This window comes from Solanum verrucosum, unplaced genomic scaffold (assembly GCF_900185275.1).
Source record: "Solanum verrucosum unplaced genomic scaffold, falcon-dt-bn FXZP01000138.1, whole genome shotgun sequence".
NCBI classification, from domain to species: domain Eukaryota; kingdom Viridiplantae; phylum Streptophyta; class Magnoliopsida; order Solanales; family Solanaceae; genus Solanum; species Solanum verrucosum.
The window spans coordinates 1,014,399-1,158,577 of NW_026020134.1; the positions used below are offsets into that span (position 1 = coordinate 1,014,399).

At 32.8% G+C, this 144,179-nt stretch overlaps 10 protein-coding genes and 1 pseudogene across 12 annotated transcripts; 4 read left to right on the top strand and 7 right to left on the bottom strand.

The window, feature by feature from the left end:
- Positions 1-23,988: 23,988 nt before the first annotated feature.
- Positions 23,989-25,187, bottom strand: LOC125827378 (pectinesterase-like). The gene is made up of 3 exons (XM_049506694.1): positions 25,163-25,187; positions 24,759-25,082; positions 23,989-24,680 (listed from the first exon to the last, which is right to left on the bottom strand). The coding sequence occupies exons 1-3, from the start codon at positions 25,185-25,187 to the stop codon at positions 23,989-23,991; spliced, it is 1,041 nt and encodes a 346-aa protein (XP_049362651.1).
- Positions 25,188-33,488: 8,301 nt separating this feature from the next.
- Positions 33,489-41,998, top strand: LOC125827377 (probable protein S-acyltransferase 16). The gene is made up of 9 exons (XM_049506693.1): positions 33,489-33,768; positions 34,073-34,207; positions 38,348-38,405; positions 40,521-40,613; positions 40,700-40,801; positions 41,001-41,078; positions 41,156-41,254; positions 41,324-41,419; positions 41,550-41,998. The coding sequence occupies exons 1-9, from the start codon at positions 33,518-33,520 to the stop codon at positions 41,655-41,657; spliced, it is 1,020 nt and encodes a 339-aa protein (XP_049362650.1). The 5' UTR covers positions 33,489-33,517; the 3' UTR covers positions 41,658-41,998.
- Positions 41,999-45,362: 3,364 nt separating this feature from the next.
- On the top strand, positions 45,363-48,038 carry LOC125827392 (protein FAR-RED-ELONGATED HYPOCOTYL 1-LIKE-like). The gene is given in 4 exon segments (XM_049506708.1): positions 45,363-45,503; positions 46,710-46,756; positions 46,759-47,373; positions 47,835-48,038. Coding segments are annotated over 4 exon segments (780 nt in total). The 5' UTR covers positions 45,363-45,459; the 3' UTR covers positions 47,909-48,038.
- Positions 48,039-60,529: 12,491 nt separating this feature from the next.
- LOC125827347 (ATP-dependent zinc metalloprotease FTSH 10, mitochondrial-like) lies at positions 60,530-87,949 on the top strand. 3 transcript variants are annotated; one of them, XM_049506648.1, is made up of 8 exons: positions 60,530-60,727; positions 60,824-61,070; positions 61,157-61,231; positions 69,725-69,855; positions 84,515-84,961; positions 85,082-85,849; positions 85,992-86,219; positions 87,013-87,949. In XM_049506648.1, exons 1-8 carry the CDS (start codon positions 60,683-60,685, stop codon positions 87,553-87,555), a joined length of 2,484 nt encoding a protein of 827 aa, XP_049362605.1. In that variant the 5' UTR covers positions 60,530-60,682; the 3' UTR covers positions 87,556-87,949. The 3 variants fall into 3 exon arrangements, with proteins under 3 accessions (XP_049362605.1, XP_049362606.1, XP_049362607.1); XM_049506649.1 differs by lacking the exons at positions 84,515-84,961; positions 85,082-85,849; positions 85,992-86,219; positions 87,013-87,949 and adding exons at positions 71,752-72,237; positions 72,370-73,137; positions 75,794-76,021; positions 79,134-79,760; XM_049506650.1 differs by lacking the exons at positions 60,530-60,727; positions 60,824-61,070; positions 61,157-61,231; positions 69,725-69,855 and adding an exon at positions 83,703-83,886.
- A 3,661-nt stretch (positions 87,950-91,610) lies between these two features.
- On the bottom strand, positions 91,611-93,158 carry LOC125827470 (uncharacterized). The gene has a single exon (XM_049506783.1). The coding sequence runs from the start codon at positions 93,156-93,158 to the stop codon at positions 91,611-91,613; it is 1,548 nt and encodes a 515-aa protein (XP_049362740.1).
- A 4,626-nt stretch (positions 93,159-97,784) lies between these two features.
- LOC125827349 (scarecrow-like protein 9) lies at positions 97,785-100,651 on the bottom strand. The gene is made up of 2 exons (XM_049506654.1): positions 98,276-100,651; positions 97,785-98,182 (listed from the first exon to the last, which is right to left on the bottom strand). Exon 1 carries the CDS (start codon positions 100,622-100,624, stop codon positions 98,348-98,350), a length of 2,277 nt encoding a protein of 758 aa, XP_049362611.1. The 5' UTR covers positions 100,625-100,651; the 3' UTR covers positions 97,785-98,182; positions 98,276-98,347.
- Positions 100,652-117,211: 16,560 nt separating this feature from the next.
- On the top strand, positions 117,212-119,701 carry LOC125827393 (expansin-A3-like). Its single transcript, XM_049506709.1, has 3 exons — positions 117,212-117,450; positions 117,860-118,181; positions 119,029-119,701. The coding sequence occupies exons 1-3, from the start codon at positions 117,303-117,305 to the stop codon at positions 119,336-119,338; spliced, it is 780 nt and encodes a 259-aa protein (XP_049362666.1). The 5' UTR covers positions 117,212-117,302; the 3' UTR covers positions 119,339-119,701.
- Positions 119,702-122,867: 3,166 nt separating this feature from the next.
- LOC125827423 (mitochondrial import inner membrane translocase subunit Tim9) lies at positions 122,868-127,443 on the bottom strand. Its single transcript, XM_049506737.1, has 2 exons — positions 127,218-127,443; positions 122,868-123,314 (listed from the first exon to the last, which is right to left on the bottom strand). Exons 1-2 carry the CDS (start codon positions 127,310-127,312, stop codon positions 123,128-123,130), a joined length of 282 nt encoding a protein of 93 aa, XP_049362694.1. The 5' UTR covers positions 127,313-127,443; the 3' UTR covers positions 122,868-123,127.
- Positions 127,444-128,494: 1,051 nt separating this feature from the next.
- Positions 128,495-129,285, bottom strand: LOC125827395 (steroid 5-alpha-reductase DET2-like). Its single transcript, XM_049506711.1, has one exon. It carries the CDS (start codon positions 129,283-129,285, stop codon positions 128,512-128,514), a length of 774 nt encoding a protein of 257 aa, XP_049362668.1. The 3' UTR covers positions 128,495-128,511.
- Positions 129,286-131,437: 2,152 nt separating this feature from the next.
- On the bottom strand, positions 131,438-132,290 carry LOC125827394 (steroid 5-alpha-reductase DET2). The gene has a single exon (XM_049506710.1). The coding sequence runs from the start codon at positions 132,237-132,239 to the stop codon at positions 131,466-131,468; it is 774 nt and encodes a 257-aa protein (XP_049362667.1). The 5' UTR covers positions 132,240-132,290; the 3' UTR covers positions 131,438-131,465.
- A 5,670-nt stretch (positions 132,291-137,960) lies between these two features.
- LOC125827396 (steroid 5-alpha-reductase DET2-like) lies at positions 137,961-138,734 on the bottom strand (annotated as a pseudogene).
- Between the last annotated feature and the right edge of the window lie 5,445 nt (positions 138,735-144,179).

A 144,179-nucleotide genomic window follows, 5' to 3' on the forward strand; every position in this document is an offset into this window, starting at 1 on the left:
TCACCAAGCCTCATTACCCTAAACACATATTACAAGAAAATACATGAATTTCATACACTTAACAAAGGCTTAGAAATTCACTTGCCTCAAATAATCGAACAATCACTCTGGACTTGAACCTTCCCCTTTCGTTGAACTTCTAAATCAATTCGATCTATTCGAATAAATATTCACAATAAGTTTTCAAAACTAACAACACTCATATTACTATAGGTCTAGCCTAGTGAAACGACCCCCAAAATGCCCGAAAATGTGCTTCGAAAACACCTATAATTGTAATTTCCATATATCTCAAAATTCGTGCATGATTTCCGAAATTCGACTTCATATTCTTATTCAGGGGATCAAATTGAGTGGAAAATGGGTCTAACCCGAATTTTAGAGCAACCGTATCAAAATTCAAAAATCGCAAAATATGCGATTTGGAGGGTCAACTTTAAATAGGCATATCTCTTAGCACATAAGGAACTGGAAGAACCACTATACATTAAATTAAAGCCCTTTGAGGTAGCTTTCCAACGCACTTGGTTTCACCTCATTTCGAGTTATGATGAGGGAGTTATGACTATTTTCGTAAAACCTGTCTGTGCATATTTGCAATTTCCAGTAAGCTGTTTTTTTTTAAAGCCTCATTTTTTAGGCTAAGTGTTGGGGCGTTTTTTTTTATAAAAAGGGGGATATGTCCCATACTTAGTCATATTATTTTTCTAACTTCAAAACACTCAAAAACACTCTCTAAGCCCTCTCCAAAATTTCCACCAAGATCTTCAACCAAATTCAAACATCTCAAGCTCTAATTCCGAATTCAAGACTCAATCTCAAGCTTCAATTCTCCATTCCAATCTTCATCAAGGATTCTCCAAAGTTGAGGTATGTGGGTTTGATTGTGGAAACCTTCCTTTCCACAAGTCCAACCATTTATCCTCTATTTTTTACTTCAAGTTTATGGGTCCTTATGGTTATTTATGAACTCTTGAAGTATGTAATTACTACTACATACCCTATTATGGTCAATTTTGCATATTATCATGAAATGGAATTATTATGTGATGTTTATGGTTTTCATGCTTCCATGATCAAATTATGAAGGTTGATTTATATATATGTATGTTGTTGGTGGGCTGATTTATATGTATTTTGGAATTGGTTGGACTTAGTACTCTTGAAATACATGATTTTATTTACATGAACAATAGCCCACCATATGTTTGATAAAATGTCCACTTATAGAATTCTTAGGAAATTGAAGGTCCAATGTACGTCCTATGAGTCGGATGATCATATAATCATTGAAATGATGATGAAATGAATACATGTATATGATTTTCTCTATATAAGTGTTGTGAGTCGACCAAGCCTAGCTTGGGGGGTTGTAGGCCCGGGTAACCGTATCGAGGGGTTGGTACCTTGGTTGCCTAGTACGGGGGGTAGTAGGCCCGTATAACCATATCGAGGGGTTTGTACCTTGGTCCCTAGCTCGGGGGGTGGTAGGCCCGAGTAACCACATTGAGGGGTTTGTACCTCTTTCGCCTCTCCAAGGGGGTGGTAGGCCTTGGAAATACTCTATTGATGGTCACTCGCCACACATGTACTACGTCCCACTAAATATAATTTTTATGTAAGCATCATCATACATATCATTTCATTAATATGCTATCTATCGGGTATGATTATGCATTTTTCATATGATGTTCATCTATTGTAGCATTGCATTACATCCCATATACTTAGTACATTCAAACGTACTAATGCATACTCTATGCCTACATGATGTCACCATGTAGGGACCGGAGCACCGCTTGACCATCCTCCTCCGCGTGGCTAATACGATTTTCTATCGAGGTTATTGGTGAGTCCTCCATTCCGGGGACGTTGCTTATGATCTTTTGCTATGTATAAGACTTTTCCTTTTTAGTTATGTTTTGACTATGAAGGTGAACCCGGTAGTTTGTCTTGGCCCCCGCTAAGTACCCATATTTAGAGGTGGTGTTGGACAAGTTGTGTATTGTGCTTGAGCTTGACTCATCTATTATATTTATGTATCATTCCTTCTTTTTTTCTCTTGCTCCCTTAGTCCCATTTCCCCGTTGATTATGATTATCGCTTATGGTCATTTTAATTGCTTCCGCGACCAAGGATGTGTAATGATACGCTGTGAGGCTTGTTTGGAGTTCCTTCGGGTTCCCCATTCTCCGGTCACGTCTAGGCCCTTGGCTTGGGTTGTGACAAACTTGGTATCAGAGCACTAGGTTAATAGATCCTCGGAGTCCAACACACCGCGTTGATTAGAGTCCAATTCATGGTTGTGTTATGCACCACAACTATGAGTAGGAGGCTATGAGACGCTTTTGGAAATGTTTCCCTTCTCCATGTTCTAAGTCGTGCTGTAGAGTTGAATTAAGTTCTTCCCTAACGGTTGTTCTTTGCTATGCTAGATCATGCCTAATACAAGACGAAGACGAGCCCGCACACCCGAGGAACAATCGACCAATGGGGATCTTCGGGATGTCCTTACTTTATTTGCACAAGCTATGGCTAATCAAGCAAACCACGGGGCCCAAGCCCCTCAGGCTCCTACCCCGGCATCTCGGGTGAGAGACTTCATGCGGATGAATCCCCCGGAATTCTATGGGTCTAAGTTAGATGAAGACTCTCAAGAGTTCATTGATGAAGTCCACAAGATATTAGCTATCATGGGCATGAGGTCAGAAGATAAGGCGGAGTTGGCGGCCTACCAACTAAAAGGGGTGGCCCAAATATGGTACAACCAATGGAAGGAAGAGAAGGGAGCAAACTATGTGGTGCCTTAGGAAGAATTCAAAACGTCTTTCCTTAATCGATTCTTTCCTCTTGAGCTTAGGGAAGCCAAATTGATGGAGTTCATGAATTTAAAACAAGGGTCTATGAGTGTGAGGGAGTACGCCCTCAAGTTTAACCAACTTTCAAGATATGCTCCACACTTGGTTGCCGACTCACGATCTAGAATGAACAAATTCGTGATGGATGTGTCCGACCTAGTGAGTGAAGAATGCCGGTCCGCAATGTTGATTAGTGACATGGACTTGTCCCGCTTGATGGTCTATGCCGAACAAATGGAGGAGGAGAAGTTGAGGGAGAGGAGGGGTCATGAGGCTAAAAGAGGGCCCATTTTGAGGGCAAGTTCCAAAGTCGAAGGGGAGGCCGGTTTCATCAAGGCCAAGGGTCTTCTCATGCGCCCCATAAGGGGTTTGCCAATGATGTTCCAAAGGCCTAAGGTGTTGGTGGTATGGGTCCTATTGATGTATGTCTGAAGTGTGGTAAGGGCCATGGTGGCCCGTGCTTGAGAAATATCGGTGCTTGCTACAGTTGTGGGGAAATGGGGCACAAGGCAATGGATTGTCCTCGAAATCGCAACAAGGGTAAGGAGGCCGTCCCAAGGTGCAATGCGGTTCCTTTGGGGAGAGGGGGCCGACAAGATGGTGCCCCAAGGCAAATCGATTTTATGCTTTGCATGGGAGGCAAGGGGTCGATGAAGTCCCCGACGTCGTTATCGGTATGTTGAAAATCTTTGACTTTGATGTATATGCATTAATTGATCCGGGTGCCTCTCTTTCTTTTGTCACCCCCTTTGTTGCCAACAAGTTTCATGTTGAGCCCGACTTGTTGCGTGAGTCATATAAGGTGTCTACTTCTATTGGTGCATATATTGTTGCTAGGAAGGTCTATAGAAATTGTCCTATTTGCATCTTGCATAAAATATTGCCTTGTGATCTTGTTGAGTTAACATGGTCGATTTTGATGTTGTTCTTGGGATGGATTGGTTGCATGCATACTATGCTTCCATTGATTGTAGAACCCGTAGGGTCAAGTTCCAATTCCCTAGTGAACCCATTCTTGAATGGGAAAGCCAAAATGTGGTAGTCAAGGGTAGGTTCATCTCTTGCATTAAAGCCCGTAAGTTGATCTCTAAGGGGTGTCTCTAACACCTTGTGAGGGTTAGGATGTGGAGTCCAAAACCCTTCTTATAGAGTCGGTTCCGGTTGTAAATGAATTCCTTGATGTCTTTCCTAATGACCTTCCGGTGTTCCTACCGAAAGGGAAATAGATTTTGGCATAGACCTCCTCCCCGATACTCAACCCATTTCTATTCCCCCCTTACCGTATGGCCCCGGCGGAGTTAAAGGAGTTGAAGGAGCAATTGAGGGACTTGTTGGAGAAGGGTTTTATTAGGCCTAGCCAATCACCATGGGGTGCACCGGTGTTGTTTGTGAAGAAGAAAGATGGGTCCCTTAGGATGTGTATTGATTACCGGCAACTCAATAGGGTCACCGTCAAGAATAAATATTCTCTTCCTAGATTGATGACTTGTTCGACCAATTGCAAGGGGCTAGCCACTTCTCTAAGATTGATCTTCGGTCCGGGTATCATCAAGTGAAGGTGAGGGAGTGTGACATTCCCAAGACAGCCTTCCGGACTAGTATGGGCATTATAAATTTTGGTCATGTCCTTTGGGTTGACCAATGCACCGGCTATTTCATGGACCTAATGAATAGATTTTTAAACCCTACCTTGATTCCTTTTTGTGGTCTTCATTGATGATATTTTAATCTATTCGCATAGCGAGGAAGAACATATGGGTCACTTGAGGGTTGTGTTGCAAAGATTGAGAGAGGAGAAGTTGTATGCCAAGTATGAAAAGTGTGAATTTTGGTTAAGGGAGGTTGCCTTCCTAGGTCATGTGGTGTCGGGGGATGGTATTAAGGTGGACCCTAAGAAGACCGATGTGATTAGAAATTGGCCTAGGCCATTGACCCCGTCGGATATTAGGAGCTTTTTGGGCTTAGCGGGTTACTACCGGAGATTTGTGAATGGGTTTTCTTCTATTACTTCTCCCATGACTAAGTTGACACAAAAGAAGGCTAAGTTTGAGTGGACCGACGAGTGCGAAAGGAGTTTTCAAACCTTGAAAGATAAACTTGTGTCCGCTCCTATATTGTCACTACCGGATGGGCTTGAGGGATTTGTTGTGTATTGTGATGCTTCTAGAGTTGGCTTGGGTTGTGTCCTAATGCAAAATGGTAAGGTGATAGCCTATGCTTCTAGACAACTCAAAGTGCATGAAAAGAACTATCCTACGCATGATCTTGAATTAGCCGCGGTGGTGTTTGCTTTAAAGATTAGGCGTCATTACTTGTATGGGGTACATGTTGATGTGTTCACCGATCATAAGAGCCTCCAATATGTCTTCACTCAAAAAGATCTCAACTTGAGACAAAGAAGGTGGCTAGAATTTCTTAAAGATTATGATATGAGTGTGCATTATCATCCCGGTAAAGCTAATGTGGTGGCGGATGCTTTGAGTAGGGTGTCTATGGGTAGCCTAGCTCATGTTGATATTGGTGATAGGGAAATGGCTAGGAGGTGCATCGGTTGGCTAGGTTGGGGGTTAGGTTGGAAGAGGTTGGTAATGGTGGTGTGGTCGTTGTTGATGGTGCTAGGTCTTCCTTGGTTGATGAGGTGATAGCAAAACAAGATCTTGACTCTTCCTTGTTAGAATTGAAGGCCTTGGTGAAAGTGGGCAAGGTGGAAGTTTTCTCCCAAGGGGGAGATGGTGCCCTTAGGTACCAAAGTAGGTTGTGGTGCCTTGTGTTGATGGTTTGAGGGAGAAAATTCTTGAGGAGGCTCATAATTCTTCCTACTCCATTTACCCCGTTCCACCAAAATGTATAGAGAATTGAGGATATGTATTGGTGGGGAGGCATGAAGAATGACATTGCCAAATTCGTCTCCGATTGTCATAGTTGTCAACAAGTCAAGGCCGAACATCAAAGGTCGGGTGGTCTAACCCAAGACATAAGATTCCTACTTGGAAGTGGGAAGAAATTAATATGGATTTTGTAGTTGGTTTACCCAAGACTAGAAAAGGTTTTGATTCTATTTGGGTGGTGGTTGATAGGATGACAAAATCGGCTATTTTCTACCGGTAAAGACAAGATATGGGGCGGAAGATTATGCAAGGTTATTATTCATGACTTGGTAAGGTTGCATGGGATTCCTTTATCCATCATATCGGACCGTGGTACTCAATTTACTTCACACTTTTGGAAGTCCTTTCAAAGGGGTCTAGGTACGAGAGTTAAGCTTACTACGGCCTTTCACCCGCAAACGGATGGACAAGCCGAAAGGACTATCCAAACACTTGAGGATATGCTTAGGGCTTGTGTATTGGAGCTTAAAGGTAGTTGGGATGATCATCTTCCATTGATTCAGTTTGCCTATAACAATAGCTATCATTCTAGCATCGGTATGGCTCCTTTTGAGGCTCTCTATGGGAGGCGCTGTAGATCACCGGTTGGGTGGTTTGAGGTTGGTGAGGTGGCCTTGTTAGGACCAGTTCTAGTTATGGAGGCTCTTGAGAAGGTTAGGATGATTAGAGAAAGGTTGAAGATGGCCCAAAGTCGCCAAAAGTCCTATGCCGATGTGAGGAGAAGGGCTCTTGAATTCCGAGTTGGTGATTGGGTCTATTTGAAGGTGTCACCCATGAAGGGTGTGGTTCGTTTTGGTAAGAAGGGCAAGTTGAGCCCAAGATACGTGGGTCCTTATAAGGTGATGAGGAGAATTGGCAAGGTAGCTTATGAGTTGGAATTGCCTAGCGAAATGGATTTGGTTCATCCGGTATTTCATGTGTCTATGTTGAGGAAGTGTGTGGGTGATCCCAATGCCATTGTGTCTCTTGATGTTGTGGGTGTTGTTGAAGATAATTTGACCTATGAAGAGTTCCGGTCCAGATTTTAGATAGACAAGTAAGAGGTTGAGAAACAAAGATGTGACTTCCGTTAAAGTCCTTTGGAGAAATCAACAAGTTGAAAGTGCTACTTGGGAGGCCGAAGCGGACATGCAAATGCGATATCCTTATCTTTTCCACTCCACTCAAGCCTAAGGTATTGATCTAAGCCCTTTATAAAATCTCAGGTCTTAAGTTCAGCCCCCATGTCATTGCATGCATTCATGTTTAAGTTGACAAGTTCATAGTGGTTTTACAACTATGTTGAAGTTTTTTTTTTGAAATAAGGTGTAAGTGCATTGTTGCATCCTTATGTGAGCTGAAATTGCCATGTTTGTGTCCCTCATGTACGTTTCTTTAACATTCGGGGACGAATGTTCCCAAAGGGGAGATATTGAAACGACCCCAAAAATGCCCGAAAATGTGCTTCGGAAACACCTATAATTGTAATTTCCACATATCTCAAAATTCGTGCATGATTTCCGAAATTCGACTTCATATTCTTATTCAGGGGGTCAAATTGAGTGGGGAATGGGTCTAACCCGAATTTTAGAGTAACCGTATCAAAATTTGAAAATCGCAAAAAATGCGATTTGGAGGGTCAACTTTAAAGAGGAATATCTCTTAGCACACAAGGAACTGGAAGGGTCACTACATATTAAATTAAAGCCCTTTGAGTTAGCTTTCCAACGCACTTGGTTTCACCTCATTCCGAGTTAGGATGAGGGAGTTATGACCATTTTCGTAAAACCTGTCTGTACATATTTGCAATTTCCAGTAAGCTGTTTTTTTTTAAAGCCTCATTTTTTAGGCTAAGTGTTGGGGCGTTTTTTTTATAAAAAGGGGGATATGTCCCATACTTAGTCATATTATTTTTCTAACTTCAAAACACTCAAAACACTCTTAAGCCCTCTCCAAAATTTCCCCCAAGATCTTCAACCAAATTCAAACATCTCAAGCTCTAATTCCGGATTCAAGACTCAATCTCAAGCTTCAATTCTCCATTCCAATCTTCATCAAGGATTCTCCAAAGTTGAGGTATGTGGGTTTGATTGTGGAAACCTTCCTTTCCACAAGTCCAACCATTTATCCTCTATTTTTACTTCAAGTTTATGGGTCCTTATGGTTATTTATGAACTCTTGAAGTATGTAATTACTACTACACACCCTATTATGGTCAATTTTGCATATTATCATGAAATGGAATTATTATGTGATGTTTATGGTTTTCATGCTTCCATGATCAAATTATGAAGGTTGATTTATATATATGTATGTTGTTGGTGGGCTGATTTATATTGATTTTGGAATTGGTTGGACTTAGTACTCTTGAAATATATGATTTTATTTACATGAACAATAGCCCACCATGTGTTTGATAAAATGCCCACTTATAGAATTCTTAGGAAATGGAAGGTCCAATGTACGTCCTATGAGTCGGATGGTCATATAATCATTGAAATGATGATGAAATGGATACATGTATATGATTTTCTCTATATAAGTGTTGTGAGTCGACCAAGCCTAGCTTGGGGGGTTGTAGGCCCGGGTAACCGTATCGAGGGGTTGGTACCTTGGTTGCTTAGTACGGGGGGTAGTAGGCCCGTATAACCATATCGAGGGGTTTGTACCTTGGTCCCTAGCTCGGGGGGTGGTAGGCCCGAGTAACCACATTGAGGGGTTTGTACCTCTTTCGCCTCTCCAAGGGGGTGGTAGGCCTTGGAAATACTATATTGATGGTCACTCGCCACAAATGTACTACGTCCCACTAAATATGATTTTTATGTAAGCATCATTATACATATCATTTCATTAATATGCTATCTATCGGGTATGATTATGCATTTTTCATATGATGTCCATCTATTGTAGCATTGCATTGCATCTCATATACTTAGTACATTCAAACGTACTAATGCATACTTATGCCTACATGATGTCACTATGTAGGGACCGGAGCACCGCTTGACCATCCTCCTCCGCGTGGCTAATACGATTTTCTATCGAGGTTATTGGTGAGTCCTCCATTCCGGGGACGTTACTTATGATCTTTTGCTATGTATAAGACTTTTCCTTTTTAGTTATGTTTTGACTATGAGGGTAAGCCCGGTAGTTTGTCTTGGCCCCCGCTAAGTACCCATGTTTAGAGGTGGTGTTGGACAAGTTGTGTATTGTGCTTGAGCTTGACTCATCTATTATATTTATGTATCATTCCTTTTTTTTTTCTCTTGCTCCCTTAGTCCCGTTTCCCCCTTGATTATGTTTATCGCTTATGGTCATTTTAATTGCTTCCGCGACCAAGGATGTGTAATGATATGCTATGAGGCTTGTTTGGGGTTCCTTCGGGTTCCCCATTCGCCGGTCACGTCTATGCCCTAGGCTTGGGTCGTGACACCTAGACCCAAAAACTCACTCAAAATTATAATCAAGTTCTTAAATCTTGATGCCAATTAACATTTCAATTATCATATTTTCCAAGTTTCAAGTCTAGGGTTAGATCCAATTTTTTCAATATCATTATTCGAATGGTATTCATGTTATATAATATACTTAATACTTATTTATATGCACCCAATATTATATATAATAATTGAAGTTGTGACACGATGTTCATAAAAGATTTCCAACATGAAACTAAAACACGGAAACTGTATCAATTCAGGTAGAAATCCTACACCCACCCTTCTATGAATTTGCTTAATAATTGGCTCATCATTGCGCCATAATTGATCCACTATCTATTGTATCCTAGACTTACAGAACAACACTAACAATGTTACAATATTTCTCTATAAAGAGTGAAAACTCAAAACTTACCAATATATTTTAGCATGTAGTTGTTTCATATACATCAGTCACTGTACACTAACAAAAAAACTAAACAAAACAACAGTTATAGACTAGTCTAAGTACATTGTCCATTTTTCTTTCATAACATTATTATATTAATATATATATGTAGCATCCTAACTTCAATATAAATGGAAAGAGTTGGAACTGTATTAGTTCTGACCTGGAGAAGTACGCCTCCCATTTTCCATTCGTCTGACACCGCTGCGAGTAAGTCCTCGCCTATTCCCTTTTATCTCTTTTCTTTTCTAAATAAATTACTTTTGTACCAAAAAGTGACAAACCTTAATAGCTTATTTTAATAGGTATAAGTCAAATTGTATAGGTTCTTAAATGAATTTTCAGACTTGACCCATTTTTATCAATTACTAAATAAATATCCGCTAGTTAAATAACCATAGTTATTGAATAGTTTAAAATTCTCAAACCAACTTCACCGACTAATCATAAATGACTCAAAGCAACTATCGGGAGGGATAAAATGGTAATTTAAAAAAAAAAAAAAAATTATGAAAGTTTTTCTAAAATGATCTTTCGGGTCATTACATTATCAACCACTAAAAATCATGTTCGTCCCCGAACATAAGGAAGAAGAAAGAAGAATAATCGACGTAACCAAAAGCTTGAGTTATGACCTACTAGTCGGGTGTTCATCTCTCCAAGTGAGCTCCTCCTTAAGATCATTCCATCAAGATCAAGTACTTGAACTTTCGAATCAAACTTTGACAAACCTACAAATCAAGAGTTCTTACCAAACCACAAACTAACACATGAATCCATTATGAACCAAAACCCTCTAAACCAGGACACAACCATCAAGACAAATTTTTTTTTTTCTCACATAACCACGATAAAGTTTGAAATCAATACCGGCTACAACCAGAAGTGAACCTAAAGCAACCACCACACACTCATAATGCACAAACCGTCACATATTCCATCAAAAGTTCCTTCTCACAATATAATCATTACATGAGCTTAAATTATAAAATTTTGATCTTTAGACATGGAATATTCATCAAGGGAGAATCAACTTATCTAACCCAGAGAAGAAAATGATTAAGTAAACACCCAACAAGTGATACACTTCAAAATGCAGAATCTCTAACAACACTTTTAGACAATTGTAACTTTTCATAGTAATTCTTATCGAAGTTCTCATAAGCAAGGTTGTGTGTGTAGAATCACTAGTATACTTTAGCTATCCCAAACAACACAAAATCTATCATAACTGAAATGAACAAGTCTAATCAAGGATTCCACCCTACCAAGAAGACAATCACAGGATCGGTACACCCGATCCACCACTAGGAATTCACCCATAGATATGAAAACATGTGGGGGTATAGGTAACAAATCACACTCCAAACCATATCCAAAACGAAGTAAATGGTCATATAAGAATATACAGAATCAAAGTCGAATAACACTAGATGTTTCTTCCATAGTGCCCATATCAAACATTTTCATTCATATGACTCTATCTGTTAAATTTTCTAGCTACCCATAATCACCAATCTAGTCCTGATTATAATTGCTTACATACTTGTTTTATCGCACCACATATGCTCTTCACGATACTTCGCTGAGGTCAACACTCTTAATACTAATAGAATATCATAGCCACACCAATCATTTACCTTACTCTCAAACCGTCACTAGTATTAAAGTCATTTTAGCAAACACATAATCGCCTCCAAAATTTTCAAACTATGGCTCCCTCTCTTTCAATTTAAGCATTTCATGACAAATACAGGTCACACTGTTTAACATCCACAAGTTACCTATCATATTTTGAACAATTTAGCTCGACATAACCTCATAGAATCCTTCACACATCATTAATTATAACCCAACCAAAACTCAATCTTTATAAAAGTCGATGATAAAACCCTAGTAAGTCTATACCAAACCAATTCACATCCATAGTCATATTAGAACTTATATATGAAAATCCATACATTCTTCAACTTCGAACAAAGACTTTATATGAGAGGTCTTATTCCTTCACATCTCTTAAATTCTTCCCATGACGAAATTTCAAATACCTTGAACTCTTCAATACACTAGACTTTTTTTTTTCCTTTTGTTGCTTTGCTTACCCATTGTACCCTTTGACCAACAACCCATGATATTATACCTGATACTTTAAACCAAAACTTTAAGAGAAGTACTTTCTTAGGCCCCTTAATAATCAAAAGTAACAAATTCTATGACTCAAAACCTGCACATGTTCTTTCAAATGCTTAATACTCGATGTGATCGGTCACTTCTTACCTTACCAATTCATACCTTGAAAAAAAAATACTATCATTCCAGTTGTGCCAGTTATCAAACTCAAAACCACAAAAACACTTATTACCACACTCAAATCGAAGGCCTATATACTTCTTTCTCAAATCTTATCCAATTGTTTTAATTAATTTGATGATCTTGTGACACTATATTTTACTATAACTAGAGCAAAACGGGTGAAATCAAGTATCTCTGAACCCAATTCTCAACCCTCTAAATATACATCTTTAGCCCTTGCAATCAGAGTAAATAATCTTGCTCGCTCCTCCTTCCGAAGGCTACACTACATCCCATTATTTTTGTCATTATGACTCTAGCTCTTTCCAATCCTATTCGAGCGGTGTTTCAACACCTCCTACAACTTTCTATGCAATCACGTTTCTCACCAAATAGTAGAAAATCACAATCTTAGATACTCGCAGTCGTTATTACTATAAAAAAATCCATTTAACCAACAATCATTATTATATAGTTGCATTTAAATCACAATCCATCACGAACTCTTACTACCATTATGCTTAGTCAGTCTTCAACATCACCACAAAGTTAACCTTATCATCGATATGACACCTCAAACCCAGTTATATCAATCAAATCCAAAGGTACCTCCACGCAAGTATACTCATTGGGATTTCCTTTACCCATAAGCTTGGCATTCTAATATCGATCTACTTCCATGGAGCTTACAATGAAATCACCACTCATTTAAAATTCCTGAGATACATTCCACAGCCTGAATGCATTAATATTGTACCCAAAGATCCACCACTAAAATCTTTCTTATAAATAATGCTTAACCCATTCGTTTGTAGTAACAAGCTAGTTGGTTTCTCAAATGTGAATACAACATCGAATCTCATTATATGAGCATGCGAAACATCTGATAACTCTTTAAGTAGTTAGTAATCGCACTTGACATCAACGTATCCATTTCCATATACCACTAGTACCACATTGTGAAGTCTGTTAAATCCACCACTAGAACACATCATACATATCCAGAAGATTGTACCCAAATAGCCTACACATTCCTTCCCCATTTAGTAACTAACTTACACTACCAAATTTGTTCGGTCTCTCATCTAAAGCGATATGCATCTTTTCATAGATCATGTCACACCCCTTTTCGCGCAGGCGGCGGATGGGTTTTTCCAATTTAAGTGACGGTATTGATTTAGGGATTATTTTACTGTTACAGAGTCGCCACTTGGAATTGAGTTATGGTGTTCCAAGTCACCTTTTGTTTAATCCCTAATCAAAAGGAAATGACTCTTTATATGGTCTGCGAACTAGATATTCGGGTAAGGAATTCTGTTGACCGAGGGGAAGGTATTAGGCATCCCTCGAGTCTCGTGGTTCTAGCACGATCGCTTTTCTTGACTTATACTTATTTGTTACTATTTTTGGATATATTATGTCTACATGCCATGGTTTGCTTATTATTATTATTATTATTTTTATTGTTGAATTTTTTATTAGTCTTAAATCGGATGCATAATTGCATTCCCGATCTTGACATTTAGAGACATAACTGTCTTTCCCTCTCGAGCACACCACCTAATATTCTCAGTTTACAAATTTTAGTTTAAATTTAATAAATTTGACGATTAAAATAATTTGTCCAAGGTGCATAACTGCATCCTTAGATTATTTATTTTTTTAGGTGTTTCAAAAAAGATGTGTAACCACATTCTTATTGGAAACTTATTATTATTATTATTATGATTATTATTATTATTATTATTATTATTATTATTATTATGCTCATCTTTAAATATTTTCATAAAGATGTGGAATCACATTTTTTATTGGAATCCACTTTACTATGTGTCTTAACTAGTTTGTAGTTCGACACGTCTTAAAGCTTGACTAAAAAAAATTTAACAAAGCTATACAATCTTAAAAATAAAAAAAATAAAAAAATAAAAGAATAAATTTAAAGTTCTACAACAAATATATCATTTATCATGTTTAATCCAATTCTTTTTTATTGTTTATATTTATTGAACAAGTGATGATAAAAATAATAAACAAATGCACACCTATCAAGTTAAAGATGACATATACATATTAAGGAATATGAATAAAATTGACAAACAACTTGCACTATGATATGAAGACAGCATTTAGATGTACTATTCGTTATAACACTAAAGCAAATTTATTCTTACTATATTAATAACCTAGAAGCCTCTTGATTTAAATTAATGAAAGTTAATTATTAAAACAATTTGGTCAAGGTGCGCAACCGCATCCTTGAATTTGTCCAAGGTGCGTAACCGCATCCTTGAGTTTCTTAAGTAACTCAAAAAGATGTGGAACCACATCCTTAATTGAGAGAAATTTAATTACGTTTGTACTCATCCAATGTATAATAGATCCTAATATATACCTATTATTATGTTAAAACAGTCTAAAAGTAAATGGCGACGTTAAAATGTTAAAGTAACCTAAAAACCTTTTCTATATTTCACTTATCACTTTCCCCCCCACAAAATATTACATTTAATTAATTAAATCTCATCTTATTAACATAGTAATATTTCCGGTCGTTTAACAAAATGGAGCATTGTTATTCGAGATATGCTTTTTACTATTCTAATTATAAATAATAATTTTTTAATGAATGATAGAAAAATAATTAACAAATTAAGGTCACGCTTTAATTAATTATTAATAATACGTGTTGATATATCTTAATAACAAAAGAAAATATCTTAAAATAACACTTTTTATTTCTGTAAGTTAGTAAACTCAAATCTAATACCCTAATTAATGAACCCATAAAGTTGCTTTTAGAGAAAAATAAAAGTAAAAAAAAACATCATTAGTATTTATGCTAAATTTAAACTAGCATTAGATCTATGACCTATAGAATACCAAGATTCTAAAACACTTTAAATGATAAGATTAAATTGCATAAAAAATGTATTTTTTGGCTAACAAACAATGATTTACTTAGTCCGTTTTTTAAATTATGCTATCAACGAATAACTCAAAACTATGTGAATTGATCAAATTAATTAATGACAATCCACGAGTCAGATTTCGGCTTGATAAAATAGAGCGAATAAAGAAAAATATTGAATCCTTAGTGAGCAAGAAGCAATTATACGTTATATCATATTTTAATCCAAATGCAACACTACAAATATTTACATGTATTTCAATATTATAATGGCAAAGCTAAACACACATGAAATTTGAATAAATTCAGGACACCGGAATTAAGTACTATATAATCATGAAAATCAAATTATAAAATAAATGTTAAATAGTACCTCTTGCGAAAATCAACTCACGAAAGAAAAGCAATTCTAACAGGGAACCACGAACTCGAAACCACGAAAGCAAACCTTGAACTCAACCTTTGTTTGTGAGTAAATTAAAATGTATTATAAGAGGACAAATATGTATGTTGTGTGCGCGTGCAGGTTATTTTTTCCTTTTCTTTGGTTTTGTGCGTTTCTCTCTGTGTGTGTATGACTTTTTGTTGCTGATCTCCCCTCCTCCGTAGGTTGCTGGTTATATAGCAGTGGGGGAGGGGTTAGTTCTTTTCTGAAAGGAAGGAAAAAAAAACGTGAGGAAGTGGAGAGACGTGTGGGAGTGGGAGGCGTTGGTTGAGGTTTTAAAGGAATACGTGATGTGAGGGAGTTCGGTGGGTGTTTTAGTTAATTTGGTATCTGTTGTATGTATGCTGCTACGTGAATGGAGGAATTCTGGTGGTATATGATATGTTTTTGGGTGGTTTTAGGTTTTAGGTGGTTTAGGTTAATGGTTTTTTGGGTAGTCTAGGTTTTTTTTTTTTTTTTTTATACAATATAATATACTATGATATAATATAATATAATATAATATAACTATTTTTTGAACAACTAAAAATATGAGAAACATTTTAAGTAACTAATAAAATATAATAAAAAAATGTATATATATCATTAAAAAAACACTAAATTTATTTAAATACATATATTTTTTGTAAATTTCATTTCGTTTTGACGAAATTAAATGTGACTTTATTTTTTGTTGCTTTCAAATCTTTTAAAGTAAAGTTAATAAAATAAGGTAAAAGTCAAAATATTCAAATTTAGATTTTTATAAAAATATTTAAGCTTAAAAATCGTGTAAAACTTAAGTTCGGTCAAAATTACGTGTCTACAGATCATGTCAACAACAAGAGTAACACATACTCTAACTCTAAATAAGTAAGAATCGGTATCATTATAGTAGTCGTATTATGACCCTTTTTGATATACACTCAATCTATGAAAGATTCTAACCTTGATTGGCGCAACATCATTCGCTAAGCAACCTATATATGTTATAACAACTATACCAATTATATTTTCCAAGGTTACACTATTCATTGTCTAGTCATCCTTTTAATCATTCAACTTCCAATTGCCAAACCACTCCAGATATTGCCTATACCATACAAGTACAAATCCCACTACTAGATGACTAGCCAAAATAAATAAATAAATAAATATATATATAAGACGCTCATGAAGTCCCTTAAACCATTGTTAAACTTAATAATTTATTTATCCTCAAAGTGAATCATCAAACCATAACCTCACGCAATTCCTTCAAATCATTGAACATTCTAAATCTGACCACACATCATCTCCACAAGTATATCACTTCAACCTTAGTACCATACCTAATATCCAAGCCATACACGACATCAATTACTGACATGAGGAACTACGCACGAGCCATCACATAAGTGAGAGAGAATAGAAAGAAGCGATAAGAATCTGAAGGGATCAAGGATGCACGATAGAGATGCAAGAAGTGAAGTTTTTTCTTAAAAGTCACTATAGCCTCTCGAAGATAAGTACAGACGTCTCTGTACCGATCCTCGAGACTCTACTTAGACTCAGCTTGTCCACACGTGAGACCTATGAACCTGGGGCTCTGATACCATTTTGTCACGACCCAAAAATGAACGTGATGACACTCGTCTTATCCCACCAAGACAAGTCAGCCTAAAGCTCAACCTTTTTACAATAAAATGCGGAAATTTCATAATCAACTGAAAATATCCCCAAAATCTGGTTGTCACGTGTACAAGCCTCTAAAGCATTACAATTGATTCAAAAGAAAAACACAAGTCTCAAATGATCTTGTTTCTAGAATAGAACAAAATCATAAATAGGAGTAAGAAGGTCCGTTGAAATGACAAGCAACTACCTCACAAACCTCCACAAGAAACCTCAGACAAGGAGAAGAGAAAAATATCACAAAGGTTCGGGCTAATAACCTACAAAAAAAAATATAGTAGCAAGGGGTGAGTACCAAACCACACGGTACTCAGCAAGTAAACCTCTAAACACGAGCTAAGGGGATAGAATACAAGTACTCCTTACACCCCAACCGAACCTTCACAACTACAATCTGTATAAAACCAGCCCAACCTAACAGTTCACAATTTACAAAGCACATAGCTCAAGACAACACTCTAACAATTTCATATCCTCAACAACAACAATAATTTCATATCCTTAACAACAACACTCTAACAATTGCATATCTTCAACAACAAGCTCAATATTCCTCAGTCACAAGTTCCATAGAAAGGCACTCACAAGATCAGTAACACACAAGATCAAGTTCACCAATAATAAAGAAGTGCAATGCAATGAAATGCAATGTCAAGTATAGTGATGCATGTCTGACCTAATGATACACACCCGTTGTCTCTCAGTTCGGGACCCATGGGGGACATATCTGTCCATGCATCCATCGCGGCGCGCGATACGACCATCGATAATAGTAACCATCGCGGCGCGCGATACGTCCCTCGAAATATAGTATCCATCGCGGCGCTCGATACGTCCCTCAAAATGGTACATCCTCTTTATTTTCTTATTATTTCTCAATGCACATAACACTTGTCACAACCATGTCTCAGAACAATGCAAATGACATGTTCACACAAATAATGATGAGATGACCGTTTTCATAACATTGCACAATTCACAACAAGACAATCAGGATACAACATCAACAATGATTCAACAAGCCTTTCAAACAATTCTCAACACATCACACAAACAATTGATCACATTGCCTTTTATTATCCCTTTTTCATCATTAGAATTAATCAATGTGGACAAGTCAACCCATCACCAAGCCTCATTACCCTAAACACATATTACAAGGAAATACATGAATTCCATACACTTAACGAGGGTTTAGAAATTCACTTACCTCAAATAGTCGAACAATCACTCCGGGACTTGAACCTTCCCCGTTCGTTGAACTTCTAAATCAATTCGATCTATTCAAATAAATATTCACAATAAGTTTTCAAAACTAACAACACTCATATTACTATAGGTCTAGCCTAGACCCAAAAACTCACTCAAAATTATAATCAAGTTCTTAAATCTTGATGCCAATTAACATTTCAATTATCATATTTTCCAAGTTTCAAGTCTAGGGTTAGATCCAATTTTTTCAATATCATTATTCGAATGGTATTCATGTTATATAATATACTTAATACTTATTTATATGCACCCAATATTATATATAATAATTGAAGTTGTGACACGATGTTCATAAGAGATTTCCAACATGAAACTAAAACACGGAAACTGTATCAATTCAGGTAGAAATCCTACACCCACCCTTCTATGAATTTGCTTAATAATTGGCTCATCATTGCGCCATAATTGATCCACTATCTATTGTATCCTAGACTTACAGAACAACACTAACAATGTTACAATATTTCTCTATAAAGAGTGAAAACTCAAAACTTACCAATATATTTTAGCATGTAGTTGTTTCATATACATCAGTCACTGTACACTAACAAAAAAACTAAACAAAACAACAGTTATAGACTAGTCTAAGTACATTGTCCATTTTTCTTTCATAACATTATTATATTAATATATATATGTAGCATCCTAACTTCAATATAAATGGAAAGAGTTGGAACTGTATTAGTTCTGACCTGGAGAAGTACGCCTCCCATTTTCCATTCGTCTGACGCCGCTGTGAGTAAGTCCTCGCCTATTCCCTTTTATCTCTTTTCTTTTCTAAATAAATCACTTTTGTACCAAAAAGTGACAAACCCTAATAGCTTATTTTAATAGGTATGAGTCAAATTGTATAGGTTCTTAAATGAATTTTCAGACTTGACCCATTTTTATCAATTACTAAATAAATACCCGCTAGTTAAATAACCATAGTTATTGAATAGTTTAAAATTCTCAAACCAACTTCACCGACTAATCATAAATGACTCAAAGCAACTATCGGGAGGAATAAAACGGTAATTTTTTATTTTATTTTTTTATGAAAGTTTTTCTAAAATGATCTTTCGGGTCATTACACTTAATTGATATAAAAATAATGGCTAATGAAAAAAATTTGATTGAAAAGCATAATTAGAGTGAATTAATATTAAATTATTTGCGTGCCTAAATTAAATGATAATACTAGTTTATTTCTAAAGGACATGATATAATTGCCAATCTTGACCTAATAATATCTAAATATTTTTTTGTAGAAAAGAAATAAATATGAATATTGTATTCTAGCTATTAAAACAGCTCGCATATGACTTTCGGTGAAGATGAATTCCTTGAAAGTATTAATAGTGATCTTCATGCTTTTCTTTCTCTGATTGTTTATCAAAGGTAAAAAGTATTTACAATGAAATTGTAAGTCTAATAGAACAAGCAAAGAACATGTTCTCATACAATGTCTTTAAATTTGTAAAGAAACTTATGATGGTGCTGTAGATGACACTACAACAATAATTAAAAATTTCGATGCAAACGACTTTTTGGGGCAAAGATTTATGTTGTGAGTGGTCCCGACACTTGTGAAGAATCATACCGGACCACTTAGGACATCCCCAATAAAATCAAAAAGTGAAGATTTGATGAATTTTGTTGATTTAACATTTAGTTTGTTAAATCAATTCAGCACTTAATTTGCAACTGATATTCTCATTTGAATTTATAAAATGATGTCATGACTACTTTTACTTTATGAGTTTTTTGTTGATCTAACATTGAATTTGGTAAATAATTTCAGAAATCTGTAATTTGCATTCTCTTTTAGCAACAAAAAGTCAATCCAAATAGGCTATCAACTCGAAAATAATTGAATATGGGTTGAAGTCCAATTGTCTTATTTTACTGTTTGTGTACATATTTTCTTATTATTATTACTAATATACGTATTCGCACAATGTGCGAATAATATTAACGAAAGTAATTACTGTGCTTGAATATATATTATATATTTATTATATAATTTTTTTTAAATTTAAATTAGAATATACATCAATGAGCGAGATTTTTTAGTTTGTGAGTTTTTGTTGCACATTTGTGATGATGATTAGCAAAGCAAGTATCTTAGCACTTCTTGATACATCTTAAATACTCGAATAGAACATTTATAATTTTTATGTTCATACAACAACAAAAATAAATTTAATTGATGACCATAATGCTATGTTGCTAAAAATTATGAACAAATATCAAATATAACACAAATTTATCATAAAATTTTAAGTTCCAAAGAGCATCAAATCTTACTTGAATCACCTAAATAGAATTAAAAAGGTAATGAATACAAAATTATTGGTAATAATTGATTGATCGCCTAAAACATTATGTTTTAGTCATTTTATATTTTAGGATCGACGAACGGAATAAGAAGACGTAGCTCAACTTTAACAATTATTGCTGATGTACTTTGAAAATGAAGAAATATTTAAAAAGTGATATTGTTAATTGTCTTGCTTCCCAACGAATCTAACAACAAATAGTATGCGATGACGTAGCTTCAAAATTGGAATAATGTATAATTATATTGGTAATAATCGCACACATATAATACATTTATCATCATCATCCTGATAACTTCACATCCCAATTTTTTAATATATTTATTTACCTATTATATAGCAAATATAAGTCGATTTCTTCTTCCTATATATTATTTTTATCAGTAGAAAAAAATCTCAGGTTAGATTTACATTATAGTACTCCGAAAAATGAATCCATTTACCTAATCATGACAATATTTTTTCTTTCAATTTTGAATAAAACTTCAAAATTCACTATTTTGGCATAGAAGGAAGAGACAATGACATTTTCAGTCCCACAATTAATTTCCATAGACACTCATATACATGAAATCAATAAGAAAAATGTTCTCACCTTGGACATTTTTTCTTTCATAAGTAAATTATAAATAATTTTTGATGAAATATATGTAAAATCTTAAAAATTGTTTATGAATATAATATATTATGTATGTATAGTAATAAAATATATGTATATAACTTGTTGGTTCGGTTCTGTTCGGTTCGATTATTTCTTCGATTTTTTTCAAACAAAATCATAACCAAACCAATGACTATCGGTTCTTAACAATCTAAAATCAAACCAAACCAAAACCCAAATTAAATCGGTTTGATTTGGTTTTTCGGTTTGGATCGGTTTTTATCCAAACCATGAACACCCTAGGCATGTGTCTATGACATTATATTTAAGAATATTTCATCGATTAAAATGTTTATTGACCAATTTTAAGTTGAAAATATGTTATTGACCAGCTTTAAGTTGAAAAAAACTGTTTGACAGCTCAAAATTTCCTTATTAGGAAAAGCTTAATAAGGCAATATAATAAATATAATCAATGTCATAATTGATATCAAAATAATGGCTAATGAAGAAGTACTAATTATACGTAGAATAAAATAAATAATATGATTAATATTATTATTGAGATATATTAATTATTTTACTAACATTTTAATCATCTGATTTTGATAAATTGCTAATAACTAAGTATTTTCTTGTTTTCTAGCAGATGCCTCCACCGAAATTTCCTTGTTACCTTCTTTGTATGACCCTTTTTTTATTTTTTGAAAAATTGTTTTATTATTTGTTGATTCACTTTTATTTTTTGAAAAATTGTTTTAATATATTAAAAAGGAAACATGAATATAAAAAAATAAAAAGAAAAAGAAAACAAAATAACAACGTATTATTGGTTATAAATTTTCAAATTTTACTTCTAAACATATCACTGACATATTCAAATTCAAATTCAGTAATAAGTGATAAAACATAAATATGAGTGTCCGAAATATTTGCAATTCTTTTTTTTTTTTCCTTTCACAAAACATAATTGATAACTAGCACTTTCTTTTCCATATTATATTGTTCTTAGTTACTTGTCAGATTAAAAAAAAAATTGATTGAAAATCATATTTAAAGTGAATAATTAACATTAGACTATTTGCATGCCTAAATTAAAAGAGGATACTTACTATACTAGTTTATTTCAAAAGGAAATGATATAATTACCACAATCTTGACCCAATTATATCTACATGATCTTTTATGGAAAAGAAATAAATATGAAAATTCTATTCTAGCTATAAGAAGCACTCGACATATGAATACAAAATATATGTACATGTGAAGATGAATTCCTTGAAAGCATTAACAGTGATTTTCATGTTTTTTTTTTTCTCTGGTAACTTTTTCGTCGGGAGATTTGATAGTAAATGTTTGTCGAACGTCTAGTAACTTCAAAGTTTGCGTCAACGCTCTTAGAGCGGATCCTAAGAGCCCTTCTGCTGATAAAAAAAGTTTGGTACGTATTCTACTTCAACAATGTTTAGCAAAGACAAAAAGTATTTACAATGAAGTCGCAAATCTACTAGAGCAAGCAAAAGAACATGTTCTCATACAATGCCTTCAAATTTGTAAGGAAAATTATGATCTTGCGATAGACGATGCTACAACAGCAATTAAAGATTTTGATGCAAATGACTTTTTTGGGGCAAAAATTTCTGCTTCTGCTGTCATAACTGGTCCAGATACTTGTGAAGAATCATTTACTGAACCACCTATTAGAACATCCCATATAAAATCAAAAAGTGAAGATTTGATGAATTTTGTTGATTTAACCTTGAGTTTGGTAAATCAATTCAGCAATTAATTTGGAATTGACATTCTAATTTAAATTTGTAAGATGATATCATGACTACATAATGGTATGCTAAAGTTTACTTTATGAGTTGTTTGTTGATTTAACATTGAGTTTGGTAAATCAATTTAAAAATCTGTAATTTGCATTCTCGTTTAGCAACAAAAAATAAGTAAAGAAAAATTAGTACTAGTCTCATTTGCTGGAGCATTGGAGTTTTTGGGTTCATTCGCGTTCCAATTTTAGATACATGCAAATCACACTGAATACATATATTTGTATGTATTTGGAGTGATTTATATGTATCTGGGATACCAGATACATGAAAGAGTGGCGAGTGAGATGGGAGAGAGGCGAGGGAGGTGAACGAGATATTCTATGTATCCAGATACATGCGAATTCACTTAGATACAATGTATTTAGAACATATTACATCTAATTTGACTCCATATATCCAAAACACATTTATCTGGAGACAGGAAGTATCAGGAGGCACCGAAATCTTGTAAAATACGTAATATTACAAATTAGAGTATATATAAGTAATTAACTCCAAAACTATTAAGATTTTTGTAAATTTCACTAATTTATTTTGTTCCCCAATTTCAGATTAATTCAAGTTTCAAAGAACCCAAAATATCTAATAATCCATTCAGCCCTTACTTTAAAACCCAAAAATCAGCCAAATAATTGGCCCAAATCCACGGCCCATTCATTTATTTTGGTCCTTTTTTATATTTACCTCAGTTTTCGTTTCTGCTATATTTGCTCGAAAGTTTCTGCTTGCATTTAAGCCTTACTTATTGGGGTTTCTAAGTGACTCTCATTCAGACATAAATGCATAAAAATGAACACTCGTTAGTCATCCTAAGAGTCATTCTAACCAGATTATTTTGTGTCCGGCACATTTCGACACAATAAGTTTCTGTAACTATGTTCTTTTTTATGACTTAATGTTCAGTCGATATTTAGTTGGACAATGGCAGCAATAAATTACTTGGAAACGAAATTTAAAATTAGATTATCGGATAACAAGTAGGTTCATAGTAGTACTATTTTTGTAATCAGATAACTAGTAGGAATGCAATACAAATTAATGTTGTTTAAGATAAATCTAAGTAACGTGGCATGTTTGCGGGAATCCACTGGTCACCTTTTATAAACTGCCTAACCGTAAAGTTTGATGCAATATCTGGATCTGTAGTGACGGATGCCCATGTCACACGTTCCTTCGTGACAGCACCCGGTCCTCTGTTCTTGTACTCCAAATAATATGGCTGGCGAACAACGGATTTATTTGCAGATTCAATCCATTCAACCCATCCTTTAGGATCTATCAAGTTACCGATGTAACTTTCCATTATCACAGTTCTAGAAAATATACCCCATGGCCGACCAAAATATGCCGTGACGTTATCCAATTTCTCCAAATCGTCGGTAGCCCTAATAGTGCAATTTTGAAGCACTATTCCACTTGCAGCGTGCTCAAACTCTCTCTTCTGGGCCGTGATTGTGTTGTATTGCCTCGCCATTGGAGTACGTGCTTCAATCACGCAGTTTTGAAACAGGGTCGTTGCGCCACCACATATAAAATCTATCGTTCCATAGATTTCACATTCTCGGAAGAACTGACGTTGCTCTTTCACATACAGAGTGTCTTGATACCCGTCGAAGCGACATCTGTAAAAAGACACTGAATCAGCTTCAACTCTTAAAGCTACTGCCTGATGCTTTACGGCTCCAGCATTATTCCTAAAAGTTAAGTCTTGGGCTGCGAAGCCATTGCCAAGAACCCCTGCAAATTGAATAAGAAGAAACAATTATAATTCATTAAAATTAATAAATGTATATAGAGAGAGAGAGGGGGACTTACCAACAGTTGCGGTGTCATAGGTTTTGTTGCTGTCGACAAAACTTCTATTACCCGTTATAATCGTAGTATCCATCCCTTCTCCAATCAGGAATATATTAGTCTTCTTTTTATCAACTCTAATATATTCCTCATACGTGCCTTTCTTAATTTTTATGATGAATGGCTTGACACTGTGATCAGGGGCCGCCAATATTGCTCCACCAATTATGTTGAAATTTTTGGTACCATCTTTAGATACAACCACATTATAAGGTGTTTCCGTTATCGGTTGGCTTTGAACACATACAACTATAGTTGTAGCGACAAACAACGTCATTATATTCCCTGCATTAAAAAAATTTTAAAATTCGATGAGTTTATGGACAAAAATTCAGCTACAGTCTAGATATATGGAAGAAGGATACCGCAAAAATTATCCGTGATGGCCATTGCAAAGATGATGATTAGAAAAGAAGAGAAATTCTTTGAGTCACTGAACGTGAAGAACAGGCGGCAATTCTTCTTGGTAGTGGAAGAGTTCTACTCTTTCTTAATATTGTAGTATTGTCAAAGCTTAACAAAATCTCCCTCCTTTATATTGTAGCAAAGGTATACTTTTTCTTGCATGTTTTTACTGTAAAATGTCATTTTTAAAGGTTCTTTTTTTGGACAACTAAATGTCATTTTCGTTGAATTGAATTTTTCTATCATTTGTACAATTACTTTCCTAGGTAATATGTAATTGTAGTAACATTTTAATTCTTAGCTTAGTTATGGTATTGCTTTCCTCTTATTATCTTTTCTTATTTTCTACCATTTGTACAATTACTTACCTATGTAATATGTAATTGTAGTAACATTCTAATTCTTAGCTTAGTTATAGTATTGCTTTCTTCTTATTATCTTTTCTTATTTGGAGGAAATTAACTTGTGACTTTTATGACATTTTCATTTTGTGAAGAAACAATTTTGTACTTTCTTCATTTCTTTTAAAATGATGTTTAACTTTTTAATATTCTCCAAAATAGATGGTTTTTTTAAGATATCAAGAAGATATTATTTTTTGTTTTTTCTTCAAAGTTATTGTTTTACCTAAAATGCACAATTTTTTTTTAAAGAACTAGATGTAGTAGGGGAAATGGGAAGGAATTACATGTTATAAATGACAACATGAAAGCGTAAATTAAAGCATTAGTCTTTTTTTTGTTTTCGCCTTCGATGTATCCTCTTGTAATCGTTTCGTATTTAATTTTTTATATTTTGAATTTCTTAATAAAAAATTTTGTCTCCGTCACTGACGAGGACTGCTCGATGTGCCAAAAAGTCATATTAACCTTTAGGTAGCTGATCATGGATAAAAAAAGTCTAAAAAATTGTTTTGTACAATTTCGTAATCTTTCTCCTTTCTCAGTCGAGTTGCTTAGATGTTAAGCACTGTATGTCTTAAAGTTGTAGGTTCGAGTCATCAAAGAAGCAAAAAGATAGTAATGTGTTAATACTTATGTCCATTATACTTGCAATAACGTGGCTTTCATTTCATCTTATATTATAATTAAACTCGTTGCTTTTATAACCCCTCATGTCAATATGATTTGTTAATTTCTCCATATATAACTTTTCATTTTTTTACAGTATCACTCTTTATATTAATAGTAAAAAAAAAACTCTTTACTTGCACGTTAATTTCAAATTTTGCACCCATCCGAGAATTGAGTTGTTGGATAACGCAAAAAATAGATTAGTTGAAGAGCAAATATCCAAGCAAAATACAGGTTGGAGTGAGTCACTATACGTTACTCTATCCAAAAAGTAGTGTTTTAGCAAAAGAATAAGAATACATATATATTAGTAAATGTATATCATGAACACTTCAATTTATTTTACCTATAAATGGGTGAATTATTATCATCATACTTTAAAAAGGGTATGTTATATTATTGATAGTCACAATCATGTGACACAACTTTGATACAAAAGTTGGTGAAAAAGTTCATGATTTCCAAGTGAAAATGACAAACGATATATATATATATATATATATAAAAGTTTTCTCTAAGAAAGAATATGTAGACACGGTTAAGACCTGAGTGAACGGTAATTTGATGACGTTCAAGACATGAATAACCATTATTCATTTGGGAAAAAAACTTTTAAATAGTGCTTTCGTTAAAAGATAAGTGTATAATTTAAATTTAAACAGACATATATATAGATATACTACATTGATTTTGCATAAAATTTAAACTTAAGGTAATAATATATACTTTACATTTATCTACAATTCTATGTATAAAACATTGGTGCTATAGTTATTGCGCAATTCTATTACTAGTTCATTCCTACGAAGCTTGTTTCCCATTTATCAACGTTTTCTCTTATTTATCTAATAATAATAGGTAAACTTATAATAGTAAGTGGATAACATTTTACTATATTATATAGTTTCAACTTTCAATTTTTAACTTTTATAGTCACATTTCATAGGGAAATTTTAATTAATTAGTATAACATTGCTAAGGATTTGAAAGCTCAAATTGAACTTTGGTCATTGATAGCAGGCAAGATTTAATTAATTTGTTACTTGTTGCTTTCAATTACCTCAATTGACCATATTGCTAGTGAAGTGTCTAAATAACACCCAATCCCAAATACTAAACAAAACACTAATAACATTGATATATATAAAATTACCTAATATGCATTTGTTTCTAGCCAAGAAGAAAACTATTATTGGTCACGTGAAAGTAAAATGTCAAAATTGGTTAAAGAAAACTATTGGTCACATGAAAATTAAAATACCAAAATTTTGGGGGGAAAAAGAAGATAAAATGGTCTCTTTTCTTGTGTACTACTAAGTTTAAATAATTTTTTAGGTATCATTTGAGCAATTTTGATCATTTAAAGAGTTGTTATTCGGATAATATGAAGTTAAGAAGAATGTCTAATAGACTTTTGACTCAAGTTGAGAATAACAAAATCATTTAAAAAATGAAAAAACTAAATGAAGTTGAAGGCAATATAGAATAAAATGGAGAAAATTGTAGAAGCAATAATCAATAATATGATAATTAGAGCAAATTAGACAACAACGATAATAAAATCGAAGATAACAAAAAAAAAATAGTAAATATATATCCTCCCTATCATATCCTCGCCCCCCCCCCCCCTCCTTTTAATTGTCTTTTTTGTAGCTTAACTACTAATTTAGTATGATTAGGACCACCACCAACGCCACCAGTTGCATCAACTCCGTCTTACAAATATAGAGGTTGTGTTTAAATATTTTCTTTAATCCTAGTAAAATACAAGTCATAGAATTATCTAAAGTGTTATTTACTAAAACAATATAAAATAGGAGATAAGGGTGATGGTCCTTAATTGTCGAAACATTATCATTGAGATGATGATCTTTAGGTGTACTATTCATATATAGTATACTAATTAAATCATAAAATTGACAATTTTATTTATTAATTTCTGACATTGTACATAATATTCTTGAGAAATAGTTAGTGTAGTGATTTAATTATAGTTATTCCAACTTTAAATAGATCGATGATCACATAATTATGCCATTATACATCACTGATCGAAAGATGATTTTTCAGTATTAGTGATTTTTGTGTTACTAAGGAGACAATTTTGCAATTTTTCTGTTAGAAAACTTAATTATGTTACTTGTGAAAAAACTTCATAGATTGTACTAGTTGAAATAATTTGATTTATGATTGTGTTGAAATTTAAGACAAAAAAATATATCTAATTAATAATACTGGAAGTTAATTAAAAAGAATGTCATTTTTACTTCTCCTTTCTTAGAAAGCCAAATGTCATTTTCATTTCCTTGGTTTTTGTAGCATTTGGACCATTACTTAGAGAGCTCGTGAGTTTTATGATTTTACACATTAGATTTATATCAAGTCTCGAATAATTTAAAAATAAATTTTGAGAGAATTTGAAAATCCTATACAATCTCGCTATCCTAGCTTTAAAATCAACACCGAAGGAGTTGAATGAAATGAGCTGAAGAAATTGAATGAAGTAGCTTTCAAAAAAACATAGTAGTTTCACTCGAATTTAGATACATAGAAAAGGAGTTGAACGCAATAAAAATAGTCATTTCTTTACGAATTATTTGTCTTTTTATTTCTTTTGCCTCCAAAATAAGCTAAAACGTCATAAATTAGAATTTGTAACTTATGACTCATTTATAAGTCAAAATTGATAAGTCAATCCAAACTCCAAACAGATTCTCAGCTTGAAAATAATTGACTATGAGCTGAAGTCCAAGTGTCTTATTTAACTGTTTGTGTCCATGTTTTCTTTTTATTATTGTGGTCATTAACAATTAATTCAATTAACTTAGATGAATTCTTCAGAGATTTTGAATAATTTTCTTCAATATTGTGTTATCCATCGTCTCACCCTTGTTGGCAAATTCTTAGCAAGTCGGCCTCAAATTGAAAAAAATAGATCTAAATTTGCGGAAAAGATTAAGAAAATCATATTAATTTGTGGTACATACTTCTATTGAAGTTGATTACGTAATCCTATTAGAAATAAATGTTTTTTTCATTCGAATCGATCGGATATTTATGCTATAGAACATTTTTTTGAATTCATTTTTCACCAAATAGTTCACTGGGAAAATGCATATTGAAAAGCAGATATAGTGGAAATTAAAGTTTCCTAATTTTTTCGCATGAAAAATTGTTGAACACCCAATTTAGACTCCACGGTTTAATTAATTTTAAGCCTTTTCAATTTGAAACAATTTAAAATAATTATATTTGAATTAAACATCCATCTTTTTTTTAAAATCAACTAATTTTACAAATTGGCTGACGTAATTGGTACTTTTATTTAAAAGTAACTTGTCCATATCAAAGTAATTATTTCATATTGTTAAAATTATGAAGCTTCGAAATTAATTATAAGCTTAATTTATTAGGAAAACTACATAATTGGACATACTTCACTATCATTTATACTATTATTACCTATATTTTCAAAATATTATGTATCTTACCATTAATTAAGAGTTTCCTACAATATTTTGCTCTTACATACATGTATTTTTGCTACCATATACACAAAAATAGGCGGAGAGGCGAGCGAGATCACACTAGATACATTTTCGTATGTATCTTGGGAGAGTGGTGAGCAAGATGGGAGAGAGGCGAGGAAGGCGAGTGAGATTTGCTATGTATTTCAGATACACTCGAATCCACTTGGATACAATGTATCTAGACAAATTACATCTAAATTTGACCATATGTATCTGAGATACGTGTATTTGGACGTATCTAGAGCCACAAAAATTTGATAAGATACATAATATTGCAAATTAAAGTGTATATAAGTAATTAGCTTCTAAGCTAATGGAATTTATGTAAGTTCCATTAATTTATTTTTCTCCCCAATTTCAAATTAATTAAAGTTTCGAAGAACCGGGTCTCTTGAATTCTTTTCTTTATAATAATCCATTCAGCCCTTACTTTAAAACCCAACCAAATAATTTGCCCAAATCCACGCCCCATACCCGGCCCATTCTTTTATTTTGGCCTAAATACTAGTTTTTTCTAGAATTTGGGAATTTGGATTATTTACTAAAAATATTTGTCAAATAATGGTAAATTGTATGGACAAACACTATTTATTGATTTTTTTCTCAAATTTTACTTGGAAAATCTATGGCCAAAGGGCTCCTAAGTGTTTTGGTTGTTTAAGCCCGTGACCCTATTGTTTTGAGTAATAAATTTCTGCTATAATGCATAAAATGAACTGTACATGTGACTATCATTTTTGTTATGTTTCTCTTGGTCATCCTAAGAGTCATTCTAACCACATTATTTGGTGTCCGCCACATTTTGACATAATAAGTTTCTGTAAATATGTACCTTTTTATGATTTAATGCTCAGTCGATTAGTTGACAATGGCAACAATAAATTACTTGAAGACGGAATTTATAATTAGATAATCAATTCATTTGACAAAAAAACAAGATACGTACATAGTAGTACTGTTTTTATAACCTGATAACTAGTAGCCAGCAAGAATACAATACAACTTAATGTTGATAAGTTGTCAAAAAGACTTAAGCGACGAATTTTGTTTGTATATCCAATAATCTACTCCTTACTAAGTCCTACGAGGTGGATCACCAAGAATCATTGAACGTTTATCTGGATGTTAATGTTTGTGTCACTCGCACCATCCAAAGTATGGCTTACTAACATAGTTTGGTAACATCTCATTTTTCGGTTCACCAAGTCATAACGTCACACTAATTTGATATTCCGAATTTACATCTTTTAACCAAATCGAAGAGAACTATAGTCTAATTAAAAAATGACTTGCAATGTGAATTCAATATTACTAAAACAAATGAAACTGAAAATATAACATAAGTTATACATTCAAAACAAAAAGTTTATCATAATACTCTTATCGCAAATTTCAACATAGCATACATAATTATGATTTTTTTAGAAAATAGAAGACGTAAGTCTATAACCTTACTCAACAATAAATTCTATTTTAATATAAAAATTAGAATACTAATAAAATTATGCTAATGAGAAAATAAGCATGTCATAAAGAAATAGATAATACGAAAAAATTGCATAGAATCACATGAAGTAAGGTTGAGAACGAGAAGAAAATGAAATATAATAATATAAAATATAAAATAAACTTTTAGAAATTTTTAGAATAATAAAAATAAAAATAATAGAAGTAAAAAAACTAAAACAAAAAAATAAAAAAGAGAAATTATAAAAAAAAAAGTAATCAGCTGGTGTAATTACTAGCAATTCACAGCCTATGCCTGTGAATTGGAGAGTGTAATTACTCCTGCCAATTACTCCAATTACTTGTTGACCAAGTAATTACATATCCAACCAAACAGGACAGACAGTGTAATTACACCTAATTACACCAAATCCAATTACCTGGGTGTCCATCCAAATAGGCCCTATATGATTTCTTTAAGAGTTAAAAAAATAATTAAAATTAAATATTAAAATGTTAAATTGTGATCAGGAACGGTCCGACCTTATATCAAAGGGTGTCACCAACACTACGTCATCAAATTTTTTTTAATATTATATATATAAATAAATAATCTGAAAAAACAATACATGATTACTACTACAATAAATCATAAATTCATTAAAAGATAACCAATCTTGGTCCGTTGGTTTGGCGCATGGCATGTGCGATTAAACAATCCAAGCGAACTATAATTGCATTGTAAGAATTCAATTGAACGTTCATATTTTTCTTTTCATCTTTTTAGTTCTAGTCAAAATTTCTTAAATTTATTCATTATTTTCTTATGAACTTAATTTTATGAAAACTTATTGTGGAGAATTGTTTTTTTTTAAAATTTATGTTTTATTACTATGTTTTAAGTAATTTTTATTAGTATAATGTTGTAATAATTTTTTAAATGTCGATATTGCTCACAAAAAATCCTACGAACACCACTAACGATTGAGCCTATAGGTCATTTCATTGGAATTGAAACTATATTGATGGATCTTTAATAGCTGATCACGTATCAAAAAATTGAGAATACTTTTACCACAATTCTACAATCTTCTCCGTATATAAGCAAAAATGTAACATGATGCTTCAACTTTTCATGGATTGTTTTATTTTTAATGTATGAAACAAAAGGCCCCCTAAACACACTATCCAACAAGAGATAGGTAAGGTATACACAAATTATGAAAGTTTGATAAGTTGTCAAAAAGGTATACACCGTTAAAAGATATTATTACACTTTACATTAGTTCTTTTTTTTTTATCAACTACTTATGACCAATTTTGTTTGAATATCCAATAATCTTCTCCTTACTAAGTCTTATGAGGTGGATCACCAAGAATCATTGGACGTTTATCTAGGTACAAATCTTTGTGTCACTCACATCATCCAAAGTGTGGCCACTAAAGGCCAAGATAAGCAAAGGCTATACGTAGACTCACTCATTCACATTATTACTATGTCATGTTCACACTCAACTCTTTTAATTGGGCTCTAGTAGTAGTTTATGAGCTAAGTCAACCAAAAAATATAACATGATTTAATAACATCTCGTTTTCGATTTACCAAGTCAAAACTTTATACCAATTTGGTACTCCGAGTTTACATTTTTTTAACCAAAATCGAAGAGACTTTTAGTCTAAATTGTAGTCCAGAAAAAAATAGTATAAATTGTAGTACAAATATCTTGAGAAAAAATATTGTCCAAAGAAGACGGATAAGTTAAGAAAAAAATCGCATGATAGTAATAGTACAAGAGTAATCACGAATAAACTCACACCCAAACAAAAAAATAACAGAGAAAAACTGGTTGGACAGCGAAAATCTAGAACTTGGGACCCCACTTATCCTTTTCTTTTTTTCTGTGTGACGTTTGATATCCACATTAAAGTCTTACCAATTCGAATTCACACATTTTAAGACTCGATCATCACCTTTGAGGACAGTACTCTTAACAAGATATTTTTCATTTTCAGTACTCGAATTCAAGATATTTAATTATATATAAAAAAAATCTTAACCATTTCACGATAATCATATTAGTGACCCCACTTATCCTTGAGTCTGATGTGGATTCCTTATCCAATTTTTCTCACACATGTGGCAGCAACAACAATTCAATCTCTGATTTCTCTGTGGATAACACTTGATTTATACTACTAATTACTACACCATATCTCATCATCTCACATCCAAGAAAAACAAATCACAACATATAACAATTTCACCATGGCCTCCTCCTCTATAGCTTGTGTGCAATTCTCAGCCAAGAAATCCCCTGTAATTCCATCAAATTTTCTTGGTACAAATGTTTCATCTTGTTCTACCACAACTCAGAAAAACAAAAAACAGAGATCCTTGAAAGTTGTGGCCGCCATTGGAGATGTTTCATCCGACGGAACCGTTTACTTAATTGCTGGCGCTGCTGCTGTCGCATTGCTTGGAACTGCTTTCCCTATACTCTTTTCCCGCAAAGACCTGTACTATTTTCCCCCCTTTTGCTTCAATTTTTCCTTTTAGTACTGTTTATTAATCATCTGCAATTCTAACTAATTCATAAGGGTCGAGACACCTGATTAAGGATGGAATGATCCATAGAAAAAGGGACGGCTCAATAAATGAAATTGCCTAAAAATATATTGAATTGTTCAAAAGTTATCCAACTTTGTTTATTTCGAGAAATCTATGGATCAATTACGATTTATTGATTCAGAAATTATGTATAAAATTTCAGAATCCGTCACGTGTCTTCCAATTGATGCTTTGAATGTGTTTGTATTGTAGGTGTCCAGAATGTGATGGAGCAGGATTTGTGAGGAAAGGAGGGGCAGCTTTGAAAGCAAATGCAGCTAGAAAAGATCAAGTTCAGATTGTTTGTGCAAATTGCAATGGTCTTGGCAAGCTCAACCAAGTAGACAAGTAAACATCAACACATCACATAATAATAATTATATGTACTAGTATTTCCTTTGTACCTCTAGACCTTTTTTTATTTTTTTAATTTGGGCAAGTACCTATGGAACTTGTAACTCCTTCATACATTTGAACTTACTCAAACTTCATCAAATTCTCTTGCTTAAAAACTCCAATTAATTTCTATCAAACAATGCTGGTATCGAAGATGTGACCTCATATTGCAAAGTGGAGTTTACAACCATCATCCCGGAAAGCAAACTTTACCAATAAGCGTTATTTAATCAATATTTATACGTTAGCACATTAATTTTATAATTCTATATTTTGTAGATGTTGAATGACATGCCTTTTAAGTAATGTGCATTAGCTTTACATGGTTATATACAAAGTACCCCCACCCCACCACACCACACACACCACACTATATATAATACCCTTTCACAAATAATCATGTATAAATAACTAAAGAAAAAAAATTAGAAAAAAAAAAGACAACATGTAAGGAAAGCAGAAGAAAACTATAAGAAATATAAATTAAACAAATCCAGTACAACTCATCATTCCCTATTTCTTTGGCATGGAAAAGTGATTCTCTATACTAGAATATACTATTTTATATGTTATAATTTATAATTAATTAATATTGATGTATACATGTAATAATTTTTTTAAATACTATCTACTTACGTTTTCTTCCCCTAAATAATTGCACCATATAAAAAAAGGAAAACAATTTATTCAATATCGTATGATCAGGATAATGGTATTTATTAAACATCATAGGAGGGTAGTGATATATCTAACCAAATGAAAAAAATAAATTGAATAACAATTTTTTAAAAATTTTGATGTATATAAATAAGAAAAGATATTTATTAAATATCAAATGAAAAGTATTAGAAAATAATATTTTCTTTATTTGGTATAATGGGTAATGTTACATTAATTAGGAAAAATAATTATTAAATATGATATGAAGGTAATGGCATATTTAACAACTAGGATCCATCCATAATTTATGATATACAGACCATTCTTTTTCGATTATTGATAGGATTATCAAATGTTTTTGATGGATAAAAAAATATGATAATTCAATCTTAATCCATGTTATTCATTATTAATTGAATTATTCGAAGTTATATTTCTTTTTTGTGTCATAAATAGACTCGATGATACTAGATTGGATTATTATACCATTGGTATATATCCTTTTTTGTGTCATAGATATATATATTAATGGTATAATAATCAATCTAGTATCATCAAGACTAATTTTAAAAAGATATTTAATTTTGAGTCCAAACTATTTAGTCAAAAGCTTATTCAAAACTAGTTACGTATTACTTTGGTGCACTATGTACTTTATCAATACTTATTATGTAATATTTTTATAAGGTATACTATTTTTGAGTTTACAACAAGAATTTGATACTAATAATGTTATTAGGGTCATTTCAAGTTAATAAGTTAGCCATATATATGTAATACATCATCGTAGATTCTTGTTGTATAAAATTTTTTATCTAATAATATGAATATTTGAGTAGTTTAATCCAAAATTTAAAATATTTTTATCATTTAAAAAAATACAATCTTTCTTTCCTACAAATTTCAATATAAAATAAAATAAATTGATAAATCAATGTTACAATTTTTTTAGATAAATTAAGGTCGATGGTTACAAAGGTGAGTAAAGTAATTACTCTTTCATTGAAGGCTCTTTTTTCTCCTGACAACATTTACGGTTCATAAATAAGAATTGCTCGTTAGTATGTACGTTTTCTTTTAATAGCAATATTCACATTGGTAATCAAAGCAAAAATAAAATAAAAAAGTAACAGTTTTTACTAGAAATATTGTATTATTTAGCTCATTTTTACATAATCAAGTTGATTGAAGCAAATATTGAATTGATTGGATCATAATATGATCATCGACTAATCATGTTTTTACGATAACAACAAATGAGTTTAAATCCAAGCCTGTCAGAATCAAACATGGCAATGTGACATGAGCTTAAATTCAAGTGTGTTGGAAATTGATATTCTAGCCACGAAAACTTGTCTAGTATAATTTATGTTTCATAAAATTAAGAAGAAGAAAAAATCTTCAAATTTGTTTTGACATATTTTTAATTAAATATACAAATTTACTGATAATTATGTCAATTCAAAATAAGAAAAAGAATCATAATTCAGAATATTTGTAATCAAGACCCTTCTAATTTTAAGAGTATTAATTACCGGACATTCATTAAATAATTAAGAGCGGATTGCCGGATTCGGTTTAAAATATAAGTGAATTTTATTTAATTCTAAATTAAAAAGGGGGAACTTACATAAATCCCACAAGTTTATGAGTTAATTATTTAGATACATTTTAGTTCGCAATATTACGTATCTTACTAGATTTTGGTGCCTCCAATTATACATCTAGATACATGTATGAGGTCAAATTTAGGTGTAATTTGTTCTAGATACACTGTATCCAAGTGGATTTGCATGTATCTCGGATAAATAGCTAAATTCGCTCACCTCCCTTGCCATTCTTCCATGTATCTGGTATCCCAATATATATATATATAGTGATTTAACATTAATTTAGCAAAATTATCAGCCTTAATGATACCAATACAATATATGATTCTGATTTAGTATCAGTTAAGCGAAATTAGTTGGGAGTATATAGTGTAATTATATAGTAGGGTATAAATGTAAAAGGATATATATTTATAGTTATTTTACTTTTATGATGTATTTGCTTAGTTTCCCTTTTTCATAAAAAAAATATATATCGCATATAAATCATATATTTGGTATAATTTATTTTTATATAATATATTGTATAATAAAGATATAAACAATATTTTATACATAATCAAGTTGAAGATTGAGAATCATTTGCCGTAAACTAATTTCTTAGCAGAGAAAATAATGACGATGAAAGGAAAATGATATATATTACTCCCTCCGTTCTAATTGATGTGACATATTTTAAATTTCAAGATTTAAATTAGTTTATTTTTTTATTGTAAATTTTTCATATCTTTTAAATATTTTGGATTGTCGATTATTTTAACTTAAAGTACTTTTTACGTAGTTTACAAACATATAAATTTCATTTCAAATAATTGAAGATTTCATGCGTAAATTTTCGGTCAAACTTAAATTATTTGACTCTCGAAAAATGAAATGTGTCACATAAATTGGGACAAAGTGAGTAGTAATTAGGATCATTAGGATTTGAGAGAAGTATTTAAAACACCTTTAAAATCTGTGTAAATTACTAGTTTCCTCCTCGAACTATTGACAATATTAAAACATTTTTTTACTTGACTAACTAAGCTTGGATACGAACCTGAGTTGTCACATGACATGACAAGTGGTCCAAACTCTTGTAGGAGTATAAGACTCTTAATAAAAATTCAAGAAAAGTGTCGAAAATATCTTAAACTTGATGATAATTTAGGAGTTATTTTCACTCATGTTGCAAGATCGAAAATGTGCTTAAGTTCAGTTTATCAAATAAAGAAGTGTTTTTAAGGTTATAAATAGTTTAGGGATGAAATTAATAATTCACATCGAGTTAAATGTGTTTCCAATACTTCGTATCTTAGAATTTTCTTCATTCCTTCATTAATCTTCATATTGCGCTTTTCGTGAGTGATTTAACTAACTTTCAAAGTTAAATTAAATTATATTAATTTCATATATTTTTTTTTGGCACAATTATATTTGGCTCGGAAGTTAAAATATAGTTATCTAAGTTGTAAGTCGGGTCCCATACAACCAAACACCGCTCCAATTTTGCCTTAGATCCAACCCGTAAATTCCATTTTCCATTCCCCCGTCCAACCTCGCCGGCGACGCCGTCTGTATCCTCTTCTCTCAGCCACCACTCCGGCAAGTGAAAAGCTGAGATGAAAGCAACACGTGGCTGCAGAATCTCCTTCCACGTCACCGTCGTCGCTGCGGCAATTGCTTACATTTACTTCTCCACTGTATTTGTATTCATTGATCAGTGGTTGGGACTTTGGTCGTCTCCCGGTATGCTTAACGCCGTCCTGTTTTCCGTCGTTGCTCTCTTCTGCATTTTGAGTTACGCACTTGCAATCTACACTGATCCGGGTCGGGTTCCTAGCTCCTTCGTGCCCGATGTCGAAGACCCGGAGAATACGGTTCAAGAGATCAAGCGAAAGGTTTTGTTCGTTTCTTACCTTTATAATTTACTTTAATGTCGTATATTCTACTTGTATTATGCTGGTAGAGACTAGCCCTTCCCCGGACTCCTCGCATATAGCGGGAGCTTAGTGCAATGAGCTGCTTTTTCTTTTTTAAGGAGGTAGAGGCTAGAGTGTGTGAACTAGTTAATAACACATTGAACTAGAATCAAGTTGTGGCTTGTGCTTTTGCAGAAATGGAGATTCTGGTTTTATATTAATGGAGCTCACCAGTTATGAAATATGGCATTAACATCTGTAGCAGATACAGGAAGAAATTCTTTCTAAGTTATTATAATGGTATGATCATATGGAGTTTATAATAACAAATATGTCACCAAGCATGACAAGTGAGCAAGTCAAGCAAAACCCTGTAGATAATGAATTTACTGTTAAAAATGTTTTGTTGGATGCTTTTGTCATACTGGATGAAGTCAATTATTGGAAAATCTTCCTTTCAAATACTTGCTCTTGTAATGCTTGATTATGGGCAAAGGTCTTAGGTGGACTGGCAGAACGTTGATACTTCAATATTTGTTAACTGTATACAGTGTTTTCGTCCCTCTGTGAGCTGAATGAAAACGCGGAGGATTATTCTTTTGTACTTCTGGAATTCGGGGTTGGAACCCCTTTAACTGTGCTCTATCCCAAAACTTTCTTCTTTAAAGTCTTTGCCTCTTTAGATAAGCATTTCATAGTCAATATCGTGAAAATCCAATCCATCTCAAAAGAAAAAGGCTGTTCTAAACCTCCTTTGTTACTTGATGCTGCAAAAAAGGAAGTTGTTTTTAGTTTCATGCAGAACTGACCTATTACCCAACACTGTCCCCCTGCCCTTGTATGGAGATTGTTTTGAATAGGTAACTCTAATGTGGCATGCACTGCCAGTGGAAGCACAATGTAATGTTAAGGTGCTTTAAAAACTTAGCTGTCACAACTATAATGAGTAGAGAGACTTAGCAGAGAAATAACCCCCTTTTCTCCCCTACTCATAAATAGAGCCTATAATCTGGCCACAAAAATCATACCCTTTTAACAATGGTGTCAATTCCTATGTAATACAATTTATCTTACATTCTAGGTATGCCCTTGTTCAGAAGGTTCCCTGCTCAATCTTCATCCCTTGGTCCATTCAGCTTAATTTCTAACTCTGCAGCAAGCACATCTAAATTGCTTAGAAAGATTTCCTTCAATGTACACTTCTTTTTTTTTTGATAAAACCTTCAATGTACACTTCTTTTGCTAGAGTGACCGGAATTTGATTCTTCTACCAAGTACCATCATCAATTTTCAAATTTGATGTGTTTTCAAATCCCCCAGTTGGTTTCTACAAACTCAACCCCTTAGAATTTGCCACAAGTCTTGACTTGCATTGACCGCCTTCTACTCCATTACTCATTGCTACAACAGATCTGCGCAGTCTATACTCCTTATCAAACTTATTGATGAACCTTCATAACTATTTGCCCTGCTTGCTGATGTTGTCGCTCCACCTTTATAAACATGAAACCGGAATGTCTTACTATTTCCTCCCCATTGAAAGTCATATATTCTTTGATCTGGTCTTTGTCTTTGTCATGTAGTAGTTTCTCTCTTAGTGCAAACTTAAGGTTGAGAGACTGGTCCCAACACTCTAAAGATCATTGAACCAGGAATGTCATTTACTTGGTAATGTTTTTACTGTTAACTGATTCAACTGGCAGTCAAGTTGAGTGAACCTTTTTTTAAAAAAAATAATCCAAAAAATGATAACAAACTTGAAAGAACCCGTAGAAGTATAATCTAGAAGTGTGTCAAAATTAGTATAATAGGTATGAACATTTTATATCTATTTGAATTGAAGAAGGCTGTTTCTCATTCTCTAACCAAATTATCAAATACTTTGAGAAAACGACCAAAATGGTCCTTAATGCATAGGGGTTGAATTATTTTTATCCTTCATATATACCATCTTATTGAAATAGTACTTGATGTATGTAAAAAGATATCAATTTGGTCCTTAGCCCTAAAACTAACATTAAAAGTGAAAAATTCTGTTAAATTTAATTGTGGAGTGCTTGGATGTGATTTCGTGTCTGTTGAATTACTCTGCAGGGTGGGGATATGAGATACTGCCAGAAGTGTTCCCTTTATAAGCCTCCACGTGCCCATCATTGTCGTGTATGTAATAGATGTGTACTGCGAATGGTATGTCGTATGCCTCTATGTTTACTTTTATGTTATTTCTTGATATCCTGGATAATATACTAAATCGTTTGCCTCTTGAATACAAGGATCATCATTGTGTGTGGATGAATAATTGTGTGGGCCATGCAAACTACAAGATCTTCTTCATCTTCGTTTTATACGCTGTTATTGCTTGCATATATTCCCTGGTAAGAAGTTGACATTTTGATGCCTTTTAGAGGCTGTATATGATCTTGGTATGCTATGCCTGTATCCTTTCTTCCTTTATTACTTATATTTCTAAATTGGTGCTTATGATGAAATTTGATTGATCAACATAACCTACAAGATTTAAGTATCTTTGCCTTGCTCGCGACCCTTCAACACTTCCTACTTTTGTTTCTTCAGGTTCTGCTTGTTGGTAGCTTAACTATTGATTCTCCAAAGGACAACCAGCAAATTGAAGGTTCTTACAGAACAGTATATGTAATTTCTCATGAGCTAGTTTTGTTCTTAGTACTATTTCATTCATCCATTTGCTCAGATGTTGTTCCTTTTAGCAGATTCTTTCAGGGCTTCTACTGGTGCCACTAAGTTTGGCACTAGGGGTTTTTCTGGGTTGGCATGTGCACCTGATTTTGCAAAACAAGACAACCATTGAGGTCTGTCTACCTGAATATATGCTACTTTATTCTATTCTTTTCAAATTATAACTGATTAGTGCCTAATAGTACCAAGAAGGTGTCAGAGCTATGTGGCTGGCTGAAAAGGGAGGTCATGTACATTCACATCCATATGATCTTGGTGCATATGAGAATTTGATATCAGTAAGCGATCATTCTTCTTTCTCTATATGCTATCGTTAACTTCCTTTTCCTTGTCCATAATTCTTTTTTCTTCCTTGATTTCCCAACTTCTTTAGTTTAATCATTTTAACTGGTTTGCCTGGGAATGCAGGTTCTAGGCCCAAATGTATGTTGCTGGGCGTGCCCCACAACAAGACATATAGGTTCTGGCCTTCGCTATCGGACACCATTTGAGGGCTCCTCGACATCAAGATCATGAACATGTTACTGAAACATCCAAGATGTCAATGTTTTAGTTGCCAAAGAAGCAGAGGAAGCCTGGTTCTGCCTTTGGAGTAGCAAGATTAACAGTGTCGTCTGCTCGTCATCAGCCAAGATTAACAACATGGAGGTGATTTTTTTGTTTTCTGTCATTTCAGAGATCTCCAGTCCTCCATATGCTGAGACACTATCAAAAAGGTAACGAGAGTTATCGAGGAGGCTGTCAATAGGAGAGTTGATAGTTCCCATTGTTCATAGTTGGGATTATAAAGCTAGCATACACCATGTAAAATAGAAAAGAACTTGCATGTAGCTCAAACAGCTGCAATTATGTGCCAACTTCTTCCTTCCTTCTTCCAGCATAATTGATAATGTCGACAAATGACAGGCCATTGGTGATTCCTTTTTCTTGAAACAAATCATAGCAACTAAGGTAAAAGTTATTTCAAAGTTTTTAAATCTTGTCAAGGGTTAGATCGGTTTGGCGTAGGGGGTGTTTAAGATTTTTTTTTTCTTAACCATCTGGTCTTTGATTCACTGGCTCGATTAATTTAAATTCATGTAAGGTCAGCCAACTAAGGAGAAAAATAGTTTCCTAATGGAACTTTTTTCATATTTTTATTATTCAAATTCGAGACTTGTAATTAAGAGTAGAGTGATAATCATATACTACGTGGTTAAATATTCCTTCTCTCTTATCTTAAAAAAAATTAAATTATTCCTTCTATATGTTTGTTGCTTAACTATGGTTGGTGAGCGCAAAACATTGCTGGGCTGTATCACATGTATATGATTACGAGGCTGAAAGCCTGAAACCAAGAAACTTAACTGGCTACTCACAGAAAACGAAAATTGAACAAGCTCAGGGGATACTTAAGGTTCATTTGGACTTTAGTCCCTATTTTTGTGCTGTCTTTAATTTTTGTCATCATAACAAACATTTTTTTTTTTTTTTTTATCATAATACCCAACCAGTTATATTCGAATATAACTTCAATTTCTTCCGAAGAATTTATGCTTCACTGGGCATAAGATTGATTTCTAAAGAATAAAAATGAAAGATATGGAAGACATTAGTCTTTTTAAAGTGCAAAATTTTGGATACTTAGGACTCGTTTGGTAGGAGGTATTAAATAGAATAGTCCATGGATTAAAATTTAATCCATCTAATACATTGTTTGGTTGCATTATTTTATTTAATCCATGGATTGCTTATACCTTATATATGGTCTTATTTTATCCCTAGTAAATGGAGGGATAACTAATCCAAGGTTTGTTAAACCTTGGATAAGACCCCTAAATGACAAAATTATCCCTTTATTTATTTTCCTAAATTTCTTTTATAATTTAATTTTCTTTTTATTTATATTGAAATAATTATAAATGTTCTTTTTAATTCTCCAAATCCGTTTAGTGTAATTTAATGATTTCATTAATATTTTTTTTCTCCTTTTTTTTATTCAATGTAGTTCGTCGATTAATCACTTGGAATATTTTTTTTAATAAGCTTTAACTATTGAACAATATAAGTAGTCTTAAATCTATGTTAAGTTTAAGATATACTTTACCAACAAAAAAAAGTGGTACGTCATACCTCAATTTATATATATATATGTATGTATATGTATGTATATGTATGTATATGTATGCATCTGTTTAACGTAACTAGTTAAATGAAATAGAAAATCCTAAAAAAAACAATATTGTCCCACAACAATTTTGATTAATTATTATCTGGGTTTTGGTATAAAATTGTATAAGTATATTTTTAGATCTTCATTTTTGATAAGTTTAAACTTTTTTGTCAACATCCGGTTGCCATATACAGTAATTATACAGGTTAAAATTTGTAAAAATAAATAAATAAAGATTTAGCATTTTTTTTTTACTATGAATTTTATTCAACTGTTGCGTAGTATTAAATTCTTGTTATTAATTATGCACAAAAAAGAAAAAAAATTGTTTCAATTTATATAACACACTTTTTCTTTGTTGTTATTTTCTAAAAAAAAATTATTGTAGTGTTATGGTCTGATTATCTACCTTGACTCAATTACATGAAATAAACAATCTCATAATAACACAAGGATATAATAGGAAAGATTTTTTTTGTAGAGTTTTAAATCAAACACAAGATTAAGTGAGAATTAATGAACCAAACGCTTGACAAAAAATAATCCCTGCACTACTAATCCCTGCATTACTAATCCCTACATTACTAATCCCTGCGTTATCAATATTTGTACCAAACGACCCCTTAATGGTGAAGATGCTACTAAATACCGCCAAAAATTGCGTTGGAATTATTACTATACATTTACCATTAATTAGAGATTTTGAGCTCAAAGATTTAACAAAGAGTTCTTTAGGTTAAAAGTGTAATTTATCGATACAAATTCTAATTAATTGAAAGATTATCAATATCATTCATTTTTAATTAAAGGCTCTCTAAAATAAAATTTTAAATTAATCGAACCTAGACACATATACAAAACATCAACTATCAAGTGGAAAAACAAAAACAAAAAAAAAGATACAAAGGATAAAGGGGACATCTACTGTAATCCCTCGTGGACTCCATGCTACTTTTCCTAGTCGGCTAGTAACCAAATTTGCCCACACTCCTAATTACGCCGTGCGTACACGCGCGCGCTTCCCCCCCTTTCAATTCCATTAATTGGAGAGGAAAAAATTTAATTGCTTAATTTATTATGACTAAAAATATGCAAGACATATTTCTTCATTTTTGTTTATTTATGAAACTCATATATATATATATATTAATTTATTTTTCTATATTAAATTTTTTCTAATAATAAATTTAGTTAAAATTTAGTTAAGTAATTTTGATAAATAAAAATCTCAAGTTGAAATTTTATTAATATAATTAAATTTTAATGGCTTAATTAAATTAATTTTCATAATTAAATGATTTTTTATGATATTAACTCAGTGATAAAGTACAACTCAAAGGGAGATTTGTACAACCATCCTTACTTTATTTTATTTTAATTAAGTCAAATATCACAAATAAAGTGAAACTAATGAAAGTAGAATAGAACCTCTTATCCTTCTCAAAAAAAAAAAAAAAAAGAATAGAACCTCTTATAATAAGAATAAATTTAAAATTGTTGTTTTAATTAAGCCAAAGAAAGTAGTGATGAGATGCACGTGTCTCAAACTCGAGTAGTGGAATTTCATAATTTTGGTACGAGAGAGATTACTGTACTGGCGCGCCTGGGATAATAACCAATAATAACCATAATATTTTTTAAAAAATTACATTTGGTCGGAAACAAGTTATTTCGGAATAACTTATCTTGAAATAAATTATTCCAGCATATATATGGAGTAATTTGTTCCATTATTATAGTATAAATAATGAGATAAACAATCTAAAAATTACCTAATATTTATCAAATACAGGATAAAATAATTTTACATTTTATCTTGAAATTGTTATACCTTATACATCATATCAAACTATTATTGTTGTTGTTATTGGGATCAACCAATTAACCAAAATCTATAATTTACTATAAAAAAAATAAATTAAAAGACCATGCTCAATTAATTTAGATATATTTAAATAATAATAAATTAGTTCATGCACTTAATTTTATGCAGGTATAATGAAATAATAATTATTTTCCAACTTTATAATAGCATAGTCATGGGCTCATGGCCTCATGGCAGTGTCTGTCACCCTCACCCCATCTATACTTTCTCCATTTCTCCCAATGGTTCATAATCATCCGTACACCTAAATTTCTTCCATTTCATTTTACCTGCAAAAAAATATGGAGGATGACCAAAATATGCATATCTGTGCTCATATCAACAGGTTTTTTTTTTTTTTTTTTCAATTTGGATCTCTTGTTTCTTCAATTTCCTTTTTGTGGTATCTATTTGTTAGTTTAATGCTACTTGGGTTTTAGTAAAGTTGTTTTATTTCAACTTGGTCAACTAGTTGATATTTCTTGATGGATCTCCTTTTTTTGCCCTTAGTGGGTAAGAGTCAACCGTCGGTTGGGAAATGGACTAGTGATTTGCTTATACGTACCGGGACAATCCTCTCCTAGTTTTGGGGTTGAGTTAAAAGGACGTAGGCTCAGGTGTCATATCTTTGCGTTAATTACTATAAAATAGGTATTAAGATTTGAGTCACTTGGTAAGCTGGGAAAGGATGGATCATCAATTTTATGTGTTGAATATTTGATATTTATATGTGTGTTTGTATGTTTTAATTTGTTGGTTTGATCTGCATTTAGCTGAGAAGACTATAGTATGCCTTACTTTTCTGATTTTCGCCTTAGTTATCGCAACCCATTGGGCTATATTAATCTAGATTTGTGTTGCGTATGAATGATTTGAGAGCAAGGCTTTCTAAGGGGAATGGTTCCATTCCTAGAGCTTGAATCCGAGACCTCTGTTAAGTGTGACCTGTCTTACTAAGATAGCTCATTTCCAATGAAGAAATAAAGGGACATGTTTATCAAGTGTGACCACTCTTAATTTTAGAAACGGAGTCCACCAACAGTAGCCTCAACACAGTTTTGGATCTTTAGTTTTTGAACACATTGAGTACGAACGGAGTGTACCCAGTAATACAGAGAAGAACAAGAAAGTGCATCGCAATGGGAAATTGGGAATGTGTATAGTAGCTCTTCCAAAACTTAGCTTCAGCCTGTGTAGGTTTCACTTAGTTTGTCAGTAAAATTCCCCTTTTCTTCATCAAATGCTTGAAGATAACTGTTATGATTTGAGAGGTAGTTTCTATTGTAGATTTTTTACCTATTCCTAAAACAAGTGGTTAGCATATGCTGCATTATTGTAAAAGATGAAGTAATGCGATCTAAGTTTCTGTACGCTTACATGTAGCTGTCAAATTTTAATTTCTTTCCATGAAATCTGCTTTTCAAAAGTCATGTCAGTAAAAGTCTGCATGTTTTTCTTTATTAGTGCTTACAATTTTTCTCTGGCCCTTTGAAATGGATCGTCGTTCAACTATGATTTCATTTTTCTAATACTGGTTTGCTTATTGTACCAGTGTTGATATGAGCAAGCTACTACCTACCAGCCTTGTTTACTTTAACAAGAAAGAAAGTTTCAAGCTGAACAATTGGGAATGCCGTTACCTAAGCATATGTGCTCATATCAGAGCTCTGCTGAATGTAATTCTTCACATACTGGCACTGCAGCTAAAGAATCTTCGGCATGTATGATTATAGTAGAAAATGCTGCAAGGGGCCAAGATGATGATTCAGAACTAGAATCTGAGAATGGCAGCAATAGTTTTTGTGAAGATGCTGACTCTGTCACGTCTCATGAGGCTAAACTTGATCCTGGATGTCTGAAAGCATGTTCATCTGATCACGCTTCAACTTCATCTGTTAAATTGGGGGGCAACTGGTCCAAAAATGCCCTTTATTCTTTGGAGAGCAGATCATTGACAAAATTAATGCCTGATAGGCCGGAGCAATCCCCTACCGGCAGAGGATGGGGTACTCTACATCACGGTTCTGGATGCCACCCGTCAATGGATTATGAGGAGCATTTTTTGGGATTGGGGAATCACAAGGATTGCACATGCGCAGAATGCAGCACTGAGGGCATTGAGCTCACAACAGAAAAAGAACTTGAAAACTTGCTAAACGCCAATGTGAATCCGAGCAATTATGTTCTTTCATCTGGAAGATGGACTGTTAACCAAGGTAACTTAGCTTCCACTTTCTCTTTTCCTCTTCTTTCTCATGAGAGTTGTGAGGCAGATAGAGATTTTTAAATGAATGTCTAAATTGTGGAGTACATGGATTAAGGTAGAAGGTTAATAGGTTGCAATGTGTTGTCTTGTTATCTGTCCATTCTAGTAGTTATAGTATCGCTCCTGTGGTTTCTTGTCCTTCAATTTCTGTTACTATTTGTTATTTCTTGTACTTCGACTATCATATTATTTTGTTGTAGTTAATTGTCTTGTTACTATCTGCTGGTTTTGTTACTATCTCCTATTTTCCCTTGAGTCGGTGTATGGGAACAACCTCTATACCTGAGGTAGGGATAAGGTCTCCGTACACTCTACCTTCCTCAGACCTCACTTTGTGGTATTATGTTTATACAGAGAACATGGTCATTTGGCTTCCTTGGAATGATACATATATTTCTCTTATTGATGCAGATTCACAGCCAAGCTCCACGAAACTAACCATTGATAAAGAGTTTGAGCAGTACTTTTCCATGCTTATGCTGTAACAAGAAACCATTAATCAGTTCGAAAGGCTGGCTTATGTAGTTAATAATTGGTTTCAATGGCTTGTTTATATAGTTATTATTTGCTATGTTGTATGCACAGCCCTTGTAACAACAGAAACAAATATGAGAACCTTGAATGGTATTATTGTACAGAGGCTTTTGCTTGCATAATTCATCTTTAGTAGCAGTATCTTTTTAGAATCAATTTTCTTAGCTTCCTCAGAAATGTGACTAAATTTTCCTGCAGTATAGTGCTTCCACAGCTCGAAAAATCGTACTTTTCTTCTTTAGCATATAAACTCGAGGTTCATTTGAATTTCGTGAGACTTGTTACTGTATGTGGAACCTGTTTGTTGATGAAACAGAACGCGACGATATGAAGTGGACAACTAAAGGAGTAGTAAGTAGCTAATTTTTTTGAATGAAATTAGTCTGATGTTACAAAAGATGTACTTTTTCAGTTTGTTCGTCTGATTTTGATTTGAGAATATTTTTAATTCAATATACAAATTTATTGATTATAATGTCAATTCAAAAAAGAAAAAGAATTATAATTAAGAACATCTTAATCAAAGCCCTTCTAAATAGTAGCGAATTTTATCTAATTCTAAATTAAAAATATGACAAAATCACAATATATTAAAGATCAAAATTTGATCCAGATTCAAAATTTGTTTGAGAGGTATTCTTAAGTCAAAAATTATATCAGTCAAGTTTTTATGGCTTATTTTAACTTGAAAATAAGTACTTATAAGCACTTTTTATTTTACCTAAATACTACTGAATTGCTTAAAAACTATTTTTAAAAAGATAATTCAAACAAGATCTAAATAAATTTTAAAATATTTATAAGCACTTGATTTTAAGTTGAAATATAAAATAAGCGAAAAATTAAAAATTAATCCAAATATGTTCTTAAAAAATTGCCAAATAAAACAAAAAGGTAAGTATTTCTTAAAAATAGATGGGAAAATAACACACAAATTGAAAAAGTAGATGACCTGCTTTTGAGGGAACTACTTGATGACAGTTATAAATGTGCACCTTTCCCCATAGATAAGGGGAAAAATGCTTTAAGTCCACATCTGATTTTTGTGCTAACTATTCCCTCCGTTCGATTTGTATATTTTAATAAATTAAGATAATTTAATTATTTTACTTTCTATATTATTTTTACTATTAAATAATTCTATAAAGTAGTAATAATTAAATTTAAAATTTCAAAATATCATATTAAGATTAATTAGGTAAAATATATTTTTAATTGATTGTTTTTAGGAGGTGGATTATATCAACACAAGTCAAATTTGAAATTTGAAAGTCTTTGAACTGATCCAAAAAAGGATAATTAGAAACGTAACATAGAGATCATTTGATCGGGAACAAGTATCCCAAAATTAATTATCTCGAAATAAGTTATCCACATCCCACCAAATGCACCAAACGACTTTTTTTTTTTGCATTTGGCCAACCTCAGACCAACGAGTCTTTTAAAGAAACAAGTATGCAATTTTTATCTAGACCTTTTTTTTGTAAATTTTATTTATTTAATCATGACTTAATAGATATTAATTAAGACATTTTTTTATAATCTTAAAATATTATGATCATTAAAATAAAAGGGTAATAAAAGATTAAAAGTTGGTAAAAGATGATTCTCTTTTTAATTGCAGGAAAAAAAGAAGAAAAGAAAAGTACTCCATTTAATTTCTTAAAAACCAAATAACTGAATCAAACTATAAATATGTATTTAATTTAAAGAATTTAAAAACCTATTTACCCCCTCCAAAAATAAAATTAAAAAATGAAAGCACAATGTTCTCTCGATCTAAATCAATAGGTTTATTTGAAACTAATTGATTTATCATAAACAGATTGAGGAGAGCTCTAACAAGCGTTGATGTTACGCAAGGGGACCATTTCAAAAGCAAATTAAAGCAAACACAAATTATCAGCGGAATCAGTAGCGGCGGAGCCACTTTTATTCTCAGGGTTCATCTGAACCCCTTTGGGCGAAAAAATATATGATTTTTACATGGTTAAAATAATATTTTAGGTGTATATAGTAGATGTCGAACCCCTTTGGCTACTTCGTGTATCTATTTCTTCAGATTTTAAACCCTTTATTGAAAATTCTGGCTTCACCACCGAGAATCACAAGGGGACCATTTCAAAAGGAAGAAAAAGAATTTTGGTTTTCATGCACAAAGCACAAAAAGAGAAGTTAATAAATATAGCAAATACATCTACATGATAAACAGATATTCACCCTAAATTCCTAATTAATAATCTAAAACATCTACATAAAGAGAACAAGAAGGTAAAACTAAACTACTTAGGAGAATATATATAATCACGCAATCCTTCAAGATAGAGGCTAGGCTTCCGTCATCGTTAGAATCCCAAAGTGGGCCACTACCTAGTTGAAGCAGTCACGTTATCAAAAATAGAATCAAGATCAGATGGTCGAAAATAACCATTTTTTGGCATCTCCCTCTTTCGACATTCCTTTTTTTTCTTTGGCGCTGGCGGACACTCTAACGGCGCTTGTATTCGACATTCTTGATTCCTTGGCGTCGTACATTCTTCCTCCATATTGTTAATTTCTTGATGATCATCAATAGTAGTGCTAATTTTTTCCATATATATATAGAAACAATCAATTTATGCATGCACACTTAATTATATTAGGAGTACTACTATTCAACTATAGTATTTATGCTTTTTCAAGATTGTTTGTTAGTGTATATATATATGTTTAGGGAAAACAAAGAACGTGGGGTGTGGGTATATTGTGGAAGAATGATGTGATGAAATGGCAAGTGAAAAAAAGCAGCAAACGTGGGAGAGTTGGCACCGACTTTGTGTTAGACGTGGTCCACGTTAGACCGTCTCTTCAATACAGTTTCAAAATAGGCGGGGCCCCTCCTTACTACTTGTATCGGTCAAGACATATAGCGGGAAGATAATTTCACTTTTAACGGTTTGACCTATTAGATATGAGTTTTAAATTTATTAATCTGCTAGGCAATTAATAAGATATTGATTGATTTGATAACATATTAGTAATTATCGAGCAGTTATTTGAGTGTATCGGCTAACCTTTACCTTTTTTTTTCATCCACCTTAAAAAAAAAGGCTTCTTTTCACTATTTTAAATATAGTTAAATTATAAAATTCTTCTATATTGAATTTTTTTTATAAATTAATAGTAATATAATAGTAATACGTGAACAAAAAAGTAAATAGGCTTTTTTAGTTTTTGGCTTTTCGGCTTTAAGACTAAAAATATAAAATTATATATTATGGCAAAATATTAAATGAGGTTAATATATCTAAGATAAAAGTGTAAAAATAACTCTTAACGGATTAACGTTTTATCCGATAAGAAAATTAAATAATCCGCCTCACACCAATAAGCCGTTAACTATAAAAAATAATATTTGATGTTTATTTTAAATTATCGATTATTAAATTATCAGAATCGAATACCAAACGTACATCATCCAAAAGAGTTGGTCTAAGATCATTCTTTCTCTTTGGCTCTAAATTCAAAGGACTGAAAAATATGGTTGTGGAATTTAAGAACATAACTGCAAAATTTAGTGTCAGGGGCGGGGAATTGTTTTCATAGGATGCTGCTTGCTTTTAATTTGGAGACAATAATTGACATTTTTCTTGGATTCGTATTTGTCTCTCTTTGTCTTTGACTTTATATTGTTAAATAATATATAATAGATGGTAGGATGAAGATGAGCTTAGGGATGGCTATGGGGCTGGGCGAAACGGGTCGAAGCGGATGCAGAGTGAGTTTTAGGCTATATGTAAGAAATGTAGGAGACGTTTGTGGAAATTTTCTGATGCTTTATTGATCATCATCTTCAATCTTTACATACAAGTATTTTGTGCAAGGAAATAAGAAAAAGGAAAATACAGAAAAAATCACAGTTGTACACTTGTCTAAATTCTGTAGAAATATTCTAATAACCTAACTAATTTTATTCCCTCCTATGTTGATATAGTGTGCTGCTCACATGCTCTTCTTCATTCCTTTCTTTCTGCAGCTAATAGATGAGTGGAAATTATGTTTGCCAACATCCCCCCTAAAGTTGGAGGGGAGAGAAGAAACCCCCAACTTGGATAAAATGCCATGATGGGAAGCGCTAGAAAGAGGCTTTGTGAAAATATCCGCGAGCTGGAGCTTTGAAGGAACAAACTGAAGAGAGATCAAACCAGAGGCATATTGTTGTCGAACAAAGTGACAGTCAAGTTCCACATGCTTTATCCTCTCATGGAAAACAGAGTTGTGGGTGATATGAATCGCAGCTTGACTATCGGAGTTAATAGGAACAAGTAATGATGGTGGGACTGAAAGATCCTCCAGTAAACGGATGAGCCAAGTTATCTCGGCAGTGACTTTTCTCATGGACTTGTATTCTGCCTCTGCTGAAGAAAGGGAAATAGAAGCTTGCTTCTTTGATTTCCATGAGATGGGGAAATCACCAAGGGTAATGAAGAATCCACTAATCGACCGGCGAGAATTCTTACAAGATGCCCAGTCGGCATCGCAAAAAGCATTTATAGATAGGGAAGGAGCAGACGATAAGAGAATCCCTTGCCCTGGATCCAAAGTCAGATATTTCAATACACGAAGAGCAGCAGAGTAATGGGAGCGGCATGGCCGCTGCATAAATTGACTGAGTTTCAACACTGGAAAAGCAAGGTCTGGACGAGTATGTGTCAGATAATTCAATTTCCATACTAAATGCCTATAAGTGGTAGGATCAGAAAGAAGTATGTCAGCATCCGCATGTAGTTTGATAGAGGGATCCAAAGGAGAAGTAATAGAGGAAACATTGGAAGTATCAAATTCTTTGAGAAGGTCAAGAGCAAATTTGCGTTGACTGATGATAAAACTTTGATTCTCTCTAATAATTTCCAGACCAAGAAAATAATTGATATCCCCTAAATCCTTTACCCTGAATTCAGCATTGAGAAAAGACTTGATTTCAGCAATTTCATGAAGATCATCACCAGTTAAAAGAATATCACCCACATAAACCGCAATAATAGAGATAAGTCCTACGGATCTTTTGAAAAACAGAGAGTAGTCATTCAAAGACGAAATGTACCCCTTGTAGCTTAGAGCACCAGCAAGTCGAGAATACCACTGTCGAGAAGCTTGCTTCAAGCCATACAAAGACTTTTTAAGAAGACAAACATGGGTAGGTGATGGAGGAATAAGCCCGGGTGGGAATTTCATGAAAACTTCCTCCTCTAATGAACCATGTAAGAAGGCATTATTGACATCCAATTGTGAAACTTTCCAATTTTTCTTTACTGCCACTGCTAAGAGACACCTGATGGTTGTCATTTTGACAACAAGAGAAAAAGTCTCATTGTAGTCAATTCCCTCACTTTGAATATCCCCCCTCACCACTAATCGAGCTTTAAATCTTTCAATTGAACCATCGAAAAGAAATTTGATCTTGTATATCCATTTGCAAGGTAAAGCCTTCTTTCCTAGAGGTAGTGAAACAACTTCCCAAGTGTCGTTGAGTTTTAGAGCTGCAATTTCTGCTATGCATAGCAGATACCCAGCCAGGGTGGGCAGCAACTTGAGAGTAACTAGTGGGTTCAGTAAAATTGGTGAGGGATCTGAAAATTTGTTGATTAGGAACAGACAGGGTATTAAAAGAAAAAAACTGGAGTAGGAGGAGGGGAAGCAAAGCACGAGTCAGTAAGATTAGTGAGATAAACACTACTGCATACAAAATCCTTAAGATAACCTGGTTTGTGAGAAAGCCTGTCTGATCTTCTAGGATAAGGGATAGGGGGAATGACAGAGTTTGGTGAAGGAGGATGAACAATGTTAGGAGAAGAAGGTGGTGGAGGAACAGAAGAAAAGATGTGATTATTGAAAGTGAGGAGAAAGGGGTTGATCTGGAACATCAAAACAAGAGGGAGAAGGAGTAAAGAGTTGAGAGGAGATGTAGCAAAAGGGAACTGACCTTCATGAAAACTTCCTCCTCTAATGAACCATGTAAGAAGGTATTATTGACATCCAATTGTGAAACTTTTGGAAATTATGTTTGCCAACACTATACCGAGTGGGATGGGTCTAAGGACATGCGCGAAGGCGCCGGCGCGGGGTGAGTTGATATATTTTTTTTAAAACACTAATGCATGGCGGGTTATGGGTCAACCAAAACCAAAGCTAAAAAAAACTAAAATCTCACGATAAAAGTTATTCAAAAAACCATATTGAAAAGGTTTCTGCGAAACAGAATTGAAAGCTTAATATATTATTACTGTTATATTTGAAAGTATTTTTTATCTTAAGTTTTTGTTAGTTTTTTGCTTATGTAAAGTTAAATATAGGATATGTTCTATACTTATTAATTAAAGGTTAGCAAAGTTGAGATACTGTATACAAGATTTGTAAATAAATTAATAGTATTTATTTGTGCTATTCAAATAAAAATATGAAAAATAATTCAATTATAACTAAAACCTGTCCTTCATCATATTTTAAAAGTGACGAAATTAAATTTATGCTAGGGCAGGGTGGGGCGGAGCAGGACGAATTGGAACACATAAAAGTACGTTGAAAACTAGGTGGGTTAAGGCTTAGCCCGTGCGCCCCGCTCTATTGTCATCTCTAGATGAGCTAACATATCAACTTGCGATTCAATTCTACTACATATATAGATATATTCCTATGATTTTCTAGTTTTAGATTGATTTTTTTTGTAAAATTAGATAATATAAAACACAATTTTTAATCACTTTTTGAAAGATAGTACATAGTAAGAAGGAAATTGTGTAAAAATAACGGGAAGAATTGCTCAGATATTTGTGAGTGAGGCTTATTTGGGTCTCGGTTGATGGTAGAGATGAAATTTCAGCTTCTAAAATTCGATTAATTTAACCTCCCGCCCTGAATATTATTTTGTGTTATTCTGTATATGAGTCCCTTCAAACCGCGCTTATTGCTATTGATTCGATGATTCTTATAAAATATGGTCAATGAATCAGTCGGTTAGCACAATAGGATAAATAAAAGTATTTTTATGAATTGGGATATATATTTCATAACTATTTCACCTTCTATATAAGATAGTTAATCCCACCATTTGAAAACTAATTAATCTATAATCAAACACAAAATAGATAATTTAGAAACTTTTATCTTTTATCCTATTTTAATCAAACAACCAATGTCTATTGTTTTCCTACCGAAACCTAGAATGAATACTACATGAAGATTCATTCAACTCTGAAGCATAGTCAACTTTGAAGATTATAAAAATTTGCAAGTCAACAGTATCCCTTCGATTTTGAACATTGAAGTCAAGTGTATAGTAATTATTGAGTTTGCAAATTACAACAAAAGTTTCTATTTTCACAAAAAAATTGTACTCTGTCTAATACAATATCAGACATCGGGTAGAAAATAAAAAAAGAAGAAGAGAAAAGACATAAATTCATCCTTGAAGTTGTATCGAAAAGTCAGTTACACGCTTAAACTATTGAGCCGACCTATTACACGCTTATACTATTCAAAAGTGAATTTAATACCACTCTCAAAGCTGACATGGAAATAAGATTAAATAAAAAAAAACGCGTTTGAGTAAAAAAAAAACAGTAAATTTCTTCCCACCCCACCCTTCTCTTCGTGTTACCCTACCTTTCTTCTTGCTACATTTTTTTCTTATCACAAACACTCTTTAAGCTAGGACTAATATGAAAAATAATTTTTTTCATAATAAATTTTCAAGAGAAAAATAGAAAACAACATTGCGGGATAGAAATTCATCGCAAAGATCGCGAAGTTATTCAATTAATTAGGTTCACTGTTCGGAAAAAAAATCCGGCGAGACATCTAAAATTGGTCAATCCTTACTATTCTCACATCAAATTCATCAAGTCAAGAACGAATTATTCAATTTATTTTTGTGCTTTTTTGTTGATTGTGAGCATTTGAAATATGAAGATTTTCAGATCTTGCTTTTTTTGTGTAAAAAGTTTCTGGATTTTTGCACAAAATTCAATTTTTTAATGTATGTTCATAGATCTTTCTTCTCTCTCAGAAAAATTCTCTCTAGATTTTTTTTTTCAAAATCAGTAATAGTAAATTGAGCACTAGTTTTTCAATTGTCTGACTAAAATCTTTGCAAATAAATATTGCAAGTTTTCACAATTCTGCTCTCTGAGCTTGAATGAAATTTGTATATTGTGATAATTTTTTGTGGTGGGTTTGGTGATGGGTGAAAAATTAGTGTTGGTATGACTTTTAATTTCGATAATGACAATGACACTCGTGATTTTGATGTGGATGGTGAATTTATGGTTATGATTGTGATGAATTTCAATGATAGTGATATGGTTCCGATAGTGAATTTAGTTAAATTTATGATGTTTGTAATCGATTTTTTATGATGACAATGGCCAATGGTTGTGGGAAGATTCCAGTGGTGAATTTGATTATGGGTGGTGAAATCTATGGTGGTGTTGAAGTGAATTTGATGATAATAGCAACTATGGTAGTGATTTAATGGTGGATTTTTGATGGTGTATTATGAAAGAAGAAATTGGGTGACATAGATTTTTTTTTTAAAAATCTGACGTAATTATTGATGTGGCAGGGACACGGTGAAGAAATGGCGCGAGTGTGAAACACTTTCTCATCATGTGACCGATCATATGTGTGTCAAGATTGAAATAAATTCACTTTTAAGTAATTTAGGTGTGTAATAGATCGTTACAATAGTATAAGTGTGTAACTAACATTTCGTGACAAGTTTAGTGGAGAATTTATGCTTTTCCAAAAAAGATTAAACTAGAATGATGCATATAGGAATTAGGATTGACAAAGATGGGCCTAGTTGGAAAATCATTCTCTTAACTAAATTTGGATTCGACAAACCTTAGGCCCATGTGATTCTTTATTTATTTTTTAAAAATTTTCACCCGGTATTTAGTAGGATTCACAGTCAGACTAAATTGGAATTCGCCTCAGAAAGTTTCACATTAAGGGTAAAGCGCTTCCTAACAAAGGTGACTTCCGTATCCAAGGGGACTCGAACCCGAGTAATTCCTTGTTCAAGTAGATTTTTGGGATGAATGATCAAAATGTATTCATTTGAGTTGAGTGTATACTGTATATGTATTTGGATATTCTTTTATTCTATTTTGGCATATCACAATATATGATTTTTTCCTTCTAGTGGATGATAGTATGCTTGTTTTGTGATTAAACTTAAACTAGATGATTTGAGAACTCGAGTAAATATTAATTAGGCAATATGAGTGTAGTATATATGAAGTTTACGTAAGTGTTGCTAAGTGTATTTTCTATAATAGATTTTAGAACGAAGGTAAGAACCTTTCATCTTTTTTAGAAGTAAGATTTATTTAATTAATATTATGCATTATTACATACAGAAATGACTATAATGCAAGATTGTTTTGACAAATAAGAGTGTTACTACAAATTAAGTTATGTAAAGTCTCTTTAGTAAGAACCTTAAGTTCAAATGGAGATCTAAATAAACAACAACCAAAGAAAATAAAATTACTTCATATCATAAAATAAAATAAAATAAGTGATCTAGGTAGTAGCTAGCACACACTAGGTAACAACTCTTCTAAAGCCTTTTTTGTAGCTAAAATAACATACGTTTTTAAAGCCCCTTCACATACTTCATATCATAAAATTATGGTCACTTGTTTGTTACGTTAATTAATAATAAATATATATATAAAAAATGAGGAGATCGTAATCATTGTATATCTCTACATAAATTATGATAGTTAGTACTGATATTCTCGTGGACTATGAAAAAATTACTATTGAAACGCGATGAAACTATTGATGGGGGGAAATGAAAAATACATAACACGTATATATTTTTAAAACTCATTATAAAATTTGTATGAAATACTATCACCCCACCCAAAGATCTTCGAGTATACACATAATTGTTTGCTACCTTTATTTTGTTCAATGTATGGCATAATATAGCAAGCAAAACATATATGGATTAACCAAAAGTTCTCAATATAATAAATACATGAAGAAATTAAACAATTTTTCAAACTTTTAATTTTAAAGGTAAATCCATGCCACACCTTTGAATTTTTAAGGAACTACGTGAATTGACCGCTCTCTGTACGGTAATAATTGACGTTATTAAACTTATGAATAATCTATTTTAACATTCTAATATTAAAACTAATGGAAAGATAAATTCCTGTGAATAGTTTTTAGTTCCTAAATTAAAAGACATCAGGTTTTATATTTTAATTCATGTTGAATGTATTTTATATACACTTATTTTACAAAGTCCAAGCTAAATACCCTCTTAAAACACATTTTGTATCATAACATGTTCAGGTGAAACTATACCTCCTCTTTTTCATCTTTTAAAAAATGTTTTCTTACTTAAAATGCATATAAATTGTCTTTCATTCACATTTTATTCTAAAAGTAGTCATGCCATTGCAATAAAACTTTAGCTGCATATAACATTGAGACAATTAGATGATCACATAATCGATTTATGTATTTTCTCTGTCAATTTACTTGACTTGCTAATACAACCATCTAGAAGATCATGAAATGTTAATTCGTGATAGTAGATTAATTATTACTTATTAGTTATTACCTTTATCAAATTACTACTTATGTTTATTACTCTTAAAAAATTACACCTACTACATACAATAATTTTCTTTTTATTATTTATTAATGTAATATATACGTTTAAAGCACATACATTTTACTAGTAAAAATGAAAAAAAAGGAAGAAAACTTCAATTTTTCATTTTCTTTTCCCTTTATTAGCATGTGCCCTTTTTTATTTATTTATTATTATATATATATATATACTAGTAAAGAAAGCCCGGGCGCTGCCCGGGCCCAACATTAATAAAGTTATATTGTTACTCTCTCCGTCCCATATTAGATGAGAATCTTACTAAAAATATTTTTTTCATATTATTTGAGCACTTATTAAATTAGGATAGAATTAATTAATTCTTTTCCATTTTACCCCTACAATTAATATGACCATTCCTATATTGTATGTGTATTTTTTGTAACTCATTTCAATGTGCATTGATATAAACAAAGGGCAAAATGGTGAAGTCTTCCAATGTATTAATGATTTCTTAATCACCGTGTAAAGTTGGAAGTGCCCATCTAATATGGGACGGAGGGAGTATAGTTTATGTATTGTTATAAAATTAGTAAAGATTGTTATAATATATTTTGCTCATAAGTGAGCTAATATAGAAACTTATTTGTCATTTGTCTTTTTAATTTCAATTTTAAATAGCAAATAAATGTAGCGATAAGATTGAGGGTATAAATGAAGCATATCTTTCTAAATTTAAATAAAAATAAACAGAGTAGAAGTAACATTAGGGTTATCGATAGGACGATTCATTCGGTTATTTTTAAAAAAATTATATCATTCAATTTTTCGGCTATTTTATAATGTATAACCAAAATTAAAATTTTAAAATCATCCGAATCCTAATTTATGTGACACAAGCAGTACAAAAATTAGTCTTTTTTTGTTGTCTTGTAGATATTTTAAGTTATTATTTATTGTAAATTATAGTACTTTTTATTAAAGTTTTTAATAACATATGTTACTTTTTATGTTTGAGAGTTAAATCAACTTTTTTTTATATGTCTTTTAATTTTATATGTGTTTTGTCCTTTTCCATTTTCAAAAACTAATACTCTCTCCATTTCATTTTATATGTCATTTCTTTTTATAAATATATTGGTTATTCCCTCTTCTTATTGGACCACATGTTGACTTCTTATATAGTAGTTATTCCCTCTTCTTATATAGTAATAATATAGTAATATATATATATATATATATATAAAATTTGAAGGAAGATTCTTCATTTGCTTGGAGAAGAAGGTAAGGGTTGACCCCAATCTTGGTAGCATACAAATGAAAAGTAAAGTCTTGTTTATAACATATAAAATAAAAGTAGGCATTTGGTCATAGGTGTGAGGCTCAAATTTGAAGTTTTAATTTAAAATTAATATTTCATTTTATAATAGGGGAGTAAAGTTTAATTTCAATATTAAATTATGATTTTGAATTTCAAATTCTAAAAAATAAAATAAAATAGAATTTCAAGTTTCAAGTTGTGATTTTATTTTATTTTTACATATAAAACATAAATCATAAATTTATATTTATCCAAAATAAAATAAAATGACCTATAATTTTAAATTAGAAAAAATCATATTCAATGTGAATAACTTATGTGTACTAATATGAAATGACTATATAAAAGAATAGATAGTTTGTATGGCAAAACTATTTAAGAATGGAAGAAGTTTGAATAATTTTTACAAATTATACAACTTAAAATCTCAATTATATTTTTAAACAAAATTTGAAACTCAAATAAACATGATTTCAAATCAATTATAGCTAAAATAAATAAATAAATAAATTTCAAATTAATAAATATGTTTAAACGGGCCCTAAGCAACACAAAGCCCATAAATGACCGGTCCATAATCGACCAAGTAATAGAGTCCGAGTCGGTTTTCTCTAATTTGTTGTTCCACTTCCTCTTTTTAGCTATTGTGATCTTCTTTGATTTTCTTTTTATCCTTTTCAAACTTAGCTATCTGAAATTAATTCAATTGATTGCTTGAAAAAAAAAACTTTTCAATATCAATTTTAGGGATTTGATAATTCTGCAGAAATTCATGTTTGGATCCTCAATAAGATGATTCTTTCACGTATTAATCGCTGTCGCTCGACGATCAATAAAGTAAGCGGAGTATTATTAATACAAATGTTTATTTTTTTGATTTTTTTGGTTTTTTTTTGGGTTGATATGATAGGTTTTCTTTTTCATTGAGCACAGGCATTGATTTCTGGTGGTCATGGTGTGAGGTATGCGATTTTGGATGAAGTAGCATCAAGTAATGCGTGCATTACACGCGTTAATGGCGGATTAGGTTTTGTGAGAAGTTATTTAACATCCATTGGAGCTGGAAAGCATGGTGTCAATAAGGCGGCTTTGCAAAGGGCGTATTTGTCTGAAATTGATAAACTTTGTACAAACCCGAGACTCAGGAGGTTTTTTTGCAGCCAAGGGTCAAAGAAAAGTAGTGAGAATAATTATTTACGCGGTGTTTGTTTTTGGTTGATTTGAATTATGGTGATGGATTCTGATTGCTGTGTTTTGATTTTGTAGATTATGAGAACTATTACCCAAAGAACAAGAAAGAAGTCCCGAAAGGGAACAATCAAAAGGCGGAATCGGGTAAAGGTATGCAGTGTGTTAATCGGTTACATTTGGTGTTCTGTAACATAGGATGATGTAAAATTATTTATGATAAAAGTTATTGGCTTTACTAGAATCTGTAGATATAGGGGACAGTTTGAGCTGAGTTTACTTTTTATAAAGTATGTTCATATGATCAAGCATAACTTTCTGATTACTAGAAGCATGGTGTTAGAACTTTCTGAAAAACTTTTAATGAATTAGTTAGAGATCTAGATCATTTCTACTATTTGAAATGTTAGGAGATGAGGATACTTATCCATGAACTATGATGGAAATGCACATCGGGGATAGAGTTGGATTATAGCGATCAAATCATTTATACTACTCCGCATAGAGATGGGAATAACAAGGGGAATATGGCTTACTTGCTTAAGTTGAATGGGTAGAAGTAGACATAGATATTCTGCAGTATGCCTTGTGTGGTTCATTGTCTTTACAGACTGTACACTGCCTACGCAGTTCATGGATTGAAACCTTCTTAGTGTTAAGTTAAGCTTTGTGTATGGAAGTTTATGGTAAAGTTTCTTGGAGGTTAAGATTACACACTTCGCTATGAGTCTAAGATTGTACTGGGAATTGGATGTCTTCAATAGCAATTCTCACTTTAAAACTGTCTACTGGGCTTAATTTGACAGTGCAAAATGTCTGATATATTTATGTCAGTGTTAGTAAATGCCATTGATTGAAGTGATGTGAATCAAAAAGTTATCACTTCATGGGTGAAGTCATGCGCTTTGAGAAGCGAGGACTTCAAATAATAGCATCCTGTTGGTTATTTTAATCTCAACTTTAAGGAATTGGATTGATATCAACACTATTGTATATTGTATGCCAAAGTTATTTTTTCAACGTCATTTTGAATGTTATAGTTCTCTCTTCAAAACTAATTCATATGTATTTGGTATTTTTAGTTTTCTGCTAATTTTGTGCTTCATTTCAAAGAGGCATGCACTGAACTTCACTAACTTTAAACCACATGGATCTTTTTGCTCTTGATTGTTATGGTACTCTCTTTTGTGCTTAGCGCTTTTAAAAACACTGATTTATGTAATCTAAGAGGGTTTCACAGATAATCCTCTATTTACGGAGAGATAGGATTGTATTTGTTATTGCTGTTGAGAAGAGAAATTTAATGATACTTTTGTATATACCACTTCTTGACGTGGCATAAATTACTAAACTGTGAAAGGAACAGTGAGCAGTAAGTGGATACCTCTAGTCATATAGTTAGACATGTCGCGAGTAGATATTTTATAGCCTAGTTGGTTGTATGTTAAATAAACAATCTTTTAAAAGCTTGCAGTTAAATATCATCTAGAAATTAATCAGGGTTAGCTCCAAAATTTACTTCCGGAAAATAAATGATCTAATCTACATCATTGATAATCTGATTAAGTATGATATCGTGTGAGTTTCCTTTTTTTTTTTTTTTCATTCTTTCCTCCTTATCTGCGAATAGTTTTTCTCAGTATCCTAACACAAATGTTTTCCAGAACTTAAGTTTGGACCACTCATAATTTCTCTTCCCTTTATTTGTGATCTATTGCAATCATAAAAGTTTAGTCAATGACTTGATAAATCAAATGTCTTTTAAAAGGTTGGCAGCGGCTTTTAGAAAGGTCCAAATATACTCCTAGCACTAATGGCAGAAGCCATTCATTTGCTGCTAAATTTGTATACTTTATCTACTTGGCATAAGACATAACTCTTTTAAAATATCAAGGAGTATAAGCTATAAAAACAATATTAGCATATCATGTCTCTCTAAAATAAAATTGCTCTAGTAAGATTAAAGTACCAAGATCTAGGATACAATGATAGACTAAATGGATTTAATCAACTGAAACTTTTGTCACAATTGCGTGCATATATGTTATAAATCTTTCAACCCTTCAAGCATAATGCGGCACACCATCATCTCAACCTGTTATGGTCCCCGGTTATGGATCTAGTTATGGGACGCTGCAAGATAAAATCTGAAGTTTTGGGAGGGGGAAGTATGTGAAGTAGGGGCTTACAGCATCACTTGTAAGTTCACAGGGAAGACACAAGACTTAGGATGGCATTTTTCTGGTGTTTATGCTCCAAATAATAGAGAAGAAAAAGAAGAAGTATGGGGAGAGTTGGGGGCAGTGAGGGGTCTATTTAATGGACCTTGGGTGGTGGCTGGGGATTTTAATGTAGTGAGGTTCCCATCTGAGAAGAAAAACTGCAACAAATTCAATAGGGAGATGGAAGAATTTTCTGAATTTATGGAGGACATGGAATTACAAGATTTACCACTTGTAGGTGGCAGATTCACATGGAGGAGAGGGGATGGATATGATATTGCAGCAAGATTAGATAGATTTCTGATATCTGAAGAGTGGGAAGTAGCCTTTAGAAAGATTAAACAATCAATCTTACCTAGAGTAACTTCTGACCATAACCCACTATTGTTGGAGTGTGGCAACTGGGAGAGATCAAATTCCTTTTTTAAATTTGAGAATTGGTGGCTGCAGACTAAAGACTTTAATGAAAGAGTTAAAGAATGGTGGAATTCTGTAATTTATGTGGGAAGGCCGGATTATATCTTGGCCTGCAAGTTGAGATTACTGAAAGATAAGTTGAAAGAGTGGAGCAAAACAGTACATGGCAACCTAGGTATGCAAAAACAGAGCATCCTTAACCAGCTAGCTGAGCTGGACTTGATACAAGACCAGAGAATTCTATCTGATGATGAGTCCTATTTAAGAGCAGTGTTGACAGTGGAGTTTGAAGAAAATGCCAAGAGAGAAGAAGTGGCCTGGAGGCAAAGATCTAGGGCCCTATGGCTCAAAGAAGGGGACAGGAACTCAAAGTTCTTCCATAGAACTGCTAACTGCCATAAGAGATATAACAATATTGACAAACTGATCATCAATGGCTCCAGTGTGATTGAACCAGCTGAGATCAGAGATGAAGTTATTACTTTCTACCAAAAACTATACACTGAGACAGAAGTGTGGAGACCCAAGCTCAATCCTAGAGTTCAATCTAGGATCAGTGAAGTAGACAATGCAGCTCTGCAAGGCCAATTTGAAGAACAGGAGATTAAAAATTGTGTGTTTTCATGTGCAGGGGATAAGGCACCAGGCCTTGATGGTTTCACAATGGCTTTCTTCAAACAATGTTGGGAAGAGGTAAAACAGGAAGTGGTGGCTGCCATTCAGAATTTTCATGATCAGAGCTACTTCGAAAAAAGTTTCAATGCCACTTTCATAGCCTTGATTCCCAAAAAGGTGGGTGCAACTGAATTGAAAGATTTCAGGCCAATCAGCTTGATTGGAAGTATCTACAAAATCATTTCAAAGGTTTTAACAGAGAGACTCAAGAAAGTTATGCCAAAGCTAGTAGATGAGCAACAAATGGCATTCATAAAGGGCAGGCAAATCATGGATGCAATCTTGGTGGCTAATGAATGTGTGGACATGAGATACAGATCCAAAGTTCCCGGAATTCTATGCAAGCTAGATATAGAAAAAGCTTATGATCACTTAAATTGGGAACATATGTGGACAACATTAAGGATGATGGGTTTTGGCAACACCTGAATAAAATGGATGAGATTCTGTATGACTACAGTGAAGTTCTCAGTTTTGATCAACGGCTCCCCAACTGGTTTCTTTCCTTCCGAGAGAGGATTGAGACAAGGAGACCCCCTATCTCCTTTTCTCTTCATCTTGGCCATGGAAGGTTTAAGTGATATGCTGAAGAGTGCTCAGGTGAACAATAGAATAAGGGGTTTCATTGTGAATGAAGAAAACTCTCTGGGAAGTTCTATATCCCATTTACAATATGCTGATGATACTTTGGTATTTTGTGATGCAGAGAAGGAACAACTAAAGCATCTAAGGGTTATCTTCATATTGTTTGAAGCAGTTTCTGGACTTCATATAAATTGGGGAAAGAGTTTTATCTACCCTGTGAATGAAGTCCCAGAGATTAGTACTTTGGCAGATATTTTAGGTGGTAAGATAGGGGAACTTCCCACCACCTATCTCGGAATGCCTCTGGGAGCTAAGAGTAAGTCCATGAACATATGGAACTCTGTGGTGGAAAAGTGTGAAAAGAAGCTAGTTAACTGGAGAAGTCAATATTTATCTTTGGGTGGCAGAGTCACCCTTATCAATAGTGTTCTTGATGCCATGCCAACTTACATGATGTCCCTTTTTCCAATTCATGGAAAGATCATCAAAAAGTTGGATGCTATCAGAAGAAACTTTCTTTGGCAAGGTAATGGTGAAGGGGGAAGAAGCATCACTTGATCAAGTGGGAGATTGCTATAACCAACAAAAAAGAAGGAGGTCTAGGAATAAAGAACTTGAAAGCACAAAACAAGAGTCTTCTGTTAAAATGGCTATGGAGACTGGCAGCAGATGAGCAGGGCCTGTGGAAGGACATCATCATTGCAAGATATGGTAGGGAAGGACCATGGACTACTCAGGAAGTTAAAATTCCTTATGAAATGGGACTATGGAGAACTATCAGAAATCAATGGCCAAAAATGTGGGGTAATACTGTGATCAAAGTGGGCAATGGCAGAAAGACCTTGTTCTGGAATGATGTATGGGTGGGGCAAACACCTTTAAGGCAACAGTTTCCGGACATTTATAATCTTAATCAACAGAAGCTAGCTACAATTTCACAGATCAAAAATGCACAAGGCTGGAATCTGTCCTTCAGAAGATTCCTCAATGACTGGGAAGTGGAGAGAATGATCCAATTCTACAATACTTTGGAACAAGCTAAGAGCCTTAATTTTGAGGAAGATAGATTGTTGTGGAAGATGGATAAAGATGGCAAGTTCAAGGTGAAATCAGCATACAAGCTACTGGATATCTCAACTGAAACTAAGGAAGGTTGGCCATGGAAGATGATCTGGAAGGGGAAGATACCTCATAAGGTGGCTTGTTTCACCTGGCTAGTTGCACATCAAGCAGTTCTGACTCAGGACAACCTTATGAAAAGGGGAAGGCAGTTATGCTCCAGATGTTTTTTTTGTGAAGCTGAAACAGAGACAGTAAACCATCTTTTTTTACACTGTAAAGTGACTGAAAAATTATGGCAATGGTTCATTAATCTCAGGGGTATTAGATGGGCCATGCCAAGACATACTGTAGAAGCTCTAGCATGTTGGAATAGGGATGGAAATCAATCAGGACACAAGGAGAGATGGAAGATTGTCCCTGCATGCATCTGGTGGACAATTTGGAAGGAGAGAAATCAGAGATGTTTTGAGAACAAAAGCATTTCCTTCCAAAGTATGAAGATGAACTGTCTAGCAACATTCTACTTTTGGTGTATTCAATCTGTACCTAAGGATATAGGGGACATCACTCTGTTTTTAGATAGTCTATAATGGATATAGGTGATAGATTTGTTTTGGATGTTCCTTCATATTTTTGATGTAACTACTTAGGAGCACACTATTGGTGTACTTCCTTCTGTTTATAATACCAGTTAACTTTCTCAAAAAAAAAAAATCTGAAGTTTTCTTTTTTCTACCTATGGTGCTGGTTCGTTAAGAGAGAACCTGCGATCTCTTGAATTTGAAGTACTAAAAAACTTGGCTAATTTTCTGCTTATTTTCCATTGAATTCAAATAACTTAAATACAACATTGGTGATTAACCACCCACCTAATAACAAGGAAATAACTTCCTACTACTACTAAAATGAGAAAGTGGAGGAATAACCTCCTTACTGCTAATAACTACTACACAGAAAACAGCTAAAGGGGAAACACGGTTACAGCGGACCTATTACAGAGAAAACAGAAAAACATAATTAATAGCTACTGATTTAATTTCCATGCATAAAACTGTTGGTATACTCAAAGGGTACTAACATTACTCCCCTCCTTCAAACCGCGCTTGTCCTCAAGCGCTAAGTGTGGAAAGTAATTCTTCTTCATCGTTAATGAAATCAATCCAGAATAACTTCTTGCACTGATGACATCGAGTGAATGGTTCATCACAGTTGAAACAAAGTCCCTTAAGTCGTCTTTCCTCCATTTCAGATCTGGTCAGTTTCTTCACAAATTTGACATGTTGAGGTGAGAAATCTGTTGTCTTTGATTTGCAAGCATCTAACAATTGCGAACAAATGGGTTGTTCCTTGCGTTCATAAAGTCGGGATAAACTCATCGCCATAGCCAAATCTGGAGGATTATGCAACTCAACCTCAATTGCTATATAATCAAAGACCATTGATATAAAGTTCAATTTTTTGTGACTGCATAAGTGTACCAGCCCGCAAAATTAACTGCTCAAATGTTTCTTAGTAATCTGCCACAGACCCGATCTGGTGTAGCTTAGCCAATTCTCCCAATTTCTGACTTCTGATTGGTGGCCCAAAACGAAGGTTACAATGATGTTTGAAGTCATCCCAAGACAGTTGAGGCAGATCTGTCTCTAATTGAAGAAATCAAAGTTGTGCATTGCCCTCCAAGTGAAAAGAAGCAAGTCCAACCTTTTCTTCTTCTAGAGTTTGTTGGTGTCGAAAGAAGTGTTCACACCTGTTCAACCATCCCAAAAGGTCCTCTTGGCCATTAAATCGTGGGAAATCTAGATTTGTATGTCGAGGAATGATGAAACTTCTACCTGTTTCTGATCCTGACCCCCTGCCACTCTATTTTTACCCTTCCAACCGCGATTCTGACGGATATGTTCAGTTGAATCAGAATCAACCTTAGAATTTACTAAATCCTATGTGAGTGCATCCAAGCGAGCATTTGTTGCTTCATGTATGGCTGAATTGGCTGCACGTTCTTCTTGGAACAAATTCACTAATTGTGCTAGTTGATGTTGAATTTGGTCTCCCATAACCCCCGTTTCTGATACCAAGTTGTTATGGTCCTCGGTTATGGATCTAGTTATGGGACGCTGCAAGATAAAATCTGAAGTTCTCTTTTTTCTACCTATGGTGTTGGTTCGTTAAGAGAGAACCTGCGATCTATTGAGTTTGAAGTACTCAAAAACTTGGCTAATTTTCTGCTTATCTTTCCATTGAATTCAAATAACTTAAAATACAACATTGGTGATTAACCACCCACCTAAAAACAAGGAAATAACTTCCTATACTACTGAAATGAGAAAGTGGAGGAATAACCTCCTTACTACTAGTAACTACTACACAGAAAACAACTGCTACAGGGAAAACACTGTTACAGAGGACCTCTTACCGGGAAAACAGAAAAAACATAATTAATAGCTAGTGATTTAATTTCCATGCATAAAACTGTTGGTAGACTAAAAGGGTAGTAACACAACCTCTTAGGAACTACGAGATCACCACAGGGATACCTTCAACTTGCAGGGTACACAGCTCGACCATTGAACCCTATACAATAAATGGAATGCATTAACTGTTGCTTTTAGGATTGTTTTGACTTAACTCCTACAATTTGAAGCTAATGAAGAATAAATTAACAAGGGAAGCAATGAATAAGAATACTATAGTTGGAAAATTAGTTTAGAGAAAAGAGCTAAGCATAGTCCAAGTTATAACAAGTTGGTAAGAACACTGGAATCGGGAAAAAATAGATTATACATGATATGCTATTATTATTTTATTAGCTTATACTTCATACTTTTCAGCGGTTGCGTCTTATGCAAAGTGGATAAAGTATACAAATGACATACAATATACAGATTTTGCTGCAATGAAATTTCTTATTACTTCATCAATTTCTTTTTTTTTGCAGCAAATGAAATAATTTGAAGCATGCTCTGAACAACTGAAATGGTTCAAATATATCCATAAGCAATTAAGAAAGTCCAATTATACCATGATTGGTTTCCACCTTTACTTCAAAGGGCTTATTTGTACCTTTTTAATTGTTCAGGAGTATATTTGAACCACAAGATAACGGTGGATACTTATGGTCCAATAGGTTAACGAAGGGTAATAATAAAACATATCCAATAGGTTAGGTACACTTGTTTGACCATTTTTCGTTAAATTAATAAAATAAATATTTGTTTAGGTTAAATATTAGTTTGCACACTCAAATTTTAAATCAAGGGACAGTATGTTCTCTTAATTTTGCATAGTTGAACTGAAGATCTCTAATTAAACACTTCTAGTGGACACAAAGATATTCAGTTGACTTTGAGCCTGTTTGGATTGTCTTATTTTAAGTGTTTTTAAGAGCTTATAATTAGGCTAAAATGATAAAAAAAAAAATAAGCCAAAAGCCAGTCCAAACAGGCTCTTTATGTGAAGGCAATCTTTGTGTAAGGAAGTTTCTGGTACTGAGGTTCTAGTTGGTCAAGAGTATACACTTAATATAAGTTTAAAAACTGTAATATCATTGCATTTTATATAATAGAGTATGAAACAAGTGATAAGTAACTATTGATAGCAGACCTCCACATTCTTTTCTTGTTTCATGTTGTGTTCCCTTTTGGCCTGGCTATGGTGAAAAACTATTTTTTGGTTTCTTTTTGGGCAGAGGAAAGTACAGGTGAGCAAGGAAACCCTCAGGAGAACTTCATGAAGCAATATCAAAATATTCTCACACCCTTGCTATTTATTGGGTTTATTCTGTCATCGACACTTTTTTCTCCTCGTGAGCAGAAGGAGGTTAGTCTTAATCGACATTTACATCTACATTTTGAGTTTTCATTGTTTCAGTCCCTTCCTGGGAGGATGAGTTTAGTGCCTTATGAAGTGTGAGTTCAATGTGAACTTGATTGCTATCGTGTTGATATCTATGTTAGGACCAACTCTTTGTAATCATGGCTTGCCTTTTCACAAGAAGGGGAAATGAGAAAACAATTAACTCTAGTAGTAACAGAGGATTCTAGGATAGCGGGTGATCAAGGTAGGAATTAGTTTTAGAGAGTTGGTATTGGAATTTACAGACAGAAATTGTGAGTTGGTTTAGAAGAACGGATTTTGGGATCGGTGTTCGAAATGCAATTTTCTGATGTTTCCAAAACCAAAATAATTTGCTTTGATTTTGTTTCTTTCTAAACGCGTGTTAGTTTTTATTTTTGGAATGTTGTCCGGTAATTTTTTAAAAACCTAATGCCATTTAAAAAAGATTGGTTGATATAGCTACCCAAAAATTCTCATTAAAAGAAAGATTTAATGATTTAGCTGTCCAAAAGTTAATACTACTTATTTTTGAGGGAGACCAAAGTGATGAATTTTACTATTCAGCATTAGTGTTTGTGGAAGGTATCACTTGCATTTTTTTGGGTTTGGATGGCATTTGATTGGATTTTTTTTATCTCAAATAACATTTTAAATAATAATATTGTTTGGGTTGTTAAAAAAATTGATTTTGTATAAAGCCAGAAAGTTTTCTAAGAACCAAACAGATTTCAGGTGTTTTTCATTGTTTTCTGAACAACTATTTGCCCCAGAAACATTTCAAACGCAGTTGTTTTCTAAAAGTTGTTTTTTCAAAAGCTCTTCTCCTGATAAATGTTTTTTGAGAAACCAACATGAAGAAACAAAATCCGAACTCCACATAAGGTTTCACAAAAACCATGAATGAGAAAAAGGTTCCCTCAGCTTGTTAGAGATCAATGGAGATGCTGCTTTATTGCAGATCCACCATGAACCCAATAAGAAATTTGAATTAGCATAACTTGATATTTATTAAAAAAATTCTACTATGGAGTTACAGTCTTCTCATATAAAATTGTTCTTCTGGTCTGCAACCGTTACTTCTTCTCTCCCGCCCCCCTCCAAGACGACCTGCATGAGTAAATAGAATAACTTGTAGTATATTGGTATAGGATTACTTGAGCCTGTCATTTACATGGTCCGATTGATCACTGAAAGATTTATGTTCTTATACCGTGGTCTGGTTCATGGACAATTTCATGTTTTTTTCATTCCAATGTTTTTTATTCAGAGACATTACTACCTTTTTGTCCTGTACATGCAAATCCAGATGGAGTGCTATTTGCTTTAGTAGAGCATAAACCTAAGAAGAGAAACAAATCCATCCAGAATAAGAATTAGTGCACGAATTTAATTGAATTCGATTAGTGAAATACATAAGCAAATTAACCTCAGCTACATTCCATTATAACTTTTTACTTAGTCTGAAATAACTCATCAACAAGTTTAGTGATGACTCCAGTGGATAGAAGATTATATACTTGTTAAAGCAACATACAAAAGTGAGAAACGAAACCTGAGTACCAACTCTATTTCATCCCACCTGAAGTCCTTGCATATTGGTTATATATTGCCTCACTCAAAATGATTATCTTGACATTTTTAACAACAATAAAAATAAGTAAAAATTGAAGTGGTTGATGAAGAACGTCTTTTAGTGTGGCTTTGAAATTATTGAAGCAGTGCGACTTCTGTGTATATTAAATATTTTCAGTGATGTCTGGTGACTAAGCAGGTTTTTATTTTCTAGGGGTGGCAATTCTATCGTATCTTCATTAGTTGGTTGTCTTCTGTATCTTTCTTAGCTTATCATGGTTATTAACGCTTTATGTATAATTTCAGATTAGCTTCCAAGAATTCAAAAACAATCTACTTGAACCTGGTCTTGTTGATCGAATTGTTGTTACTAACAAATCTGTGGCCAAAGTTTATGTGAGGAGTTCTGCACCTGGTATTAGTCAAACAGATAATGACACTATTCAAGGTCCTACGAGTGGTACGGATGGTAAAAGAAACGTGGGCTACTACAAATACTATTTTAACATTGGGAGTGTTGAGTCATTTGAAGAGAAGCTTGAGGAAGCACAAGAAACCTTGGGAATAGACCCTCACAATTATGTTCCTGTGTTATATGTTAATGAAATGAATTGGTTCCAAGAACTGATGAGGTTTGGTCCAACAATATTGATTCTAGCTGTCCTTTATTTTATGGGACGAAGAGTGCAGGGTGGCATAGGAGTGGGAGGCTCTGGCGGGAAAGGTGGTCGTGGAATATTTAATATTGGCAAAGCGAATTTCACCAAGACGGATAAAAATGCGAAGAATAAGGTGCGAATTGCTTTATATTATTCCTGCAGTTTCAAAAGTACCAGTATGTTGAAATAGAAAATTTAAAATGATACATGCCATGATATTTCTTGATTAGTTTCTTAGAAAGTTTTTGGCACTTTCTTGATACAGGTTTTCTTCAAGGATGTGGCTGGATGTGACGAGGCTAAGCAAGAAATTATGGAATTTGTCCACTTTCTTAAGAACCCCAAGAAATACGAGCAGTTGGGAGCCAAAATTCCTAAGGGTGCTCTGCTAGTGGGTCCTCCTGGGACCGGAAAGACACTTCTAGCTAAAGCTACAGCAGGAGAATCTGGTGTACCTTTTCTCTCGATTTCTGGGTCAGAATTTATGGAGATGTTTGTTGGTGTTGGACCAGCAAGAGTTAGGAGCTTATTTCAGGAGGCAAGACAATCTGCACCTAGTATAGTTTTCATTGATGAGATTGATGCTATTGGTCGAGCAAGAGGGCGGGGAGGCTTTGCTGGAGGAAATGATGAACGTGAAAGTACTTTAAATCAACTGCTTGTAGAAATGGATGGATTTGCAACCACATCTGGTGTAGTTGTACTTGCTGGCACAAATAGACCTGATATATTAGACAAAGCCTTGTTAAGGCCTGGTCGATTTGATCGCCAGATTACCATTGATAAACCAGACATCAAAGGCCGTGAACAAATTTTCAGAATCTATCTCAACAAGTTGAAACTTGACCACGAGGCAGCATTCTATTCACAGAGACTTGCTGCTCTAACACCAGGATTTGCTGGAGCAGACATTGCAAATGTTTGTAATGAAGCTGCTCTAATAGCTGCTAGGAATGAGAGTACAATAATTACCATGCAACATTTTGAGTCGGCGATAGACAGGGTGATTGGTGGTTTAGAGAAGAAGAATAAGGTATTGGATCTTCTCACTTTCCCCCCTCCACTATCTACTTTTCTATCCCATGTTTCCATAACAACATAATTGCAGCGTTACACCAGCAGCATTTTCTATGATGTTCTGTTCATCTTTTTCTGCATCTTGGTTGTGGAAGCCATTTGTTATTATGATAATGATAGGATTCATTGAACATATCCTTGAAAGTGCATTGGTCCAATATCCATAGGTACTGGAGCATTATAAATCTACTGCTTAGTAGAGGTTTGCTTAGATGAGTGTATTTGTAGGAGAGGTTTGCTTAGATGAGTGTATTCGTAGGAGAGGTTTGCTTTTTTTTTCTTGGGGAGCAATTGGGATGTTGATACAATGTTCCACCATCTGAACTTAGATAAATTGTCTCAATTTTTAATAAGTAAATTTCTCTTTTATTTTATGATTAGTGTGAATAAAATATTTTTACTTCTTCATATTAGGATTTGTACTGTAATTCAATCACACTATTGATTTCTTTCTGTAATGAGAAGAGCATTGCGAGGTTGGTGAACAGTCTCCTGGAGGCTTGGGGTAAACCACTGTGGCACAACATAGGATACTTTAAAATTTGGAAAAATACCTAGGGATCCCCCTAAACATGTCACCGTTTTTTTCAGTGCTTACTGGAACTAATTTTAGTCCTAACTCACCTCTGAACCTGGCATTTTGATATTCTCGACCTCCCTGAAGTGCCTCTGCCACCTGGCAGAGAAAGTGGTCCTCTTCAATTTTTTGGTCTCTTTCTTTTCTAGATAACATTTCTTAGTTTTGTTGTGTGTGTATAATTTGTGCTTGTCTTTGGAAACTGAACAATTGCAGCCTAAACTCAGAATATCGGCTGGAAATAGCCTAATAAACCCAAGAAAAGTTGGTTAGAAACGGGCTAAATTCTAACCCAGAAAAATTGACTAGAAACAGACCAATTGAAGGTTTAAACTGGACTGGTAATTTGCCATCAAAGTGCTTTTACAACTACATCCACAATCTCCTTCAACAAAACAGTCACCAAAGTGCATAAAAACTTAACATCCGCCAGAAATAAACATCAAAAATAGACACCAGATATCCAAGTTGTTTTTAAGGGAGATTTCCCACAACTGACTGGAAATTAACCATTAATACAACCCTCAAAACCCAGAATATGAACCCTCTCACTGATGCACAACTCGCCCGAGAATAATTATTGGAAATCTCAAGAAGAAATGTTGAAGGAGGCACCTAAGGGTGTGGTCCAATGGTCAGTGAAGGGGTGTGGGTTGAGAACAGTTGATTTCTCCCATCTATTCAAGCCTTGGTGGATAGACTTACCCGGTCTGTGGAATTTGTCGAGGCGCTCGTAAGCTGGCCTGGACACCACCGTTATAAAAAAAAATGTTGAAGAGGAAACCCTAAAATCTTCTAATTGTTAGACAAACTTATCTGAAGAAAAGAAACGAGAGTGAAGAGTCTCTTTTGTTTAAAATGGACCTTTTCATTTTTCCAGCCTTTCATTTTTATTCAAAATTGTTTTCTCTGGTTTTTTTGTTGTTCTTCTATTTTGGTGACAAAATATTTTTTTGCCCAAGTTTACTGCCACATCAGATTAATTTCCAACATGGATAGTGTGTCTTAACACTCAACTGAGGTCCAATCATTTGAAGTGGTCTAGACTATCGAAATGCCGCATTCAGGGGGGGTGGGGTAATTAGGACTTAAATTAGTTCGTGTGCACCAAATAAATATTACAAGTTCTATATTATTTATTTTTATTTTTTTTTGGGGGGGGGGGGGGGGGATTCTAGAGTAGTACTTCTTCTGAATATTCTGTCATCCAATGCGTTTGAACTGTTTTGGAGCCAATTGAGTTTGAAATCTTGTCTATATTAATTGAGCTTTTTGTCATTTGATGCTAGACCCAAGGACTCTATGAGCTACTTTGTGTGGTATGGTCCCTGGTTATTGTAACCTTCTGTTTGTCTCCTACCCCTGCCCACCCCTCTGAAAAAGTTGGCCTTTACTTGGGTTACTAATAAGGGGGTTGGGATTTGACAAATAAAGACTCGGGCTTCGTTTAGCTGCGTATGCAGTAAGGAAAAATGAGTATGACATTGAATAGCCATAGTGAGTTCATCACCAGTGGCATAAGCAGACAGTGGGTTTCACGCATGATATTCTTTGCTTCGACACCTTTTTACCTACTTGTTGATGACATTAGATGATTCTTGTTCTTTCCTTTTGCTTCAGTGTCTTTTCTTTTTACTTAATATAAAAAGGGAACTTTGGTGAATGTCAACCTGAGTGATGTATGCTTTGGATCAACATTTCTTGAGATGCTTTTGAAAATTGCTGGCATGCAATCTTTAAATTTTAGTAAGGACTTGCAAATGGAACGAATATTTTGCTGTTGTTACTGCTCTTTTTTCCTGAATTTTCTGCATGTTTTGTACTGTTTTCCTTATTAGTTGACGTGTTTCCTTCACGTCAACTAATTCGTAATAATTTTGATTTGCTGCATTTGAGCCTAGGGTCTTTAGGAAACAGTCTCTCTACTAGTACGAGGTAGGGGTAAGGTCTGCGTACACTACCCTGTCCAGACCCCACTTGTGAGATCACACTGGATCTATTGTATATGTAATAATATAATTTGTGGTTTCGGCAGGTCATAAGTAAGCTGGAAAGGCGGACAGTTGCCTATCACGAAGCTGGGCATGCTGTTACTGGTTGGTTTTTGGAACATGCAGAGCCATTGCTTAAAGTGACAATTGTTCCCCGTGGTACAGCAGCCCTTGGATTTGCTCAGTATGTTCCTAGTGAGAACCTTTTAATGACTAAAGAACAACTGTTCGATATGACTTGCATGACTCTTGGTGGCCGAGCTGCTGAGCAGGTAAAATTATCAACTCTCTTTGCTTTCATATGTTTACCCTATTGGCATGAAGACTTAATTCATTGAAAACAATAGTAAACCACATTTGATGCATGTACGAAACCATTCATGCAAAGCACTCTTAAGCCCCCAGATCTAAAGCAAATTTGATATCTTGAAGCCACTTCTTGTAGGGACTGGGAGGGGGAGGTTTAACGGGACGAGGTAGGTGGGCTTTTAAACATGGCAGGATGGGGCATTTCCACCAAAATTTTGAGCTATAGTGCACGCAAGGCAAGGGTAGGCTCGTTACAGACTCTAGCTTTATTTTTGAACAATCAAAAACTTGAAACTCCAGACCCCACTTTGTTGGACTATATTGGGTATGTTGTTAAAAACTTGAAACCCTTGAAGAGAGAAAATAAAGAAAACAACAAAACAGTATCTCCTCTATCCCATTTTACGTGGCACACTATCCTTCCGGCCAATGCCAAAAATAATTGACACCTTTTTTACATTTAGAAATGATTAAACTTTAAACTTCTAATTATACCCTTAATTAGGGGTGTTCGTGGTTCGGTTTGGATCGATTATTGATTAAAATCAAAATCAAATCAATCTAGTCAGTTTTTTAAATTTCTAAAATCAAACCAAACCAAACGAAAAAAATAACCGTCGGTTTGGTTATTGTCGGTTTGGTTCAATTTTTCTAGTTTATTCGATTTGAAAGTAATAGTAATTTTTTTGAGGACTTACGTCGATAGACACAAACACCTAGCACATGAACAATCCACAGAAAAGCTATTGTCGGTTCAATAAGCAATACTAGAGTTATCATTACACGAACAAAGTGTTTCAATTAAGAGAAAGTGTGATTATTTTATGTGAAGTAGGGTAGGTAAAGACTAAAATGGATTTTGATGGACTTGGACTTGGGATTGTTATAGTTGGGCTAAAGTGTTGGGCTTGAGAAAATTGTAAAATTAAAGACTTAAGTAAAATAAAATTTAACAAAATATTTATATTTTATTTATGAATAATATTTAAATAATTATAAAATTTATATATCTAATTTATCGGTTCAGTTTGGTTATTTTTGCGGTTTTTTTAAGTAAAACCAAACCAAATAATATCGGTTTTCAAAATTTAAAACCAAACCTAATCAAACCCAACCAAATATCGGTTTTTTTAATCGGTTTGATTTTTTAACCATAACCATGAACAGCCCTACCCTTAATAATAAGAGGATTTATAGCCAAACATAGTCTAATGACTTGCTTTAGTCTTTTAGACCACAAGTTTCAATAGTCCGTCTTTCTTTAACTTCATGCATAGCCAAACACCATCACATATAATGGGACAGAGGGAGGCCGGGCAGCGACGGGTACGGGAGGATGAGACCTAAGAGATTTGTATGCTTTGGAAGAAAAAGCTTGTACAGTTTAGGAAGGGATTTTGATTGATCAAAAGGCGAATCTACTTAACCAACTAATATGCCACCGTTTTATTTTTACCATGGTTACTGCTTGCTTCCGTTATTTTCTAGTTATATCATATATTTTTTTTTACCTTATTCGTGAAAATGGTGTTTTTACATGAACATTGTTATTTTCTTTGTTGGTTTTAAAATGAGAGATGATAACTTAATGCTTGAATTCTTGAACTCCTTTTTTTGTTCTCTCTTTATTCTATTAGTTAGTTCCTGGTGGGGACATGATTTACTCCCTCCGTCCACAATTAATTGTCATGGTTTCCTTTTTTAGAGTCAAACAATAAGAACTTTGACCAACATTTTACGATGTATATTTTCATCATATTGATATGCAAAAAATTGCAACTTATAGTACTTTTCCTATAGTTTTTGAATATCTAATTTTTTTAAAAAAAATATCGAATTAACGTAATCTAATTTAACTTTAAAAATTAGTCAAATTGACTTTCGAAAAGCGTAACATGACAAATAAAAGTGGACAGAGGGAGTAGTAATCAAGGATCATTATTTGTAACTTATAAGTTCTGCTTTTCTCAGTCATACTATTATAATACTTATATTAAATTAAATTTGTGTTGGAATTTTCCTGAATTCTCTGGTAACATTGATTTTTGTTTTCTGAACTTTGTTAAAATTGCAAAAAGTTATAAACTATCAAATAGAGCAACACTGTAATCTGGAAAGAAAAGTTTACAAACAAAAAAAAAAGATTAAATGGGACCAGGACAGTGCACGCTGTAAACTAGGAAAATGCTAATCTAGTCATTGTTAAAACTGAAAGAAGAACTATCAAATGGAGCAGCAATAAAAAAAAAGATTTAATGGGACCAGGTAGGGCACGCTGTAAACTAGGAAATTGCAAAACCGGTTAGAACTTTTGGTTAATGCTTCATTGTCCTTGAGTGCCATCCCTACTTCTTTGGCACATGTGTAGGATTTCTTTTATGCTCTGCAGAGATATGTCCCCTTCAAATTTGCTGGTATTCTGTAATCTAAATCTTGTGCTTTGTAAGGGGCAGAAGGTTTTGAGTTATAGAGTTGAAGATCATTTGAACTTATTTAGCTTGTTTCTAAACTTCGAATGGCTCATGGCACTTTTTCTTTTTGAGACGTCTGGATAACACCACTTTCTAATAATCTGCTTTGCTTCCACACCTTCTAGAAAAATGGTTGGCTTCTTGATGGTGAATCCATCATGACTTGCATTACTAGGGTGTTATGATTCTGCTTGACTATTTCTAGGCATCTAAGTCACACGATTGAACCATCATAATGTGAATGGTTGGTTTTCTAGTCGTCTACCAACTTCTACAGAGCAACATGTCTTGATGGTCCGAGTGTGTGTATCCTAAGTAATCCATAGTGGGGTTGGTCCCTACCCAATATACTACCTTTCAACCCCATTAAAAAAGCAGCTCAATGAAGTTCTAGATCTTGTTGATGACTGGATTCGTATGGAACAAATACCTTTTGCTTAGGAAGTCTGCCCGTGATACTCTGTTTTATGGCCAAGATTTAGTCACTACCTTATTGAAAAGGCAGCGTATCTATAATAAATGTTCAAAAGCAGCTTGGCCTTTGCTGTTCTTTTGACTAGTGGATTAGATTTTTACTATCTTCATATGATTATTTTTTGAGTAGGTATTGATTGGGAAGATCTCGACTGGAGCTCAAAATGATTTAGAGAAAGTCACCAAGATGACTTATGCCCAGGTAGCAGTATATGGTTTCAGTGACAAGGTTGGTCTCCTTTCGTTTCCACAAAGAGAAGATTCATTTGAGGCAAAGCCTTACGGTAGCAAGACAGCAGCAATTATCGACACTGAAGTTAGAGAATGGGTAGCCAAGGCATATGACCATACAGTACAACTCGTAGAAGAACACAAAGAACATGTGGCTCAGATTGCAGAAATGCTGCTTGAAAAGGAAGTCCTCCACCAAGAAGATCTGATCCAGGTATTGGGTGAACGCCCATTCGTGAGTGTTGAGCCCACAAACTATGACAGGTTCAAGCAAGGATTCGAAGAAGAGAACAAAGATGGCGCTGAGGCAAAAACCGCACAAGATGATGGATCATCATCGCCTGTTGAACCGGAGATTGTCCCAGTATAGTTGTGGTTTTTAACTGAGAATGCAGGGTAGCGAGTTTCTGGTATTAACGTTCAATTTTAGATTGTTGTAAAAATCATTAGTCATGATATTAATAACACAAACATGGTTTTTACTAATTTTTGTACCCCAAAGAACCATTTATTACAAAAAGGAAAAGAGATTGTTGTGAACTTATTTAGGTTCCTAATGACATTCGAATTTTAACTGAAGTTGCAAGAAGTTTCTCTTTTTCTGTCATAGTCTTGAAGTAAAACAAAATTATGCGGTTACTATCAACAATGTAATTAATATTTGAGCCACGGATCTTTTTGGAAACAACCTCAGTACTTTAATGAGATAGTAACAAGATTTGCGTACATTCTATCATCTCATGATCGTACTTGTTGTTTTCTCAAATTTGATGGTCTTTAGTTTTTACCATGGTTATTCGTTTAATGAAATTTGTGAATCAGTGTATTCTTATCTATTCAATTCTAATTCACTCGACATGATTTTTGATAACTTTTGTCTCATTTGATATATAAATTATGTAGGAATTAAGTTATGGAATATAAGTTATGTAGTATTTTTCAGAATTTATTGTAGTATCCAGAAATTGAAGTTAGCTTTTTGGGGCTTAATTTTTTTTTTGGTAACTAATGGAATATATAAGCAAGTCTCTTTTTTTTGAAAATATATTATGCCCTCCTAACATATAACATAAAACGTGGGATATTATAAAACGATCATATAAACTTATGAAGTCAAAAATTCTTAGTTACTTCAGTAAAGATTAATTTTTTATGTTTTTTTATGACATAACTTGTGAGATATTATGATACAGAAATATAAACTTATTTTCAAAAGTTGTTTGTTCTTTCAATGTCTGGAATGTTCTTAATTACCTTTTGTTAAGAGTTGAAAGACAAAAATTAAAGACTATAAATTTAAAGGATAAAAATTAAACACCACCTTAAAATAAAGATATTTGTGTGAAGGACCCTTATACAAGTAAATCATTTACTAGACAATTACAAATAATACTATTTAGTATTTAATAACACAATTGATAATCTAAAACAAATGACAAATATCCTATTATAGTATTTAAAATTATCCATGTCACAATTCAAAATTGGTAATAAAGTCACGAACTGTACATAACATTTGAGGAAAATACTGATGGCATTTGCTACACAATTGAGCTGGAAGACAGTATCTCAATAAGGCATATTTCTTGCAACTTATCCATCAATACCAAGAATAATAATAGAACATTTGTTTTGGAATTTTATAATGTCTCCACTTTCAAAAAATTAATTAATTTTGTCCTTATTTTGTAAATTGACAAATAATTTGAGACATTTATTTTTAATAACGTAAATAAATAATGTAAGACCGAGGAAGTATAGTTTAAAATGACATGAAGCTTAAAAAAAAAAAAAACTTTTAAGACTTATAATCATAAATATGTTGTACATCCTTTGAAACCTGTGTCTTAAAGATATCATAATATTTGTATGACTATTAATTTGTCTGACTTAACTTCTAAAATCAACTTATTTTAAGACTTGAGTCATAAATACATCATAATGTTTGTGTGATTATGACTATATTGTGATCTCAAAGATATGAGTGTGATTACTAGACTGATAGATAGTATTTCTAAAATCAACTTATTTTAAGACTTGAGTCATAAATACATCATAATGTTTGCGTGATTATGACTATATTGTGATCTCAAAGATATCATAATATGAGTGTGATTACTAGGTTGATGGATAGTATTTCTAAAATCAACTTATTTTGAGAAATATTTTTTTGTTTCAAAAGTACTTTCGACAAAAAGTAATTCATGTTTGACGAATCAATTTTAAAAATTATTTTGAATATTTAATTTAACTTTTTAAAAATATATGTATTTAGTGTTGCAGAAGCTTCGTTAAATAAGCATCAAGCTTCTCATTAACACAATTCTTAATCACGAGGTCTCGGATTTGAGCCCCCTTGGATACAAAGTTACCTTTGTTAGGAAGCACTTTACCCTCCCAATGTAAATTTTCCGGCGCGAATCCAAATTTAATCGGACTTCTCATTAACAGTAGTAAATGAGAAATGTAAAATATAATTATTTTTAAGTATAACAATATATTACTTTTTAAAAGTATTATTAATAATAAAGAATATTATCACATAAATCATACTTGCTAAAATGCCCTCACAACAACGAAAGACAAAACACTGACCCACCTCTTTGAAAAAAGGTATAAGAACAACCCACAAAATAATTTTTAATGTTATATTACATATAATAATCTTAACATAATATTTTATGTTGACCAATATATTTGTTTAAATTTCCCTTTAATCCCTCTAAACAACATATAGGTCTTTCTTCCCCCACCAAGCCATCCCATATTGTTATTTCTGCAAACAATTACAGGTAAGTTCATCAAACTCTCTGATAATAATGGTGAATATTAGACTAGGTTTTAAAAATACTATAATACACTAAATTTTTTAGCATTTGATGAAATTTATGACCTTAATCTTTAAGCTTAACCATCATCTTGTCTACGTGTTGTAAATTCAAATTCAGAGGCGGCTCTAGAATTTTGAGTTTATGGGTTCTGAATTTTTTATCAACTTATTAGGTTATATGTACTATGTGTATTGATTTTTAAATACAAATATAGAGTTTGAACCAAAATTAGCGGGGTTTGCTGTAATTTGCTGAAACAGAGATGGAATATGTGGATAATAATGAACCTTTAAGGCACGATCATCAATAATCTCATTGGACAACAGTATCTTTTAGATTTGGCATTTTCTAGAGCCAAATGTATTTCAGGGTTTGGGAAAAAATGTTTTTTTTTTTTATAAAAAGAACTGGTTAATTGTCTTGCTCTATTTGTTAGTAACTTGGAAAGCCACATTGGTATTTTAGCTAAATTTATATTTTTGAGTGACCAATCATAAGTTTAATAGTTTCAAAGTGATAAAGATTAGTTTACGAACTTCTGTTGAAAAATCATTCAGTTGGATAAGGGGTTCAAAATCTGAAGAAGTAAGCACACGAACTAATCGATGAGGGTTTGACATCTACAATATATACATAAAAAAATAATCTTAACCATGTATAAATCGTAGTAATTTCCGCCGAAGGTTGTTCGGATGAACCCCTAACAATATGCTGGCTCCGCCCCCGGTTAGATGACCACTTCAGGAATTAGCCCCTAATTCCGGTTTGATTGTCACTGATCAGTTATATTTGATATTAGAGAACATATGATGGAGTAAAATGATTTGAAGTGATCTAACAAAACTTTTCTTGGATATGTTAATTGTAGGAATTATAGCAGTTTTATTCTGAAGTTTGTTCAATAGAATATATAATTTTTTTGAATTCGATATCATTATATATATTCATATTTACATAAACTTTGTATTATTAGAGATAACGTCTAGAATCAAGATGTTCTTTACTTATCAAAAGGAAATGTGTAGATGTACTTTATATAGGAAATTGATTATAAAACTTTGTGCAAAACCAGTAAGAAATTTTCTAGAGATAGTAATAGAGATCTAAATCATTTATACTATTTTGGAATATTACGAAGATGAGGATACCTATCCATGAATGATTATGAAATCTACAAAGTGGGAGAGAGTTGGGTTGTAGAGATCTAAATGATTTATGCTATTCCAAGACAAAGATACTTTATCTGTAAATGGTGATGGAAATCGAAAGGTTGGGCGGAATTTGAGTGTGCTTTTCTTGTGTGGTGTAGAAAGCAGACAAAGGAAATTACAAGAACAGGGATATGTTGAGTATTCTAATTTTCTGCTATTGTGTTTCTTCTAAGAGTTTCTGAACTGAAAAAGTAGTAAGCAGTAGATTTTAATAGTATGTCTTAACAATGGTGTAAAAGTGCTTGTATACTAATCAGAACAACATATTAAAATTCCTAGTGTGAAAACCTTAATGTGTGGAATAAGTGATAAGTAACATTACTTGACATGATCAGCCCTTCGTCGCTTGCTGCTCTAATTCCTGTTTCTCCAGATTATTCTTTTAATGTTTTGTTCCCTTTTAGCTTGTTATGGTGAATTTTTGTTTCTTTGGTTTAATCTTTGGCAGAGTGAAGTGCAAGTGAACAAGGAAACCTTTAAGAGAACCTTCATGTGGCAACCTTCATCAATAAAGAACTTCATGAAGCAACATCACTATATACTATTGATTCTGTTTATTGGTTCTGTTCTGTCGTCAATATTACTCCTGAACCATCTTGATTCGGAGGAGGTTAGTCCTTAACCAACAGTTTGTTGTACAGTTTTTAATTCTCATTGTTACAGCTCCTCTTTCTTTTATTGTAGGATGAGTTTAGTGCCTTGAGGAGCGTGAGTTCAATATAAGTTGATCGTAATATTTCTGATATCAATGTGTTTAATTTGGAAACTTTCATGGATGAAATTCTTAGTTTGGTTTTGAAGAATCGGTTTTGAGTTGGTCTTTGAGATGAAGTCAACTTCATTTAGTTGTTTTCAAAACTAGAACTTCTTAAATCAAATGCCATATAAAGAAGCTTTGGTGCTCATTCTATTTCATTCAAGTACGTGACAATTTCATCTCAGTTTTAGCTTGCCAAGTTGAAACATATTCTTCTTAATCTAATTGGTTATATTAATATCTATAACAGTAATAATATATTAAGGTGGATTATATTGATGAAGAACTACTACTCAAGGTTTTACAGTGTAGCTATGAAATTAAAGAAGCAACACAATTCTGTATATGTTAAATCTTTTTAGTCGTGACTGGTGACTTAGCAGGATTCTATTTTCTTGGAGGGGGAAGTGTTTGTCTTATTCTCATCAGATAGTTGTATTTTCTCTTTGACGTGGATACCTCTTTTTATGTGAATTCGCAGATTAGCTTCCAAGAGTTCAAAAACAAGCTACTTGAACCTGGTCATGTTGATCGAATTGTTGTTGCTAACAAAGAAGTAGCCACAGTTTATATAAAGAATTCTTCACCTGATAATAATCAAACTTGTGATGACACAGTTCAAGGTCCTATAAGTTGTACAAATGGTAGTAGAAACCTGAGCCACCACAAATATTATTTCAACATTGGGAGTGTTGTGTTATTTGAGCAGAAGCTTAAGGAAGCACAAGAAGCCTCTGGAATAGACCCTCGCAATTATGTCCCTGTGGTATATGTTAATGAGTTGGATTGGTTGCCAGAAATGGTGAATTTTGGTGTAATGGTATTGCTTCTAGCTATCCTTTATTATATGGATTTGGGAGGTGTTAGGGGAATATTTGGTATTGGTAAACTGCATTTCATGAAGATGGACAAAAATGCAAAGAACAAGGTGAGAATTTAGTTCCATTATTGGTGCAGCTTTAAAATAACCAACATTCTTTTCACTGAGAATCAGTTTTATTTCATGATTAGTTGGAAATTAAAGTCAGTTGGCACTTTTATTGGACAGGTCTTCTTCAAGGATGTGGCTGGATGTGACGAGGCTAAGCAGGAAATCATGGAGTTTGTCCACTTCCTTAAGAATCCCAAGAAATACGAGGAGTTAGGAGCCAAAATTCCTAAGGGTGCTCTTCTAGTGGGTCCTCCCGGGACTGGAAAGACACTCTTAGCTAAAGCTACAGCAGGAGAGTCTGGTGTACCTTTTCTCTCTCTCTCTGGTTCAGATTTCTTGGAGATGTTTGTTGGTATTGGACCAGCTAGAGTTAGGAGCTTATTTCGGGAGGCAAGACGATGTGCACCTAGTATTATTTTCATAGATGAGATTGATGCAATTGGTGGTGCAAGAGGGAGGGGACAGTCTTCTGGAGCAACTGATGAACGTGAAAGAACTTTAAATCAACTGCTTGTAGAAATGGATGGATTTGCAACCACATCTGGTGTAGTTGTGCTTGCTGGCACAAATAGACTTGATATATTAGACAAAGCGTTGTTAAGGCCTGGTCGATTTGATCGCCAGATTACCATTGACAAACCAGACATAAGAGGTCGTGAACAGATTTTCAGAATCTATTTGAACAATTTGAAAATTGATCAAGAAGCAGCATTCTATTCACAGAGGCTTGCTGCTCTAACACCAGGATTTGTTGGAGCAGATATTGCAAATGTTTGTAATGAATCTGCTTTGGTTGCTGCTAGGAGCGAGAGTACCAAAATCAAAATGCAACATTTTGAGGCAGCAATAGACAGGGTGATCGGTGGTCTAGAGAAGAAGAACAAGGTATCCAATCTCCTCACTTTTTTCTTGAGATGCTGTTATAAATTGCAGTCCAGTAGGGTCTGTTAAGAACTTGCAAATGGCAAAAAACTTCATGTTTGAATGATACAATTTACGAATTCAAACTACCTTGTGCTTTCTACAGGTCATAAGCAAGATGGAAAGGAGGACAATTGCCTATCACGAATCTGGCCATGCTGTTGCTGGTTGGTTCTTGGAATATGCAGATCCATTACTTAAAGTGACAATTATTCCTCGTGGTACAGCAGCACTAGGATTTGCTCAATATGTTAGCAGTGAAAATCATTTAATGACCAAGGAGCAGCTATTTGATATGACATGTATGACTCTTGGTGGCCGAGCTGCTGAGCAGGTAAATTTATCAACTGTCTCCTAGCTTTCACATGTTTTCCCTACAGCATTATTAGTTAATCTTTTGGAAAATCTCATCATCTGTATGCATATGCAAACCATTTCTACCAAAGACTGTTAGAGCTTCCCCCATTGGTTGAAAAAATAGGTCGTTGTCTCCTTGTATGGTCTTGGATGATCCTTGCATCATACTTCAAGATTGACTCCTGTGACATTCTCTTTAGGAAATCATCATTTTCTTATTATCTGCTCTGTCCACTCTAAATAGTTTGCCTCTAGAAGGTGAATCCCTTGTAACATGAATTACTTGTGTTGTGGTTCTTCAAGAATATTTTATAGGCATCAAAGTTGTTTGCAGCATGTCATTTTAGGTACCTTTTTGCTGTCATAATAGTAATGAGTAATTTTCTATGTGTATTTAAGAAGACTGTGTCATGCCTCCAACTTTTACAGAATAACATGCCTAAATGCATACATAGTAAATAGTTCCGAATGAGTTTGGTCATATTCCATTCTCTGCTTTTCGACCTCAACGAAAAGTTGCTCGATGAAGTAGTAGGCCTTCATACGACGACTCTGGATTTTTATAGAATGAATAACCTAAAAAGCAACTTCACTTATTATACTTTATTGTTGCACAAAATTTAGTAACTACGTACCTTAATGAAAATGCAGTCTCTTTAAATCCTTACCTGTTCTTTTTCCAAACTTTCTACCTCCATCCTTCTATTTTTCACTAATTCATATTTTCTCAATGTTCATATGGATATTAACTAGTACTTAATTCTGAGTAGATTTTGATTGGAAAAATTTCAACCGGAGCTCAAGATGATTTGGAGAAAGTGACCAAGATGACATATGCCCAGGTAGCAGTCTACGGCTTCAGTGACAAAGTTGGTCTTCTTTCTTTTCCGCAAAGAGAAGATGCACTTGAGACATCAAAGCCCTACAGTAGCAAGACTGCAGCACTTATTGACAATGAAGTTAGAAAATGGGTAGCCAAGGCATATGATCGTACTTTACAACTTATAGAGGAACACAGAGAACATGTAGCTCAGATTGCAGAATTGCTACTAGAAAAGGAGGTCCTTCATCAAGAAGATATGGCCCAGATATTGGGTGAACGCCCGTTTGAGAGTAGTGAGCCCAAAAACTATTACAGGTTCAAGCAAGGATTCGAAGAAGAAAACGGAGAAACTAAAGATAGCATTGACGGAAAAACCACACAAGATGATAGATCATCACCTGTTGAACCGAAGATTGTCCCAGTCAGTGTTGTCAAAGGCAATAAAGCGCAGGAAATAGCAGAGAAAGGCACAAGGTATGTTGGGCTTTAAGCGTAAAGCGGAAATGTGCAATTAAAGGATGGGTTCTAGTAAAGAAAGGTGCAACGAAGAAAAATATTATATGAACAAAATGATAGTATAAACGTAATATATGAAGTACAAAGCATGCCTATCAAGTTCAAAAATCAGTTTGGAACTTTAATTTTAGATGCAAAGCTGCAGCTTTTAGTTTCTAATTCAAGCTTAAATGACTAGTTTTCCTATATCAAGTTTCTAAATTCCTTTTCTGATTAGTGAAAATCTTATTTATAAGGTGTTAACAGTGGTGGAGCTAGGAATTGCAACAAGGGGATTGTCTCAGTATAATTATGGGTCATGTTTTGTAAATGACAATGAAGAACAGCGACGGTATAAATTACCAGTAATATTAGTATTATTTTCGATATTTTTATTATTTTACTATTTTTGTACGTCTGATCACTCTTAGTTTTCTATTACTACTTGTCTCGTATGCCTCTATTTCTTACTATCCTGCTAATGCTTATGTCTTCAAAAATGTTGTGCTTTTGCTTTGAGCCGAGAATCTATCGGAAACAAGCTCTCTACATGACTCTATCCTCTCCAGATTCTACTTGTGGGACTATATTGGGTAATGGGTATGTATTGTTGTTAAAGGAAGCAAGCAAAAAAGTTAATGTGAAAGCATATGTTCAGATTCGTAATTGCTATACGTTCTCATTTTTAATTGAGATTGACTTGGTCTACCGTTTATTCAAATGAAACTTAAAATCTCAATCAGTTGCTTTCTACCAGCGTGCACATCTTCTCTTTGGCACCCGTCCTTGGCTTGAGGAGTGGTTTCTCTCTTCCATGTGAACTGAGGAAGGATAAGAATACGAATAATCGTCATGAATGATTGGTATTTTCACTTATGGTTACAATGCCTCTAAACAAACACTTAAAATAATAAAATAAATGACGTACCTAATATCATCAACTTAATAGTTATATGATGTAAGTATCACGTACACTTCTCAAACATAAATAAGTTTTAGTATTGAAATGTAACCTCCCAAATTTCACTTTTATTTATTGCGTTTTGTTTATCCAAAATTAAATTTATATGAACTTTGATCAATACTTTAACACTCTATTTGGATCATTGTTATCAATTTTATTGTATTGTATCGTTACTATACCTAAACGGTTTGTTTTGATTGTTACTTAAAATGTATTGTATTGGAGAAAATGATCAAAATGGTCCTTAATGTATAAGGGTTGTTTTATGTTGATCCTTAATATATTCCACATGACCTATATGGTCCTTAATGTATTATAAAAGAGGATCAATTTGATCCTTTGACCTAAAACTAACAGATACATCAAAAAAATCAGGTTAACTTTAACGTCGGGTCCCACATGCAAAATTTAAAACGCTCAAAAGTTTTCTCTCTCCCCTTCATTCTCCATTTTCGGATCTGTTTTAGAAGAGCTTGTGGATATTATTTTTTTGCTCCTCAACCATTAAAGCAAACTTCTCTCTTCTCATTTAACACAAATTTCACTGCAAAATGTCAAGAAAGATGAAGTTTTTCTCATTTTAGTTCATCTCTGAATCCCCAATTGCTACTCCAATTCAAAGATGCTAAGTGATTTTAATAGAAAGAAATTCTGGAAGTCTTTCATTGTTGTTGTGTAAAAATTGATTGTTTTTTAAGATACATACAGAAGATCTAATCAAAGCCCTGTTAGAAGGTGATGAAATTGATTCACGATCAATGTTTTTGATTTCGAAATTAGTAAAGAAACGGAGTGAAGCTGAAAGTATTTGAAAATGGACAGTAGCATCGTGCGATAACATTAGTTGAAAAGGAAGATTGAGACGGAGTCGATATCTCTAGATTAGAAATGAGCTTGAAAAAGAGAATGAAAAGGTGAAAAAAAATGAAGAGCAAATTGGTTAATGCCAAAAGTAGAGAGAATGTGTGTTGGTATATTATCTTGTATGACTCTACTCTAGATTTGATATCTAATTGCGATTTGATCTTTTGAATCATCGTGCAAGTCAGTTTCCATAGGTTGATCTGTAATCTTTAGTGTATGTAATTGTATAGACAACTTCTTTTCTCAAAAATATGGTGCTTTAGCTCTTATAATTGAAGTGCAGATTTTACATTAAAAATTTGGTCCCTTGTCATTGTAGAATCTGGTGCAAATTGAACATATCTGGTGCATTTATTGAGAATACCTGGTGCATCAATATTGAGAATTTTAATGTAAATTGAGCATATGTGCTTATAATCAATGGAAAAATTTGGTGCATTGAAACATTTTATTAGCACATCTGGTGCACTTTTAATGAGCACACTCATGTCTAGTGAAGTATTGGCACATCTGGTGCACTTTTAATGAGCACACTCATGTCTAGTGAAGTTCGGAATGGATATGATGTACGTAGATCTTATCCTTACCTTGTGAAGATAGAGAGATAGTTTCTGATAGATTCTAAGCTTTAAAAAAGTTACTTCAAAGTAGATACATCCAAGGTGAAATATCTATGATACTTGATGTTGTTGTAAGGGCAGCAAACAATGATAACTAACATGGAAGTGATGCAATTTTTGAAGATCTATTTGCTTGCAAAACAGTTTACGTAGCTCTGGTTCTTATCAAGGGTTGGGACCATTTGTCCAACTCCAAGATTCTTATTTCAATTTTTATACGATCACATCTTTCTCATATCGATCAAGGCTTTTTTTGGGTTTGAAATAAGGGGACAAGAAGTAAGAGCATAGATCCTTTAGATTCAACGTCGCAACTTATCAAAATCACATTACATGAGTTGATTCAAAAATATGAACAAAAGCAACAAAAGAAATACTAAAGTTAATTTGTAATATCTTCACTTCAACCAGCTACTAGCATGAAACCAACAAAATATCTTCACTTCAACCAGTTAGCCGCAAAAACTCAAAAAATTCTCCACTTCAATCAGCTATCAAATAATCAACAAAAATATGGCCACTTCAAAATAGCTATCCTTCTGAAACATATAGAATCACCATTAACTAATATATAAACCCAAAAAAAAGAGTAGGTGTGGCCAAATAAAAAAGATACCAGATTAAATATTCATGTCGGACGACGCAACATTATCATCATGGATAAAATTTGTTCTTCTAACCTGTAGAAGGAAAAAAATCAGATTCTTTTAAGATTTCAAGCTAACTTACTTAGGTATAAAAATATTTACCGGCAACTTTTCAGGTACAAATGAAGTAGAAGGCATCCTACAAGTTGACTCAAAAACTCCTCCTTCTGGCTGTACATAGTTAAACTTGCAAGTTCTCGTATTATGGCCAGACTTGTGACATCGACTACAGTTAACTGATGTTTGCTTCTTCTTCATCTTAGTTCTACTTGATCCTACTTCATCTTGTTCTTTCCTTCTCAACTTTTGCTTTCTCCCAGACTTATTTTGTCTTGAAAAGATTGGAGGCAAAGGAGGGATCTTGCCTGATTTAGGCCACAACTGTGAACCATTTATTGGAAGAATAGCTGGTTCATAGATTCGCTTATACATTTCCACATTATAGCAGTCATCCACATAATTAATAACCTCGTCATTTTTATGCCAAATTGCCGAAATAGCATGCTTGCAAGGGATTCCTGTAATGGTCCATTTTCTACAGCTACATTTTCTGCCAGCAAGGTCCACAGCCCAAATGTCGCTCACACTTCCGCCAAGAATTTCAAAGTTCCATTCATTCGACTTTTTAGGAATAAAACCAGCAGCATCTTTTTCATTTTTGTGCAGAATACTCTTAATCCGAGGGCAAATATCATCAGAATTCCATTTATCAGCTTTATCCCTATTAGCTTGTAATCTAGCCATAAGAAGATATCTTAATTTTTCCAACAAAGTGATGATTGGCTTATCTCGAGCATCAAGTATCATACTATTAAACGATTCACACATATTATTCAACAAAATATCACACTTAGCAATGGGAGAAAAATGTGATTTAGACCATTCAATAGGTTCCTTTTCTTTCAACCATATAGCAGCTTCGGCATCCAATTTAACAATGTCATTGATGCGAGCATTAAAAAAATCCACAGTTTTTTAGCGAGGAACCACTAAAACCAGCCCTCTTAAAATTATTATGAAGATGTCTCACGCAAAATCGATGACGCACGGATGGCAAAACTTCATTAAACGCTTCAATGAGACCTTTTTGTTTGTCCGACATAAAGGTCCAATCAACTTGATCATTAATCTCAAAATCATCAATTAAGTAGGTCAAAAACCATGACCATGTCTCCCTAGTTTCCTTTTCTACAACTGCATAGGCCACTGGAAAAATATTATTATTGGCATCCAAGCCAACTGCAGTCAACAACTGATATCCATACATTTGACCCTTCAACCAACACCCATCCACACCCAATATTTTTCTACATCCAGCCTTAAACCCCTCCTTACAAGCAACAAAACAAACATAGATTCTTTGAAATCTATATGGTTTGTTCGGCATTTCGTTTTGAGTTAGCTTCATATACATTGAAGTTCCAGGATTTGACCTTCCAATTTCAAGGCAGTAGTCCCAAAGGATGGAAAATTGTTCTTTCACATCTCCATCAATTAATGCAAGTGCCTTCTTTTTAGCCTTTCTAGCTTGAGCTAAAGTAACATGAGCTTTAAGTCCCACACTGACCGTGTCTCTAAAGTCAGACAACTTCCACTCTCTGTTTTGACTGATAGCATCAAGATACATTATTGCAATGAAAGAAGAGGTTATTGTCTTGTTACGATGGTTCCAACGTTTGCAGGTATGCTTGGAATCATAAGTTTTAATCTGAAATGCCTTGTCTCGATGCATTACCGATGTCATAATTACCCATTTACAATCTGAATTTCTACACTTCGCTTTTGCTCTTTTTCCATCATTTTTTATCCACCTAATACTCTTCCCAGCTTTTACCTCATGAATTGATACCGCATTTTTGAACTCCTCCCTGCTTCCAAATGTATATTCTAATGCTAATATAGGATGTTTTGCTTCAGTTTTTGGGTTATGCTTTGGAAAATGAAAGCACTCATTATCAGAATCACCATTCAAACTCTTCTGATCTTCAGAGTCCACACAATCTGAATCTCCATCTTCATTAGACAATTTCCTCAGAACTTCGTCATTAATAAGTTTCCTTCCATCCTCAAAGCTTTGCTTTTTTTGTCCATGTCTTTCAAGGATGACATCGTCACCGGATAATTCATTTTCTGAATCTTCAAACTCATCAGAATTGTATGTGTCACCACATTCTATATGCTCTTGATTTAATGTACAATTTGTGTGGCCTAGAATCTCACCTGAATCTACTTCAATGTAGGAGTCCAAATGTTCAAAATACAACTCAACTACTCTATCATTCGGGATAAATTTTTTAATTGAGAGAGCTTCTACTTCAGTAGACACTAATCTCCACCTATCACCGAACTTTCCAAATTTATGCCAAAATATTTCCGAGTCATTCATATAGCCGCACATAACAGCCATCTGCTTCAAATCTGCTAAATTAAGGTTTTTTGCTTCAACATAATCAAAATAGTCCACCATTCCTCCAACATAAATTTTCCTTGGTTGATGCTTCATTAGTCCCATATGATTAATTTTAATACTAAAAATTCCAACCTCGAACACCGGATCTGTAAAAAAAAATTATGAGGACCACCTACATATAATATTTTTGGGACCACTAGTGAATATTTTTTACGAGATTAAAGGCTTAGGTTCTGAGACCCTTATCTAAAACTTTATGCATTTGTTGAAAAACTCAAAACTAACAAAAGACAATACTTTTACCTAGACAGAGACATAAGAAGTCATAAGAGAAACAACAAACAGAGTAGTAAAATACACGCAAAACATAAAATCTAGAAACAAAAATCTTACCATAATATAGAGTTGATTCTTTGTCACCATTTCTTTTGATGAACATTCTTGGTAATAAAGAAGAATGTAAGTATTTTTACTGCATATAGAATTCTATAGTGAAACTTCAAAGAGATGAAGATGGAGAAAATTAGGGCACCTTTGGCGCTATGGCTTATGAGGAGATGAGAAAGTTTTCGCGGTTTATTTTGAAGTGGGACCCGATGTTAAAGTTAACATGAGTTTTTTGATGTATCTGTTAGTTTTAGGTCAAAGGATCAAATTGATCATCTTTTATAATACATCAAGGACCATATAGATCATGTGAAATATATTAAGGGTCAACATAAAACAACCATTATACATCAAGGACCATTTTGATCATTTTCTCTATTGTATTGTATTGTTATATTCCGTTGTTACGTAACAATGAAAACCCCATTTTATGGAACAACCAATATGATGTGTTTCCATTGTTACTTAATTTCTTTTTCCAATTATATCTTTACATAATATTTCATAATACTATTTTACCCTTTACCTTATATTATTTAATTCTAGTCAAACCTCCTACCCTAGAATAATTAAGGATATTTAAGTAAATTTATAAAATACAATACAATACGATACAGTCAAACCAAAAATAAAAATGTTATTAAACAACAACAAACAATTCAGTCTAGCCAAACATTGTATCTACCATACAATATAGTACAATACAATACAATACAATACATTATGAAACAATGGGTAACAATGATCCAAACAGAGTGTAAAATTCTATTTCCATCATATTAATATATTCTCTCCATCCAACAATAATTATCCACTATACTAAACATAATTGTTCAACAATACTTGTCCAATTTAGAAAATCAAGACATAATTTTGCCTTTGTGTCTATTTGACCCTTGTTATTAAATAAGTAATATATATCATCTAACACATTTGTCAAATCATTAAATTTAACAAAATCAAAGGATAATATAATAATATTACCCTTATTATTTATTATTTTTAAAGGGGTGTTTCAAGACAACAGTGAACAATTTTTGTTGGATAGATGAAATAAAAAAGATCACAACTTATGTATCGTATAGTTTTCACACATCTAAAAAATTTAAATATTAAATTAATTTAATTCATTTTATTAATACTAACACATTACATTATAAGCCATTAAAGTTTAAACCATGACGAATGCAACAAAACGATCACAAATTATAAGTCGAAAGAAGTGCACAGAGTCCAGAGAGATTTCTCGATAATCGTGCCAGTCGGTTACAACTGAAATTTTTCTTTGATTTGAAAAAATGAATTAAATAAAGGAAAAATACAAAAGCAAAACTGAAAAATCACACTATATATATACACATAGGGCTAAATCGCAAGCATGTCTTCAATGAGGGGACTATTCTCTCTCAATCGATAACTTTGGGTTTCAGAGAATGACATTAAGATCAAAGTAGTTTTCATTCCAAATTCACCTTCCATTGCTTACATTATCTGTTTTTTTTCACGGTTTTGTTTTTGTTTTCAGTAGAATCGGAGTAATGGTTGAGGTCCTTGAGGACAAAATCGTTCCCGGAGAAGAGAGTTTCGATCAGGAAAACAGTGATGATGAGACGACCGACGATGAATCTGATGTGTCTGAGGATAGTAGCGTTACTGGAGAAAGCTACGATGAACGTCCCTTCATTAAAACTCTTGTCGCCAACAGAAAAATGTACTTGATTGAGTGTATTGGCAAATCTGTTGAATCCATTGAGAAGGATATGGAGGAACTCGAAGTGCGACGTACTAAAGTAACTTGTCCTACTTCTCTAATGATCATTGATGGTCATAAGAACTTGCTCCTTGATAGACGCGAAAGAATGCAAAAGAGGTTGGAAGAGGTGAAGCATGGACTGCAGCCAGTTCAAGGTATATCATATTCTAGTTGTGCATGTCTATAGACGTATCTCGAAGTTATTATTAAATTCTTCCGATTGATCTTAGTAATTTGGTGAAAAAGGAATTTAGTTATCTGTAATTCTGTCGATTGTTAAGAATTGAAGTTGATATAGAAGCTTCTTTGTGATTCGACATCGACAAATGCATCTCTATTTTTTGTTCATCAGGCCTAGTTAAATGCTTTTTCAAATGATAAAAGTTTATCGTCTTCCAACTTATTATTTGTAGCGATCTATTGAAACAAGCTCAATAATCACTAATTGAAATTACAAAGAAATAACAACTGAACTGATATGGAAGAACAAATAAGAAGAAGAAGAGTGATGCGGAAGAAGATAGAAAACTTCACATAAAAATAACCTACTCTTACTATGCCTACTCACTGCTCCTTATAGCAAACTCTCACTCATTACACTGTTTCCCTGCACCACTTGCTATTCACGTTTTTGTCATCCAGGCTTCACAATGAGATCTGCTAACCTTTTAGAGGGAATTGTCACGGCTTGCTCCTTTTAGGTCTGAGTAATGTTCTTGTCCACTGTAGCTGCCAAGTTCTCCTCGACGTCATCATTTGTGTTCATAACATTTATCTCCATTTTGAAATTTCTGCCTTATAGACTTTATCTTTCCTTCAATGCTGCAACTCCTTTGACTGAATGATTAATCCTTGAAATACTGCTGTTTCCAATCTCAGAGTCGCTAAAAGAAGATAATCAGACCTTGACTGACCTGAAAATTGAGATAAATACTGATGAGAAGAATGAAAATCTGATGATGGAGCATGTTGATCTGCAAGTTAAAGGTACAGCTTCAGTTTTCTGTCTGTTTTGTGTATGTATGGTTGTATATCTGAAGAGCATTCATGTAATAAACCTTTTTATGATCATTTGGAAATTTGGTGATGTAGTTTTTAATTAGAAGATTTGATTAATGCTCTGATCTATTTGCTTAAGATGTTCTCTCATCTTGATATTCATTGTAGTTTCTGTCAGATTCGCTAAATTATTCTAATAGGCCTTCTGCCTGTGTTCATTAGAGTTCAGTTTCATAATTTTTGTACTTTTATCTCTTTTTTAAAACTCTGTTCTTATCTATTCGTTTTAGATGTTTGCTCATCTTGTTATTCATTAGGTTTCTACCAGGTTCTGCTAAATTATTCTATTAGGCCTTCAGTTTATGTTCCGAGAAGTTCAACTTCAAAATGGTTTTACTTTTATCTAGCATTTAATCTTAACTCTATTCTGATCTATTTGGTAAGATGTTTGTTCATATTTGTATTCATTGAACTTTCTCTCGGATTCTACTAAATTATTCTATTAGGTCTTCTGTCTGTGTTCAGCTTCATAATGTTTGAATTTCTCTCTGTCATTTTAAACATTGTTATGGATTTTGGTTTTACTGCAGTGTGACATAAATAGCAACACTGGAAATGAGGAGAAGGGCCAACAACTGAGGTTTGCAAGTTAAAACTTTGTTCACATTTCAAGGTTTAGAAGTAAACGAATTTTCTGTGGCGTAAATAAAGAAGTGAAGTATGATAGCTGATGTTGAGACTATGAATGACTTGTTTTGTCCTAAGATTTGCTGTGAGTACTCTTTGGTGAAAAGCAAGTAAGGACAGAAAAATCTTCAAATAGTTCATTGCATTAGAATGCTAAAGTGAAATACACAAGAATATTGTGAGACAGCAGCTTATTACTATACTCGAATCTTGACATTCAGTTTTAATACAATGCTTAGTCCTGTATTCATTATTTCCGTCTCGTTTCTTTTTTTTTTCCTTTAACCTGTCTAGTTTTCTCCATGTTCTAATTTCCAAATTGCTGATTGAATAGAACACACACTGCCTGAAAAAAGAAAGGATAAAGGTTTCATTTTAGCAGTGTCTAGTTTCTAGTTAAAAGATGAGTTAATGCTCAAAAGCACTCTTAAACTATCACTTTTTCTCGAGTTTCAGACTGCAACTATTCATTGTTCCCTTTACCTACCTAAGCTATCATTCCCTTTGTATTAAAACACACATCGATGCTAAGTTGGTCAAATATTAAATCATTCATACATTAAGCAGTCATTTTCTGATAATTAAGTAGATATACTAGTATTTTACAAAAAGAACTCCCTCACATTTCCTAGACGCATAATATTCTTTTTTTGCTCAATTTGAATGAAACAAGACGCATTTGGAACCCACACTCTCTGTTCTGCATGTCCTAAATTAATTATCTTGATCTTTAGAAGTTTTATGCTTTTGAGGTCTTTGGGAAGAAAAGTAGAAAAGGCACCCCACTTCCAACATCATTAAATTCCAGATTGCCTATTGCGAACCAAAAATATTTGAGAAGAAATTGGATATCCAAAAACTTGTAGTGGAAACCCAAATAATGGACAAAGAAGTGAAACAAACAAGAAAGCAATGTTTAATAACAAACATGTTGCACGTAAGCACCCAAGGATGTGCCAAGTAGTCCCGAAACGAGAAAAAGCCTCGAGATCAGGAAAGAAATCTCACTAGAGACCAACAAAAAAAACTCTAGGCGATTTTTTCACAGCTACCTAGGTCTTGGTGGGTAGAGTTATTGGGTAGTAGCAGATATTCAAGGAATTGGTCGAAGTGTGTGCAACCCTAGCTTGTATACCACTGATATGGAGGAAAAAACAAATGTGCTTCACACTTATTGGAAATGACTATCTGCTAGCCATTTGACTTCATCATCATTGGCAAGAGTATTGAGCAACAACATGACCTTTGTATCACTTGTGTGAGCAATATCTAGAATGAGCTTGCCAGATACCTGCTCGGGAGGAAAATTTGTCACTTTTAAATGCTAAGTGTTGAAGCGCAATAAGAAGAAAACATATGTGATGGAAAATAGGCTGAGACTTACATCTGTATTGTTGAATTTTCCAAATATGTGGAAGGACAAGTTTCATTTTCCAAATCATGCCTTGCAGGTTTCTTAAATAGGTGTCCAACAAGATAAGGCGTAGATCGTTCTCCCTTTCCACCCCAGTAACATCCACTTGTTATCTTGATCGATTACAAAGTCTTTGTGATAGCTTGTTCTCACCTTTTCAACTGCTATATTCATGATCTCCTGTTGCTCAAAAGGTATTTGTGTAAACCTTGCCCTTAGATGACGAACTTGCCACTGCTTATATGTCTCTGGCCTTTCAACTCTTTCCCATCCTTCGCAAGCTATGACATTCAGGGCTTCCCTCCCAAAGATCTCTCTCTCAATTAACATTCTTTCCGGATACTCCCGGGGTACATTAGCTTCCAGCATATCAAAAAGTGCTGAAAAATGAAACAGGACCTCACGGAACCGTGTGACAAAGAATGGGGCACTATAGGCCCCATTGACAATCCCATGGATGAAAATGTCTGGATTGATCTCCCTTATTAGATTGAGAACGAGAGTTCTCGAACTGTCAGATAACAAGGTCTCATCGTGCAAGTTCTTAAATCTATACAAACAATTGACAACAAGATACTCATCCTTTTCAAGCTTTAGATCCTCAAGTCTGATGGTTTCCCATTTCTTTGCTATTGCTTGGTACTCAAATGGAACATTAAAGGACTTGGCATAATCGCTCAAACGGCGTCCTGTTTCCTCAATCCTTTCTGCTGGCCTGAAGCCAGGTTGAGGAAATTCTATACCAGTAATACGAAGATTTGGTGGTCCACCTTCTCTTGCTGCAATACGTTGAATTAACGTAGGCCATTGAAAGCCATAGAGGATGCCAAAGTCAATGACATGGACCCTTGTAGCATTCTTTGATTTTCTAATGATTGTCTTGTTTGAGGTAAAACCTGACATCTTTCTGAATGGGCATGATGCAAGATACAAATGATAGGCCTTTAAAAAATCAGCTGCTGATGTTCGTTTATTGACGAGGGCCTTATAAATCTGGCTACCAGTGCCTGCCAAACGTGCTTCCAGACCATCTGCAAAACAATGAGCTAATCTCTGGTTGCCATCTCCAAAAGGAGATGAATGAAGTCTTACCTGTTTCAGCAGTTCAGTTGCACTCCTGCAATCATCAGCAGCAACAGCTTGTGCACAATTTATTAAAAGAGACCTTAAATCTATGACTTCCTTTTTACTAGACTGTTTCTTCCCGCGGCCTCCCCTCCCTACAGCAAATCCTTTTGATTGCACCGTGGGTTTTGTTCTAGCGTTCTTCAAGCTCTCACGATAAGCTGTCAATGCTTCCCTTCCATCCCCCATGCTATGCAACAAAATTACATCAAACTCATCCGAACGAACTGTAGATTCTGTATAAACTGCTGCTTGCTTGCTACTTCTTTCTTCTTCTTCTTCTAATAAATCCCTATCATCTCTATGAGGATTTTTCGTCCCTCTCGGCCCTGTAGGTGAAGTCGCTCCCACATCCCTTTTCTCCACCGCACAACCACTTTCTCCTCTTTTCTCCTGAGGTAGCAAGTCGTTGATAACCACATTGTCCAACAACTTATTATCAGTAGGGAGGAATTTCCTCGCTTCTTCCACTCCTTTCCTAAAGTTCCAAATCGGGTGGCTATCATTATATATATCAGGAATATGAAGAGGACTTACAGGAGAGTCCAAGAACCCATCTACAAGATTATTTATGCTATTCGATGAGCTAATCGAAGAGTAAGGACCATTACAAAAGAAAAGGCCTTGTTCATAAGAGTAATTATGATCATTTGAAATGCTAACCAACCTTGGATCAATTAGGTAACCACTACTGTCAATGACATTACTTGTAGAACTATACAGACTTCCTGAGTAATAGTCATCCGGTATCTCACCGTTCTGGTCAGTAATAGACAGGTTCTGCTGAGGTGAATTGCCAAGGGCCTCATAAAATGATCTCTCTTTCGCTTGAAGTTCCAACGACTCTTGAAGCATATGTGTCTTGTCCTCCATATCTTCTTCCATAAGCATCTGATTTATATAGCTCAAAACCGTATCCGAGAAATCAAAATCTTCATTGTATTCATCCTCAGTACCAATCTCAGAAGTCACTGCTATATTGCTTGTTGTTGAAGGGTCATTTGAAAGAGATGGAACATTATGTTGGATAAAACTATTTTCAAATCTTGGAACATTGACTATTTTCTGATCTGGATAAATAGCCCCAATTATAGGTTCATTATTCTTCCAATTATCCGAAAAGCTTAGTAAGGATTGGTTCTCCAGATTAAATCCATTCACAGTAGTTGGAAATCTATTGAACCTTGGATCCATTTTAACCTAGTAATTCATAAATTCTCATATCAAATCTCAATGTCACATGATTCTCCAAAAAAAAATGACAAAGCTATTAATACAAAACAAACATCAAATCATATACATTAACAAGATTGAAATTTTATCACAGATTATCTGAACTAATCTTCAGACTCTTGCCCCAATAAGATCCTTTTTCACAAAAAAAAGTTAAAAGTGTCATCATTGACTCAAAATTATGCTCATATTTAAAGTACTTGAACAAAAATCAAGAGAACCCCAGAATTTACAGGCAAGCATAAACCCCTCAAAAAAACACAGTTGATATGAAGGGAAAATGTAAAGGGCATACCTCAAACCTAAGGGAAGATGAAGAATTGGAGAAAGAAAGATGCACTGTGAAGAAACACTGGAAAAAGAGTTCTTTTTTATAATATAATAATAAAATCAAAGCGTTGAAAAAGCTTTAGCCAGTTAGTGATCGTTGTTGTGAAATTGAAAGTTTAGTGTTGTCAGGTTTCAAATAACTGGTTTGTGGATTCAGACCAATTATTATTTGCAAGCCACCTGTAAACAAAGAATCAATAGTTTCTTCTGTTTTTTTTTTTTTTTTTTAATATGAGCTTTTTAAATGGAGTTCATAGGAAATGGGACACCCTTTTTGGGTGTGTAAAATTGTTGCTGCAATAGGCCCTGGCAAGGTGAGTGGATTAGTGGGCACATTACTGTAGTGACAGAAGTGGGTTGCATGTGCTTGAATACAAAAATTGTTGTTTTCTATTCAGCAGTCGGCACGTCTTAAGGTGCTGACAACCCTTGTGATGCACACTAAGTCTTGGCTCTTATTTCAACATATCTCAACCAAAAACATGACAACTAATACGAAAACAGTGATAAAAGACATATATGGTAGCACAAAGAAGAACAAGGTGTGATCATCTAAGCGATTTGTTTATGGATTATGATTTGCTCATTTGAAGGAAAAATATAATTGCATGTTCGAATAAAAAAATTATTTTAAATTAATTTGATTTCATATACTATGTCTAACCAGGTCCTTCTAAAGGAGTGTCATTAGAGGTATGTGTGGTATGAAAGCAATTTCATGAAGAATAAGAGGTTTTCTTATTTATTTTTTGATATTTGATGAATAAATAAGAAAATATATTATTTCAAAAAAAATTATGTTAAATTTAGGATGTATGTTCAAAGGACGTCGGAGGGTGAGGATGAGATAATAAGTTAAAATACTATTATCGTTTAAAATTTGCATCAAAGAGTACGACTTAGTATATCATGATATTAGTTAAGGTGTGTGATTCAGATATTACTTTTTCTATCTCACAAGAAAACATATGTTCTAAAATATTTGTAGAACTCTCACGTTCATTGGTCAGCAACGAATATGAAAAAAAATAGTATTTTATATACACTAATTTTATAATAGTTTTGAGCACTGAGTCAATGAGGAGAAAGTGGGAAAAATAAAGTGGGAGATTGGGATTGGAGAGAGTTGGGCCATGGACGCCACTTATAATTAGACGAAATAAATAAATATATAAATTTTTTAAAGTTTGTGCGTCGTAGGTTTGATGGATTGTTTCACCTTACCACTTATAATTAGACGAAATAAATAAATATATAAATTTTTTAAAGTTTGTGCGTCGTAGGTTTGATGGATTGTTTCACCTTATATCTGGTGTTTGAGGTGTCTAAAATCTTATATATCTATCTATCTATTCGTGCTCAATTAATTAGGTGTTCGTAACTAAAACAAAGAAGCAACTAGGTAAATTTCGTGTTAAGTTAAATAAATATTTGTAATTGAAGCAAAATGTTTTAAAATACAGTTTTAGAACTCATTTTGGGGTAGTATACTAGTAAAACACCTCGAGAAACACATGTGGGTATAATTGTGTAACGTTTATGCTTTAAGCATCTAACTGTATTCTCTATACACACGTTTAATGTTTAACGCTCAAGACTTACCAAACGATTTTTAAATAAATTATGTATCAAATTCTTTAGTTAATACCGTACCTTGACCCTTATAATTCTTAATAAATGAGAAATTATGACTTTTTAGAAGTGTTTGTTGTTTTGTTTACTTTGTATCAGAAATAATTTTTATATTGTCCCATCCCAAATGCATAAAAAACTATCAGAATGAACCTAGACGCATTTTCAACCTAAGATTTCTAGCGTATTCTAAATAATTTTTTCTTTTATTTTTTAGTAACAATTTATACTTTCTAGATCTTTGCAAAAAGAAAAATAGGACCACCCCACTGGACCTATTTTAACTGAAGTTCTTTTAAGTTTAAGGACAGATATATCTAATTTATTTAATCCTTAATATATTATCATGGGCACATGTATATCTGTATCATCCATTCAACATTAAATCTAATAAATATATTGGCCGGGTTAAACTAAACGGAGAAGCTTGGATTTTCAAGAATGAGAATCATATGATATATGGAGAATCTCTTATTATAATTATTCATGTTTGAGATGTTTTTTAATGATCGGAAGTTGGATAAAATGATCGTTATGTAAGGATTACATTATCCTCAATTTTTTTTATAAAATGCATGATGCTCATTAAATGCTAACAAAAATTATTTCCACTTAGACAATTTTTAATATCCAAAGGTTAAAACTACTTTGGAATAAATTCTAACCACGGCTTAGGATAGTAGCCTTTCCAAATTCCACGCGTTTGGAGTATAGATAAAGCAAAAAAGTTGGATGCAAGTAAGACATAGCCAATCAGAAAATACAAAGTTTTTTTCTTTTGATTTTTTGTTCAGTGTTTAATGATTGCATTGGGGGTCGACTCTATTCCAACATAACCCTTGTTGGTTACAAACAAGGGTTAACGACAAGTAATTTTGAGATAATTAAGACACAATATGTTGACACAAACAAGTAATTTTGAGTTACGGTTAAAATACATACCGTCGTTTACAGTAATTCAACAATAATATCAACCGATATATATATTGTTAAAGAATGACAAAAGTCCCACATCGGTGGTTAATGAGATGGGTGGACTCCTTATAAGGCTTGGACAATCCTTGTCACTCCCCGAGTCTACACCCTGGGCGGGACCGGCACTCGACGACCATTGTTGGCCCCAAGCGAACCATTGGCCTGACTTTCTTAACTCAGCGGAAACCTAACTCAACAGAATAACTTCATGCAAAGCAAAGTCATAAGACAACTTAACTGATACAAATCTGACCAACAAGGCACCTCGGGTCTCAAAATATAATATTTACATATATAAGAGACTCAAAACTAACTGACTGACTGTCTATGAAGCCTTTACAATACTGAGATGGATGTTGGGACAGACCCCACAACATCCTACTAGGACAAAACTAAGAGCACAAAATAACCGAGTCCTCCGGAAAGCAAGGAGGCTCACCACTGACTCTGGAGTGCTCAGTTGGATCAACGACGTGCAGGATGCTGATCCGGGGTACCTGTATCTGCATCATAATAAGATGCAGGCCAACTGGCATCAGTACATGGAATGTACGAGTATGCAAGCTGGAAAACTAAGCAACCTAGGCTAGAAGGAAATCTGGAAGAAACTGAATAGCTTACCTGGCTCAACTCAACTCAACCTGACTGACTTCTTTCAATATAAGGCAATTTAAAACAAGTGCGATATAAAGAATACTGTTTAAAACATGCTATAAACTCTGTGTGTATACAAAGATATAATAAGCCTGAAGTGTATATAGAAATACAATGAACTGATGTATATAAAAATACAATAACTTCTGTGTATGAAAATACAATAACTGCTGTGGGAGTTTCTCTAACCGACAACCATCACACGAGAGCTATAGTGATGATACAGCGATCGACCTCACTCTGCCAGAGCATCTTATACCCGGCCATAGGTATAAGACCTGAACTGCCTAAGGGATCCACTAGTCTAATCTGAAAAGGATTCATCTAAAAAGTATGAACCTTTTCTACCCATGGTGGCTAACATGGTTCTATGGGGGTTGTGGGTTCTTTGAACGCTCCCCCAATTCGGTGCTCGATACTACTCCCAAAAATGTACTGGCTCTTATGTTTTTAAAACATATTTCTTCCTGCTGATATGAGATAATTACTCAAAAACTAGCCCGAAGGCTCCTTTGGAAATCTCAGTTTCCAACCTTGTTTAAATGTACAAACATTTCTTTAAAACTTCTTTGGGAATACATAGTTCCCTAATAACTTTGAGAAATGACTCAACTTGGAACTCTTGACTCTTTACTCTTTACTTGACTTGCAACTTGAGCCTTAGAATGAAGTGAAAACGTTCAATAAAGACTCTTGAACAACTTTGAAAACTTACTTGAACTAACTTATTAACTTTGCTTGACTTGACTCTAACTTCTCTTTAACTTGATACTAACTTGCCTTGAATTGAACTATGGATTCAAGGTGTATGATCACACGTATTTAGATGAGTTCGGGATGTTTAGAAACACTTTGGGGGGAGGGGGGGGGGGGGGGGGTTGGAAACAACTAGGGAACATAGGTATAACACCTAGGAACATGCATGAGAAAGCATGGAAAGAATAGGAAAACTTGGCGCTCTGAGAAGCGCAGAGCGCTAGACCATAAACTTCAGAGAGGGACTGCTGGTGTACTGAGAGGCGCGCCGCCCCAAGGGGAAAACCTCAGAGCCCCTTTTGGGGTGCGCTGGCAGGCGCGACGCGCCGACCCCTTGCCCAGAAAACTCAACTTTTCTCCCATTTTTCTTCAACTCTAAACCATCCTTACTTCAATGGATTTAACCCCAAACACTAGGGATCATCAATCTCTCAACATACAATAGATTACAACTCAAATGCACAATCCAATCATGTCCCACAACCAACAATAACTTCAATAACACAACTAACAATATCAACAACAACTAACAACTTCAACAACAATTCCAATCTTTTCTCAAATCATAAAATGAGCTTGGTGTGTGGGGGAAAGGATCAACCCACACAAAGAACTCACATACCTTGATAGGGATCACCCCCGACGATTTCCACGACGGAACCTTGACGAAACTAGTTGATCTCATCTTTCTTCTCTTCTTCTTCCCCTTCTTCTCTTCTTCTTCTCAAGCCCTAGCTTTTACTCTTTTAAAATGGGACAAAATGATCCAAAGATCAGCCCTATACAACAATATAATCCCAAAAGAATTGGCTAGGGAAAAGATCAAAATGCCCTTAAAATTTCTGGACGGATTCCCTGCCAACTGCCCAACTTTCAATGGCCATAACTCGCTCATACGAACTCGGAATCGAGCAAACTCGGTGGCATTGGAAAGATAATTCCACAAGCTTCACAACCATAACTGGAACTACTCCTAAATCATCCTGAGCTAGGAGTTATGACTGCTCAAAATTGGCCAAAAACTCACTAATTTCCACAGCCAAATTTCCAGATTTTAAAATTTTCCAAAAATGACTATTTCCAAATCTCAAGCTTTTCCATAGTTATTTCAAATTGCCGGATGTTACAATCCTCCTCCCTTTGAGCTAGCTTTTGGGGTGTGAGTTAGGCCTAAGACTTAATTTAACATGGTATCAGAGCAGGGCCCGTCTCACCCGATGTTGGGGTCCCCCAAAATCAAAATTGCCCACGCACCAGATGCTAAGTACTGGGCGTGAGGTGGGGTGGGGTGTTAAAGAATGACAAAAGTCCCACATCGGTGGTTAATGAGATGGGTAGACTCCTTATAAGGCTTGGGCAATCCTCCTTCCTTTGAGCTAGCTTTTGGGGTGTGAGTTAGGCCTAAGACCTAATTTAACATATATATATATATATATATATATATATCGTGCTATCAGACTAAGTGCCCATTTGGATTGGCTTAAAAAAAGTAGTTTTTAAGTCAAAAATAAAAAGTCAAACTGAAATAACTTTTAAGTCAAAAAATAAAAAGTAGGGGGAGGCCTACTTTTGGTTTTGGACTTATTTTAAGTCATTTTAAATTTATTTTAAGTCATACTTGACCTTGCCAACACTCTCAATTTATTTTAGGTCATTTTTTACTTATTTTAAATTATTTTTTATATTTGTCAAACACTTCCAGAAGTCAAAAGCTGACTTAAAAGTAAGTTTGACCAACTTTTATTCCAATCCAAACACCCTCTAAGAGTCTGTTTGGATTGACTTAAAAGTTGGACAAATCTACTTTCAAGTCATTTTTAGCTTTTGGAAGTGTTTGACAATGTTTAAAAAGACTTTGAAAAAGTTAAAAACCAAAAGTAGGTTTTTCCTTACTTTTATTATTTGTTTTTAAAAATCATTTAAGTTAAACTTTTTATTTTTCAACTTAAAAACTATTTTTTTTTTTTTAAAATCAATTCAAATGGGCTCTAAGAATTAATTGAACCAATAAAATTAAGAGTAAATTTTAGGAATAACAAAGATAGAAATCATATTAGCACTCTATAGCTACTATGATTGGGGGTGTCTATTGTTATTAGGCGTTGTTTGGGTATGTCTGGTTCATTAGAGGAGTGCGTGTCAATTATAGTGCCCAAAGTCCCTCTTGTTCATGTCTAGAAATGATGTATATTTTTTTTCTTCTCTTCTGTGATTCTCCATGTGTATTATGTGCAGATTTGGTCCTTGTTTAATATGCTTAGTTTCTTTAAAGTCATGGGACTTTGTTGTCACCTTCCTTAACTACAAAAAATATATAAATATATAAGTTCCATTTATTCTTCATCAGTTGTCATCTACTGTATGTTAGAGGGAAAAGTTCATTTGCTTGTGTTGCTTTGAGTTATTGTAAATTGGCATTTGGTTCATTATATCTTAACTTTTAAAGTTTCGATTTCCCTTAACCACATTTTACTCGTTAATAAAATGCAACCTAGCTCCTGTTTTGAAAACTTAGGTGGCATGATAAATTGTTCATCCTTAGAATTCTGTCTCTGTTTAATGTCTGACTATAGTTAATATTTGCCTAAAGTCGTTAAATCTTTTACATCGAAATAAAGTTCATTAGTTTTTCTTTCGAGTGCTTAAAATGATAATAATAATAAGGTCGTGAATAGTGGCAGACTGATTTCGTTTTTGTGATATTTATCCGTATTAAATGAATGAGTGGCTACTTACACTTTGTCTGATTTTTTGTTGCATGTGAAATCCGCCCGAGTTCGCTACGAACTCATATCATATTTTCATTTGCATCCCGAAAGAGCCATAAAGGCTCAAATTCCCTTACTCGAGTCATCCGGCTCTAAAATTGACGAACAGGTCCAGGAGTTGAAAGAATATGCAACAGATCGGAGAGTCGAAAATTGGGCCAAAGGCACACTCACTATTTCAAAAAAAATGTATTTGTTATTTATTGGGTCTAAGTCCATTTAGTCATTATTATCATTTTCGTTAGAAATTTAGGACAGGTGAAAGGATTGAATCTAAGGCCCAAAGATAAAATATATTTCTTTTATATTAGACTAGGACAGGTGCAGGTGAGTCAAGTGGGCCAAAGGCCCAAAACAAAAAATAGGCCCAAGTACTGGCCAGGCGAACAGAAAAATCAGACTTGGGCCCACCTTTTATTACTTACGTCTTATATTCGCTTATTTATTATTATTTGCATGCTTGTCTTTTAATTAATTTTAAGGTTATCACAATTCAAATTCTCTAAGGATAGTCAATCCGAATTAATCTTTCTTTTAAAAAAAAAAAATTAAGTAAGCATTCATTTTTACTCAATTAAAATAATAATAAAAATAATAATAATATAAATTTGCAAAATATTTTACTTAAGTAATATATACTTTAATATTTCCCTTTTCTCCTTAAGATAACTTAAATCTTTAAAAGTTGTTAAATTTCTCAACTTATCCAAGTATGCTTACCCTTTTAAAACATCAGTCAAATAATTAATTGCCGGATAACCGCATTAGCGGGTGTTCTAGATGCTTTAAAACCCTTCCTAGAACACTAATAAGAACCCCGAACCCCTTTTAAATTTTCATTAGATTTCTGTTTTAATCTTTTGAAAACAACAATTTTCTTAATTTTACTTTAAAATTAAGTGGCGACTCTTAAAACCAGTCAAATTATATTTTTTAAATAAAACAAAGAGAACTGGGCAGGGGAAGATCTGTATTTGTATAATTATAAATGTATAGGACGGAGAGATATGTATTTGTAGTTGTATATACAGTCTCTCTCGCTTTATACAAACACAAATTATACATTTGTGTTTGTATAAAGTGAGGGAGGTGAGGGAGAGATGATTGAGAGTAGCGAGCGAGATTCCAGAGAGAGGGGAGAGAGGCAAATGACAAGAAGTTTGCTGCGAATTAAAATTAAATAAAATTATAGTTATACCATTTATTTTGAATTAATAATTTGCTATAATACACAATTTTCCCTAAAATTAAAGAAACACACTTTACAAAAGCTGGAAGCTGTAAAGAGTTTGACCAAAAGCAGTTTTTAATGATTCTGTTAGGCCTTCTATTAAGTGGACTATTGCTATTATTCATATTAAGTGGACTATTGCTTTATCCTTATTATAGGAGGAGTCAACTTTTGTTAGAGAGCATTATTCCAAATTGAGATTTAGTTGAATCTTAGTGTAGATGTCAAACATTGATTCGAAAATCAGGAAACTAAGATCATGAATTCCATCAGTACTCGTTTATAAGAGGTGCTTATCATTCGAGCAACTCCCTCGTGTCACAATAATACTTGTGAAAAAATTATCAGTGAATTTAATTGTGAACAGATCTCGTTGAATCTAATTCTATATCTATGCTTCTTGACAGCTAACACACCCTTTGATATACGTAGAGACGAAACAAATTAACAAGAATATATATGATTGAATTTGTGCTCAAACTTTAGGTTCCTATCCAATTGGATATATATATATAGAGAGAGAGAGAGGGATAAATCTTGCTCGCCACTCTCATATGTATCTAGTATCCCAGATACTTGCGAATCACACCAGATACATGTATCTAGTGTGGTTCGCATGTATATAAGATACATGACTATCTCCCTCTCCATCTTTTATTTTAGTGTGGTAGCAAAAATACAAGTATCTAAAAGTGTATATCTTCCTCAGTATATGATAAAAATTCTTCATTAGTGTAAGATACGTAATGATTTTAAAATATTAACATAATTAGTATATATGATATGGATGTATGAAACTAAGGCCAAGTTAAAGGCCTCCTCGCAATGATTCATAGAAGGTCTATGAAATGGGCTGACCCAATATGAGTTAATTTTGCAGTTTATGATGGGCTACGGCCCAATATGAATAATTTCGTTCCTACAAGACAATTCTCCCAATGTTTCTGACATTAGGTAAAGCCAGTGGCGAATTTAGGTGCAAAAATAAGGGCACCCGAACCCGTGGTCTCTTCGTAAAATTAGATATTTTATGTATATATTTTTTAATATTTGTATAATATTATATTCTTGCACCCGTTACTATAAAAAATCTAGTTGGTCCACATGGTTAAATGTTGAGCTTTTGACTTTGAGGACTGAGGATCAATTCCCACTTAATACATTTTTCTTGGTGCACTCATATTCGGATCAATTTCTACTTAATACATTTTTCTTGGTGCACCCATATTCGAAAAATCCTAGATTCGCCTCTGGGTAAAGCAAATGGTTGTATTGCATGAAATTACACTCAATGATCTTGAAAACGAGTGCACTTAAATTATATTTACATGTAATTTCTTATATGTTCCTTCGTCTCGTGAAATTCATTTCTCACTCTAAAAAAAAATGGCATTATGTTATAAAATTCATTTATTCTTCTTTTAAAAATAATAATTAGGTTAATTAATTCATCTGTGAAAAAGGGTCCTAGTAAAATTTTGTGGGATGAAATTCTAAATGGCATTATGATTGGTCATATAATTGTGCTTATATATATATATATATAAGATTCTTAATTGGATAGATAATATATTAGCTGGATTTATTCTCTTCTCTTTTTATGGACGAGTAGTTAGATTAATATATTACTTGAACCTTATCTTTGTCCAAAAATATATAAATATTGTAAGCTGAAATTTGTTTGATAAGTAGAGCGTCATATACCAAGTATCATAAAGGAGAAAAAAAAATTGAACTCAAGTTTGAAAAAAAAAAACGTTTTTCCAAAGGTAGTATTGTGAGACATGAGTGTTATGTTATTCTGAATGAATTGTGAGAATTTAATTAATTTCTCTTGATATTTTGTACTCTCATATTAATATAGTAAATTGTGGATGTAGGTCGGTTGACCGAACCACATTAAATATTTGTCTCATTTGTTCTTGTTCATGGTCTTTCAAAGTTTACGTTGCTAGTTTATGCATGACACCTAATTAATTCGTTCCTAACAAGATGTCGATCATTTGCTGCAGATTTGGATGAACTCAATAACCTCTGCTTGAATATATAGACACTTTAACTTTTGTAAAGTTGAACAAGTAGACACATGAGTCCTACGTGGCATAATACACATAGAACACCATGTAAGATGCAAATTTCCATGTAGGATATCACGCAGGATGCATGTGTCTATTTTTTCAACTTTATATAAGTTTAAGTGTTTACTTGTGCACGCCCAAAATTAAAGAACATAAATTTAAATTGAGGTCAAATTAAAGAGCATATTTATGTATTATGCCTATAATAAAGTATGAATTCGGAGGCAAATTCAGTTACTATAAACTTTAAATTACGAGTCACGGAACTCAAATGATCACTTTTGTACGTAATCAATTACGTACGACATCATATGTTTCTAACCAAAATTAATTATTAAAAGTCTTTCAAAAATGGGAAAAATAATATTATTCTCATGATGGTCAACTCTCAATGACATATAACTTACTAACAAATTGATTTATTTATTTTTTTCTAAAAAATAACGCAGTAGTACGTATATATATTTATGAACAAATTAATTAGTAGTACTACTTGGTTTTTGGATCACATGGTTCTTGAAAAAGTGGTACGGAACAAGTGCACACTATTTAATACTCACAAAAATAAATCCATAACGTTCGAGGAATGAAAATTTCATTACCGACAAAGGTTGTGGTAGGATCGATGGATAGGACCCCTTTAGAGGTCTCGGACAATGGCAAAGTCAAAAAATTTATTAAGAAAATTTAAAATATAAAAAAGTAAACACACGAATAAATCAAAATAGATTCATTATCCAATATGTATAAGGAGCTAATCCAAAATCACTTACTGAATTGACAAGCATAGCTTTTATAGCTGCTTTATCAGCATAAAAATATAAGTTTAACTATGTGTAAACATTAAACAGTGGAGTTCGGATGAACCCCCTCCCTCCTACCTGAATTTGGCCTTGGACTCGGGTTCCTAGAATTTTAAAATCTTATTAGAAAACACTTTTCTCTTAAATGAATTTTACGCAACGAACTACAAATCAATTAATATAATTGAGTCTTCAATAAGAATATAGTGAACATCATAAAAAAAAAATAGAAATAGAATGATTAAATTTTCCACTTCCATGTTGTGATTAAATTTCTACGTGATGATGTTTACATTTCTGTGGGTTGACGTTTTCAATTTTAAAATTTGTTTGATCAGTTAGTTAGGATTATTATTTACTCTTCTTACATATTTAAGAAAAACCTTTGTTTATATGTGATATAGTACATCCCTAAAGGAACCTTTTAATGCAAGTAAAAACAGATTTTTTTTAAATTATTGGAGTACCAACTTGTGACAGAAAAGTCTTAAGTAGATGGAATCGTTGTTATGATTGGGAGCAACTACCTTATTTTTAGTTAATAATAATGTTATGATACTCGTAAGGGTAATTGATGAGTTGGTGCAACAGATGATATCTCATAAGAAAAAAAGGCTAAAAATCAATTCCTCATGTCAACGTAGTAGGCTTCATCGCATTAGACTTGTCTAGTTTGATTTACTTCTCATGTGTGGCTTGCGAGTGCTATTGCATAGGAGAGATTTACTTTTCTAAACTGCGATTTCAAAAAAAAAATGTTTTGATCAAGAATTAAAAATATGGGAAGCATTGACTTCCAAAACAAGTAGATCCAAAAGGTAGTTAATAATTTATCAAACCTCAATGAATACTCCTCATGAAATTATTTGTTTGCATGTGATTTTAGATCCCTTGATCATACATAATATAAAGTCAAATCCCTTTAAGAGTCAACACAACATTTTAATATTTTTCCAAATACCCTAAAGTATGCTAAAAGCACATGGAACAAGAATGTGGATATATTAAAGTACAATGTGACTAATCCGTAGGGTACGTTCGCTTTGACTTTTGACATAGACTTGTATTAATAATAAATATCGTAAACTATAGTATATAATATTGATAATTCTTCCTTCATTTCAGAAGATGTCTTATTGTTATTATCTTTGATTATTCGTTTTAACGGTTGACGTAAAGTGATAAGTATTTTTTCATTCTAAATTAGAAGTGTTAAGTTTAAATTTATGAAAAATATAATTATCTTTCAATAGCGAGTTTCTCACCTTATACTAAGATTTTGATGTGAATATTTAAACGATTATTGAATAGGGAGTGAAAACTAAATAATAATTTTTTTACTATTAATCCAACAATAGAAGCACTCAACCCCACGACTCCAATATTATTATAAATTATTATTTCATTCCAATAAATATTGCCAACCTTGTATGATTAATTGCTCTTCTTTTTTAATTTTTGCAAGCATTTAGTGCAATGTTTTTATATTATATAAATTAAATTATTATCAGTTATTTAAAAGTGAGAATTCTCATATCAAGTTATGATGGAGATACCATATGTGAGCTTAGAAAATGCATTTAATTTGTCATTATAAATCCATCTTGATCAAGTCATCTTCTATTATTTTTAAATGTGGTATTAATTGCAAGAGCCTTTTTTATGAAGAAATATTCGTTATACGTATCACATAAGCTAGTTGATCCACCATTTGCTTATCACATTATTTATCATTATTAGAGATCAAGTAGTTACGTACCACGAGATATTAGTTAAGCTGACACACTAAATAATTTCAAATTTAATTTTCCCTTTTTACTAAGGCTGTTAATATGATTATATTTACGAGAAGTAATAAATATAACTACAAGAATTTAAATGTGTATAGTGCAAGGTTCATTAAAGAAGAAACACTCTCTATCAGATATATTTTCATTTCTAAAATTCAAACTCAAGATATTTATAGTTAAGAATGAAAGGATCTTATCTATTTCGACACGACATTGAAGTCATGATAAATGGCCTTAATGATAGCGAACGGAAGGTGTTAAGTGAGCTTGGTGGCAAATGAAGTCACATGTTAAGGAGACGTTTGTTGAAAAATTAAATTGATGTATACGTAAATGTGGTACTCCATCTGTTTCAATTAATATGATATTTTTTTTGTTTTTCGAGAGTTAAATAATTTAAATTTGACTGAGAATTTGCACATAAAATCTTTAAACGTTTTGAAATGAAATTTATATATTTGTAAACTACGTAAAATGTACTCTAAGAGGGTGTATGGATTGGCTTAAAAGTTGATCAAATCTACTTTAAAGCCAGTTTTTTACTTCTGAAAGTATTTAACAAATATAAAAATAACTTGAAATAAATTAAGAAGTGTTTAAAATAACTTAATAGTAGTTTAAAATGACTTTAAATAAGTTAAAAAACAAAAGTGGACCTCCCTTACTTTTTATTTTTTGAATTAAAAATCACTTATGTTTGACTTTTTATTTTTTACTTTAAAACAACTTTTAAAGCCAATTCAAACAAGCTCTAAGTCACAATAATTAACAATTCAAATTATTTAAAAGATATATGAAAACTTTATAGTCAAAAATAATTTTTTTTGAATCACAAAATTCGAAAAATGTCACACAAATTGAAATAAAGGGAGTAATATATATGATCAACTACACCTTTTTTCATGATTTACTAGATAGACTAAGTTGGTCACAGTACATTGTTATCCTGCTGTTTTTTTAAAAAATATTATACTTATAGTTTCTAAACTAGCTTACGCGCATCTCATTAATTCGAGAAAGACCTATGTATCATGTTTTTTCTTTTCTTACAAAATAATGATGTGTATTTAATTTACATGCACATGACACATGACACATCGTGGGGAAGTTCAACCATGCTCAATATAGAAATTGATTAAATCTCAACCTAATCGAACTTAGATGTTCATGTATATTTTGTGTAATATTTGAAGCGATAACGGATAAAACAAATAATAATATTGTATAAGCTATATGTTCGAATGAAATTGTTTTATTATATGACAAAACAATCAAAGGTCAAAAAGTGAACAACAAAGAAAGAAAGAAAAAGATCAATATTGCGTCAGTCAACCAAAATAACACAAAATTAGTGATAATAAAAGTTACTCCCCCATTTCGGAAGAGAAAAAGAATGGCCTAGTTTGATTTAAAATGAAATGTAATAAAATAAAATAAAAAATTAATTTGTGATTCTAAATTAAAGTTGTGTCAAAAATAATAAAAACTCTTTTACTGTTCTAACCTTAAATACATACTATTTTGATAAAATTTTAAAAAAATTAATTATTCTTTTTTAAACGAGTGAAGTATAAAAAATATATAGAAAGAGAAAAGACTGCAATAAGTGTAGGCACATGGGAGGTTGGATTTTCAGTTTTGTAGAAAAAGAAAAGGGAGGAAACAGTAGGCAATAGATGATGAAGAAAGAAGCAGCATCAACCATATTCCAAATTAATTATTCATTACCTCACAAGAGTATTTCCTTTTCAAGAAAAAAAAAGTATTTTTTAACTAATTACCACAAATATAACTTTATGTAATTGGAGTTTTTAGTCAAAAATAAAAATAAAAATTTCATCGATGTCTAATACCCATAATGAAATCTGATTGGATCTAGTCCAAAAATTAAAGAAATACAACTCCATATTCAAAGAAATTCGAATTCAAAATCTCTGATTAAGAATGTCCATCACAAAGGGTTGGTTATCCCTTAATAATTTATGGAAACAAGTACTTATATAGTACATAGAAGATAAATATGAAATATACATCATGAACATCAGCAAGATCACATGGTTTCAGTTATATGCACGACTCATTATATATATAACAATAACATCTCATTTATCTAAAACTTGGTAACCTACAATTGAGGATCTTGTTTCAATTTTTTTTCTCATGATTATAGAATATCATTCCCAATTGATTTTATATTTTTAATATTAATTTTCTCAATATATAGATCACTTAATCAAAATAAATTAGATATTATGCTTCTTTTACTATAATTTTATCTATTGTCTGATTTATCACCGTCAAAATGTATAACTATCAATTTCCACATAACTCTGCTATTTCGATCATAACATTAAACTATAACCAATAAACTAGTTAAAATCCATTTAAAGTGATTTAATATATATATACATGTAGGAAAAAAACTTATATTTATTTTACATACTCGTATCATATATTTATAATGAATTATGTTGATTTATTAGTTAAGTGATTTAATGAAATTATAATGCATATTAATTAACTATAATTAAGCGCTAGAAATACATGTGCAAATACATGATATTCATTTATTAATATGATGTAAAATTTAGGTGTGAGTTAATTTTCACCCTATAATTATCTATTGTTTGCAAGTTGCCAATTGGAATCCTATTAGCAACTATACTAGTACTCTCAAGTACTTGAAAAACTATCATCACATTACTATAGCAACTTGTTTCACTAGTGTTTAGATAGTTTATTTTCATCTAGTATTCATATTTGATATCTATATTGACTCTCAATTAATTCAGATTCATATTGTGTAGGACTCTATTCAGGGGGAAGCACGCTTTCTATCAAAAAAAAATTCATACTCAAAACTCGAAATTGAAATCTCTTATTAAGAAAGATGCGACGATGCACCATATTCTATGGTGGTAGTGTTTAGGTAGTTTTGCTAACACGAAATCAAGAACTCAAAGCTTCCTCTATGTATCTTTTAGGCTTTGCCATAAGTTTAAGCATGAATCATTAGCACACATTCCATTTACTCCATCACCATGTTTCCATGTGCCTTAGCTTGAGATAGCTCTAGCTATTCTTATTACCACGTTCACGTCACATGTATTCTTGTACATTACATTTACCGTATATGTTTTTCGCAATTATTTCTTCAATTTCAAAATACTTATCATGTTTCTTATTTTTATTTTTAATTTAATGAATATTCTTCAGAACGGAAATGAATTAGATTAAAAAAAATTGTGAGTATTAGAAATGTGATATATCTTGAGATTATTCTTATATCAATATAACGAAAAAGTATATATTGGTCAAAATTTATAACTCACACTCGATAAGCAAATAATATGACAAATATGTTAAAACGGAGGAAATACATGCTTAAACCATGATAAATATATAGGATCAATATACCTCTCACACATATTAAAAGTGAGTATAAAATTTTAAATCAACGAAAACAGAGTAGTATTTAATTACGGAGTCTGCCATTGCAACTCCTCAATAAATAGGCACCTCACTTTCCTTTCCCTCTCAATTCGCTCTCTGCTCAAATCCCATATTCCCTTTCTCTCTCTGTTTTCTCTTCACACTGAACAAACACTTCACTGTAAGAAAAATGGCTGTGAATTGGGCACTCTGCGTTGCTAGTCTTCTCTGTTTTCTAACGGTTGTTAACGCAAAAATCGCCGGAGTTTACACCGGCGGATCCTGGACAAGTGCCCACGCCACCTTTTATGGAGGCGCTGATGCTTCTGGAACCATGGGTACCGTACCAGTCTCTGTTCTCCCCATTTTAAGCAGAATTCATCGGTTTTCAACTTAATCTAGACATACTGTATATATTTTGGTACCCGTGAAGCCTAAGCCATAGATTTTGAAATTCGAATTTGAAAATTTAAGTTTTCGAAGTTGTATTTGGACCTACATTTTACTTGGAAAGTGAAATTTCTTCAGAATTTGAGATAAATTTCATGGTAAACAGATATTTGAAGAAACATTTTTAAAATCTGATTCAAAATCTACTGTGAAACGTTAGCTAAACTTTTAATTTGGTTCAGTGTGGTGTTTTTCTTTCCATTACTCTGTTTTCTACTCTTCACGTGAATCCCACACCATTTTCGCTTTATTTAGAAGGTTAGTTACTGATGGATTTACAATGGCTGATGTGTGTAGGTGGTGCATGTGGCTATGGGAATCTGTACAGCCAAGGGTACGGAGTAAACAACGCGGCATTGAGTACGGCACTTTTCAACAGTGGGCTGAGCTGCGGCTCTTGCTTCGAGATAAAGTGTACTGACAGTAAGAAGGAATATTGCAACCCTGGAAACCCTTCCATCTTGGTAACAGGAACAAATTTCTGCCCACCAAATTACGCCTTGCCTAACGATAATGGAGGCTGGTGTAACCCACCTCGCCCACATTTCGACCTCGCCATGCCCATGTTCCTCAAAATTGCTGTGTACCGTGCTGGAATTGTTGCTGTCAACTACCGAAGGTTAGTTGCTCACACAGTGCCTAATTAGCTATAAATTCTCTTTTCGCTATTCGAGATAGTCACCCAACTGAACTAATTCCTTGAATTGTTCGTTCTTTTGTGGATTTTATTTGCAGAATTAAATATAACTAGTTTGAATTGTAAGCAAACTTTTATACTCATTTAACACCAAAAAAGTCATTACGTGTTAAACAAGTAATTATGCTTTGGATTTACTTAAACTAAACTTTCCAGTTTCCTGAGGGTTAGTTTTGATATTTCTTATATGGTACAGAGCTGATTTGAGCTTCCATATAATACAATATTACTATTACTTTGTATATTTGTGATGCGTACATATTTATAACCTCTTTTTTTGGATTACAAGATTCAAATGTTTTAGTGCTTCACATAAATTGGAACAAGAGTAACTACTACTACAATGAATGTGCACATTTATTTTCTCGTCATGATTTAACAAGTTCTCTTAAGACTGAAATGTCCAATTTGCCGGATTTTTAGCAAAACCGTTACTGATCTGTTGAGTTTTCATTTTGAGATTAACTTCATTACACTGACCGTCAATTTATTTTTAGAAATACTTATTTCTTTTATTTTTTCTTTTTGTGGTCCTATTTTCTCCCCAATTTTAGCAAATGAACATAGTCTTGCTATACCAAAAACCTACAACTCCTAGTTATGGTATAGCTTCATTAAAATCTACAAATGGTCCCCAATACTCTTCACCTATATTTTGCAGATAAACTGGATCAATTGAACAATAACGCGTTTTTTCTATTTTTGGTGCATTTGTCCTTAATGCTAAGTTCAAAAATAAAATCTGTTTTGTTTTTCCCTCTTTTTACAGGGTTCCATGCAGGAAACAAGGAGGAATCAGATTCACAGTCAATGGTTTCCAATACTTTAACTTGGTGTTAGTGACCAACGTTGCAGGTGCAGGTGACATTCAGAAGGTTTATGTTAAAGGCACAAACACGCCATGGATTTCCATGACTCGTAATTGGGGTCAAAATTGGCAAACAAATGCAAAACTAATCGGACAAGCACTTTCTTTTAGAGTCACTGGTAGTGATCGACGCAGCTCTGCTTCATACAACATTGCACCAGCTAACTGGCAATTTGGACAAACTTTCCAGGGAAAGAATTTCCGCGTTTAATTTCACCAAATTTTAAATAATTACACTGACCTGATCGAAAAAAAGAAAATTCATACGATTTCCCGCCTTCAATTATTCTCTTTTTTATGTGGGAAAATTTTGAAGTGTCGCGGGGATTAGTTTCTTTTTCTTTTGAATTACTATCAACTTTCTGGGGAATTGGTTTGCTACTCTTTTTTCTTTTTATGTAAGTTGGGTGTTGGTAAAGTTAAAGTGAAAAATTATAGAGGCTGAAGTGGCTACAAAAGGACCAAATTTAGGGGGGGAAATTGTAGCCCACAGCTTTACTTGCATATTGTTATTATTATGGTGATGTAATGGCAAATTATTGCCAAGTTTATGAATATATTTTTATACTGCAAATCTTATAATTGTATTGTTATAACATGTGGTAATGTTCCAATTCATATTTTACATTGACTCTCTCTAATATAACTTCCATTTCCGCGTCTTTCGAATTATGTCTCTTGTGACCATGTGTCTAGAATTATGGTGGAATGCATGAATATCTCTCTCTTAATTAAAGATATCGGAAAAAAATTTCGAGTGTTTGTGAATGTTTTCTTTTATAGGAAGCAGTATATGTATTATATGTTCAATTCTCTTAAATTTGTAAGTTATATTTTGATATTTTTTTTTAGTAAAAGCTTTGGCTACGTGCTAATAGCTCCCATAATTGTACCTTGGATGCATTTTCCTCGTAGCAACTTGATGCCATTGTGGGTTTATTTTCTTCTACTCTCTATTCCTTTTGTAGTCCAGCTTTTAAATTTCTCACTTAGAGTTGGCAATGGAGCGGAGTGGGGCGAGTGCAAGGTTGCCTCAGCAAAATATGGCTTAATTCCTATAAACTGACTTATAAATATTTAAAATATGTGTAAAAAATGGTGAGGTTTCACGTACTGTACTCCCAACTCTCTATGGAGGGTTCCGTAAAGGTTTGGCAAAACAATTGTCCGGAAGTCATATCATCAAAATATTCATGGGCTAACAAGCACGAAAAATTGCAAAAATCGCCTAATTCTTGTAAAATGGCTTCTAAATGCACAAAATATGTGCAAAAAATTGTGAGACTTCAAGTACTGATCCCCCAATTCCCTACAAAGGGTTCCGTAAAGGTTTTGAAAAAAAACGTCCGGAAGACATATCACCAAAATATTCATAGGCTAACACACACGAGTCATATCACCAAAAAAATCGTTTATTTCCTATAAAATGGCTCCTAATTAATATCCAAAATATGTGCAAAAAATGGTGAGACTTCACATATTGCTTCCCCAACTTCTTATGGAGGGTTCCGTAAAGGTTTTGCAAAAAAAAATCTACAAGTCGTATCACCAAAATATTCATAGGCTAACACACACGAATAACTAACAAAATCTCCTAATTACTCATGTAACATGACTCCTAAATAACCAAAATATATGCAAAAATGGTGAGGCTTCACGTACTACTCTCCCAACTCCCTACGGAGAGTTTTGTAAATGTTTTGCAAAATAACTATTTGAAAGTCATATCACCAAAATATTCATGGGCAAACAACACGAAAAACTGAGAAAATCACTTTATTCCTGTAAAATGGCTCCTAAATGCCCAAAATATGTATAAAAAAAAAAAGGCAAGACATCACGTACTACTCCCACAACTCTCTATGGAGGGTTCCATAAAGATTTTGCAAAAAAAAACCATTTGAAAAGTCGTATCATCAAAATATTCATGGGCTCATTGACTAATATACACGAAAAATTGAGAAAGTCGCCTAATTCCTGTAAAATGGATCCTAAATGTCAAAAATACTTGCAAAAAATGGTGAGGCTTCACTTACTACTCCCCTAACTCCCTATGGAGGGTTCCGTAAATGTTTTGCAAAAAAACTTTCCGGGAGTCATATCACAAAAAAATTCATAAGCTTATACATACGAAAAACTAAGAAAATAGCCTTCCTATAAAATGGCTCCTAAATGCCCATCATATGTGCAAAAAGTGGTGACACTTCACGTACTGCTCCCTCAACTTCTTACAAAGAATTACGTAAAGGTTTTGCGAAAAAAATCATCCGGAAGTAATATCACCAACATATTTATGGGCTAACACAAGCGAAAATTGAGAAAATTGTCTAATTATTTTTAAATGGCTCCTAAATGCACAAAATATGTGCAAAAATTTGTGAGGCTTCACGTACAGCTTCCCGAACTCCATACGGAGGGTTCACTAAAGGTTTTTCAAAAAAACCGTTTGAAAGTCATATCACCAAGATATTCATAGGCTAATACACACGAAAAATTGAGAAAATCGTCTAATTCTTGTAAAATGGCATCTAAATGTCCAAAATATGTGTAAAAATAGTGAGGCTTCACGTATTGCTCTCCCAATTCCCTACGGAGGGTTCCGTAAAGGCTTTGCGAAAAAATCATCCAGAAGCATATGGCCAAAATATTCATGGGCTAACACAAACAAAAAACTGAGAAAATCGCTTAATTCCTGTAAAATGACTCCTAAATGCCCAAAATATGAGGAAAAAATAGTGATGTTTCACGTACTGCTCCCCCAACTCTCTACGGAAGATTTCGTAAATGTTTTGCAAAAAGACTATCTAAAAGTCACATCACAAAGATATTTATGGAATAACACACGAAAAACTGAGAAAATCGCATAATTCTTATAAAAATGACCTTTAAATTCCTAAAATATGTACAAAAAAATGGCGAAGCTTCACGTACTTCTCCCTCCACTCCCTACGAAGTGTTCGTGAAGGCTGTATAAAATAACCGTCCAAAAGCGACATTACCAAAATATTCATGTGCTAACACAAACTAAAAATTGAGAGCTGCTTTTTTCAAGGAACTATCACTTGCAATTTGAATAGAAAAAAATGACTGGTGTATTATTTTCGGATTTCTTGTGTAAAAAATAGTATCTTGTAAAGATGATACTCACCTAATGACAAATTTATAAAAGAAGTACAAAATAAAAGGACGTGCCACTTGAATGGTAATCTCCAGAATTGCTGAGATTTATTTTATTTTTGGAACTGAAACAAACATTGGCATTAAATTGACAACTACAATAAAGCAACATTTCACCTCAAATTAATCGATTGTTGGTCTGAGAACACAATTCAAAATTACAAGTACTACTTAACTCATCAATGTCAAATAATTGAATTGTGCACAAACCAACATTTTCGACTTGGCGCAGATGAACATCATAAAAGATATGGACAGGTTAATTTCCCATCTTGGCATGCCTCAGAAGCAACCTACCAAATAGTATGTGGCAAATTCGATGTTTCGGAATATGACATTAACAGAGAGGAACCACTATCCATTGAATTTCGAACTGTGCCACTGACACTCAGAAATTTCTCGATTATAAAAAAACTGAAAGCAAGAGGAAGTACGAGGAAACAAGAAGAAGATCAATAGACAATATTAATGTGGACTTGTAGTTAATCGTATCAGCAAAAATCCATTTTTCAATTTCAAGTTCATAAAATTGTCATCATACCAGAAAAGGCAACAGATATGTCTCTCCTTGATGAAGTTGAATACCACATTATTTTGCTAGAACGTCACAACAAAAGAATGCTATCGTAACAGCAAGTGGCCTGCAATCAGTTGCAGGATCCAGTTCTACTATTCAAGTTTCTAATAATTTAACTGTAGAAGTACATTTTACCAATAACGACGAGGAGAGCTGTTGACATTCCAAAATAAGGAACTTCCACTACTTGTCCTTGTTGATTAACCCACAATAAACAATAATGAAAAATTGAATTGCAGAAGCGTCTTAGTCTGGTGTTGGTGCACCTTGGTTAAGCTCTGCAAATCTCAGTCCTACACGCATAGAATGCTTCAAGAACTTCTCAGCACATCGTCGGACACAGGTCTCCTCTTGTTTGTCTAAAGTTTTGCGTTTGAAACTGTCTACACAGTCCGTGAAACATCTTTCGACCAGAGAATTATACATTCTCAAGCTGCAGTAATTAAAGACAAAAAGAGACCAGGCTTTAGAGTTGTAACACTATTATCATGAGAAAGTACTAACTGAAACAGAGAGTAACAAAATACAATCCCGTTTCAATTCACTTCAAATTTCTACTTGCAACATATTTTACTGAGGAATTTGCTTTTTTTTACTGCCATTACGAACGCCCTTGTTAATCAGTAATCTCTCATTCATAAACATCACTAAAATGAGAAATCAAGAAAAGTTAATGCTTGTGAAGCCGAGTGTTATCATCAATTTCCAAAATCTTTCTCAATATATTACTCTCCTCTCCTCCATTTCTATGACTTGTGAATGACTTGATTCACTCAACTTCTTGAATACTTGTTGAGTGCATAACTGGCACTGACCATACGAATATCATCTCAACTTACAACATGCTGACTGAATTGCCTAATTCACATTAACATATGGACTCAAGCTTGCTAAAACCAACATTGGAACAAATTACCACATACATTCTATTTTTATTTAAATATTGAGGGAAAGGAATATAATATCAGCTTTGGAAATTAAGAAAGAATGCAACACATTCCTCAATGGATTCTTCCCAAGTGTGAACACCTAATTTTGCTCTGTTTTAGTTTCTCTAAAGTTCTATTTTTCACTTATTTTAATCAATCTAACAATTTTTATATAAATTGCATCTGTTATTAAAAAAAATACCAGAATTTTTTTCTTTCCTTGTTTGCAAGTATAGGATTAATTTTTTTTTGATAACCAAGACATCCGTCTGCGATATGTCCTTAGGACCAATCACAGCCTTCTAAGTTTAGGATTAATTAATTAATGCATTAATTAAATTAATTGGTTGAGTGGTTTAATTAATTAGCTTAAATAATTTTTGGAGCAAAAGAATAGAAAGGGAATATCAAAGCAATGGTACAAGCCTGCTTTCTTTTGGTTGAGCATTACCTTAAGGGGACACCTTTGTCAAAATCTGAGCGGGGAAGACAAAAGGTATTAGAACTAATCCTAAACCCTAGTAGTCCCTATATAAGATTTCCTTACTCTCTCTCGTTTGAGGGTAGAGATTTGGTGGAGGAGCTGTGAGTTCAAAATTACACCAAAAATTATATGGGGACACTAAAGTTTAGGGTTACTTCTGATACCTTTGACATCCTCCACTAGGATTTTGACAAAGGTATAGCCTTACGGATATTGTCTAACAAAATGAAACATGCATGTACCCTTATTTTGATATTCCACTTAAAATTCAACCCTAAATTTGTATTCAGATCAGTTATTGAGCACAAATTAACTATTAATACTTAATTAAGGTTAATGAAAATGAACTTAACAAGATTTGCACATGTGCTATATTATTCTCATAGTAAATGAAGATAATATACACAAGCGTGCACACACATATATTCTTGTTATGGACGTTCCTTCATTTGCGCTCTATGTTTAAACCTCCATCAAACATCAGTGCTTTTGTACGCATTTTTTCTGTGACAACAATGCCTAATTCTAGGAATTCCACATTACACACTCAATATACACTTCCATCCTGAGCACCAATGTTAATCAGTGTCTTCCATTCATAAACATCACTGCAATCTAGAAGAGTTAATGCTCATGAAGCATAGTGTTATCATCAATTTCCAACTCCTTTCTCAATATATTACTCGTTCCTCCCCTCCACCATTTTCTATGACTAGATTCACTCAACTTTATGAAGACTTGTTAGCAATTATGAGTATAATACTAGCCATGCATAACTAGCGCAGATGATAAGAGTAACATCCCATCTTACAATATGTTCACTCAACCGCCTAATTCACATTAATATATTGACTCAACCTCGCTAAAGCCAACACTGGAACAGTGTTCAGGAAAGCGAGCGCTTCATCGCTTAAAGCGATGAAGCGAAGCGATGCGAGCCTTCTACGCTTCACAGACTAGAATGAGTATGTGAGCGCTTCATCGCTTAAAGCGTGAAGCGGGGCATTATCACTTTTTTCCGCTTAACGCTTCCCTGAACACTGGGAACAAATTACCATATTTTTCTTATTTTAATTTAAATATTGAGTGAAGGGAATATAATATCAGCATATCAGCTTTGGAAAATAAGAAAGACTAGAACACATTCCTCAATGGATTCTTTCCAAGTGTGTACACTCCATTTTCGCTCCATTTTAGTTTCTCCTAAAGTTCAACTTTAGCTTGTTTTAGTCAATTTCTCAATTCTTATACATTTTCAATTGCATCTATTAGTCAAAAGAACGCCATTAAAGTTTTCTATTTCCTTAATTACGTATTTTAGTATCAAATAATTAATTACATAACCCATTAATTAAATTAACTGGTTTGATTAATTAATTAGCTTAAATAATTTTTGGAGCAAAAGAATAGAAAAAGGAATATCAAATTAATGGTACATCGTACACCCCTGCTTTCTTTTACCCTTAGGTATACCTTTGTTAAAATATGAGTGGGGCATTAAAGATATTAAAAGTAATCCTAAGTCCTATTGCTCAATATATAATCTCCTTATTTCCTCATTAGAGGGTAGAGATTTTGAGGGGCAAGACCGAAGATTATATAAGGGACACTAGGGTTCAGGGTTGCTTCTAATAACTTTAGTGCCATTCTTCAAGATTTTAACAACGGTTTACCCTTGAAGGTACTGTCCAACAAAGTAAAACATGCATGTACCATTGATTTGATATTCCATTTTTATCTTCATCTCTATAATCAACCCTTAAAACTGTCTTCAAATCAGTTATAGAGTGCTAATTAATTAACCAAGGTAACTCAGCGTTAGTAGTTAATTAAGGTTAATGACAATGAAGGGTTATCAAAAAGGTTAATGAAAATGAAGTTAACAAGATTTGCAGACGCTTTATATTATTCTTAAAAGTAAATGAAGATAATATACATAGGTGTGCCCACGCATATATTCTTGTTTTGGACATTTCTTCATTAAAGCATGAAGCTTCATTTGTGCTCTACGCTTTAAACCCCATCAAACCTCAACGCTTTTTTGGCACTTTTTTCCTTTGTTAATACTGCCTAATCTTTGGAATTCCTCATTACACACTCAATACACATTTCCATTATGAACACCTGTGTTAATCAGCAGTCTCTCATTTATCACCATTACAACAATCTAAAAAGTTAATCCTCATGAAGCCCCAGTGTTATCATCAATATCCAATTCCATTCTCAATATATTACTCTTTTCTACCCTCCATCACTGCATAACTGGTGCAGGTCATAATAGTATTATCCCAGCTAACAACATGCTGAATAAACCACCTAATTCACATTAACATACTGTCTCAAGCTTGCTAAAACCAACATTGGAACAAATTACCACATAATTTATGTATTTATTCAAATATAACGGAATATAATAACAGTTTTGGAAAATAAGAAAGAGGTTCACCACTTCAGAGGTTAATAGTTCTTCATGTTAGTCTAAACTCTAAATTTACCACAAATAAAAAACTAAGTTTTTTCCAGCTAAGAAAACAAAAACATGAGCTAGTTGCATACAGTTCATGGTGGACACTCAAATCAGGGTAGAGCAATCAGTAAATCATGGATTAGGATCCTTAACTCCTTATAGATTCTGATATGAAATCTTGAATTTGAAACTTACAAATAAATTGCGATCCAAATGTAAAAGGAATTTATAGACTATTTCGAATAGGCTAATTGCATGATATAACATTATGTTTTACAAAATCCATTGTTATATGCAAAAACCAAAACCAAAGCGGTATACTTTCAAAGCCGGAAAAGAGACATGGCCACAATCAAAATTGTTGCAACTCACACAGGGGAGAATTTTCGGGTATATTTCTTAATCAAGCTGGTAAAATAAGCAAATAAAAATAAAAATTGAAAGAGATGGAATAACCTGTCACGAACTTGGAGCTGCTCAATCATGGCGGCCATTCTAAGCTTATCTGCTTCAGGAAGTGAATCCAAATCTCCAATCATACTCTTATCCATCTTGATTCCTCAATTTGATTCACCACGGTATGCAACTTTGGTTGTGTTTGGGGAAGAACAGAGGTATAAGCAGCCACTGGTTAAAGGGGAAAATGGTGAACTTATATCTAAAACCCTAATCGGGGTACGAGATTGGCAAACCCAAGTGTCATTTCGACCCTCTTTACTTTTTCAAATTATAGTTACACCCCTCGTAAGAGTTCGAATTGCAAATCATAAAAGGGTACTTTAGACATTTTCCCTAAATTTTGCAATAATTTTAAGAGTCGTTTCGTGTGAGATATAAAATATAATAATCTCAAGAATTTCTACCTTACGAATATAAAGTTGTTTTTTGACATTCTAAAACACTTGTTTTGTATCTGATTGAAACATCTGTGGATCAGTTCTGATATTTTGCTTTGGAGCTATGTAATGCTTTCTATTACATCCAAATTAGGCACATTTTTTCCTGTTAGGGATGAATGCAGTAGTCTTAAAATACAAATTCACTTGTGAAGGTACTATAAATTTAAGAATGAATAATGTTAAATGGCCAGAAAATTTGATAAGAATTTGATAAGAATTTTAAAAAAACTATAATATTTTTTTTATTTTATAACAAACTAATCTTTTTTTCATTTTTAGTTAAAAGATATTAAAGTTCAAAGAGTAAAAATATTTTAAAAAGTAAAATAACATAGGTAAAATATAATTCTGTCTAAATTCTAGCCAAAAGGATTTTTCCTTTAAATATTTAAAGGATAAAATCGATCGACAACTTCGATTTAGTGGATTACTATATGTAAAAATCAATATCAAAAAAGCTAAATCATTAAATAAAAATATTCAACTGAACCAAATAAAAACCTTTTGTTCGTATGATCGTTACATATCATTTCATAATATGTTATCTTGATAAATATAGCATTTCAATAGATTGTATTATTTTTTCAATATTACATAGTGTCAAGCATGAGCAATTTGAAGAACAAATTTACCAAAAAAGTAGAGTACGAGTTAAAACTATTATTACTTAAAAAAATACTAGGATAAATAATAAAACATCATTATTAGATAATACGCAAAAAAAGAAGATTAACAATGCACACCAAATCAACTTTTATGTAACAATAACTCTAGCCATACGATATAATTAAATTTAAATAACAACTAAAACAAACATTACATTTAAATTAACAAAATACGATACAACAATATCAATACAAAAAGGGGAAAACAGCTTTTCTATTCTTAGGATAATCTTCTCCAAATTTCTCCACGTACCATTTATGATTCGAAACAGCTTGAGGAACCAAATTAGCACACGTGTACACAAAAAACGCAAGCCCGGCCCAAGACCAGGTAATCAAAGCCCAGCCCAACCATTCCATTATCTCTCCCAAATAATTTGGGCTGCTCACATAATCAAAAAGCCCACCTCTCGGTATCTTGTATCCACCTCCTTGACTCTTCAGGCCCAACAAAACCCCATCGGCCCAAATATTCACCACCATACACGACCCGAATAAGCCCAGCCCAATACCAAACCTAACCCAAAACGACTCGTCTTCTTCGCAGTTAGCGTAATGAGAAACCCATCTGCTCTGTATGTAAGCATTCAGTAAATTGAAAATAAAAGCCGTAACTGCAATATTCAGCGGGAAATTGTTCTTTGTGCTTCTGCTACGGAGGTGAAGAGGGTAAATGATTGTTCGATTTATGTAGTGGAAGAGGTAAGGTGAAATTAGGATAAAAGCTAATGGATTTGTGTAATTTTTCCCCAATCGAAATACGATAAATGTGAGCCAAAGCGTAGGGCTTTCCATGAAAGCCCACGCGATTGGCGGAGAAATAGCGGTACCTGAATCAGCTGAAGTGTAGTGTTTGCCGTAAGAAGAAGTGACGAATTGACATAAGATGAAGGTGGGAAACGCCATAACAAGAATGAAGAAAACGATGAAGTTAAAGAGATTTTCATCTGAAGAGAACATGGTGTCTACTGGAGTAGCTTGCTTATTTTGCTTTAAGCTAAAAGTGTGGTTTATACAAGTAGGAAGATTTTTTTTCAAGTGTGAAAAATGGGATGGCTAGACTTTTAAAGCACGTTTTATATGGTGTTCGGACGTACATATAGTGTACAATTATTTTTTTCGTCTCAATTTATATAAGTTAGTTTGTATTAATATATAAAATAAAAAAAAGGAATCGTCTTATTTTAGAATAGGATTACCCCCCGCCCCCCGGGGGATCTGGGGTTCACATTTTAATAATCAATAAATAGGTGTAAGCTTCCATAGACTTGCAAATATAGTATAAATAATAAAATAAATTATTAAATGATGAATAAAGATAAAAATAATAATGTAATTAAATCAAATCACTTATTACAAAAAATAAAATGTTCAATCATTATCTAACAATATATTATAATAAACTTTGTTGTTACCTATCGTATTTGTTAATTAACACATTATATTTATTATAAATGTTCAATCATTATCTAACAATATATTATAATAAACTTTATATAATAATTTATAATAAATATAATGTGTTAATTAACAAATATGATAGGTAACAATTATCCAAACTAGGTGTTAAATGGGAGATGAAATAATTTGATGGACCCTTATACATGTATGCGTTTGTATTCTAAATCCTTCTACTTAACATTTTATCAACTAAATCCCTAAACTCATTAAAACACAATATTTTCAAAAGTTGAACTTTATAAAATGGTAGATTTGCAACCTTTTTTTAGTTTTTTCTTTAAATAGATTGTTTTTAGTATTCTATTCATTTTATTTTACGTAGAGATATTTGAGTAATAAGATCAAATCTCTTATTTTTCTTTTGTATGAAAAATAGAATTAAAAAATTTCCGTTTATGAATTGTTAACCGCCAAAGAAGGAAACACAACATATTTAAGTCATTAGCAGCAATTATACGTATCATTTTATCTTCTATTGAATAAAATTAGAAATTTATGTTTTTAATCATTAATTTTATTTTGAATCGTTGAGGTGATTGTTCTTTTCATAATAATTTGAAGAAAAATTAGCGGGGATAAAGAAACAACTTAAAAATAGGTTAAAAATTTAATTTCGTAAAAAAAAACTATGTTACTATAAACATAAGCTATTTGTATTTAAAAATGAACAAAGATCAAACCTAATAAAATTTTAGTTCTTAAATATTTAAAAGACTAAAATCTGTAAGTGTAAAATTAATGGACCAAAATTGATAAGTTTTTAAATATTTAAAGGACTAAAATATAATTAAAATAACAAAACTGATAAAATTTTAAATATTTAAGGGACTAAAATCGATAAAATATATAATTAAAGAACCAAAACTGATAAAAAATTTAATAGTTCAAAAACTAAATTAGATAAAAATATAATTAAGAGACTATTTTAAATTTACTCATATAATTGAGGGACTATTTATTTATAAGAGTATAATAAAAGTCCCTTATAAATCGGTAAGCGTGCGTCAAGCTCGTTAAATAAGGTACGGACCATGATTAATACTCGAGGCCAGAGGGACAGCTTGTCTGGTAGATTTCTGTACATTTGTTCACATGCATCTAAAAGTTAATAATTTTTTGTTTTATTAGTTTTAAAAAGAATAATATAACCTCCCTCCATTCATTTTTATATGTTATTCGTTGCTATAAATAATTGGATCATAATACTTATCATTTCATAAAATCAATATATAAATTATCATGTTCTTTCTATTATATCTTTGATAGAGTAGTTAATTAGTTTTGAAAATATATATTTTGACCAACTTTAAAAAATTAATAAGTAATTAATATTCATTGAAATACTTTATACATTGATTAATTACTCTCTCCATTCACTATTATATAAAATCTGATTTTGAAAATAAATTCAAAAATTTATCAAAGCAATGGTACAAGCCTGCTTTCTTTTGGTTGAGCGTTACCTTAAGGGGACACCTTTGTCAAAATCTGAGCGAGGAACACTAAGGAGCCGTTTGGTTACTATATAAGTCGCATTTTATCCATGTTTAAAAAGTTGCATTACTTTTACCATATTTAGTAGAAATTTTGTATTAGGTGGAAAAGTCAACATAACTTATATCATGTTTGGTTGGTAGAATTCTAAATGTTATATAAAAGTTATTCATGTATTAATTTTATCAATACAAAAAGGGGAAAACAGCTTTTCTATTCTTGGGATAATCTTCTCCAAATTTCTCCACGTACCATTTATGATTCGAAACAGCTCGAGGAACCAAATTAGCACACGTGTACACAAAAAACGCAAGCCCAGCCCAAGACCAGGTCATCAAAGCCCAGCCCAACCATTCCATTATCTCTCCCAAATAATTTGGGCTGCTCACATAATCAAAAAGCCCACCTCTCGGTATCTTGTATCCACCTCCTTGACTCTTCAGGCCCAACAAAACCCCATCGCCCCAAATATTCACCACCATACCCGACCCGAATAAGCCCAGCCCAATACCAAACCTAACCCTAAATGACTCGTCTTCTTCATAGTTAGCGTAATGAGAAACCCATCTGCTCTGTATGTAAGCATTCAATAAATTGAAAATAAAAGCCGTAACTGCAATATTCAGAGGGAAATTGTTCTTTGTGCTTCTGCTACGGAGGCGAAGAGGGTAAATGATTGTTCGATTTATGTAGTGGAAGATGTAAGGTGAAATTAGGATAAAAGCTAATGGATTTGTGTAATTTTTCCCCAATCGAAATACGATAAATGTGAGCCAAAGCGTAGGACTTTCCATGAAAGCCCACGCGATTGGCGGAGAAATAGTGGTACCTGAATCAGCTGAAGTGTAGTGTTTGCCGTAAGGAGAAGTGAAGAATTGACATAAGATGAAGGTGGGAAATGCCATAACAAGAATGAAGGAAACGATGAAGTTAAAGAGATTTTCATCTGAAGAGAACATGTTGTCTACTGGAGTAGCTTTGCTTATTTTGCTTTAAGCTAAAAGTGTGGTTTATATAACTAGATGACTGTTTTTCAAGTGTGAAAAATAGGATGGCTAGACTTTTAAAGCACGTTTTATATGGTGTTCGGACGTACATATAGTGTATAACTATTTTTTTCGTCTCAATTTATATAAGTTAGTTTGTATTATTAAAAAACAATTAAAAAAAGAAATCGTCTTATTTTAGAATAGGAATACCCCCCTCCCCCCAGGAGATCTGGGGTTCACATTTTAATAATCAATAAATAAGGTGTAAGCTTCCATAGACTTGCAAATATAGTATAAATAAAAAAATAAATTATTAAATGATGGATAAAGACAAAAAGAATAATGAACTGTTAACCGCCAAAGAAGGAAACACAACATATTCAAGTCATTAGTAGCAATTATATGTGTCATTTTATCCTCTATTGAATAAAATTAGAAATTTATATTTTTTAATTATTAATTTTATTTTGAATCGTTGAGGTGATTGTTCTTTTCATAATAATTTGAAGAAAAATTAACGAGGATAAAGAAACAACTTAAAAATAGGTTAAAAATTTAATTTCGTAAAAAAAAACTTTGTTACTATAAACATAAGTTATTTGTATTTAAAAATGAACAAAGATCAAACCTAATAAGTTCTTAAATATTTAAAGGACTAAAATATAATTATCAAAACTGATAAAATTTTAAATATTTGAGGGACTAAAATCGATAAAATATATAATTAAAGAATCAAAACTGATAATTTTTTTTATAGTTCAAAAACTAAATTAGATAAAAATATAATTAAGAGACTATTTTAACTTACTCCTATAATTGAGGGACTATTTATTTATAAGAGTATAATAAAAGCCTTATAAATCGGTAAGCGTGCGTCAAGCTCGTTAAATAAGGTACCTACCATAATTAATACTCGAGGCCCGAGGGACAGTTTGTCTGGTAGATTTCTGTACATTTGTTCACATGCATCTAAGAGCTAATAATTTTTTGTTTTATTAGTTTTAAAAAGAATAATATAACCTCCCTCCATTCATTTTTACGGAAAATATAATTGGCAAGATAGATTTTTGGCACGAAATGACTTGAGAAATAAAAATCAGTTATTTTCGTAATTTTGGTGAAAAGTTAAGGATAATTGGGTAAATTTATTTATTTCGTATATCTAAATTACCCTCAAAAGTAAAACCACTTTTAAGAAATTTTTTATTATGTTCAAGGACTTATTACGTGTCAGACAATACTTGTATGAGATCCTTTCATATTTTGCCAGGTGGAAATTGGGTCCCACTAAAAAGAAGAAGCTAAAAGGCTCAATTTCTTTATTATTTTTCTCCAATTCCATATCTTCTTCTTCTTTTCCGTTTCTTTTTGTAATTTTATTATTTTTCGTATTAATTAGTTTATTTTTAACAAATGCTGAAATTTAATTATTTTTAGTAGAATTGGCCGTGATTTAGTTTGGATAGTTTTTTATTAAATAAATTAATTTGATTATTGAAATGTTGAAATTAAGTCAAATTAATTAAGTTGATCTTTTTATCCCTTTAATTTTTTTATTTTTTTTCTATTTGGTTTTGATCGATAATTTGAGTTTTCAAACGTTGAAATTAAGTCAAATTAATTAAGTCAATTTTTTTATCACTTTAATTTTTTATTTTTTTTTCTATTTGGCTTTGGTCGATTAGAATATATATGATAATGTAAGAAATTGATCTAATTATATATAGGATCCTTCAAAAAATGTATGCATTATCTAAGAAATTAATTATTTCTAAGAAATATGATAAATTTGTTCCAACGATTTTATTTTTTTTACAAAAAATTAAAAATTTAGTTGTGATATACTATGTCTTGATGATGCTTGATTTAAATAAAAATAATCAAAGACATAAGTTATTTTGAACATGAAAATTCATTCTTGATATTCTTAAAATAAAATATAAATTAAAATACGAAGTAAATGCAAATAACTTGATTATTATAAAGAGAAATACATGAATAGAACAAAGAATTTTTTTTTAAAAAATATTTATAACATTTTTAAATTTTTTATATATGATGATAAAAGTTATATTAAAAAATCAATGTATAATCTTTTATAAACAAACACAAAACAAAATATCTAAATTCTCATATTTCGTATATATCATTCTATAAAATACGTACAGAAAAAGAAAAGGTTCAAGAAATTAATACGCAAAATTTTACGATTTTTTTATTTGTAATTTCATTACCTTCAATTTGTTCCATTTCATTCAAAAATTAATTCGAAATTTTCTCGCCACATTCACTTTATTTTTTCTCTCAAATAAATAATACCGTAAAATAAGCATATTATACATTTTGGGTAAGTCTTAAAAATTCTTTATAACTCTGACAAATGAAGTAACGTAGAGGAGGAAAAAAGAAAGTCAAAGGATTTTTTTTTAAATGAATGAAAAAGAGTAAGGAGATGAAAGAAACTGAAATAGTTAAGGTATGGGTCCCATTTGTACATTTGACAGCCAACAAAACCTCATACAAGTGGTTTTCTTTTTTGGAGGGAAATACAAGTGGTTTTGGAGCCAAAGGGACATTTTCGTTATTTACCCGTGTCTTGGCAATTCATGCCAAAATTCTGTCTAGCCAATTAGCAGTTCTCTCATTTTTATATGTTATTCGTTGCTAGAAATAGTTGGATCATAATACTTGACATTTCATAAAATCAATATATAAATTACCATGTTTTTTCTATTATATCTTTGATAGAGTAGTTAATTAGTCTTGAAAATATATATTTTGACCAACTTAAAAAAATTAATAAGTAATTAATATTCATTGGAATACTTTATACATTGATTAATTACTCTCTCCATTCACTATTATATAAAATCTAATTTTGAAAATAAACTCAAAAATTTATCAAAGCAATGGTACAAGCCTGCTTTCTTTTGGTTGAGCGTTACCTTTAGGGGACACCTTTGTCAAAATCTGAGCGAGGAACACTAAGGAGCCGTTTGGTTACTGTATAAGTTGCATTTTATCCATGTTTAAATAGTTGCATTACTTGTACCATATTTGGTAGAAAATTTGTATTAGGTGGAAAAGTCAACATAACTTATACCATGTTTGGTTGGTAGAATTCTAAATGTTATATAAAAGTTATTCATGTATTAATTTTATACGGTGTTTGGTTGTGTTTTTTGTAGTCATACATAATTAATACTCCCTCCGTTCACAATTGTTTGTCAGGGTAAGGTCATGCATATCACTCAAGCAAAATTTAATACAAGGTGTAATTTGACTAATACAACCCTACTATATCAAGAATACCAAAAGTTCACATAACTTTTCAATTGAACTATACAATCATTAAGGGCAGAATTGGAAAAAAGTGACTAATTATTTCTTGATTGTTTAAATTGACAATTAATCTTGGACATCTATTTTTAGTATACCTGCCAAACAATTGTGGACGAAGGGAGTACCAACATAACTTATGAGGGAATCTATGTATAAGTTATGCAGGGTACAAGGTGGAATAAGTTATGCAGGTATTAGTTAAACATGTATTAAAATAGTAAATTACACATTTACCCTAATTGATTTATTTTTAATTATTTTCATTGAAAACGTTGCCCAACTATACTATTTTCCTAACTTTTTTTTAATACACGAACAACTTCTTTTTTTTTGTTTTCATTTGAAATCCAAATGTAGTGTTTTATTAATATTACAAATTGAATTGTATATAGCGTTATATATTATTAATATATTCCACTTATTTAATTAACATGTATTATTATTTTGTTTAGGATGTGAATTTATACATAATTCATATATTTGGTATATTAAAACTGTATAAACAATATATACAACATATTGATAGGATATTTACATTATATAAAATAGGATATTATAATTTACTTGAAATATATCAATTGTATTTTATTTTTACAAGTTATAAACATAAAAAAATATTAAACTGAAAAAATAACAGTCCCAGTTAAGTATAGAGGGAGAATTTTTTTACTTTACCTTTTATTCAAAAAGAGGGAGAATTTATACTACTAGCTTACTTATTTATTTGTAAGTAATATATATTAATTTACAATAAATTCAATATTTATTAGTTAATAATTTATGCATTGTGATCTCTACATAACTAAATAATATATGCATAACTAATACTTGCATAACTAAACCCTGCATAACTAAACCCTGCATAACTAAACCCTGCATAACTAATACCTGCATATCTATACCCTACATAACTAATACCTTCATAACTATACCCTCCAGAACTAATATCTGCATAACTTTAACCAGTAACCAAACGACCCCTAAAGATATTAGAACTAATCCTAAACCCTAGTAGTCCCTATATAAGATTTCCTTACTCCCTCCTTACTCTCTCTCGTTTGAGGGTAGAGATTTGGAGGAAGAGCTGTGAGTTCAAAATTACACCGAAAATTATATAGGGACACTAAAGTTTAGGGTTACTTCTGATACCTTTGACATCCTCCACTAGGATTTTAACAAAGGTATAACCTTACGGAGATTGTCTAACAAAATGAAACATGCATGTACCATTATTTTGATATTCCACTTAAAATTCAACCCTAAAATTGTATTCGGATCAGTTATTGAGCACAAATTAACTGTTAATACTTAATTAAGGGTAATGAAAATGAACTTAACAAGATTTGCACATGTGCTATATTATTCTCGTAGTAAATGAAGATAATATACACAAGCGTGCACACACATATATTCTTGTTATGCACGTTCCTTCATTTGCGCTCTATGCTTAAATTTCCATCAAACATCAATGTTTTTGTACGCATTTTTTCTGTGACAACAATGCCTAATTCTAGGAATTCCACATTACAAACTCAATATACACTTCCATTCTGAGCACCAGTGTTAATCAGTGTCTTTCATTCATAAACATCACTGCAATCTGGAAGAGTTAATGCTCATGAAGCATAGTGTTATCATCAATTTCCAACTCCTTTCTCAATATATTACTCGTTCCTCCCCTCCGCCATTTTCTATGACTAGATTCACTCAACTTTATGAAGACTTGTTAGCAATTATGAGTATAATACTAACCGTGCATAACTGGCGTAGATGATAAGAGTAACATCCCATCTTACAATATGTTCACTAAACCGCCTAATTCACATTAATATATTGACTCAAGCTCGCTAAAACAAACATTGGAACAAATTACCATATTTTTCTTATTTTAATTTAAATATTGAGGGAAAGGAATATAATATCAGCATATCAGCTTTGGAAAATAAGAAAGACTAGAACACATTCCTCAATGGATTCTTTCCAAGTGTGTACACACCATTTTCGCTTCATTTTAGTTTCTCCTAAAGTTCAACTTTAGCTTGTTTTAGTTAATTTCTCAATTCTTTTACATTTTCTATTGCATCTATTAGTCAAAGCAATGGTACAAGCCTGCTTTCTTTTGATTGAGCGTTACCTTAGGGGGACAACTTTGTCAAAATCTGAGCGGGGAACACTAGGGGCCGTTTGGTTACTGTATAAGTTGCATTTTATTCATGTATAAAAAGTTGCATTACTTTTATCATGTTTGGTAGAAATTTTGTATTAGGTGGAAAAGATAACATAACTTATATCATGTTTGGTTGGTAGAATTTTAAATGTTGTATAAAATTTATTCATATATTAATTTTATCAGTACAAAAAGGGAAAAACAACTTATCTATTCTTGGGATAATCTTCTCCAAATTTCTCCACGTACCATTTATGATTCGAAACAGCTCGAGGAACCAAATTAGCACACGTGTACACAAAAAACGCAAGCCCGGCCCAAGATCAGGTCATCAAAGCCCCGCCCAACCATTCCACTCTCTTTCCCAAATAATTTGGGCTGCTCACATAATAAAAAAGCCCACCTCTCGGTATCTTGTATCCACCTCCTTGACTCTTCAGGCCCAACAAAACCCCATCGGCCCAAATATTCACCAACATACCTGACCCGAATAAGCCCAGCCCAATACCAAACCTAACCCAAAACGACTCGTCTTCTTCGTAGTTAGCGTAATGAGAAACCCATCTGCTCTGTATGTAAGCATTCAGTAAATTGAAAATAAAAGTCGTAACTGCAATATTCAACGGGAAATTGTTCTTTGTGCTTCTGCTACGGAGGCGAAGAGGGTAAATGATTGTTCGATTTATGTAGTGAAAAATGTAAGGGGAAATTAGGATAAAAGCTAATGGATTTGTGTAATTTTCCCCCAATCGAAATATGAGAAATGTGAGACAAAGCGTAGGGCTTTCCAAGAAAGCCCACGCGATTGGCGGAGAAATAGTGGTACCTGAATAAGCTGAAGTGTAGTGTTTTCCGTAAGGAGAAGTGAAGAATTGACATAAGATGAAGGTGGGAAATGCCATAACAAGAATGAAGAAAACGATGAAGTTAAAGAGAATCTCATCTGAAGAGAACATGGTGTCTACCGGAGTAGCTTGCTTATTTTGCTTTAAGCTAATAAAAAGTGTTGGTTATATAAGTAGAAGATTTTTTCAAGTGTGAAATATTGGGATGGCCAAACTTTTAAAGCACGTTTTATATGGTGTTCGGACGTACGTATAGTGTATAACTATTTTCTTCGTCTCAATTTATATTAGTTTACTAGATTCTTAAGGCCCATGATACGGGCCCAATATAATCGATTATTAATCGTTATTTGACAAATATTAAAAGATATTTCTAGAGCATTCTGATCAACATTAATTATTATTGATCCTGGTAAAAAAAATTAGTATAAAAAAAATCAAAAAATAGTCATCAAAGAATATAGCGCATCACTGCATTGAATGGTGTTTTCCTTTCCTAATTAAATATCTTAATTTTGAGTTTTTGATATGAAAAAAATTCTTAATAGGGAGCACTATATCCGAATGGGTCCTATTTAAGAGCACATTAGAATTAATCGAACTCCAATATGAATATCGAATACTAAATAAAAAAAATATTAAATTAAATTAACCCAAAAATATTTTAAAGTATAATTGATATTAACGATGGTAGATTCATTTTTTAGTTGTAAAACTCTCAAGTCTAATATTTAATTAATTTATTTATTACTATAAGACACAAATTTATTAAGATTTAGAGTTAATTTGTCTATTAGATTGAATTATATCTTATAAAAAAAATCATGAATCATTATGTATTATCATCTTGAAATCTATCCTATTCATTTCAATTAATCTGTCATATTTTTTTTTAATCTGTTAAAAAATAATGTCCCTTTTCTTTTCTTTGTTTCAACTCCACATAACATATTTAAGATCACAAGATCAAAAGGCATTTACTATATTTAACATATTTTAAATTCAAAATCAGAAGGTTCAAAAATCTTCCTTAATTTCTTAAATTTCATGTCAAGTCAATATAGAACAAACACATTGAAACAGAGAGATTAAGATTTTTATTTATCACTCATACATAAAAATTAGAACTAAGAAGCATGTTTCACTATCACATGAAGTTATATATATGCATAATTTATCTTAATGAACATAATTTTTTTAGGCATGATACAAATGTGTTTTTGGTTCTCTTTTTTCATGCACAATAACTTATAGGAATATGTATTTTTGTTATTTTTATTAGTTTAGTGAAAAAATTTCAAACAATCTCATAACATAAATGCATTTTCTCTGTTTTAAAAAAAAAATATTTAGAATTAAATGTTAAATTAACATGATATTTTGATACATAGATCATTACATATCATACTGATTTCGTTGTCCAGATATTTTATCTTATTCCAAAATTTATACGTAATTTTTAAAATTACTATTACACATTTGCTATTTTTGTCATCTCTTTCTAAATATTAATCTACTTAAATTTATTTTACTTCTCTAATTAATGTATTGATTTTTCATGTGTTCCGATTCTTAACTTCTTATTTCAAACAAAAGAATAGCAATATTAAGTAAATAAAGTAAACAATCTACTATAATTAATTAAATATTATTCTGATTAATCTTAAAGTTTAAAATATTCTATTATCAAAATATTCTTATCATTAATGTACGTAAATTGAACACTAAGAATACTTATTATTTCTCTTCAATATTTTTACAAAATTTTAAAACTATTTATTTAAAAATTTAGTGAGACTCTTAGTTTACTTTAATTTCATTTAATTTATCTATCCATTTTTTTTATTTTTTTATTTTTATGCTCCCTAATTAAAATATTTTTATTTTTTCATACATTTTAAATCATGTTTGTTTTTTATATATTTATTTTAGTGCAATAGGTAAAGGTGTTAATGTAATATAAATTGATTTAAAAAATGGGTCCCACCATTTTTAGCTAGTACGGCTAGTTTTGATATTTTTTATGCTTTTCATGATAGGAAGTACACGTGGCCATCATTGTAATAGCAATTTGGTTGGGTATTTGGGAAATTCAATAATTTTGCAGCATAAAGTACAACTGTTCTAAGCTGATAATTTTGGTTAAATGACAAAAGTGCCCTTCATCGTTCTCCTCATCACATTTCTATATAATAGAAAATAAAATAAAATTGTTGGTAAGGATATGAAGCGTTAAAAAATTATTTAAAGCATGAATGGAAATTTCTAGAGAAACATAGTTTGGCATTTATATTTGATATTTTTGCCACGTGGAAAGAATTTGGGGACAAGTACAATTATAACAAAAATTAAATTAAAAAATATTGTGTAAATAACAAATATACCCTTAAAGATCTTTCTAGATCTAGTCCCATTACATATCCATCTATTCTGCTTCTTCATCTTTCTTTTTCCAAACATGCACCCTCTTATTGTTGTTGTTTCTTCTTTGCATCTAATTTTACTTTCTTGATGAAATATCAATGTATGGCTAGATTTTTGAAACAAATGGTTAACAAGGTAAGAAAAATTATGTGGATTAGTGCAGATGAGATTTTTTTATGAAACAAGCCCACTCACTTTCCCCGCAACTCCAAACAATTCCTTCTCTCTCTTATATTCCTATCCCTCGAGATCTCTAACTATATTTTTCCTCCAAAATTATGAAAATGTTTGTCCAATTATTATTTGCTACAAAATATCTTCATCAAATTCACACCCTTCATTATATTTGGGAACAAAACTACAGAGTAATTGAAAGAGAGAACACAAGATTCTAAGAAAATTGGGTGAGTTGATGTAGACATTTTTATGGATATTGATTATAACTACAGTGTGGTATTCGAATTGAGGGACATGTTCATATGGTCTTGAACAACAACCTTAATATGAATGAAGATGAAAGCATTTGAGAAATTTGAAAGAAAAAACATATCTTGTATTACTATTGAAAATGAAAATTGATGAAAGAAAAGTCATACCTTGTATTACTTCTGGAAAAAATGAAAATTGAAAAGATATTTTTAATTTATTATTTGGTCAACGAAAGAAAGAGACTGTTGCTGATTAGGAATGGAAAAGAAAGGTCCATGTCCTTCTAGAAATCCATTCTAATAGGTAAGGAATAATTACTATTCTGCCCTTCAATCATATTAGATTTTCGGAATTGCCATTGGTCGTCATGGTCGTCTTCACATTTCTATATAATAGAAATTTTAATATAAAAATAAAAATAAAAATGAATCGTCTTATTTTAGAGTTGGAATATCCACCCTCCCCTCGAGAGATCTGGGGTTCACATTTTAATAATCAATAAATAGGTATAAGCTTCGATAGACTTGTAAATATAGTATAAATAATAAAATAAATTATTAAATGATGAATAAAGACAAAAATAATAATGAAATTAAATCAAATCACTTATTACAAAAAATAAATTGTTCAATCATTATCTAACAATATATTATAATAAAATTTATATAATAATTTATAATAAATATAATGCGTTAATTAATAAATACGATTGGTAACTACTATCCAAACTAGGTGTTAAATGGGTGGTGAAATGGTCTTATGGACCCTTATACTTGTATGCGTTTGTATTATAAACCCTCCTACTTAACATTTTGTCAATTAAACTCTTAAACTCATTAAAACACAATATTTTAAATCCTTTTCTAATCAGATCACTGTGTGTGTAATTCAACCTATTACATGTGTAATTCCATGTTATATTTCAATGACACGTAAGAAACTAAATATTAAGAAAATAAAAAAAAAATCAACTTTTTGAAATTTTTGAATAGTCATGTTCTTCAACCTCCACATGTGCTCACAATTTGAGCACTAAATTCATGTCAAATAGATGATTTTTTTTATTTGACTTGAAATTTCAACTAGAAATTCATAAACACAAAACATACTAGCCACAATCACAAATTTGAATTAATTTTACAAATTCATAAGACTCATTTGTTGCTCTTCAAGTTTCTCAAACTTATCAATGGAGTTTTCAACTTTTTCAATATCCACCATCACTCCTTACTTAATTCATATCATACATTCTCTTTAAATCCAACACAACTAATGATTTCAACTTTTAAAATAAAAAACATTAAAAATTTAGATAAAGGGGGATGAAAAGAGAAATTAGGTGTGGAATTTGATTTGTTGCAAAGAGGAGAGTGGATTGAAGAAGAAGAAGAAAAAAAAAGTATATGATGGGTGATTTCGAAGAAAAAAAGAGAGAAAGGATGTGGTGGGTGATTTTGTTGAAGAAAATGAGAAGAAAGTTTAGGGTTATGGGTGGGAAGAAGAGAAGATGAGAAATTGGGGCGGGGGCAGGGTGGGAGAGGGTTAATGAAGATATTTTATTATTTTTTGATTAAAAAATTATTGTTTCCCAAAAAAATAAAATTAAAATTAAATAGAAAATAGTGTAATGATGCGTTTGGAAGCGAGTGCATTTACACATTTTTCCAACTCAACAATATTTATGTCACATAAGTTTTCGTCAATGGTCAGAGGGGTTTCAAATATTATGTTTTAATAAGTTTAAGGGTCCAATTGACAAAGTATAAAGTAAGAGGGTTCAGAATACAAACGCATACAAGTATAAAGGTTCATCAGATTATTTCGCTTAAAAGGGATGTTGTTTGTTAGAAAAATAACATAAATGATCTCTTAACTACAGAAGTATGTCTAAAATTGTCTCTTAACTAAACTTTTGTTGAGTTTAGTTCTTCAACTATTCAAAAATTTATCAAACTTGGTCCATTAACTACATATTTATCGATTTTAGTCATTTAGGTATTTATAAACTAATTAGGTTTGGTGTTTGTCCATTTTTTATACAAATAACCTATGTTTATATTAATGAAATCTATGTCTCAAGAAATTAAATCTTTTAGCCATTTTTTCAATTATTTCTCTCTCTCTCTCCACTACAACAAAAATAAATTTTAGCGGTAATAAATAGACACATTAATCAAAAGTGTTAAGTCTTTATCTGCATTAGTTAAGTGTCATTACTTAGATTCAATGTCGCTATAGGCTTTAGGTATATATATACAAAGATTGCTAATTGCCTCTAAATATGTTAAAGTACTTTTAGCGGCAATTGAGGTATTGTTGTTAATTAATTGTCGCTAAAGATCATTTTTAATGCAGTGCTCGCTACTTTTACTTTAAATTACCCTTATGCAAAGAACTTTAACCTCAACAATTCAAAATAAAATTAATGAGAAAAAAAACTGTAAGTGATAATTTTATTCAACGAATGATAAAATGAAACATACTATTGTTATTAATGAGTTGAATATTCCAAACCTTATTATAAAAAGAAAAAAGATTATTACCCATTCAATTCAAATTTTGTTTGATTTTTCAGAACTTGAACTTTATAAAATGGTAGATTTGCAACCTTTTTGTTTTAGTTTTTCTTTAAATAGATTGTTTGTAGTATTCTATTCATTTTATTTTACGTAGAGATATTTGAGTAATAAGATCAAATCTCTT

Coding starts and splice junctions, on each gene's coding strand:
- LOC125827349 (XM_049506654.1), bottom strand. CDS start 100,624: ATGGATCCAAGGTTCAATAGATTTCCAACTACTGTGAATGGATTTAAT.
- LOC125827378 (XM_049506694.1), bottom strand. CDS start 25,187: ATGGCCATCACGGATAATTTTTGCG. Junction 25,083..25,162: donor CATCACGGATAATTTTTGCG/GTATCCTTCTTC, acceptor TTTTTAATGCAG/GGAATATAATGACGTTGTTT. Junction 24,681..24,758: donor CTATGACACCGCAACTGTTG/GTAAGTCCCCCT, acceptor TTCAATTTGCAG/GGGTTCTTGGCAATGGCTTC.
- LOC125827347 (XM_049506648.1), top strand. CDS start 60,683: ATGATTCTTTCACGTATTAATCGCTGTCGCTCGACGATCAATAAA. Junction 69,856..84,514: donor CTCCTCGTGAGCAGAAGGAG/GTTAGTCTTAAT, acceptor GTGAATTCGCAG/ATTAGCTTCCAAGAGTTCAA. Junction 86,220..87,012: donor GTGGCCGAGCTGCTGAGCAG/GTAAATTTATCA, acceptor AATTCTGAGTAG/ATTTTGATTGGAAAAATTTC.
- LOC125827470 (XM_049506783.1), bottom strand. CDS start 93,158: ATGAAGCATCAACCAAGGAAAATTTATGTTGGAGGAATGGTGGACTAT.
- LOC125827423 (XM_049506737.1), bottom strand. CDS start 127,312: ATGGATAAGAGTATGATTGGAGATTTGGATTCACTTCCTGAAGCAGAT. Junction 123,315..127,217: donor CAGCTCCAAGTTCGTGACAG/GTTATTCCATCT, acceptor TAATTACTGCAG/CTTGAGAATGTATAATTCTC.
- LOC125827395 (XM_049506711.1), bottom strand. CDS start 129,285: ATGTTCTCTTCAGATGAAAATCTCTTTAACTTCATCGTTTTCTTCATT.
- LOC125827377 (XM_049506693.1), top strand. CDS start 33,518: ATGGCCTCCTCCTCTATAGCTTGTGTGCAATTCTCAGCCAAGAAATCC. Junction 41,079..41,155: donor GTTCTTACAGAACAGTATAT/GTAATTTCTCAT, acceptor TCCTTTTAGCAG/ATTCTTTCAGGGCTTCTACT. Junction 41,255..41,323: donor AAAACAAGACAACCATTGAG/GTCTGTCTACCT, acceptor AGTGCCTAATAG/TACCAAGAAGGTGTCAGAGC.
- LOC125827393 (XM_049506709.1), top strand. CDS start 117,303: ATGGCTGTGAATTGGGCACTCTGCGTTGCTAGTCTTCTCTGTTTTCTA. Junction 117,451..117,859: donor TGATGCTTCTGGAACCATGG/GTACCGTACCAG, acceptor TGATGTGTGTAG/GTGGTGCATGTGGCTATGGG. Junction 118,182..119,028: donor GTTGCTGTCAACTACCGAAG/GTTAGTTGCTCA, acceptor CTCTTTTTACAG/GGTTCCATGCAGGAAACAAG.
- LOC125827394 (XM_049506710.1), bottom strand. CDS start 132,239: ATGTTCTCTTCAGATGAAAATCTCTTTAACTTCATCGTTTCCTTCATT.